This window comes from Anas acuta, chromosome 28, assembly GCF_963932015.1.
Source record: "Anas acuta chromosome 28, bAnaAcu1.1, whole genome shotgun sequence".
Taxonomy (NCBI): Eukaryota; Metazoa; Chordata; class Aves; order Anseriformes; family Anatidae; genus Anas; species Anas acuta.
Genome location: NC_089006.1, coordinates 1,599,623 through 1,732,773, shown reverse-complemented (window position 1 = coordinate 1,732,773; position 133,151 = coordinate 1,599,623). Strand labels below are relative to the sequence as shown.

General features: G+C 60.1%; 10 protein-coding genes across 33 annotated transcripts in view; 5 read left to right on the top strand and 5 right to left on the bottom strand.

Moving 5' to 3' along the window:
- The window catches only part of MEF2D (myocyte enhancer factor 2D), a 64,819-nt gene extending 27,242 nt beyond the window's left edge, over window positions 1-37,577 (bottom strand). For 4 of the 20 annotated variants that reach the window (XM_068662644.1, XM_068662645.1, XM_068662648.1 and 1 more), the window contains exons 1-2: window positions 32,248-32,391; window positions 12,609-12,678 (exon numbers count right to left, since the gene is read on the bottom strand). The gene's annotated coding sequence lies outside the window, so the exon portion shown is untranslated. Of the gene's footprint in view, window positions 1-1,003; window positions 1,028-3,983; window positions 4,449-4,500; window positions 4,629-12,608; window positions 12,679-13,115; window positions 13,291-13,316; window positions 13,575-22,864; window positions 22,915-29,621; window positions 29,699-31,301; window positions 31,325-32,247; window positions 32,392-33,512; window positions 33,729-37,439 lie in introns of those variants that run through there. The other 16 variants (XM_068662631.1, XM_068662643.1, XM_068662646.1 and 13 more) reach the window with 13 other exon arrangements.
- Window positions 37,578-48,890: 11,313 nt separating this feature from the next.
- IQGAP3 (IQ motif containing GTPase activating protein 3) lies at window positions 48,891-61,875 on the bottom strand. 2 transcript variants are annotated; one of them, XM_068662620.1, is made up of 38 exons: window positions 61,784-61,875; window positions 60,995-61,082; window positions 60,619-60,775; window positions 60,117-60,194; window positions 59,871-59,947; window positions 59,642-59,709; window positions 59,341-59,454; window positions 59,028-59,206; window positions 58,764-58,851; window positions 58,387-58,550; window positions 58,204-58,291; window positions 57,925-58,088; window positions 57,652-57,812; window positions 57,324-57,448; window positions 57,029-57,192; window positions 56,822-56,912; window positions 56,572-56,739; window positions 56,286-56,446; window positions 56,041-56,211; window positions 55,635-55,718; window positions 55,457-55,528; window positions 54,910-54,979; window positions 54,590-54,798; window positions 54,348-54,500; window positions 54,087-54,250; window positions 53,699-53,923; window positions 53,479-53,619; window positions 53,039-53,123; window positions 52,548-52,780; window positions 52,334-52,466; window positions 51,697-51,799; window positions 51,391-51,535; window positions 51,135-51,222; window positions 50,691-50,903; window positions 50,429-50,595; window positions 50,183-50,284; window positions 49,937-50,045; window positions 48,891-49,820 (listed from the first exon to the last, which is right to left on the bottom strand). In XM_068662620.1, exons 1-38 carry the CDS (start codon window positions 61,812-61,814, stop codon window positions 49,707-49,709), a joined length of 4,947 nt encoding a protein of 1,648 aa, XP_068518721.1. In that variant the 5' UTR covers window positions 61,815-61,875; the 3' UTR covers window positions 48,891-49,706. The 2 variants fall into 2 exon arrangements, with proteins under 2 accessions (XP_068518721.1, XP_068518722.1); XM_068662621.1 differs by having other exon boundaries at window positions 56,286-56,428.
- A 1,657-nt stretch (window positions 61,876-63,532) lies between these two features.
- Window positions 63,533-65,263, top strand: TTC24 (tetratricopeptide repeat domain 24). Its single transcript, XM_068662581.1, has 5 exons — window positions 63,533-64,289; window positions 64,370-64,582; window positions 64,654-64,782; window positions 64,881-65,002; window positions 65,099-65,263. The coding sequence occupies exons 1-5, from the start codon at window positions 63,551-63,553 to the stop codon at window positions 65,261-65,263; spliced, it is 1,368 nt and encodes a 455-aa protein (XP_068518682.1). The 5' UTR covers window positions 63,533-63,550.
- Window positions 65,264-67,341: 2,078 nt separating this feature from the next.
- Window positions 67,342-69,287, top strand: NAXE (NAD(P)HX epimerase). The gene is made up of 6 exons (XM_068662652.1): window positions 67,342-67,516; window positions 67,972-68,080; window positions 68,159-68,269; window positions 68,378-68,491; window positions 68,580-68,727; window positions 68,817-69,287. Exons 1-6 carry the CDS (start codon window positions 67,365-67,367, stop codon window positions 69,017-69,019), a joined length of 837 nt encoding a protein of 278 aa, XP_068518753.1. The 5' UTR covers window positions 67,342-67,364; the 3' UTR covers window positions 69,020-69,287.
- On the bottom strand, window positions 69,246-71,736 carry LOC137845463 (G patch domain-containing protein 4). Its single transcript, XM_068662651.1, has 7 exons — window positions 71,593-71,736; window positions 70,911-70,984; window positions 70,698-70,790; window positions 70,427-70,534; window positions 70,193-70,302; window positions 70,047-70,097; window positions 69,246-69,916 (listed from the first exon to the last, which is right to left on the bottom strand). Exons 1-7 carry the CDS (start codon window positions 71,666-71,668, stop codon window positions 69,535-69,537), a joined length of 894 nt encoding a protein of 297 aa, XP_068518752.1. The 5' UTR covers window positions 71,669-71,736; the 3' UTR covers window positions 69,246-69,534.
- A 2,480-nt stretch (window positions 71,737-74,216) lies between these two features.
- On the bottom strand, window positions 74,217-86,007 carry UBQLN4 (ubiquilin 4). 2 transcript variants are annotated; one of them, XM_068662629.1, is made up of 11 exons: window positions 85,783-86,006; window positions 83,585-83,736; window positions 81,080-81,279; window positions 80,520-80,782; window positions 79,115-79,273; window positions 78,170-78,395; window positions 77,862-78,001; window positions 77,342-77,425; window positions 76,588-76,703; window positions 75,819-75,996; window positions 74,217-75,412 (listed from the first exon to the last, which is right to left on the bottom strand). In XM_068662629.1, the coding sequence occupies exons 1-11, from the start codon at window positions 85,972-85,974 to the stop codon at window positions 75,260-75,262; spliced, it is 1,863 nt and encodes a 620-aa protein (XP_068518730.1). In that variant the 5' UTR covers window positions 85,975-86,006; the 3' UTR covers window positions 74,217-75,259. The 2 variants fall into 2 exon arrangements, with proteins under 2 accessions (XP_068518730.1, XP_068518731.1); XM_068662630.1 differs by lacking the exon at window positions 77,342-77,425 and having other exon boundaries at window positions 85,783-86,007.
- Window positions 86,008-86,304: 297 nt separating this feature from the next.
- LAMTOR2 (late endosomal/lysosomal adaptor, MAPK and MTOR activator 2) lies at window positions 86,305-87,639 on the top strand. Of its 2 annotated transcripts, XM_068662656.1 has the most exons (4): window positions 86,305-86,452; window positions 86,737-86,899; window positions 87,025-87,114; window positions 87,437-87,639. In XM_068662656.1, exons 1-4 carry the CDS (start codon window positions 86,385-86,387, stop codon window positions 87,491-87,493), a joined length of 378 nt encoding a protein of 125 aa, XP_068518757.1. In that variant the 5' UTR covers window positions 86,305-86,384; the 3' UTR covers window positions 87,494-87,639. The 2 variants fall into 2 exon arrangements, with proteins under 2 accessions (XP_068518757.1, XP_068518758.1); XM_068662657.1 differs by lacking the exon at window positions 87,025-87,114.
- A 149-nt stretch (window positions 87,640-87,788) lies between these two features.
- RAB25 (RAB25, member RAS oncogene family) lies at window positions 87,789-91,566 on the top strand. The gene is made up of 5 exons (XM_068662655.1): window positions 87,789-88,287; window positions 89,473-89,668; window positions 89,762-89,955; window positions 90,119-90,199; window positions 90,965-91,566. Exons 1-5 carry the CDS (start codon window positions 88,248-88,250, stop codon window positions 91,093-91,095), a joined length of 642 nt encoding a protein of 213 aa, XP_068518756.1. The 5' UTR covers window positions 87,789-88,247; the 3' UTR covers window positions 91,096-91,566.
- Window positions 91,567-92,430: 864 nt separating this feature from the next.
- On the top strand, window positions 92,431-96,888 carry LOC137845465 (ras-related protein Rab-11A-like). Its single transcript, XM_068662654.1, has 5 exons — window positions 92,431-92,575; window positions 94,868-95,063; window positions 95,147-95,340; window positions 95,423-95,503; window positions 95,668-96,888. The coding sequence occupies exons 1-5, from the start codon at window positions 92,440-92,442 to the stop codon at window positions 95,805-95,807; spliced, it is 747 nt and encodes a 248-aa protein (XP_068518755.1). The 5' UTR covers window positions 92,431-92,439; the 3' UTR covers window positions 95,808-96,888.
- Window positions 96,889-97,409: 521 nt separating this feature from the next.
- Window positions 97,410-119,375, bottom strand: MEX3A (mex-3 RNA binding family member A). Of its 2 annotated transcripts, XR_011090215.1 has the most exons (3): window positions 118,825-119,375; window positions 105,137-107,858; window positions 97,410-104,770 (listed from the first exon to the last, which is right to left on the bottom strand). XR_011090215.1 is itself a non-coding variant. In XM_068662627.1 (2 exons), exons 1-2 carry the CDS (start codon window positions 119,306-119,308, stop codon window positions 106,753-106,755), a joined length of 1,590 nt encoding a protein of 529 aa, XP_068518728.1. In that variant the 5' UTR covers window positions 119,309-119,375; the 3' UTR covers window positions 97,410-106,752. The 2 variants fall into 2 exon arrangements, 1 of the variants encoding a protein (XP_068518728.1); XM_068662627.1 differs by having other exon boundaries at window positions 97,410-107,858.
- Window positions 119,376-133,151: the final 13,776 nt, after the last annotated feature.

Below are 133,151 nucleotides of genomic sequence, written 5' to 3'. Positions count from 1 at the left end.
GAGCGGCGGGTGATCAGCTCGGGCCATTTCCACACGGCTCCGATTGCTGCGTTAAGCTTCAATTTGGCATTTTCAGCCGGTTTTATTCAATTACTTTAAAAAAATAACGTATAACCGGGGCACGGGGCAGGGGGAAAGAAGGTGGAGGAGGGAGCTCGAGCCCGACCCCTTTGGTTTAACACTGGGATGCAGAGGGGCGGCACGGGTGGACTTGGCAAAGCCAAGGGGCAGCGCTCACGTCGCGCTTTGACGCCACGGTGCCCCGTGCCAAAGCCCGGACAGAGGGAAAAGCCAATCCCAAAATAGCCCCGTATCTGCCTCCGCTTGGCAGCCCCACACGCTCCGGGTTTGGCTCCGGGAGGCACGATCCCAAAGCCTCCTCCCTGCCCCTGTCCCACCCCGCAGCCCCCAGCCTGGGCCCCACGGGGATTTTCACCCCATCCTTTGCCTCCTCGCCAGGCACTGCGACCCCAAAGCAGCCCCGACGCTCCCGCGCTTGTTTTTCGGGGTTCGTGGAGGCTTGTGAGTCACTCTCCCGTGTTTTTTTTTGGTGCAATTATTCATCGTGCCTCGCGCTGAGCAGTTTCGGCACGGATCTGAGCACCAGGCAGGGGAGGGAGACAAATTTCCCCACCGTTTGCTGCCTGGAGCAGGCGAGCGCTCAGGACCCCGACTGCTCGGGGAGGCAGAGGACAACCAAAGCCCCTTTTCCTCCAAACCCCAACGGGACGAGGACAAATGGCCCGTTGGCTGCTTGAATCTTTCCCACTTCAGGCACTGTTTTCTCTGGACACCAGAGGCTGAGAAGGGCCCAGTGCCAGGGGTGCCAGCACCTCTCCGAGCGCGCACGCGGTACCCGGGCTGCGCACCGCGCTCCCAGCACCGCGGGGAGGCGAGGGGCTGGCGCGAGGACTGGGAGAAAAGCAGGAGGAGCTTTCTGCAAAGTTTTCTTTGCAGCTTCTCCCTTCAGAGCCGTTTCCTTCAGCTGGCTGAGAACACGCACCTTCCCCAGCCTCGGCACCGCCAGCGGCAGGACGAAGCAGCAACAGCTCCGCATCCGGACCCGGGGCAGGACGCTAATTCTTTCCTTCTGCCGCAGCGCTTGGACGGAGCAACCCTCCGAAACGACGGCGGGTTTGCTATCCAAACCAGAGAGGAACTCTCCAGCAGCAACAATAAACACTGCAGAACAACGGGCCGTAAATTTAAAGCGAGTGAAAGGAAACATATTTGAACGTTACTCGGCTGTGGGACTCCTTCACAGGATGCTGTCGCAGCCAAGAGCTCACAAAGCCGGGGCCGAGAGGAGCAAAGCCCAGCCCTGCCCCGAGCCTTGCTCGTGCTTCTCTCACCAAAACCACGCTCCCCTCCCCGAGCTGCAAATAAAACCCAGGTGTCCCCACGCAAATCACCTTTCTCAACCACCACACCGCGTTCCTTGGAGCCTGCCCTGGCTGGATGGGGATGGCGCGTCCCGGCCTGGTGCTCGCCCACGCTGCCCTGAGGATGCTGCTCCTCCTGCTCGTCCCCAGGGGAGAGGATCCAGAGCTGGCACCAGGGAGGAAAACACCAAATTCGGGGCTCTGGTGGGAGAAGGGAAGGGATTGGGAGCAGCACTGCGGCGCTTGCTGCTCTCCAAGCTCACCCACGGGGAGGTTTTTGAACTCACCCCTTTTCTCTCCATGTTCCTGGTGGGGTTTTAGGGCGTTGCGGGGTTTCTTTTTTCCCCCGAGGTATTTTTAAACCCAGGTATTCTTTCAAGCTTCCTGGCCAGGTGGCTGTTTCAGAAAGCCCGACCACAGGCTCCACTTTCTGAGCAGCATCTGCAGGCACGAGGAACGCGGAGCGAGCACCGGGTCCCACCACGCACCTCACCGGCGGGTCCCTTTCCTTCTCTGCAAATCATTTCAGCCCCCAATCACCCACCCCAAAGCACTGGGGTCTCCCATCACCCTCCGGCACGCTCAGGGGGGACTCAAGCACCGGGACACACGTTCCCAAGCACCCAGGACTCAGGACTTTTAAAGAGAGTTCAAACTCCTCAATAACTTGTAACGCGCGGGGCCTCGGGCGTTTTAATTCTGAGTAATATCCCCGATGACCCAACCATCTTTTTGCCCTTCTAGACAGCAGCTCCTCGCTCCTCAGCCTGGTTTTCTAAGGATAAACGAGGCTCGCTCCATCACAGGACAAGGAGGCACCGACCCCGTGTGCCCACCAAGCCCAGGGGACATCACCATCCCCAAACCACGGCACTCCAATGAGTTGCACACAGTGGGGAAAGCCCAGCCTTTAATAAGACACCAGAGAATCCCCACAGCCCTAAAATTCAGCCCGGCAAACCACGGGCACCTGGGAATTGCTGCGAGGATCAGAGGGACCCCAAAACCCCGGGGGAAATTTGGCGTTGCCCCCGCGAGCCGCGCTGGGACGGGGCCGCATCCCTCCCACCCGGCACCCCCTCGCGCGCTCGCACCAGCGTGACTGTCACGGCAATTAACACACATGCCAATTAACTGCGAGCAGGTGCTGGTTAACTCTGTGCTGAGTAATTCATACCCGGCTCCAAGCAAATTGCTTCAAATTGGAGAGACGGGCGAGGGAGCAGAGTTAGCATTTTGCAAATGGGGGAAGAAAGGAGAGGAGCAGCAGCCTCTCAGCTGGGAGGTGTTTGCACAAAACCAGGAATTTGGGGGGTGCTGAGCCCAGGAGCTGGGAAGGCTCAAGAGCTGCCATCTCCCATGAGACTTTTTTCCTGCATTCCTGACCCTTTATACATATTTACAGCCTATTTTACCCATTTTTAAATATTTTCCCTTGGCACTGCACGAGCAGTGGGGTCCTCCGCACCGTCCCTTTTTCCATCCCCCCAAAGATCCCTGCATTTCCCTAGGAGCAAGCGGGGGCACTCAGGGTCTCACACCCACTTTTTGGGGCCTTTTTTGCTATTTTTAACGCACTTTTATCGCGTCCCCTTTTCCTTGCCTCCTCGCTGAAGTCAGCCGCATTGTGAGCTCAGCACAATGTCAGCTCCAATAAACCAAGCGGCCGCCACGCAGCTGTAAAGGCGAGATCAAAACGGCGAACCCCAAAGCCCTCGGAATAGGAAGGCAAAGGCAAATAATCGTATCCTTTCCAAAAAAAAAAAAAAACAAAACACACAACAACTTTTTTCCTTTCAAGTGCTGCCCGCTCTGCACTTCTGCGTGGCCTTGCCCTTCCCGGTGCGCTCCCGGATCCACGCTCCCCGGGGCACCAGGGCAGAAACCCGTGGTGGAAGCAGGGTGAAAAGGGACAGCAAAATCTGGAAGGAAATTTGGAGAGGAAGGAAAAGAAGAAAAGCGCTCCCCCGGGAAGAGGCTGGAGGGCCCTGCACTGCTCAGCTGGTGGAGGAGGTGAACGGGAGGGAGAAGGCCTGCCAGCGGCGCAGAAAATCCCCAAATTAAATCCAAAATTGAAGCCCAAATTAAAGGGAGAAAGGCTGTTTCCCACCTCCTGCAAGGCACGAGGAAAGGAGATCTGCTGCAAGCAGCAACGTGGAGGCACCAGCGGCCGGGACCAGGCACGGGGAAGCACACCCCAAAATAAAACCACAACAGCCAAAAGCCAGCGCCTTCCCCCCCCCCAGCAGCACCCACTCCCGCAGCACAAAACCACCCTTTAATGAGGATTTGGAGGAATTATCCCAAAGATGGGCTTATCCCTGCTTGGCATCCTTCGAGCCGGGGCATCCTTCTCCGGTCAGGGCAGGGAGGCGCCGGCGCTGTGCGGGCACCAGGACGGGGCCCCCCCGGTGCCAAACCCGCAGCATCCCCCGGGAAAAGCAGTTGAGCCCGGGAGACACCACGCAGTGCCCTGAGAGCAGCCTGGCAGCACCCCTGGCCTCTCTCCCATGGCAAAAGAGCCCTAAAAGCACCTGCAAACGAAGCAGCAAAGCGCAGCCGAGGTGTCCAAGCCCCCAGCATCGTGCGTCTCGCTCTCACCACGGCACGAACCGGCAGCGGCGCAGGGCTGCACTTCCACCTCCCAAGGCTACGGATTGAGCTCAGGTCACCTCTTGAACCTGACTGTTTAGCTGCAGTTCTTGCCTTCCTGTTTCCTTTTCTCGCTGGCGGCTGGGCCGGCCTTTTGTGCCTTAATTGTTGTTTTTTACATATCCTCTACGCTGACACCAAGGACTTTTCGTTTCCTCCTCGCCGGCTTCGGGATCCGAGGGACCCCGCTTCCTTCTCCCGTGGGGAAGGGGGGAACGAGAAGCCCCCGGCGCTAACGCACGGTGCTGGCGCTCAGCTGGCACCGCTCCTCCTCCTCCTCCTCCTTCTCCTCCTCCTCCTGCAACGTCGCCGCTTCGTGCTCGCCATCACCTCCCCAGCGAGCCATCGCCCCGCGCGGGTTTGCCCAGGACGGTGGCACCGGGCAGGACACGGCCACAGCTCCGTCGGGCACCGCGTGTCCATGCGCCCCCGGCCCCGCTGCGCGCCGTGCGAAGGGCTAACTCACCAGCTCAGCATTGTTTAGCACCTCTTTATCTCCAAACCGAGATCAAAACCGCACAAACACGCTCGAGTCTCCTCCAAAGCTTCTATTCTGGTTTCAGGATGATGCTATCTGGGTTCCTGTGCCGAGCCTCCAGATGCAGGCAGGGGGAGGGGAGAGGAAGGCGGCCGAAACGCGGCTCCGGAGCAAACCTGGCTCGGAAGCACAGCTGCAGGGCTCGCCCGAGCCCTCCCAGGGGCCGAATCCTGCTCTTGGAGCAGGTGCAGAGCCGGCACGATGCGGCGAGGAGCCTGGCAGCGAGCGGGCGGGCAGGTCCCTCCCGCGCACCCGACGCCCGGTGCGCGCAGCCGGAGCAGCGAGCGCCCAGCTCGGGCGGGTTCCCGGGGAGGGGGCTCTGCAAAAACGGCCCCGCTGCCGGCGCAGGATCCGTCCCACCAGCTGCAGGTACAGACCTCGGGAGGCTCCAGAGAGCAGAATCGAGGCTGGATTCAATCAGGCCCCCGAGGAATTTGAAAAGATACATATATTCCTGACCCAGATTCAGGCGTTCTCTGGAGAAAAGCAGATGCCAACCGCGCCGCCGGCTCCGCCGAGCTGTAACAAAACCGCGGGCCGTGCCAACAGCGGCCGAGCCCGGGGAAAAAAAAAAAGCGCAGCCCTTAAACGAGGCTGGAGAAGCAGCGTTCACAGGGGGGGCTTTAGAGGATTTGGGGAGAGCATTAACCAGGGGCACGTTGTCTCTTCCCCTGCAGCTCCTGTGCTTGTCTGCGCCAGCGTCACACTGGGCGCGAGGCGAAGGGGCTGCGATGTGCCGGGGGTGCCCTCACAGCCCGTGGCCGACCACATCCCTGAGGTCCCTTTCTCACCCTCCCCGTGCCACCAGAACGGCCGGAGCCGACGGAGGCTCGTGGCTGCCCACACCACTTAAATGGAAAGGACACGGGGGAAGGAAGCGGGGAGGGGGCCCCCCGGACAAGGTCAGCGGCGCGCCCGCGGCCCTGCTCGGCGCTGGCCAAAAGCCAGAAGCCACCCAGGGACGCTCGCACTGTGCAAAGGCGAGAAGGCGGCTGCTGGGAGGAAGCACCCACGGGTCTGGGACGCCCCCCGAGGAGCCACCCCATGGGGACAGGGCAGGGGAGCACGGGTCGGAGGCGTCAGGCCAGGCAGAGCTTTGCCAAGCGACCTCCGAAGCGCCCTTGGGCACGGGACGGGTTTCGCCGCCACCACAGCCACCACCTTGAGTGGCACGACCTTGGCGGTGGCATCCCCACAGTGGCACCCACACGGTGGCACCCCTGGAGGTGACACCCACACCGTGGCACCCCCGGAGGTGGCACCCAGCCCTCCCAGGCGCTGTTGGGGCCGTGGATGGTGCTGGGGAGGGTCCCGCGCCCACCCCGCGCGCCCGCCGTCACCTGCGATGCCGGAGTCCCATGGCGAGGCCGCTTCGCCTCCCTCCTGTCCTCCATCCGTCACCAGCTCCGGCGCTGGGGAGCGGGGTAATTTTCCCTCGGCACTAAGTACAGTTTTCTAAATGAAGGGAAGCCAGAGCCCATTATCCGGCTCCGTCGCCCACCCCCACGGCTCCCTGCAGGGCACGAAATAACCACCTGCCAGCTCCCCGTAGCCATGCGCCGCGGCAATGATATCGCAGCTTCCCCTGTCACTATTGTCAGAGCAAAATTTAGATACCTGGTAATGAGGAGGTTTAATATGACAGATGAGAGGTTGACTCATTAAAAAAAGGGAGAGAAGGAGAGGGAGCTGAGTTAGGGGGATGGATCCTGCGCTCCGAGCCCGGATGGAAAGCAGGAGGCTGTCAAATCGAACCCGTGCCGGGGGGGGAGCAAAAGCAGGGCTGGATCCCAAAGCAGAGCAAGACGCGGGAGTTTGGGTTGAGGACTTGGGGAGGAAAGGGGAGGAAGGGGGAGGAAAGGGGAGGAATGGGGAGGAAAGGGGAGGAATGGATGGGGAGGAAAGAGGAGGAATGGATGGGGAGGAAAGGGGAATGGATGGAGACGAAAGGGGATGGATGAGGATGAAGTAGCTGCAGTTTTGGGGTCACCCAGCCCTGCTCCCCCCAGGGCAGCTCAGCTCCTGCACCCGGCGGTGGTGACGCTTCGGTGTTTCGCTTTGAGGTTTTCTCTCTCGAATGGGAAACCGTGCAGCACCACACCAAGGAGGGGTGGGGGAGCCGAGGCGGAGCGGTGCCGCGCGGCGCCAGCGCCTGTTACGGTAAGCGCCAGGCATCAGCCCTGAGAAGGGTGCAGCAGGGACCCAAACCTCTGCTCCTGAGCACGAGGGTGCACCCCTGGGCCACCAGAAGGATGCTGATGGCTCGAAAATCCCAAAATACAACAGGCCTGATGGGCACCACCCCTGCCTCCGGACCCCTGCCTCGACCAGGACATGGGAGCGCGGCTCCGCACTGAGATTCTGCAGGGGGAGGAGGGCGAAACCTGCCCAGAAGGAAAGTCTGGGGCTCTCCAGGAGCAGGGCCGGGTTTTCCCCCCGTGACAACGAGGACAAATCTCTCCCCAGGGTGGGTTTTACCCAGGGGAAACTCCACGAGACCCAACGGCGGCTGCTGCTGCGCCGTGCCATCCAGGAACGCGATGGGAACGCAGAGCCTGCTGCTGTGCTGGATGCCCATGGGGCTCAGCACGCCAAAGCATCCCCAAAAAGGATGAGGGAAATCGGGCAGCAGCACTGGGAACATCCAGGGCTGGGTTTGCGCCTCCATCCCAGCCACCAGACCCCATTCTCACAGCACAAGTCAGCCCGCGGCACGTCCGCTCGCCTCCCTGCCCAGTTCCAGCCCCAAACTCTGCTCCCCAGCCCCTCGGTGGAAGCTTTCCACCAGACAGAGCTATTTGGGGAGAAAAGGGAACAAACATCCACGTGCAGCCCTCGCTCCTCGGGGCGAAGACGGCGGCAAAGGCTGGCCTGGGGGGTGAGGATCCGGCCCCGGCTCGCGGAGACAGCTGGCCGTCAGCTGCTGCCGCTCGCTCTCAAGTGCCCCGTTCCCATTCCCGTTCCTGTTCCCGGCACAGAACCTGTCCTCCCCGCCCCGTGCAGCTGGCCCCGCTGCAGGCGATGACTGGGGCCGAGCCGGGCCAAACTGGAAAGCCAAAACCAAACCAAGCCGTGCAGGGTCCCCGTGCCGAGGGCCGCCGCCGGCTGCGCCAGCCGGCCCCGCTGCGGTGTGTTTCCCATTAGCGGGGAAGGCAAAAGTGGAGCTGCTTTAACCCCATCCGTGTCCCACGGCCCTGGAGCTAATCCTTGGGTTTTGAGAAGCTTTGGGGTTTGTTTTTTTGACACGTTTACATGGCTGCTTGCACCCCGAAAACGCCCGGCCCCGTCCCTCGCCGCGGTGTCCCCGTGACTTGCTCACGCGCACGCCCACGTCACATCACGCCTCTCCCCGAGGGCGTTCGGGAAATGCAAATCACCCCAAAACAATGCAAATCACCCCAAAACTCTGCGAGGGATGGGCGGCCAGGCTACGAAAAGCCTCGGCACGCCGCGGGGCCTGCAATTTTGGCCACCCCAGCGAGCTGTGGGGGCGAGCGCGAGGAGATGCCCGGCCCGGCGGCGCTGGGGACGCGGGCTGCAGTCACGGCCCCGTGAGCCCGACGCCGCCCGCGCTCCCGACGCGTTTCCTGGCCCTGCCAGGAATAGAAAGCAGGAGCCTGAGTCACCGCCCGGCCCCGTGCCCGTGCCCAGCTCGCCCCCGAAGCCCCCCGAGCACAGGGAAGCCGCGGAGATGCTCCCGCACCCGGTGCCGGGGGCACCCGCGGGACCCAAAGGCAGCCGGGAGCCATCGGGGTTATCCAAGTGTTGTGGGTGAAGGCGAGTCCCAGTGGGGGAAAGTCCTCTTGGAAAAGGGAAAATAAGGAAAAAAAAAGAGAAAAAAAATGTGGCCACAAGGCGTTTTTTTTTTTTTTTTTCTCTGCAGGCTTCCAAATTCGGGGGGGGGGGGGGGAGAAAACGCGTGGTTTTCAGGAGGAGCAAGTTGGCGGGTAGAAGTTAAAGCGTTTCAGCCAAAATTTTGGCTTAAGAAAGGGGATTTAAAAATAAAATTTAAAAAAAAAGAGGTAGAGCAGGAGGAGGGAAGTGCTCTCCCAGCAGGCCTGGAGCAGGTAGCGGGACCCAGGTTTGGTTTCCTAAGATCAGGGATGGGACCCGCGGCCACAAACCCCGTCCCCAAAAGGTGCCAAACCCAGAGCAAAGACCCTGCCGAGCCCCCCCAGCACTGGCTAAATGTTGGTTTTTAGCCCAAATTGTGGCGATTCTCACCCACCCCATGGTTGTTTCTACCAAGATCTCAGTGGCCACGGAGAAGCCTGAGCTGGGTTTGGTCCTTCCCCAGATCCTCTTCCAAGGGCGGCGCGCTAAAGAACTAAAAGAGCCAAAAAACTAAAACTCGTCCTAAAAACCCCTCCCTCCTACAGGCTTTGCACCTAAGTTTTCACAGAAATGCATCTTAAAATCCTTACTGGAATTAGCAGAATTATTACCGGGGTGATTTGCTCTAACCCAGGCCCACCCGGGATCAGAGCAGAACCGGCCCCAAAGCCGAGAGGAACCCCAAAAAAGCGCAGGGGCAGAGGTGTCCATCCCCAAACCATTGGGGTCCCTGTGTCCCCACACCAGGAGATGGTGACGGGAAATCCCCAGGCTCGGACACCTCCGAGACTTCTTATTTTTGGGGGGCAAGCCCACAGCTGAGACATCCTACACCTCTGTTGGTCACCCTCAGCCCCCTCAGATGGCACCATTAGTCAAAACTGGTGAGCCCATTCCTCCTGCACACCCAGCAGCTGGGGAAATTTGGGCACAGCACCGCCAGCACCGACCCCTTTTGGACCCCAATTCCCCTCCCTTCTCCCCCCCAAAAAAAACCTAGAGAAGCCACGCCGGCCAACCTCAAGCATCCCTGCATCCCGCAGGGCCAAACCCCTACCCGGAGTTCCTCCACATGCGCTGGAAGGAAAGCAAATTTTGGGTCCCCCACAAAAAAAACGCCCCCTTCCCACCCTGGGGGGGCCCCGAACCGGGGCAGGGCTGAGCAGGAAGGTGTTAAAAAACCCCAGCACCAACCTCAGGGGGAACCCCCGGTAAACAAGCGAGCCGCGGGCGAGTAAATAGGGTGGGCTGCTCCCCGCTCGGCTTCCTGTTTGCTTTCGCAGATCCGGGCTGCCACGGCCACCGCCGAGCACCGGCCCCGGGGTCCCCTCGGCGCCTGCGAGCCCCCGGGGCGAGCGGGGTCCCCCCCTCTCGGGGCATCCTCCCCCGAGCCACATGGAGAGGGGACAAGGACGGATCCGTCCCGTGCCATCGCTCAGCGTCCCCCTGGGGGGCTGTGGTGATGGGTGGGGGGCAAAAGTGGCCCCCACCCGGATGGGTTTTACCCGTGTTAACCAAGCAGCCGGGTTTGGAGTGAGTTTTCTGACAGTTTTGGGGGAAATCCCAACTCTCCCATCCCAATCCCATAAGCGAGGAGCATCCTCCCCCCGTGCCTCAGTTTCCCCCTCTCCGTGCGGCTGATCTCTCCAATATGGGACCCCCCCCACACCCCAAAAACCCCAAGTTGTGGGTACGTGGGGCTAACGGGATGCTGGAGCTTTGTGCCAGAGCAAACGGGGGGCATAGGGGAAGCAGCCCCCTACCCCCAAGGCACAGCGGGGAGGCTGATAAGAGATAAGGGCTGTAAATCCCATAAGGTGATCGGGGTGGGGGGGCCCCGAGCTGTTTGTTTGGCTCCAAACCCTGCCCCCGCGCTTACCAGAGAGGGACGAAAAGGGGGGAAAAAAATAAAAAATAACTAAAAAAGCAAGGAGGGAAATTAAAAAAAAAAAAGAAGGGGGAGAAAAGCGCAGCACCCGCCCCACAACAACAACAACAAAACTCCAGAGAAAAAGGAGCTCGGGGAGGAGGTGGCGGCAGGGGGGGGGGCAATAAAAGGAAACCCAGTTGGGCTGGCAGGGCTTTTAAAGCGACGCCTGTTTTAAAAAAAGCAGCTGCTAATTTTAACTCTCCAGTGGAAAGAGTGAGCGGGGCTTCCAGGAGCCAGCCTGGCTGCGGCCCTTCCACGTCCGCGGGGCGCTGGCGGCCGGGAGGAAACGCGGGACGGGGCGCAGGGCAGGGGGGGGACAGGGCAGGGGATGCAGCCCCCGGTCAGAGCCATACAGCCAGGGCAGTGGTTTGGTGTGGCGGAGCTGGCTTTGCCCCCAAAGTTGAGGGTTTCAGCCCCAAAAATGGTTTTCGCCCCCTCCCCTCCGGCGTCAGGACGCCCGCGGGTTTTGGCACCCGCTCGGTGCCCCCCGGAGCTGAAAGGAGACCTCAGGGTGCAGGGCTGGAGGAATCGCCCTGCCAATTCCTCCTCTTTTTTGGGATGAAGGGCACCGGGGGGGTTGTGGTGAGACCCTACAGCTCCTCCAGCGCCCCCCTGCCCTGTGCCAAACCCACCGGCTGAGGGGCTGCTCGTGGCTACGGCACGGCGCGATCCCAGCGGCCGCAAGCCCAGGTGTCCACCAAAACTAAACCTACAAAATTCATAAAAAGAACGTGGCGTGACGCCCAAGCAAGGCCCGGCAAACTCAGGTCTCTTCTCCATGAGAGGGAAATCAGCCTTTTGCTGCAAAATCCCATAAAGAGAGAGAGAGGCAGCCTGGCACAGCCCCTGCAGCTGGCGCACGCGGTGCCGGGCACGTGATTTCCTGAGTGGCGATGCGACCGTCTTCAGGACACGGAGGAGTCGATGCCGTTAAGGTCACGGTCCCAAGAAGAGCTCCTGCATCAGCCCTGCTCGGGCAGAGCAAATGGGGCACAAAATGCCCATCGACCGCGGGCACCGAGTGCCACGGGACGCGAGGATGTGGCTTGGAGGGGACAAAAGCGCCCGGTGCCGGTCACCGCACGCCTCCGAGGCTGGGCTGATCCCTCTGCTCCTGTCACTCGGTGAGCCGGGGGGGGACGAGCTTCAAAGCAGCCCCCAGAGGTGTTTTTGGAAGCCACCAGCTCCACGTGCCGGCCGTGGAGGTGCAGGGATTGCTGAGCTGCTCCTCCTTGGATCCAAACTCAACGCCTGCACCTCCGGCGGCGCCTCCAGCCCCAAACCCGAGCGCTTTGTGCCGACGTAAAACACGCCGAGACACCGGCCTCCAGCAGCATTTGGGGACGAATGAAGGCTTTTAGAGATCCCGCTGCTGCCCCCCGGCATCCTGAGCGGGGCCGGGGGTGCCTCAGGACCACGGTGCTCGGGAGCCAGCCCTGTCCTCACCCAGCCCTGTGCCGTGTCCCCAGGCTCGCCCCGCGCTTCGCCTGCCCCCATACAGCAGGACCATCCACCGCTTCGCCCCGCGGATTTACGGCAGCAGGAGAAGTCCTTGGCCTCGACCTTGCAGGGAAATGGGCAAAGCTCTTCCCATCTCCCAGCCCCAAGCCTCCGAACAGCTCACCTGCCCCCTCTCCGGCACTAAAAAGCCATCTCAAGCCAGCCAAAGTGCTTGCTAAGCGGAGGGAAGAGAGTCCCCTCCTTTCGGGAGCTGGGCTCGGATTATTTTTAAGACCTTTCCTTTTATTGATCCGAAGAGCAGAGAGGGAACATGCATTACACGAAACCAAAGATTCCGCACAAGCGAGGGACGCGGCTTCGGCTCTCCCACAAGCTCGTTACAGCCGGCGGAGATGCAAACATTTACCGTAAGAGCAATAAAGAGGCAAAGAAGGTCAGGAAGGGGGAGCGCGCAGACACCGAGCCCTTTCTGAGCCGCACCGCAACGCCCTCCCTCCCTCCTCGTTTCTGGGGAAGGCGAGGGGACAAAATAACAGCGGCTTCTGCCCGCAGGGCTCGTCCAGCCGACTGCCCTGGGACAGCCTTGCCCACAAAATTCCCTGCCACGGGGGCTGGAAGCGCTGCCAGCCCCGACCCACGCCGCCGTGCGCCCAAGAGGCTGCTCCAAGGAGCGTGGCCGCGGCGCTCAGCCCCTCAGGTGCCCGCTGCAAAAAAATGGGAGGGGAGCTCCCGGTGAACACAGGGCCAGGGGGAGATGCTCGTCCCGTGGAAAGCAAATCTGGGAGGAAAAGGGTTTTTTTGTGCTCCCTACCTGCTACGCGGACTCCTGCATCTTCGGATCCTGCCAGCCGAGGAGCTGCGGCCACTGCTCGTCAGTCAAGCTGCAAGAGGAAAAAGGGAACGGCCGTGAGGCTGAGGGGAGGGAGGCAGCGAGCAGGGCACGGCACAGCCGGGGGGTCCCCTCCCATGGTGACCCCACAGCCGGAGCGGGGACAGCCTGCACGGAGCCCCAGGGAAGCAGCCGAAAGCCCTGACCCTAGGAGGCGTCGGTGCCAGGAGGTGTGACGGGGCACAAGTGAGGGAAAAGGGTGACAAGAGCAAGGTGAGAGATGAGCGCAAGGAGAGTGGGGAGAAAAAGAAACCGAGAAGAGGCTGGGAATGAAAGCAACCATAAAATCCAAGTGATCATTAACCCAGGGCAGGGGCAAGCGGCCGCTCCGCGCGAGCAGGGCGCTGCGGCACGGCACCGGGGCTCCGGCACCGACTTCCCCGTTTCCCTGCAAAGCCTTGCACGTGCCCACCGAGGAACGGCACCGACCTGCAGGCTCGGGACGCGTCCCCCCGGGGAACAAAATGCACGAGCTGGGCCGACGGCGGCCCTCGAGGGGAACCCAACGAAGCAGCCCGGGAGGAAGCGCGGCGGCGAAGCTCATCCCACTCGTGACTCAGAGGCCGGCCACGGAGACGACCCACGCGGGGCAGAAACGGGCTCGCAGCCCGGTGCTGGTCACTCATTTACCAGCTGGCTTCCCGGTGCGGCCACCGCCGTCCTCCAGGTGCCGGCAGCTCTGCTCCACGGGCGAGGGGAAGGTTTGGAGGGGAAACTGAGGCACGGAGAAGCACGCACGCGGGGCGGCGGTGGCGCAGCGCGCGCCTGCGCTCCCGAGCCGAGCTGCAGCCTCCCCCCTCGGCGCCTGCGAAGCAAAGCAAGGAATTGTGCTCGGCTTTCCGGCGTCCGCGTCCTCCGCTTCGACCACAAAACCAGCCTTCCTCTCCCCGGCCGCCTCCCCCCTCCCACGGCCAGCTCATTTCCTGGCATTACAAAATTCAGCCCCAACAAAAAGGGACCCAGGAGCACGCGGCTCGCACCGGGGCTGCGCCTGCCCCCCAAAAATAAAGGGGGAGCTGTGCACGGGGTGACCCCGCAGCAGCTCCCGGCCACATTTTTGTCCCCACGCCATGCAGGATGGGGCCCTGCGGGCAGATCAGCCGCAGGATTCCCAGCTTCAGGACAGACGGACGGGGCTGGCTCCTTCACCTCCGCAACGGGAGAGAACTGGGGATGAGGATGCCGCGTTCAGCCTCTCCCCCTGCTGCACCTGCTGCATTAAGGAATTCCTCGCCCAACCAACCTGTTGGCCAAGCACGACCCTCGAGGGCCACCCCTCGGTCTCTTGGTACCAAAAAGAGCCGCGTCCTGCCACGCCGGGCAGCAGGACGGACAGACAACCAGAGGGAGCTTCGCCCTGCCCTTTCTACCCGGCCTGGTGTCACCGCAGCAGAGCCAGACGTCACCCACAGCCCTGGAGGGGGTGGGTGGGGAGCACCAGTGGGCCCATGGCACCACCATCACCCTGGGGGCTGCACCCAAACCCCGACACCAGGCTGCGAGGTGTCCCCATCCCCATCCTGCCCCCGGTGTGCACACCAAGCCCCCCTCCCAGGGGGTTTCTCCTTCCCTCGGCCCCCCGGTGAGGCTCGGGGCGCTGCTGCTTGGCAGAGCCCCGTGCTCCAAGCAGAGAGCTGGGTGGAGGATGTGCCAACACGGGGATTGTGCTACGAGCTGCTGGTTTCGGCTACCAGCTGATCCCCTGAATGCAAAAAGAACCAAGGAGGGGGGCACACGGAGCCCCCATGGGGACCCCAAGTGCGCCCACCGGAGCCTGGAGCCGTGCCCGTGTGCCAGTGCCTGTGCCATGCCCATCAGTATGGAAACACCTCTGCTAACAGAGGTGGCAGCACCAGTGCTTGGCCACTGTCCCCAAACGGTGGCAAAAAGGGTTTTATTTCCCCCCCCCAGGGCAAAAAAGTATCGGGTGTTGCAAACCGTGCGTTAAGCTGGAAAAAAAACAAACAAACATACAGGAGCGATGGAGGCGGCACAGGGCAGCGAAATCCCTTTTCGGAGTGAAATGAGGGGAGGAAAAGGGGGAAAGGGAAGGAGATCTTTGTGTCCGGCCGCGCAGAAGTGCTGACCAGGCAAAAAAAAATAAAAAAAAATAAAAAAAAAACTGTTCCTGTTCGGAAGCCCGAGCTTCGGTTTCGCCCCGCGTGGCGAGGGCGGCAGGAGCACGGGGCTGAGGCATGGCACTGACACCCCGGCCTCCCAGCAGGATCCGTCCCATGTCACTGCTGGAAGCCAGCCTGAGGCAAAACGAGGTGGAATTGGGCAAAACGAGGCGAAATCAGGCAAAACGAAGCAAAATTGGGCAAAATGAGCCTTGCTGCCCCACCAGCCTCACGCCACAGCTCCTATCCCCGATGGCCTGCTGGAGGAAGGTGGCCAGGACAACCTTCCTCGCCTGGCACAGCGGGCTGGAAGGCCCTAAATCCCACAAACGAGGCCCCAGCCCCCTCATTAGATCAATCCCGAGCTAATTAAGCCGCCGCCTCCACAGATAAGCCCTGCCATGGCCGGCTCCTCACAGGGTGCCCACGTCCCCAGGGCCACCACCACCCGGTGCCACCACGGGGATGGCCGAGAACTGGGAGGCAGTGGGAAGGGGGAGGGTGGGGGGGCCATGGGGCATTTTTGCCCCCTCCTTGGGGCTTCTCCATGCCAAGGGGCCAAGACGGAGGCGCAGATTGCGGAGGGGAAGAGCGGCCCGACCGCAATCTCTCCTTCCCTTTTTTCACGTTTCCTCTAGCAACGGGCCGGGGCCGCAAACATTTGGGCTCCAAACCCAAACTTCCCCCTGGGCCGCTGGCCGATCCCGCTCGGGGGCTTCATCCCCCAAACCTGCTGTCCCCAAACCTTCTGCTGTCCCCAAACCTTCTGCCGTTTTTCTCCAGTGCCTCCAGCCCGCAGCGGCTGCTGGAAAAGAAATTAAACCCGAGGAGCCCACGGAAACGGGGATGGGAGAGCAGCGGGGCGAAGGCGTGAGGGACGCTGGATGGGACGGGAACAGGGACAACACGGGGACAAACCACGGCCCAGGTGCACCCAGGACATCTCCACGCGGTGCCCAAGGTGCCCCCGGTGCTCCCCCAGCTCAGGGATGGAGCGGGGCAGCTCCCAGCTCCGGGCAGCGCTCGCCGAACCCCAAAACCATCTCCGGGCTCTTGGGGAGGTCGCCGAGCGCACGGCACGGCCCCGCCAGGAGCTGGGGGACGCGGAGGGGGGGGGGACAGGGACGGGGACAGGGGGGCGGTGCGCCCGGGCGACCGTTGCAGCCGCTGAGTTTCGCTCTCGCCAGCTGAGTTCCCCCTTGGGCGGCGGAGATGCAGAAGCGAAACCTGCAGCTGGATGGACGCGGGCGGGGGGGGGGACAGCGGGGTGAGAGGCACCGGCGGGGGTCCCGGAGCACCCCAGGGTGCTGTGGTTGGGACAGGGATGCCTGGGGAGGGGACACATGGGTGGGATGAGAGGTGGGTGGCTCGATGCGCTCACCCTGCTCCTGCACCATCCCCGGCACAGCTGGGGCAGGAACGCCCCTCGTAACCCGGGGGGGGCTGCACCTGGGGTGGCCCCGTGAGCTCAGCCGTCCCCAAAAGCCCTCCTGGTGGCGACACCGCCCCAAGAAATCCCCGGGCACCCGCTGAGGCTGCAGGCAGGGACCTGCATGGGGTGGTCCTGGGGTCTCGGCCCTCCCCGAGCAGGGAAACTGAGGCACGGAGAGGGCCGCAAGCGAACAGCAGAGCTGGAAACGCAAATTCCCCCTCTGCAGCACCACCCCGGTGCCCGAAACAGCCCCAAAAAACATCAGGACATCCTGGGTGAGGAGGGGAGAGGGGGCTCCAGCCCACAAACCCAAACGGGGGCGCCCCGTACCCCACATGCTCAGCATCTGCCCTCGCCCCGCGCTGCCTCGGGCCACATTGCCACCTGCTGGCACCATCCTGGGGGGCCCCAAGCACCCACGCACCCCGTCACGGGTGGCACCTTCCCCTTCCTGCACCCAGGAAGGCCGCCCCGCAGAGGTTTCGGGGGTCGGGATCGGGGTTTTCCCATCTCCCACGCCAGGACTTCTGCTGCCCGAGGGAGGGATGTGGGAAAAGGTGGGTTCCCCCTGCAGGGTTTAACCCACAGGACCGGCAAAAAGCCTCAGAAAGGCTCCCCACAAATCAGAGCCTCCAGATTTCGGCAGCTGAAAGCATGCTACACCCCCAAAAGCAGCTGCCCCCCCCAAAAAAAAAAACAGCTCAGCATCTGCTCCACCGGTGCGGGCAGAAGTGCGCCAGGTGCCCAGGTCCCATCGCAGCAGCCACAGCTTCAGTTTTTGATTTTTTACTGATTTTTTTTTTACCAAACTGATTTTTTCACCCAGGTACCGGCAGCCCGGGGTAGCTGAGGAGCCCACGGGGCTGAGCAAAGTCCCGGCACCGCTCTGCTCCCTCCGAATTTCCAGCTCCAGCCTAAAAAACCCCACACCCGATGCAGGGGACACGAGCCCAGTGTGTTTGTGGCCACGAGAAAATCACCTCCGAGCTTTTATCTCCGGGGAGAAGGAGGGAGGGAAAGGGAAGAGGCTCCGGGACTGCTCTCATGGTTCCAGCCGGCCAGGGGCTCGCTGCACCACGAGCCGTGGTGGTGCTGGAGCTGCCGCGTGGCTCTGAGCCACTGCACCACGGGGATGGGAGGGTGGCAGCGCAAAGGATCCATCCAAAATGCCCCCAAGGGAGCTAAAGTGCCAGGGCATGCGTCCACGGGGCACGGATCCACGCACCGGGCACCATCCGTGCACCGGGCACCATCCACGGGGCACAAATCCACGCCCTGGGCACCATCCACGCACCAGGGGATGCACCCACGGGGCACAGACCCACGCACGGGACGAGCTCCGGGTGACCCCGTGCCCGCCAGCACCGCTCAGCTCATCGGGTCCAAACTCCAGGGCCACCGGGTGAGGCGAGGCAAGAGGCACGTACCGGAGACAACGGGAGGGAGGTTGGGAAAAAAAAAAAAAAAGAGGATAATGAGGAGCCCCGACCCCTCGCCACCCGCACTCGGCTGTCGCCTGAGTCAGCAGCAGCAGCCGCTGGCCCCCCCCCGGGAGGTTTTGTAGGGCCGCAGCCTCCCCGGGCAGCTCAGCCCTGCTCTCCCTATGGAAACCAAACAAACACGCTGGCCCGAGCCCTGACAAACACGGCAGGGTGTCCGGCACCCTCCGGCCGCAGCGGGGGAGCTGGGAGGGGGCCAACGTCTGCGGTGGTCCCCCGACACCTCCCAAACCACGAGGAGGACGGAGGCAGGTTGGGCACGAGCCAGGTGTGGGGACCCCCGTGCGCTCCAAAAGGCTGGAAAATCGCAGCTCAGCTCCACGCTGGGAGCCGAGAGGGGTTTTTAAACCTCCTTCTCCAGGGAAAAATCCTCACTGGATGCCTCAGAGGGGTGCACCTAAGGCTGGCTCGCGCTCCAGACCCTGCTCGTCCCCCAAAACATAGCAGGAGCCTCCAAAAACCAGCCAGGACCCCCAGGAAAAGCTGGGGGCCAAGCAGCAGCCCCCACACGGAGAAGGAAACCAGCCCCAGGGGTACCCACGCCGCAAGTCCAAGCCCCCAAATGGCTCTGGGGATCCCCACGGCACGGCGGGGCTGGCGAGCGTCCACATCCACTCTATGGGGTGAGGACGAATTCCTACAGGGTTTTCACCACCTCCACCCCACGTCCACCCCAACGGCAGCTCCTGGCCTCCACCTGCTTCTTCCCCGGGCTGGAAATCTGAAGGAATTTCTGCAGGAAGGATTCCGAGGGTGCTCGCCGTCGAGGCGCGGAGCTGGCGCATTCGGTGCCGTCGTCACCGACTCCCACACCGCCCCCGCCACGCGTCGCCGCGAGGGGAAAGCAGAAGGGGGGGATTTTGTGGGCACCTACGGAGCAAGCAGAAGATCTCGCCGGGTGATTTGGTTAACCAGCAGCACGGATCCGTAGCAAACGGGGCTCGGCCGCCCCCCTCAGCCCCTTCCAAGCACCCAAACGCAGCCCCCGGAGCCGCGGGAGCTCGGCCACGCCAGCACTGGGCACCCAAAAATCGTCCTCTGGTCGTAGCTGGGAGGTCTCTGGCACAAAGCTCGGCTTCACAGCGCGGCACCCTCGGTGCTTTTTTTCCTCCCCTTAAAGCCCCAGCTTCGAAGTCCTGTAATTTACAGCGCAAATCACAGCTTTCCGATTTAAAAGGGAGGGAGAGAAAAATCTCCCCGGCCTGGGAGCCAATTAAAACAAGTGGAAAGCGGTCGGTTTGCTTTGTAATCTCGGGATTTTTTTACTTTTTTTTTTTGGAGCTAATCTCCAGGCAGGGTCGTCTGCTTCAGCACGCGCCGTGCTGCCCTGTCCAGGCCGGCAGCTCGAGCCCTCGCTCTCCCCTCCTGCCCTCTCTGCTCGCATTTATCCCGAGTTTTTTCTCAGAATTACTCTGCGAGGCCAGAGACACAACATCAGGGCGGCTGGAAACTTTACAACAGGGGATTTTGCTCTCTTGCCGCCTCTCTGTTTTATGAAGAAGGGAGTTTTGTGCTTTAAAAATACTCCTCTCGCTTTGAGTTTTCCCTGCTCGGCATGGGAAGGCTCAGAGGGAGGAGGAACCCGTCCCCGGCCCTCTCCGCTCCCTCCTTCGTGGGAGAAAAACGTGATCCCGCTCCTAACCCGGCTGCAAAAAAGGCAGCTCCCAGGAACTGCAGGAAAATGGAAAGTTTTAGGAGTGCAAAGGCCCAGAAACACCCAGGGACTGCACGAAAATGGAAAGTTTGAGGAGTGCAAGGGATCAGAAACCCCCAGGAATGGGATTTGCCTTCTTTTTCCAGCCCGGACCCGGCAGCATCTCGCCCTGGACACCCCGAGCCATCCATCCACTGCCCCCAGCACCGCGGTGGGGCGAAGCTGCCCAGGAATTCCAACCGGGTTGCATTTGCCCTATTTCTTTATCAGCCTGGAAACTGCGCTGCTTTCCCAGCTGCAGAGGCAGCTCCGTTCCCAAGAACCACCGAAAAGCCGCGACCTCTTTCCAGGATCGTGCAGCAGGCGGTGGCAGGGAGCCAGCGCTAAGCAAAGAGCAGGAAAAGGGGAGCGAGGCGCTCACGGGACCCCGCAGAAATCGGCTGGAGAGGGGCACACGGGCACACGAAGCCCAACTGATCATCCACACGCCGGGAATTTCAGAATTTGGGGTTCCCCGTGGAGACCCCGTTACGCCAGGCGGTGCCGGACCCCTCTCGCCGTGCCCGCGGCGCGCCGAAAGCACAAGCTGCAAAACGGGCGAAGAAACGCCACGGCGGGGGTAGCGCCCGAATTACCAGCTTATTCTTGTGATTTTTAGGGCTTTTTGCTTTCCGTCGAGGTGAGACGAGGGCCCTCGGCTCGGCTGGTGGGGACAAGGACGCGCGGACACGGTGCCCTTGGGATCCACCAGCAGCAGAGGTCGGGCAGGAAGGCGGTGGCAGAGGCGGCGACGTTTTCGCCACCAAAGCTCCTCTTCAGGGCCACGTTCCTCAACCTCCAGGACAAAACGAGAAGCAGGGAGAGAAAGAAATCCCACCAAATGTGTGTTTTTTTCTTTTTCAGGGGTGGGAGGAATAATAAAAATAAATAAATAAAGCCAGGAGCCCTCTCCCTCGCCGCAATGGTTTTTCATTTTCAACCAGATAAAACTGAGCCTAAACTCTGACTGCTCGCTTATCCCTTTTATGCTCGCTTCCTTGTTTGCATGCGCATGTGGGAATGTGTGGGTGTGTGGTTTTTGTTTTGCTTTCTGCAATCGCTCTGCAGACCATCTCCCGGTGCCTTGCAGCTCGCAGCTTCCTCAGCCCCTCTCCATCATCCGGCCGGGCGCGCTTTCCGCCCCTCTGCTCTTCTCCCTCTGCTCTTCTCCCCCCCAGCACAGCTCCCGGACCCCAGCTCGGAGCATTTTGGGGACAGGACATGGGGAGGAGGGATGGAGCAGCAGACACCAGCCCCAGCTTCCCTGTGGGAAGGCGACTGCTCCCCCAGGGAAGGAATCCGCCCCGCGGTGCGCCCCTGCCCGATGCCCTCTTTAAAGCTCGGAGCAAGGGGAAGGATTTGGGGGCGCACCCGAAGCAGCGAGCCGTCCGTGGCACCGCTGGCGAGCTCGCTCACGCCTCTCCCTTTGAGCCCAGGGCCACTGCAGCCCCCCAAAAATACCCCTGAGAGCACCCAAACCGAACTCCAGGAGTGTTTAACATCACGGCACCGCGATGGCACAGGGGGTGATGGAGGGGGTGCCAAAGAATTGAGACGGCCACGATGACGCCCCGCAGTGAGGACACGGGGACAGGGGGTGCCCCCGTGCTGCTCGTGCCCCTCCTCGCCCCCCACCAAACACCAGAGGGGCGCTTTCGGCCCTGGCCGTGCCACCTCAGCTCCACCAAATAACGCCCCGCGTGGCTCGAAGCCCTAACTGGATAACGAGCTCCCAACGAGAGCCTAATGAAGGATTAGCAAAAGGCAGTTTAAAGAGATTAAGGCAGGGCGCAGCACCGAGCCGGCCGGGGGGTTTTCTGGGTGAGGGTTTATCCCAGCCCCAAATTTCAGCCCCTGCAAAAGGCGGCCTCCACCGGGGGCTGCGGATTCGGGGTGGCTTTTAGGGGCTGAGGCTCACTGGAGGGGGACGGGGGCTGTGGAAGGACGGCGGCGCACCAAAATCGCGAGTGGCGTCGCAAAGCCCTGCCCAAGGCACCCAAAAACGGAGCCGGTGGCTCCCTTGATCTCTCCCCTCCCACACCCAACCCTTCCATCTGCATCCCAGCTGCGAGCGCCGCGATGCTCCGGCCCCGGCCGGCCCTAATGACTGCTGATGTTATCCACCCCAGCCCCGAGCCTCGCGAGGAGCCCCAGGGAAGCAGGTACTCAGCTCTCCTTCAGGGAAAGGGATTTAATATTCATTTCTTGGCTCCGCACAAACCGGAGCGAGGAGTCAGCCCTCGCCTCCAAAGAGCTCGGCGCGACTGCCAGCCCCGCGCGCTCGCAAAGGTCAGGAAGGAGCCTGGCTCGGCCGAAAGCAAGGCACCGAGCTTCCAAAATAGAAAGCGGCGGCGCGTTGGGGGTTGCTCTTTGTTTGTTTTGCCCGGCGCTTTTCTCCTCCGGCCACAAACACCAGAAACTTTCAGCTCCCAAGAAGCGGCCGCCCCACGGCCTCGTGCGCTCCTGCACGAGGAGCCGGGGCTCCGGGGCACGCGCCCCAACGGCGGCGATGCCCCGAAATGAAAAAAGGTGGAAATAAAAAAAGGGGAAAGCGCCCCACGGCCACGTCCCAGCAGCCGGGGCCACCTCGAAAACCCAGCCCAAAATTTGCGGGCGAAGCGAGGCGACCAGGAGGGATCTGGGGAGGGCCGGGAGGGGATCTGACCACCAGCCCCGCCAGGGCCCTACCAAAACAAATCAAAGGAAGATGTTTGGAGCGGCTCCAGCTGTTTACTGGTGACGCAGGCGGAGGTATAAATAATTAGCCGGCCGGGATTCTGCTCGCAGGCTCCTCGCCCTTATCTAATCGCATCTCGCGGCGACGCGGCCCCGTCCCCTCCCTGCCCGAAACGTCTCCAGAAAACCAGATGCGAAACGGGATTAAAAAACCAGCAGGGAGACCACCAGTTAAAACCAGCAATCCCACTGCACGCTGGACACTCGGCCCCAAGCACCCGGGGCTCCAAATCCCACCGTTTGGGTAAGAGGAAGGATTTTTCCCCAGCAGGAGCCCTGCCCGCGGGCCGGATCCGGCACCGCAGCCCTCGCGCCCTGCCCGTGCCAGCCCCACTTGGGCAAAATAGGGCCTGGGGACAGTGACAGGGCTCAAAACGCCCTCACCAGCACCACCCTCCTGTGTCCGGCCACCGCGGAGAGCAAGGAAGCGCTCGGATGCTGCCGGTCCCCAAAAATAACCCACCCGCCGCGGCTTCGGCACCACGCGGCGACGGCACCCGCACCCGGCAATCCGATTTGGGTGATTTTGACAGCTCGGGATGACCTGAGCCGATCCCCTCCGGTCTCAGCAGGGTTCAAGGGGAGGGGAGAAACCAACAGCCCCCTGCCCCGACACCCCCCCCGCGGTCCCCCGAGGATGCCCCAAAGCCACCGCCCGCCGCGCGGCTGGAGAACCCAAGCCGGTGTTGGAAACTTACTGAGGAAATTGGCCGCCCAGCTCCACCAGGCTGCTTGTCCCTACTGGTGGGAAAGTCTATAAATCTCTAATAAAGAAAAAAAAAAAAAAAGAAAGAAAGAAAAAAAAAAAATCCCCTCCCATTTTATTCCTCCCCCCACCCCGCTCCCTTCCCCAGGATTGCGAAACCGAGAGGGCAGCCGGGGCTTGGATCTGCAGCATTGCTGAGTTCCTACGGAGTCTGGGCTTCCTGCCACCAGCAACAGCGGCTCTGGGGGTGTGGAAAAAGGGAGGAAAAAAAAAAAAAAAGAAAAGAAAACGGGGAAAAAAAAAAAAAAAAAAAAAGTCCTGTTTATTTTGGGGGATGAGAGAGAAAACTTGCAATGCGCAAGCCGTGGGGAGGCGGGGAGCGCGGCTCCGGCGTTCCTGCAGCCGCGGCGAGCTTCGGGACGGAAAGGTTTGTGCCCCCCCTGGGAGGGTCCCCCCCATGGGGTCTCCACCACATCCCCCTTTTTCCAGCTCCAACCCAGCCACGGAGCTCAGCCAAGGGCACCCCGACCGGGTCACGGCCACCCCGGGGTGCTCGGGGGCACCCAAAGGTGCCGAGGGCGGCTCTGCCCCGCGGCGGCAGCGGGAATTACCGGGGACAGGCTGGCAGAAAAGCCTGACCCAGATTCCCCTCCAGCCTGATCCCTCGGTGAAGTCATAATCCTCGGAGGGCTTCTGGTCCTTTTTTTTTTTTTTTTTTTAAATACATCCCTGAGAGTTGCCACGGAAACGGCGGTGATGCTATAATTTCAGCATTATAGACTTCAGCGCGAGAAGAGGAGGGAGAAGAAGGCTGAAATATGGACGAGCTGCGCCGGGGATTGCTTTTAGGGGAAAAAAGCAAGCAGGGGCAGGTCGAAAGATCCTGGCACGGGACCCTTGGGTGCTGTTGGGACAGCAGCAGGGGAGCTGCCGACCCCATAGGGCTCAAGAGGGCGGCAGAAGCTCCCCAAAGCAGGGCAGGGTGTGGGGTCCCGAGGCCCCAGCGCCCAGTTTTGGGGCAGCCCCAGGTCCATCCAGTGCTGCAGCACCCGGTGGGTGCCAAAAGCAGCTGGGTTTTGGCAGGAAGAGAGGCCCGGCCTTTCTGATTCCGTTTGCCACCGCCTCTCCTCCCTGCTGCAGGGTCACGGGTGCCATCCCTTCCCCATTCCCACCCCAAACCATCTCATCTCATCCCATCCCCATCAGGACTCGAGCCACCAGCTCGCCCAAGAGCAAACCCAGCAGCTGCTCCCCACTTCTGCAGGGCCAGGAGACACCCCTGGGTGCTCTCCGCTCCAAGCTTGGGGATTTTGGCCCCAAACAACCCTTGGGCAGGTGCCGGCAAGCTGTAGGGTGGGAGATGACCTGTGACCAACCAAGAACCGAGCCAGTGCCGGGGGGGCTTCAGCACCCAAATGCCAGGAGCCTGAAGCCCCCGCTGCCACGCAGGGATGGGAAAATCAAACCGATTTAACCCACGTTTCCATCTCCCCTCCCGCACCCCTTCCAACCCCACCGCCGGGCACTGAAGCGGCGCCGGAGGTGATGCAAACTTTCCGAAAAGGCTCGCAAATAAAAATAAGGTGACACACAACACAGCTCCGCACGAACGCCGCCCAACGGCCCATGACCCGCGGGCTGCCGGCGCTGCGAGGGCTCGCGGGTCCCAGAGGAAGCCCAAAAGCCCCGGGGACGCCGCGCCCCGTGCGCCCCACGCCGCGCTCGCCCACGCGGGGAGGCGAGGATGAGGTGCCCTGCTCTGGTGCACGGCCCCCAGCACCGTGCTGGCACCCAGGAACCAGCCCTGGTCCCGTATCAGAGCCCGGGTGCAGCCCAGCGAGGGGCTCAAGGTCCTGGGCATGGAGCCACACGATAAAAAATCACACTTGGATAAAAAATCACGGTGTGTTGGAGCCGAAATTTGGCCATGGCGCAGGGCAGCTGGTGGCGCACAGCAGTGACAGGACTCTGCAAAAATCCTGCTCTTGGTGCACAGCTTCAGGACAGGGGGGCAGAGCCCCCAAAAGGGGCGTACGGCCTCCGGGAGGAACCGTTTTGTTCCAGTCCCCAAACGGGAAACAAACCCCAAAGCCGCCAGCCCCCGGGGCTGACCCCGCAGCCCTTGAGCCACCAGGGTTGCTTTGAGCAGTGACCCGAGCTCCGTATTTAGCCCCGGAGGCATTCATCTCCGCCAGGCTAAAAACAAATCGGCATTTGCATCACAAAAAGACCCCCTGTTTGCTCTGTACATGTGTAGCATCGCCCCGAGAACGCATGCAAAGCAGCCTTCCTCCCTTGCCAAGCAGAAGGCGCTGAAGGTCACGCGAGCGGATGCCGAGCTCGCCGTGCCTGCTCCTCGCTGCTGGAAAAGGACGAGGCAAGAACGTCCTCCCTCGCGGGGAGCCTCTCCCGACCTTCCCAGGCACAAGTGCAGCTGGAGCAGCGCTCTTCGCCGCCCAGCAGCGCACGAAATGCTGCTGGAGAAACACACGGCCGCCTTCTGGCCTTGGAGACCGCCAGGACCAGAGGGGCTGCCAACGCTCCTCGCTCCTTCAGCCTCTCCTCCTTGCTCCTAGAGCCAGCCTCATCCCTGAGACAGCAAATCCCATCCCCGTAGGGCACAATGTGGGGCTGCTCGCCCCGAACACCTCTCCAAGGCACGAGGGCGAGCTGGTGGAGGTGACACCAAACCCTGCAGGAGGATGAGGATGGTGCCACCCATCCCAGCGCTCACCCGCAGCCACACGGGCTCGCAGCCGTGCCCCAGCTCATCACTATTTTGGGACCAAGTCCCTCGGCGAGCCTGCACCAAACGTGCTGCTCCCAACGCCCTTCTCCCTCACGGCATGGGGACCTCGCTGTCCCCACGATCCGCTCTCAAAACCCGGGCGCAACGCGAGCGTGCGGGGAGCGCGCCAACCCCCCGAGGCACCGGCACCGCCCCAGAAGACAGATGCCTCTCTCCCCCTGCAGTAAAATGCCAGCTATATCGAGAGGATTGATGAAGGGAGCAAGAAGCAGCATACCAGCCACCAGCTGCCGCGGGAAGAGGCTTGGCTGCCTTCGCCACCAGCATCCTGCTCCAACCATTTGTTCTGCTTCTATTTTAAAAAGCGCAGGGGCTCGGCGCTCCGCGTCTCCCAGCCTCCCCACCGCCGAGGGAGGCGGCGGATTTCTTGCAAAGCCAAGAGGCAGCGACGGCTCCGCAAGCGATCTTGGCAGCGGCTCCGCGCGGGGCCGGGGATATTTTGGAGCCAGCGAGCGGAGAGGTGCTAGTTTTCCCCGCGGCGTGTCGCGGGCGCGTGGGAAGGGCGGCCGCGCCGAGGTTGGGGACTGCTCCGTGATTGATCGGTGCCTCGAACCCAAGAGCTGGGGCTCCTCCAGCTCGCTGCTAGCTGAGTTGGTGCCCAAAAGCAAAGATTGGGGCCGGCGAGGAGCACCCCAGGAGTTGGAGGGGACCGGAGCCCCTCGCTGGCACACCAGAGCAGAGCGTGAGGTGCCTGGGCACGCGGCTCGGCCCCCTCGCCTTTGTCTCCTCGCTACCTGCGCACGCTCGCCTCCAGCCCAGACTTTTCTCAAGGGCAGGGACCGGTCCCCAGGGAGCCCTCGGCGCGCTCCTGGGAAGGAAGAAGGTGAAAGTGCTGGATTTTTAACAACCTGCCCCATTTTAGCCGCTCGAACCCGCTGTCCGGCACCGGGATCACGGCTCACGCAGCGACGCGGACCCAAGGGTGCCCTGGGTGTCAAAACATTCACAGCCACCAGCAGGCAGGACGGGCACGGCGCACGGCAGCTCCAGGCCACCAAACCCCAGACTCTGATCCTCGTTATTTATCGCTGCAGCCCCCCGAAACAACCCCAAATGGTTTTGTTTCATCCCCCAACCCGAGACGCTGCGTTCAGTGCAGACCACCGGATCCGCACGGTTACAGGACAGGATGTTCTCGGTGACTGCAGCATGTAAAAAAAAAAAAAAAAAGTCAAGCTGGTCAAAATAACTCGTCCACATTTTTCTTTTTCTTCTTTTTTTTTTTTTTTTTTCCCCTCCCTGTCAGTGGAAACTTCTGCCGCGGCCCCGTGTCTCAAGGTTACTGCTCAGGGTGGGGGAGGATTTCAGGTTTTACAACTGAAAAATTCCAGACAGAAACACAGAAATGTTTCTTTTTCTTTCTTTCTTTTTTTTTTTTTAACCAAACGGCAGCCATTCATCCCATTTTTTATCGTTGATCTCAAGTTCGGTGAAGCAGGTTTTCGGCAAGCCCTGCTTTTCCACCCTCCCAGATTTTGATGGTTTTGGTAGGATACCCTCAGTGACCAGGGAACGCTTGGCATTATCAGCTCCTGCCTGGAGGAAAACCGCTCAAAACAAATTTAAGCCCCGACCCTTTCCCCACCTGCACAACACGAGGTGAGTTCCTGGGGCCTGGCAGTTTTTCCCCTGAAATCTTCCGATAATTGGAAAGGGAAAAACTTCGCTTTCGAAAACGTTTCATCTTAAAAATCAAAAATAAATAAATAAATAAATAAAAATGGACACCTTCCAAAAGGATGGAGAAGAGGCACGCTGTTCCAAAAGGCACTCGCGTTCAAAAAGGAAGATGAAAAGTTTCAGCCAGGGCTATTTATAACCCCTGCTCATCCCCAGCGGCGGCACCTTTCAGCCGTACCGTGCGCCCCGGGCAGGTAATGCCCCACGATCCTATGACAGCCCCGGCACCGTGCCGTGCCAAACCGTGCCACGGGACCCTGTGCTGCTTGGGAAGGGGCAGCAGATACACCAAAAACTGCTGAAAAAAAATAAAATAAAATAAAAAATCCCATAAGGAGATGGGGAGCTTGTTACACCCTCACCCTATTTATTGCCGTAATCTTGCCCCTGTTATATCCAGCAGGGAACGAGGCAGCCCCCTGCCCTCGGGTTCAAGCCCGTGTCAAAACCAACTGCTGCTGGCACGCGGGGAGGTTCGGGAGCTGTGGCTTTGCCACGTGTGCCTCCAAAAAGTGCCGACGTGGCACCGGCACCGCGTGGGACGCCGTCCCTCACCCTGCTCCCCGAGCAGCCCCGTTGGAAGGGGGCACCCGGGCAGCTGCTCCTGCTGGAAAGGATCCTTGCCCAGGATGCTGGCTGGGAGCTGCCTGAAGTTCTGGAAAGGGAACCGACTCTTCTCTTCCTCCCTGCTCCTAAATAGGTCATTTAATTACCACCTTCCCAAACCCAAAACAACGCTGACTCAAGGCGCGAGGTGGGAGCGCTGCAATTCCACGCCACACAATGCCCAAGAGCAGCCCAGAGGCACGGTGCCGGGCTTTCCTTGACGTTGGGGGTCCCCCCGAGTCCCCCACAGACCCCTCTGGCACAGGGGCACAGACGGCGAGGCCCTCTGGCTTTCAATTAGCCCCGTTTAATTAAACCGAGGAGGGTTGGGAACGCAGGTGCCCGGCGCACGGTGCCGGCCGAGCCCGCGGAGCAGCGATGCTCCGAGCGCAGGCACGGAGGAGCTGGAGGAAAAAGGAGGGGAAGCAGCGTTTCAGCGGGCGTTGCGCAAACGGCTCCGTGCCCTGCTCGTCCTCGTCACGCCGCCACGAGTTCACCGCGCAGCGCCCGGGTGCCTGCAGGGTGGTGGCCGCCGCCTGACACATCCCCACGCAGCACCGGCCGGCCCGACCGGCTCCCACCGAGGCTCCTCTCATGCTGAAGGGCGTTTTGGGGACGGGACCCCTCCTCTCGCACCCCCAGGATCACGCCGCAGGGTTTGGATCCCCGCTGGTACCCAGGGGATGAGGCTGGGGCACGCCGGGGCAGGATGCGCCCGCGGCGTTTTTGTTGGAGCAGAGCTGGAGGTGCCGGGGGACACCCATTTTTGGAGGGGGTCACGTTTTCCTGGGGGTCAGCACGCGGCCCCCCTGCAAAAAATCATCCCAGGAGGCGAAGGGCTCAGGCACTCACCTGCTCCGGGGTCACTCCTGCATTAAGGAGCAGCCTCGTCGCTGCCTCTGCGCCACGGCCGGCACCGCGCACGCCTCTCCCCGCCACGCATCCCCCTCGGGAAGGGCGCAAAAACGGTACGGGGCTGCCCAGAAAACTCTCCCGACACTCCCCCCTTTGCCAAGAGAAAGCAAAGCTACGGCCCTCCCCCCGAATAAATCCCTCCGAACCTATTTCCCCTGCGCTTAACAAGCCCTCGCTCCACGCAGGCACTTTTTTGGGTTAAGTGATGCAAGCCCTCGTCCTTTTTTTTTTTTTTTTTCAAGCGCTGGGGAGCTACAGCAGGGAGACACCAGGAGCGAGGGCAGGAGAAAGGAGAAATTAAAGAAAAAAAAAAACCACCACAGGCAAACAGAAGTGGAGTGCGAGATGAAAAGCGACAGCTCGGCGAAGGTAGAGCTGCTGGCAGGCAGACGGCTAGATCCATCTTGAAAGCAAAAGCAAACTGCTGCTCAAACAAGGCAGAGGGAAAAGCTAGAGGTCTGCCGGCACTGCCTGAGCTCTGATCAAACAAAATGATTAACAAATTTCGGCTCTTTATTGAAAGCTTCTCTAATTAGATGAAAAAAAAAATGGAGGAGGAAAGGGGGGGGATAAATAAATAAAAAAACCCTTGAGAGGAGCGTCGGATGGAAAAGCGGCGGCGCCAGGGACCGATCCTGCTCCTCGTCCCTGCTGCTGCGGGAGGGACGAGCGGTTCGGGGCGCGGGATCGTGGCTCTGCCTCATCCTCCCCGTTCCTCCCTGCCCCTGCTCTGACTCACCCCGGCTCCTCGCTACGGCCGCACGGCCTTCCTGGGGGGAAGGACTGTCATCTGCAATCCGCTCACCTCCGAACTCCGGGGGCAGCTCAGCCTCTAGGAAGCGCTAAAATAGCCAGAAAAAAAAAATAAAAAAAAAAAAAAAAGAAGAAAAGAGTCCCTGGCCCGAGGAGCTCGCCCTCCGAACAGATGGGACGGCTACGGGGCGAGGCACGGGGATATTTTTAGCTCTGGTTGCAGATGGGGAAGTCCGGCACGGCGAGGCTCAGCCAGCATCCACGCGGCAGCCCACGCCGCTGCCCCTGCCCTGGTGGGCTGAGCTGGGTGCGCACCCCCCCGGGCTCCCCCCGGGATTTAACGGGGCGCTGCCAGCTCCGTTCCCAAACCCCGAGCGCCACCGCCACACCGCACAGCACCTACGGTGGGATTTTGGGGGACGGGGATTTGGGGGACAGGGGTGATGCCGGCGACGCGCGTCCCTCCTCTCCCCAAATTGGGGGCAGCCACGGCGAGCCGGCGGAGGCTGCTTGGAGGAAAACACCCCAAAAATCACTTCCCCTCGCCGAGGCCCTGACACGTTTTGGGGTCGAAACTCAAAGGGCCAGGCTGGGATGCCTGCGGCGGAGCTGGCACCGAGCTGTCCCCTTCGGCCAAAAAACCCCAGCGGGCCCCAAACGAGGGCCGGGAGCGTCGGCCTCGTTGTGCCGAGGAGCCGCAGCCTCTACCTGGCCTCCCGGGCGGCCGGGGCCACCGGGTCGCGCGTTGGACACTTTGGGCTTTGTTCTCCCGTGCACAAAGAGGCTTTTACACGGCCCTGGAAGCACGGAGGGACCTCGGAGTGGATGCGCTTTATGACCATATTTAGGCTCCTTGACGTCGCCAGAGTCGCGCTAAAGGGCCGGGGGGGATTTGAGATTCGGGCCCCGCTCCTTTCAGCTTGGAGCAACCAGGGAAAAAAAAAATAAATCCACCCCGGCACCGGCCGCGTCCTCCCCACCCCGGCACCGAGCGCCCGCCGCGGCCAGCGCCGTGCGAGCAGGGAGGGGGCTCCAGCCCCCCCCCCGGCCTGGCCCAGCACGGCCCCGCGGGGAAGCCGAGGGACTTGCCCAAGGTGACCCCGTGACAAAGCCGGCGCTTCGTGAGGTCCCCAAGGTCCCCCCCAAGCCCCCCGCCGGACCGAGCGGGTGGGCAGGGAGGGGGACACGCGGGTGGCCCCGGGGTGGCTGGTGCCAAAAGGCAGCACCCGGCTGTGCCGAGCCTTTCGCAGCCAGGCCTTTCACCTCGACCCCATTAAATCCCCTCTTCTCCCTCCCCGGCAGGACCCCCGACCCCCGTGCCACCAAAACCCCGAGCCCCCTGCCCCGTTTTCGCCCCGGCGGCGCCGTCCCCCGCGGCGGGGCCGCCAACCACCTGCTCCCGAGCCGGCACAAGTGCGGATGCCTCAGCCTGGCAAAGCCATGACAACTGCAGAATTTGAAGGGCACGGGGAGGAGGGAGGGAAAAAGGAAAAAGCCGCGAGGCCCTTCCAGAGGGCCGTGACCTTCAGGAGCCCGCCGCCGGCGCTCCCCACCGCAACCGGAGCGGCCCCGGGGGCCGCCGGAGCTCGTGCCCGTCCCCAGATTTGGGGCTGTCGGCACCGAACTGGTGCGGGGATGGGGAGAAAAGAGTGAGAATCGAGCTTACCTGCACCCAAAAAGCGCTGCTCCTCGCCTGGGGGGGGGCAGGGGACATGCAGGGGTCCCAGCCCGCGGGCACGGCCCCGTCCCCAGCGAGGTTTGGGGCTGGTGAGCCCGGGTCCAGCTCGGCCCTAAAAGCCCACGTGGGTGCCCTAAAACCTCAGAGGTTTCGGAGGGGCAGGATCAGGCCCTCCCCGGGAAAAATGGGGGGGGGGGGAGAAGGGGGCAGGCGGCTCGCCTGGGGGGATTTGTAGCAGCCCGGCCGAGGGGCTGTGGGGGTGTCATCATGGGGTGGGGGGGGGACACAGGAGGGGACACCCCGATTTGTGGCCAGGATGGGGAAGGAAGCTGTGGGTGCGTGCAGGGGGGGGAATATTAAAAAAATATAAAAATGAAAATAAAAAAAGGCGACGACAAAGCTTGGGGAGGGGGGGGGAAACGGCGGAGGGCGAGGAGGCCGAACGGCGGATGGAGGCCCCCCCGGACCCACGGTACCGGCAGCGAGCGGGGGGCTTCGTGCCCCAAACCCCGAGCCCCACAAATGGCAGCGGCGGCGCTGGGCCCCCCCCCAAAATGTGTCGTGTGTCCCCCCCCCCCCTAAGGAACAAACAATCCCAGCTGTCAGCTCCGGGCCGGCAAGCGGCCAAGGCACGGGAGCTCCTCGACTCCATTTACCGCCGGCTCCTCCGAAAAGCTGCCCTTGCCACTCAAATCCCTGCAGCGGGGACCCCCCCATGGACCCCCCCCCAAAAGAAAAAAACACAAAAAAAACACCGCATCCCCCCCCCAGCATCGCCCCCATCTCCCTGCTCCCCCCAAGCCCAAACATCGCGGCCCCGCATCAAGGGGATGGAGGGGGGGGGGTTAGGGTGGAAATAGGGTTTTGGGGGGCTGCCAGCTCGTGTCCCCCCCCCCTTTAAATAACGGGGCGAGCCCCCCCCGGCGCCTCTCACCTGGCCCCCCGCTGCTCAGCGCCACCTCTTCCCCTTCCTCCCTTCTCGCTCCCTCCTTCACCTCTGCACCATTTTGGTTTGTTTTGAAGCGGCGGAGGGGAGGAGGAGGGGGGGGGGTGAACGGGGAAGGGGGGGGGGAGGAAGAGGAGGAGGAGGAGGATGGGGAGGGTGGTTATGGGGTGGGGGGGGGAAGGATGTGCTGCTTCTCCGCCCCCGCCGCCACGGCTCGGCTCTCGGCTCGGCTCCGCCGCCCATCCCCGCCGCCTCGGGGCTTGGGGGGGAAGGGGGAGGATTTTTTGGGGGGGTTTAAGGGGTTTTGGGGGGGTTTAGTTTTTTTTTTGGGGGGGGTAGGGGGTTTTGGGGGGTTTAAATGGGGTTGGGGGGGAAAGGGGAGTGGGGGGGGAGGGAGGAGTTAGGGGAGGGGGGTAGGGAGATTTGGGGGGGTTGGGGGGTGGTTAGGGGATTTGGGGGGGTTGGGGGGATTTGGGGGGTTAGGGGGACTGGGGGGGCTCTAAGGGATTGGGGGGATCTTGGGGATTGGGGGGGTTAGGGGGAAGGGGGGTTAAGGGGATGGAGGGGGTTAGGGGGATTGGAGGGTTAGGGGGACTGGGGGGGGGTTAGGGGGAATTGGGGGGGGGTCCAGGGGACTGGGGAGGTCTAGGGGATTGGGGGGAGGGTTAAGGAGATTGGGAGGGTTCAGGGGAATTGGGGTCTAGGGGATTGGAGGGGTTTTATCGGGGTGGGGGGGGATAGGGGGACTTTGGGGGGTTTTAGGGGGCTTTGGGGGGTTTTAGGGGGACTGGGGGGGGTTAGGGGGACTGGGGGGATTATGGGGGCACTGGAGGGGGTTAATGGGGGTTGAGGGGGTGTTAGGGGATTGGGGGGGCTCAGGGGAATTGGGGGGGTTAGGGAGGGTTTAGGGAGACTGGAGGGGGTTAGGGAACTGGGGGGGGTTGGGGAACTGGGGGGGTAGGGGGATGGGGGGAGTTTAGGGGTATTGGGGGGGGTTTAGGGGGATAGGGGGGCTTCAAGGGGGTAGGGGGGGGTTAGGGGGACTGGGAGGGTGCTGCCAACTCCCCCCCCAGCCTCCAGCTGCTCGGCACGGGGCCGCCTTTCTCGGAAGTAACGCCAAAAAACCCCCCCGGCGGAGCCGTTTCGAAAAAAAAAAAAAAAAAAAAAAAAAAGCGAAAAAGAAAAAAACCGCCTATTTAAAAAAAAAAAAAAAAAGGTCAGAAAAGTAAAACGGAGCGGCCGCGGGACCCTACCTCGAGTCGCCGGAGCGGAGCGGGGGCCTGGCGGATCCGCCTCCCGGGGCTGCGGCGCTGCCGGCGGGGAGCGACCATGGCCGGGGCCCGGCCCAGCCCCGGCGGCGGGGCGGGGCGGGAGCAAATGGCCGCGGCCGGGGAAGGAGCCGCAGGCCCCGGCCTGGGCCCGGCCCCGCTTCTCGCATCGCGGGGGGTCTCCCCGCAGCCCCGACCTCTTCATGGGGGGGGAATTTAGGGAGAAGGGGGTGGTTCAGGGCCCTTCCCGGGGGGTGCTGTTGCCCCGCGGCTCGGTTGCCAGTGAGGGGGTTTTGGGGTTGTGGGGAGAGGGAGGGGTGTTGTGTGGGGGTAATAAATTGCAAATAAATGTTGAATTTGATTAAAAATGGGAGGTAAGGGGGGGAGTGGGCACTTGGAGGGGGTCGGTTTGGGGTCCAGCACCTCCGTGGGTGCTGGGGTGGGCACTCGGAGGGGCTCGGTTCAGCCCCCAGCCCCATCGTAGTATGTCAACCCTAAAGGCCAAGGAGCGTTTTTGAGCACATTTTTAAATTTCTGAAGCCTATGCCGTCAGAATTGGTCCCAAAACGAAACGCCTGTTGGAAGCTGAAGGATTTGAACGGAGATTGTGCGAAAATCCAGGGGAGGTGCAGGTGGGAAATGAGGAGGCATTGGACATGTTGGGGTCACCATCCCTGGGGGTGTTGGACGTGGTGCTTGGGGACATGGCTCAGGGGTGACATCGGTGGTAGGGGGTGGTTGGTCCAGCTGGGCTTGGAGGGCTTCTCCAACCCTAATGACTTTGGGATTCTGTGGAAATAGAAACGGAGCTGCCATGGGACTTTTCTCTGCTCATCCCAGAGGAAGCAGGCTTGTGCTGGGGGTCAGCAGCTCCTCGGGAAATGTTTTATGGTCCCCCCACCAGCTGGCACGGGTCCCATGGGAGCCCAAAGCCCCCGAGGATGCTGAAGCAGTGGTGGCTGCGTCCCCACAAGGAAGGGTCCCCAAGGCCACTGTCCCCGCACGAGGGAGCAGTGACGGGGACATCCCAGCCCCGTTGGGTGCACCCAGCTGGAACACCACAAAAAATGGGTGCACGTGGGCTCCCAGCTGCACCCACCGACCAGCACCTGCCAGCCCCACTTCCACCATCCCGTTCTGGGCAGGAAAATGCCCCCAGTGACACAGAAAAGGGGGACGAGCGAGCGGTGCGGGGACATTTTGCGGAGACAGGACCGGCACCGGTGCGTGCCCCCTGTGCCAACGCGTGGCCCTGCACCGGGCAAACCCGGCCATTAATTAGCGAGTTAATAACCCGAGGAAGCTGCCGACCTCTAATCTTTGCTCAGGCACCGAGCAGCACATCAGGGCCTCGCTCTGCGCCATCCCCATGGCCGACAAGAAGCTTCACGCTGCCTTAATTTGGGACTAACTAACCAAAGACTCAAAAATCTCCGCCGAGGTGACGGGTACGAGCACCCGTGCCGTCCCCACCCCTCTGGCTCAGTGACACAGTTCCCTGCTGGCTCCTTCCCACATCACCACACACATTTCCAGTGGACTTTTCTCTGTGTTTGGCTTTTTGGGGCTGTTTGTTGTCAGTGAGTTATTTTATTATATTTATTGTTAGAAATAGCGCTATTTTTAGCACCCTGTTGGATTAGATAGAGATGGGATTAGTCATCCCACCAAGAGCTGTTTGCAGCCTTTCCTCAAGGATTCTCTGGGGTTTGTTTTCCAATCAACCGAGAGCGCGTATCCAAAGAAATAAAAAATAAAAATAGTCATAATAATGTGCACCAGCCGAGCTCCGCTGCCGCTCCATGAGATACTGGTGGAAACGCGGGAAGCATCCAGCCCAGGATATTTATGAGACGAAGACAAGAACAGTCCTATGAACCTCAAAGTATTTTGGAAAGTCGGTTCGGGCTGCGTTTTTTTTTCTCTTGGGAACCGAATGCTGAGTAACTCCCTTCCCACACCAGGCTGATGGTTTCGTACAGCTGGTACGCAGCCTCTTGACAGTGGAAATTGCTTTCCCTTGCCCTATGCCAGCGGGTAGGAGGGAGGAGGACTCCTGGGTCTGCAAAGATACGCAGCCACCTACACCCTCTGCAAGTCAAGCTATTAAAAAAAAAAAAGAAAAAACACCCCAAAATCCTGAAGCGTGAAAAACGTTCGCTCCTTTCACGCACCGCACGCAGCTTCTGCTGGTGGCTGCGTGGCACGGAAAGGCAGTGGGACCAGTGGGACGCACGGCTTCCCAGCACTGGCACCCATGGGTGGCTCCACCAGGGCTGCACGGGGACCCGTCCCCATGTCCTTGCCCCCAGCACCCCGCTCACTCATCCCATTCTCGCTCCAGAGGTTGCTACCAGGATGGAGACGAGGAAACCAGGATTCTCATTCCCCGTGGGACCGGTGCTGTTTTGGGGCCAGCAAAACCCCACTGGCACCGGGACGCAGTGCATGGGGGACGTTCACTTGCACCAGGACCACACCAGCCCAGGGCAAATCCAGCACCCACCCAGTGGGCCAAGAGTTCCCGTGCTGGTTTTGGGGACACTGCTTGGGTGGTTACAAAACGTGGTGGTTACACGGGTGGACATGGTGGGAAACCCAAATCTGCGGCTGTGCAGATGTGCCACCGCCAGCTCGACCCCATTAACACCGGAGCCCTCAGGATGCTACAGATCCTAAAAGAAAGGAAGATCCTAAAAAAAAGTGGGATGCTGGCATCCCACCAACCCCACAGCTCAGGACAGAGGGGCGTGGATGGCATTTTGGAGACACAAACACCATCCCCGGGGGCACCAACACCATCCCCGGGGGGGGCACATCCAGCCCCGCTCCCTGCAGCGCCCTCTCCCCCAGTGCCCACCCCACAGCTTGGCAGGGTGAGGGTGGCACACGTGCGGTGACAACGGGTCGGGGACACACGGGCAGGGAGGAAGCGTCACCTTCACGTGGCCCCCCCCAGCAGGGGTGCGCCCAAGCGGATTATTTGCCCCCGCAGCCGAGGGCGGCCGCGTTTGCCGGAGAGGGGTCCATGGAAAGGGGTGGGGGGGGACACAGCGCACAAAGGGATGCTCCAGGGAGCTGGGGGGCCCTGCTTGGCTGGTGCTGGGGGCCTCCTGCCCAGGCCCCCAGCCCGCCCCGCTCCCTCCCTCCCTGCCCCCCCTTTCCTCTCCCAGGCTAAATTCTCCCACAGCCTCCATTGACGTCCTGCCTGCGTCACCGTCTCCAGCACAACCAGACAGCACGTGGGAGAGGCAGGTTTAAAGCGGCAGGGCCACGCCACGGCTCCAGCTGCGCGCCCCGGCAGCGGGGTGCCCCGCAAGGGGGGTCACCCCCCAAAACCCCTCTGCGCCCCACATCTCCCTCCCAACCCCCCCGGTACCCCGGAGCCCTACTGGGAGGGGGCTCCCCCAGCGCAAAGCGCACGGCACGGGGCGCGAGGAGGCTGCTGTCCCCTGCAGCAAGGCTCGCACGGGAGCGTGTAAATATTTTGCTTCCAGGTCTGCGCCCGCATCCCCTCCCCGCCGCTCTCCAAACCGAGCCCCGAGCGGGGGCCAGAAGCGCAGGAGGCCGGTTTGTGCTCCAAGCGCAAGCTCGCAGCCCTGGCTCCAAAACCCGGAGCCAGACTCTTGGTGGTTTTGATTTTTTTTTTTTAATTTTTTTTTTTTTTTTCCCCTCCCCGCTTGGCCCCGGGCCAGTCCTTTTGCCTTTATACATCTGCGCTTCGCATGTGCTGAACCCAAGGTGCGGCTCGGCTGGGTCCCAAGGGCTGCACACCCCAAGGGACCGGGGTGTGGGGGGGTCACGAGCGGGGAGCTTTGCGAGGGGTGGGACGCAGGGTGCCGCGCGGGGACTCGGCCCCGGGTTGCAAGAAGCTTTTTGAGGTCTCGTGTGCTCGCCCCAAGGCCCACTCACCGTTTTTGCCCCGGGATATTGTCTTACACCGAAGGACGTCGGCTCACCCGTGACTCAGGGCTTCGGGCTGGGTGGGAGCGCAGCCCCCCAGCCCGCCCCAGCCCCGCTTCCTCTCCGTGTCAGCCCTACAACCCCGGGTCTATTTTTGGCTCTTCCCTTCTATTTATTGCACCAAATCCGCGTGCGGTTGGAGAACGCCGTGGTGTTTGCTTTATGATTGCTTCCTTCCCAGCCGTAACCTTTTGCCTTCAAACGGGATTCGCCCGGCTCCTCAGCCCACGGGAGCTGGAGCGGGCGCTGCGTGCCCAGCTGCCCTCTCCCGGCACGGCAGCCGCGTGCCACCGGCGTTGGGACACAGATCCTTGGCTCAGCCCCAGTTTTTGGTGCAAAGCCGCCCCCGTGCGCTGCCCTCCCTGCACCTCCGGCTGCTTTTGGCTCCCCAGGGCACAAATTCCCCCCAATGCATCACCCCCCCATGGGGACCCGAGCCCCTGCTTGCAGCCAGAGCTGCTCGGCGCTTTGGTTTCAGGCGCAGACGGATGGGGGAGTGGGAACCACCGCGGCGAGCCCTCAAACGGGAGCCACCAACAGAGAAAAAGCGACAAAACCAGCGAGCTGCTGAAGGCAGCCACCCTCAGCGTCCTGCCCGCTCCCGCAGACCGTCTGCGGCCGCCAGAGGAGCTGAGTCAGGGCCCCCAGCGCTCTGCCCACAAGTGGCCCCCAGGGGACACCGCCAGGGGGGACAGAAGTGAGGCCACCCCCATCCCAGGGCTGGCCCCAACCACGTCCCCAGGCCCCTTTCCAGGACACACAGAGGGTACATGTGGGGTGCACCCTGTGCCAGCCCCCCGTTTGCAGCACCCAAGTGCTGCTTTAGGCACTAAACCCCCCTGGGGCGAGCTCAGCCCCAGTGGGGCTGCTCCAGAGGTTTCTACCCCGGATTAGAGTGGTGCTGGGGGCAGATCCTGCAGGCACAGCGAGATCCAGCGCCCGCTGCTGCGGGATTTCTTGGCACGAGGCCTCTTTTAGCACCCCCGAGGGTTAAGCCCAGCACGCAGCTTATCAGCTAAACAGGGCTGTGAAAACGGCTATCTCGGAACCAAAACCACGGGGCGCCTTTGCAAATTCACGTTAGCTGGGTCTCTTCTCTCCTCGTCCCTTCCCAGGCACGAAATCGCAGCTCTGCTCCCCCTTTTCTGGCGCGCGGAGCGAGGGAAGCAGCCGGCAGAGGACGGCCCCAGCAGGCTCCCCGAGCAAGAGCGCAGCCTTGGTGTGTGGGAGTAGCTGCTGATCGGGAGCAGCCCAATTTCAAGGAACTCCCCGAAGTTGCATGCCTTCGTGTCTTGCTGAATCAGAGCTCGAGACGCAGAGAGGCTCTGCAGCCTGCAGAAAGCCGGGCTCAGAGTCAGGCCCTTGGCTTTCCGCACCCAGGACACCCTGGCTGCACGCGGCGGTCTCCACACCCCCCTGCAACGAGACCCAGACCCTCCCCGGAGCCTGCAATTCCTGCCTGCACGCCTGGCCCTAATGACAGGGCCCGGCTCCTTCCCATCACCCAGCCAGTCCAACCAGCGCGAGCTCTCCTGGGCGAGGTCCTTATCACCCACAGCTCGAAGCAGCCTCCCGGCCCCTCTCCGGCACCACATTGGGGGGCACAGAGGGACCTGGAAGCCCCCCACCGCCCCGCTTTGCCCCCATTTCGCACAAAAAGATGGGGGCAAGAGGCCAGAATCAGCACGAGCCCCCCCCTGCCCGGCTGCCCTCGCCGCTGCTCACTTGATCCCCTCGCCTCCTCCCCGCGTAATCCCCGCTCGCCTCCCGGTGCCCTGGGCTCCGCGCTAATGCCGAGGGCTGGCCGGCGGCCACCCGGCGCCTCTCCCGGTTACACAACGCGGCACCGAGCCGCTCACGGCCACAGGATGCCAGGGAGATCCTCGAGGCCACGGCCCTGGGGTACCCTCATCCTGCCCTGGTGCTGCGTCCCTTCCTGCTCCCTTTCCCCGCTCGCTCTCGCCAGGCGTCCCAGCGCCCCGTTCCCAAAGGCGTCGCAGGGTGCCCGGCACAGCAACGCTCCCCCCCAGCTCCTTCTGCCCAAGGAATTAATTTTGGTCTCTGAACGGCCGTGTCACATCGCCCACCGCTCACCCTGCCCTGCCTGGGTGCTCCCTCTCATCCTTCACCCCCATTTTTTGGGATCCAGCCACATCCCTGGCTGCAGGGACCCCCGATTCAGCCACCCGGTGGCTGAAACCAAGCCCCAGTTTGCTCCTTCCATCCCAGTTTGCTCCTTGCAAGGGGACGGATGAACACAAGCCCTCCCTGGAGGGACAGTGTGGCACCCCAAGGAGCCGAGCCCCCGGCCCCGTGCCTCCCCCCCAGCCCTCTCCCTGCGAGCAGAGGCTGGAGCAGAGCATCACCTCCCCGCCACGCGCTTATCTGCTCCGCCGCAGACCTGCTCGCCTGCTGGGGAGCTTTGAAGATAAGCAAGGGCTCGGGAGAGCGGGGATTGAAGGCTCAGGCTGCCACGCCGGGGGCTGCTATTCCCAGCCAGACGTGACCGTGGGCCGGGTGGCCGGGCCACCAGCCTCTTTTGGGGACCACCTGCGGGTGCCCAGGTGGAGAAGCCTTGGAGCTGGGATGGGTGCCCAAACGCGCGCCCCTTCCTCGACGCAACGTGGGGACCCCCAGCCGTGCCCTTCCCAGCCCCAACACGACACAAGAAGTGCTGCCGGGGCATCTTCTGCAGAAGAAGACTCCCCAAAGCCCCGGTGCCCCGTGGGGTACCCGGCTCCCCACCGGCACGGTCCCCGCTCCCATCGAGTCCCCACGAGGGGCCGGCGCCAGGGGGGAGGTTAGGACAGCGAGGACATTTCGTTCCCTGCTCTCCCCTTAAATTATCCTGCCACATATAGTAGAGCTCAGCACTATTTTTAGGCTTTGCTTGTTTAATTATTGAGAAAGGGTTTGAAGGAGCTCTCGAAGATGAGACGAGCACCCGCGGGTGCTCACCAAATTTCCTCTTCCCACTGCTGCCGGTGGGGTTTGCTCAGCCCCGATGCCCGCGATGGGCACCGGGTGCTGACCTCCAGACCAGAGCCCAACACACACCACGCACCCCCTGCGTTGTCCCACAGCATCCCCCCCTGCTCAGGGACCCTCGCAAGGCTCCCCAGGCACAACACGAACCCTCCAAACCCTCTCACTCCGCGTTTTGGCACCAGGAAGCCCCGCAGCCACACCAGCACGACCCCACTGCTGGCTTCCACCAGCTACAGATGCAGCCCTGCAACTCCCCCTTTTTATTTTTAACCAAAACGGCGCTTTCCTTGCTGAAAAGCGACCTTATTCTCAGCTCACCCCATGCAATCTCAACGGCAGGAGATTATTATTATTTTTTTTTTTTTTAAGCGCTTCCTTTCATGTTTCCACTTACAAAAAGCCAAAGAGAGGCCGGCCTTTCTTGGAGATGAAAGCGCTGTGGTCAACTGGAAGGCTGCGGAGACTTCAGCCAAAATAACCCGTAATGAAATAAGAGGCAGGCACACGACGGGCAACCAGCGGCACGGGTTGGTAGCCCCGGCTCAGCAGCACCTCCGCAGACCTGGCCACGAACCCAGGGCTTCAAGGAAAGCCCCGATTTACCCCAGCTGCTGGCAGTAACCCACACCAGCTGAGAGCACGGGGTGCCGTGGTGGGTTTGGTGATGCTGCCCGTGGTTTTTCCCTAAGGAAAGGGGAAATAAATCCCAAGAAATCACCCCGTATTCGGTCCGCTCGCCCTCAGCCGTGCCGGGTGCGGTGACAGCGGTGTCAGCGCCACGGACAGCAAGGTGCTACAGGTGGCGTGCAAATGCCTCCAGGGGATGAGAAATGCTGCTAATCCCCCCGGGGAAGGACACTGGGGTGACCCTGGCTCCGTGCCCTCCGATCGAGCACCAAACCCGACCTCACCACGGGGCCACCGGGTGCCACCAGCGGGTGCCACCAGCGGGATGCTCCGAACCCCACGGGCACCTTTGGGGACGGAGGCGGGGGGGGGGGTCTCGGTGGCACCTCGGGTTGTCAGCCCCTGCTCCTTAACACCCTGACAAGCTTCTAACTCTTTCATTTGTTACACCGTGAACCTTTTTAAATTAATGAACATAAGGTTGTCACGGTTGCCGTGGCGACGACACGTTGCCGGAGCAACGGCAGCGATGCAGAGCCTGCCGAGTGTAATCAGGGGTCAGGCTAACGAGGGAGCCGGGATGCTGGGGGGGGGGGGGTTGCAGCAAGGGGCAGCGAGCCCCCGGCCCCAAAAACCAGCACCAACAAGTGGAAAAAACCCAGCATCGCCCCGCTCCCCCAAGCCCCGGGGAGCAAAATCTGCCCCGGTGCCCTCGCTGCCTGCGCGCCCCGAGGACGCGCACGCTCCCCGTGAGCCTGATCCTGCCAACGGGGAGGATCAGCCAAGGAGCCAGGCATTTTGCTGCCCCAGCTCATCCTTTTTGTGCCCCCCGTGGGGCTCATAGGGTTCCAGGCATCACCAGCTGGGGAGCAGAGTGGGGGCGAGCAGGACCAAGGGCAGCCGGGGACCCAAACGGGGCAACCAGGGACCGAGCACGGACCAAAAAATCACTGAAATTGGGAGCAGGAAAAGTCTTTTTGCAAGATCTCGAGGCCAAGCAGTGGGGTAAATCCTGAGCTGCTGGGGCCCAGGACGTCCCCCAGCGTCCCCTCCCCGGTGCAGGGTGCGGCGACAGCCTTGGGGCTGACGTCTCCCCGAGACCAAAACCCGAGGGTGTGAGCGGGAGAAAAATGGGGTGGGGAGGCGAGTTTCGGGGCTGGGGATTCCTCGGCCTGCAGGGGGGTGTGGGTTTACCCCCGGGGCAGGAGCACGGCGCCGTCCCCGAGCTCCCTACAGCGGTGCGGGGCCGCAGATGGGGTTTTTCCCCCCCTATTTCTTTCAGGGGGGATCCGACCCCACTTATCCGTGTCCAGGCACCGCTGCGAGCCCTGCAGAAGGGAAAACGGGTGGCGGGGATGAGCTGTGAACACCCACTCCCTTCCCAGCCCTGGCGAGGCACAATGCAAAGCGCATCCCCTCCAAAAAAAAAAATAGATGGCAGGAGCTTCTCCAAAAGCAGCTCAACCCCATTTTATTATCTCCCTGTGCTGCGGGAAGGGCTCTCGTGTTGGGGGGCACCGAGGGGCCCCCCCTGCCCTGTCCACACCGCAGCGAGGTGGCCGAGGACACGGCGCGTCCCCGAGCCCAACTCTTTGTGCTGAGGTTTCGTAAGCGCACACGTGCGCGGGTGCCGGAGCGCGGCTGAGCTCTCAGAACCCTTCCAGCAACGCCGCCTGTCAGGGAAGCATCTAAATATTTCTACTTCCCCCCCAAAAAAAACATTTTTCATCGGAATCGGGAGGGGAGAAGACCAAAATCCACATTCGGGCTTGAACAAAAGAAGCGTTTTGTAATGGGAAGGAGGACGGGACCCCCACGGGACCCCCATGGGACCCCCAAGGGACCGAGCTGTGCGCTTTCCCTGGGGTTTGCCGGCTTGCAGCGTGCTGTGCCGCCCCGTTCCCATCCTGCTGATGGGAGGAGAAGCACATCGGGCCCCCGGGGGAGAGATTTGCCCGGCCGCCTGCTGGGCTCGCTGCTGAACCCGGGGCCGGAGCGGAGCCTGGCTCTGCTCGCGTCCCAGATAACGCTGTCACCCCGCAGAAAGCAGGCTCGCCCCGGCAATCTCAGCGGCGAGGCCAAAGGGTGAAGGAGATACGGCACGGCTCCCCTCCCGCTGCTAAAAGCAGGGCTGTGGTGCCTGGGGGGGGGACACGAGCAGTCCCCAGCCATCCCCAGCCTTGCTCTGCTCTCCATCACTCGCTGGGAGCTCAGACAGAGCCTCACAAGTGCAAATCAGGGGAAAACCACCAAGAATAAAAGCCTTTTTGGGATTGCAAGGGTGCTGGGGGTGTTTTCCAGCACGGTGGGGTGGCTCCTGGTGGGGAGGTGCAGGCAGCAGGCTCTGGGCCCAAAATTTGACAAATTTGACCCGGCAGCCAAGCCGCAGCTTCCCGTTCAGCAGCAGCATCGTGCGCCCGGGTGATGCTGTGCCCCCTTCCCCGCTTTCCTTTCCTTGCCTGCGAGAACAAAAAGGTGAGGAAGGACAAAAAGCGCAAGGACCTGGCCCTCCCAGCTCCTCGGGTCCCCCCAGGCACAGCTCATCCCCGTCCAAAAGCCCCCCCCAAGCTCCCCCCTCTAAAGCCAGGGCACAGAACTTGCTCTCTCCCAACCCCAATCTCCTCCAGCATCTATTTTCTTCCTGCCCAGCGTTGATTTCCCTCACCTAATTGCCTGGAAAGCTCTTCTCCCTTCCTCTAATCAGTCTGGAGCAGACTTTCTCTAGATAATTGTGCCGAGACCTGATCACCCTTCTCATCTCCATCTCTCCAACACTCCCATTTCTTCACTAAACTCATCTGCCGAAGCTGCGCTCCTTGGTCTAATTATTTCAAGGCTCTGCTGAGTTATTTAATTGCTTGCTCTTCTGGCGCCCGTATCTGAAGGCTCCCAGAGCAGCTGGGACGGGACTTGGGGCCGTTCCCAGAGACTGAACCTGCTCCAGGTGTGGCGAGCCCAGAGCAGAGCCTGGCTGAAAAAACGCCTCCGAAGGGCGACTGCAGGACACGGCGAGAGGAGCAGAGCCCCAAGAGGTTTCACTGAACCCCACGGGACCATCCCTGGGGCTCACACAACCATCCCCAAGCTCCTTTTGGGGCCAGGCTGCGATTTTCCCACTCCAGCATCAGCCTGCAAGAGCCCATCAGGGGCAGCAGCCCCCCCGATGCCCCATGTCCGAGGTCCCTGCAGCCTCTCCAAGGGCGCAGCCGGGGCCGTTCCCCTTTTTTCCCCTTCTCCCCTCTCGGCCAGGCCCAGCAGCTCCGTTATCACCCAGCCTCGTCCTCTCCCCCAGGTTAATTGATCCCCTGTTTTGTTTTCTTATCAAATCGCTCTCAGCCTCGGATGCTCCTCTAATCAATTCTCAGCCCTATCTGGCCCAAGAGCCACCGGAGACCTTTCTCTGCAGACACCACCGTATCTAATCGCCGGGGGACTTTACCTAATTGGTGTAAAACCTGATTTCTTTCCCTAATCGCTCTGAGGCCCTGATTCACTTATCTAATCGCTCCAAAGCCCGGGCCTTGTACACCTCTCCGGAGCTCCAGCATATCCTCTCGGATCGGTTTTTTACCCCCGCAGGTGGCTTGGCTCTCTTGACTCCCTAATCCCCGGGCTGCTTGATCTCTTTAACTAATCCGGCCAAGATTTGGCACCCGCGCTCGGCTGCTCCCCTAACCCAGTGCCGGCAGGGCTCAGCCTCCCTCCCCACCTTGTGGCACCAGATCTGGGCACAAACCCGTTGATTTTTGATTTTTTTTCGCCAGGCGGTGCCACCCTCGGACCCGGCACAGCTCGCCAAGGCCCTCGCTTCCCTCCCGGTGAGTCACGTCCGCTGACTCAGGCCGGAGAAGTTGACATCCCCAAAAAAACATCCACGAGCACCAGCCTGGAAGGAGCCCGGGGGCTGGGGCTGCAGGGGAGATTCCCCCCCCAAGGAGTTTCACAACCGGAGAGCGAGCCCACCCCGTGCGCCAGCCAAGAGCGATGCCCAGATCCTGCTCCCGCTCCCACCAACCCTCCCCTCGCACCCCCAGCCTCGTGCCCACCGCCCCCCATCCCCACCCCGCAGCATTCCCAGCCCCAGGGCTCGTCCTTTGCCCCTGCACCTCAAAACCTCCCCTGCCCGCAGCTGGTGGGGACGGCCCCAAGGCTGCCCTGGCTCAGGGGCACCAAGTGGCTCCTGCCCCACGCTCCTGTCCCTGCTCAGCCCCATGCGGGGAGGTTTTGGGGTGCAGAGCACAAGCCCTCCATCCCGATGCTGTGTTATCCCCCCCCCAGGTACCACCGAAGCCCCCTGCCCCTGTGGTGCAGCGGGAGGCACGCGGGTACCAGCCCGTCCTGGGTCCCTGCCCTCTGCGGGGCTGGGATCACGTTCCCAGAGCGGAGCAGTGGGAATTTCATGCCTTTATTTGCAATCCAGCGCTGACCCCGAGGCCGGGAGGAGAATGAGTCAGCTTCCAGCACAGAGCAGGATTCCTCCTCGGGCCGGAGCTGCTGCTCTGCTTTCAGTTCAGACCGGCACCGTTTGGCGAGGCGGCAATTAAATCAGATAATTAAATTGGCACCCCTCGCCAGCGACAGGCTGCAGTTTTTCCAAGCTCACACTTCCCGCGCAAAGCTCGAATTGAAAGGGAAAAAGCCCCCGAACCTGCCCCCAGCCCAGCACCTGCAGGAGCACCCAGCAAAGCGCCCAGCTCGGGGACTGCGCCCACATCCCCAAAAGAGTTAACGCCGCGCACCTCCAGGCTCTGGAGCCTCTCCAGGAGCTGCTCCTGGCCCCCAGGGGTGAAGCCTTCACCCACCCCCTGACTGCTCTGCCCGGGGGATGCCGCAGGGCTCCGCTGCTCAGCCTCTGACAGATGTCAGCGCTGGCACAGCTCCGGAGGCAGCCGGGAGCGCCGCCACCCTCCTGCGCCCGTCCCTGGGTCACCGCAGCCCTCGGGGGTGGCCGCCACCGTCACCCGCAAGGCGGAGGGAGAGGAAGGTGCCTGGAGGTAGGAAACGGCACAACCAGGCTGCGTTTGGCCCCAGGGGGTGGTTTAGGAGCTGAGCGGGTCCAGGCGCACCCGCACGTGGCACTGCCCCAAGTCCCGGCCTGCTGGGCGCAGCGCTGTGCCCCAACCCATCCATCCCTGCAATGCAGCGCCTTTGCTCCGTGTTTTTTTTAGGGGGCTGAGCCCAAATACAGCCCAGGGAACATCCTCTCCTCAGGGATGAGGACAGCCAGGCAGGCCCAGGAGCTGCTTTCCCGTGGTTTGTGCCAGAGCTGGCTCCCTCTCGGAGAAAACCGGGGCCAAGAGCAAGAACCCATCTCAGAAGGGCACCGGCAGAGCTGGACACATGGGATAGCCCCCAAAAAACCCAATCCCAAAACCCTCATCCCCACCAGGGCTGCTTCACCCTACGAAAGCCCGGCTCCCTGCGGCAGGGCGCTGGTACCCGCGATGCTCCAGCCTGGCACGTCTCCCCGGGGTTGCCAAAGCAACGGCAGAAACACAACAAACAGCAACAACGCGCAGCAGACAGTCGGCAAACATTCCCCTCTTATTTTCTCCCCGGTTCGGTTTGTGCTTTTTCCCCCTCTCCCACGAGGAAGCTGCTGCTGCCATCGGAAGGGAACAACAAGATGATTCTGCGGCGCACGAAGCCCGCGCCATCCCAGCGGGAGCCGCGCTGCAAAACCCCAGCGCCTCCTGGAGAGGAGCCCGGCGAAGCCCCGAACCCGAGGAGCTGCTCACCTCTCTCCCGGGTGCCGAGCAATCGGGGCCGTGCCAGGCTGAATCCCACCTCCGGGGTGGCTGCAGAATTTTTCGGGGATGTCCGGAGCTCAGGCGCAGTTGCGGCGTTCTCCTGGGATGTCCAAACCTCGAGCCAGCAGCGGGGTTTTTGGGGACCCAGGGCTCAGCCCCTTTTTGGATAGGACGGGGAGTGTGCGAGCATCCTCGAGGCTGGAACTGAAGGACGGGGACGCAGCAGGACGAACTCACGGAGGGGCCTTGGGTGCGCCAAGAGCCCGGGCTCAGCAGGGCAGAGCCACAGCCCGAGCCCCGTGGCCGCGTTAGGGGGATTAGCGGGCGCAGCGCGGGCTCTCCGAGCAGGATTAGTGCTGCTGGCACGTGATGCGGGTGCGAGCCCACGCTCCCCGGGAGCGCTGCCCCCAAACCAACCTGCCCAACACCCAACCCCTACTCTGATGAGGTCGGGGCTTTCAGCAGCACCTTTCCAATCCTCGTTCAACAACTTCTCAGCTTTTTAGGCTTGTAAACCCTCAGCAAGAAGCCGGCCCCTGCGCCTCCCTGCTTTTTAACCTCCCCAAATCCAGGCGCAGCTGGGGAAGCCCTGCCCCTGGCAGCCCCACGGAGGGTTTGGTGTCACCTGTGCCCACTGATTGCGTTCAGCAGCTGCCACCAAGCTCCTGCAAACGCGTGCCAGGGGCTGCAGGGCTGAGCCCTGGTGCCCGGAGAGGCAGCCGTTAGGTCTGAGATGGCAAATACACGTCCCATTCTCGCTCTCAGATGCCCATATACAAATGTATGGACACGTGCATACCCCCAGGAGTTCTTTCTCCTCTTTTTCTGAAGCCCACCCAGCTCTCAGGTCATTTACAGAGGTAATTACAGAGGCAATTAACGAGCAAGGCAATGCACAAGAGCACAAACCTGGCACCCGAAGGCTGGGAGGGCGGCGAGGGACTGAGGGGGCTGCATGAAACGGGGCCCTGCAGATCCCCAGCATTTCCCTCCATCCCCATCCCCAAATTTGCACCCTCCAGGAGGATTTTGGCAGCGGGGGGGTGCAGAGGATGATTTCCCCCTGCGTTGGCCACCCCCAGTGCATGCAGGCACCGTGCGGCACCCACCACCTCGCGCCCCACGCGTGTCCAAACCCACGCGTGTCTCAACCCCTCCGGCCACAAACCGAGCCGGGGAGCGCTCCCCAGCCTTTGGGGGACCCGAATCCAGGAGGAGAGGACCCGGGGGGGGGGTCCCAGAGCCCCCAACCCGGGCTGTGCCCGAGCCTCTTGGTGCTGCGCAGCGCCTGCAGCCGCTTCCCCGCAGCCGCGCTGCCACCTGGCGGAGCCACCGTGGGAAGCCGCGGCCAGGGAAGCCCCTGGCGACCCTCAACAAGAACGGGGACATCGAGCGAGACCCCCCCCGACCCCAGCAAACCCCCCCCCAGCCCTCCCGGAGGTGGGCGCTGCGGGAATTTTTAGGCACAGGTTTCCACGTCGCGCTCCGTCCCCAAAAGCGCTCCATCCACGGCAAGCGCTGCGGCAGGAGCAAAGGCAGCAGCTCCTCCATCAGAGGAAGAAAAAGGGGAAAAAAAAGAAAAAATAATAAAAAAATCTTGTCCCCAGCCCTTCCCCCCCAGGGGAGCAGCACCCAAGGGGTTAACGCAGCCCGGTCCTATTTTAAAACTGGAAGAGCGCTGCAGCTTGATCCCGATTCATTCCTTCAGAGATATAATCATAGTCTTTATGAGATGTAATCATAGTATTTATTTAAGAATTAAGCTTGTCTGAAAGTGGCCTAAATTCCCCCTGCAAGAGCTGAGTCGGTGCCTCTGCAGCTGACTCAGCACCGCGCCGAGGGAGCCAGGACCCGGCTCCCAGGGGAGGATGCTCAGGGTGGGGGGCCGGGGAGGAAGAGGAGGAAGGAGCCAGAGCAGTTTTTTTTTATTATTATACATCTTTATTTAAAGTAAATGAGCAAAGGCAGAGGAGGGGTAAAATGGTTACAGCTTTTACCGGAGAAAGGAAATCCATAAAAACCTCACAGACAAGACAAAACGTAAAAACCTTCTCAAGACAAGACAGACAGATCACGTTGGGGTACCGCTGAGCCCAGGCAAGGGCTCATCCTCATTTTAGGAGCTGAAGTAGCAATAGGGACTGCCTCAGGTCCTAAAAAATGCTCCCAAGGGGGCCTGGGACCAGTACCAGCTCCTTCCAGATCCCTGAAATGGGGCAGGAGCTCCTGGAGAAAGTGCTTTAAGAGCAGCCGTGGCAGTCTTAGAAGGAGCGATCCCACTCCACCCCCCTCAGTTAGAGAGCAGGCACTGAAATTCAGCTAAAAAGGAGGAAAAAAATCAAAAAGGAGATCACCTATTGCACTTGATTTACTAGCGAACAGCGCAGGGGCGTCCGCAGGAGCCGTTATTGCCTCTATATTACAGGGAGTGTGCAGAGAGGGAGGCGAGCCTCGCTCTGACCTTCCCCATCTTTAAATAGTGAAAGAAAAAAATAGAAAACCTTGATTGCATCACTAAAAAAACGTGCCTAGTGTCCAGAGCTCCGTAGTGTCCTCAAGCAGCCAGCCGTTAGCGACACGGGCACCGAACGGCCACGACACCGTTCAGCATCCCCCAAATCTAGGTTATTTTTTTTTAAAAGCTACGCTGCAAAGCCACAGCAGCTGCAGCCTCTGCTCTTGCAGGGCTCCTGGGTGCACACAGGTGGGATTTTGGGGTGCCCAAACCCTCCGTTCCCCCAGTTCGAGGCCGTTTGCTGCAGGAGCAGAAGCACGCTGCATGCACGTAGAAAAGAGGGGTCCTGGCAGGTTTGCATCGCCCCCAGTGCCCCCTGTCCCCCCCCCTCTCCTGTTACTTCTTGAAGAACTTCTTGTTGAGGAGGAAGATGAGCAGGTTGACGTTGACTTTGGCTTTGTCGAACATCTTCATGACGGCTACGCCCTCGTACTGCAGCTGCAGCAGGTCCTGCAGGAGGGGTGGACATCACCACGGGGGGGAAAACGGGGCAGGGGGAGGCTTCCCCACAGCACAACTGCCCCATTCCCGGGGCAGGACCCCCCTCTCAGCCCCCAGCTCCCCACCTGGTAGTGCAGCTGGAACCTCTCCATGTCGATCCCCATGAATTTGGCTTTCACCTGGAACCTCCCGGCCTCCTCGCAGGGCACGATGTCAAAGATGACATTCTTGAACCTGGAGGGAAGGGAGGCGACCACAGAGGGGGGTCACGCATCCGCTGCAGCCCCAAAAACACGGCTAAAGCTGCCACCTCCCTCCCTGTGCCCGAGCTCTGCGCTGCCACGGCTCTCCCTGGGGGCAGGGGTACGCACTGGCTGACGGGCAGCTCCTCGATCTCCAGCAGCACCCCCTTCTCCAAGAGCCGTGCTGCCGTGTAGCGCAGCGGCTGCAGCTTCTTGCTCTTCCCGCTGGCCCTGGAAAGAGAAGGGAGCACGCGCTCAGCTCCAGCCACGGGGAAAATCCCCATTTCTCATCACAAAATCCAGCTGGGAACACAAAATCACATCCATATTTTAATTATTGGAGAGTTTTTCCTTGCAAAACAGCTGTACACGCACCGGTTGCTGGCCGCCAGGTTGTCGAGGCAGGTCCTGATGTACTGGTTGTAGTAATCGATTTGCTCCTCGTAAAAAAGGGTCTTGGAGTCGAGGCCCTGCAGGGTCTGCCTCAGCTTCAGCAGCTCGCCCTTGCGGTGCTGCCGGTAGCGCCGCTGGTTGCGGATGTCCTGGAGGAAAACGAAGCCTCTGAAGCTGACGGAGCTCACGGGGAGCTCCCGTTTCCCCCGAGCGCACCTGAACGGCCACCCCAGCCCCAGCCCACCTTGGCCAGCTCGTTAACGAGCCCCTGGTACTGATGAGCAGAATCCACGAGCCCCAGGCTCTCCAGGCGCCGCAGGTTGCGGATGATCTTGCGTTTCTTCTCCTCCACGGAGAGCTGGCTGTTGGCGGCCAGCGAGCGGTTGCGTTTCAGCTTCTCGGGGGTCTGGGCGTCCCGCAGCGCTCGCCTGCGCATCAGGTGCTCGTGGGAGGCTTCCTGGGGACCAGGAGGGGGACGTTTGACAAAAGGGTCCGGACTGGGACACCAGCAGATGGAGCAGACCAGTTCCCAGCCCAAGCTTTGACCTGAGGCTCTCCAAAAAACTGAGCTGGATGCTGCTGGAGCACATGAGCAGGAGCCAAGCCGTGGAGCAAGGCAGGACAGCGCAGTGCTCACAACCTGCTCACCTCGTTCCCGGGTGATTTTATCATCTCATGCCCATCCTACCTCCAGATCTGATGCTGGTGTCCGCAGGATCTCTGGCAGGGACTCTCCTGGCTGGGACTGGATCACGTCCACCAACATCTGCTTGGTGCTGGGGACAAGAGAGAGGTTGGGCGCCTGCTCCACACAGCTGCAGGTTATTTGGGTGCCTTCCAAGGGATTTTTTTGCTCCCCTCAAGCCTCCTGCTCCCAGAGATGCCCAGGATCCCAAACAGGCCGGGCTGTGGGGTCCGTCTGTCCCCAAGGAGCACGTGCTCACCTCAGCAGCAAGCTCCTGGCATCGCTCTCCTCGCTGTCGGCCTCCAGCAGCGGCTTGCCGGTGAGGGTGAGGGAGATTTCCATCTTGCTGAGCTGGGCGAGCACGGCCTCAGCGCTGCTCTCCGCTGGGCTGGGAGCGCTCTCCCCTGGGGGGCACAGAGCAAAGCGGGGTCGGGGAGCAGAGCCGGCACCCCCTGCCCAGCTCAGGGTCGTGCCCAGAGCCACCACGGGGAGAAAAAAAAACACCACAAAGCCAAAAACCAAGAGCACGCATCCCTCCCCTCTGTCCTGTGAGGGAGCTACGCACCGACGAGGGACTGGACGGTGGGAAGCTCATCGAGGTCTTCCAGGAGCTCGTGCAGGGGATCCCCGTGGTGCGGGGCGATGGAGTCCTGGTGCTCGAGCAGGAGCTGGGGGGTGCAAGGGAGAAGAGTCAAAGGGGTGCGTGAAGGAGCAGGGCTGCGATCAAAAGCCCCAGGGAACGATGCGAAGGTGGAAATCCCTGTGCAATCCCCTCTTGTGCGCAAAGTTAGGAGGTTCAGGGGAAGACAAACAGCAAAGAATCCACAAAATATGGATTTGTTGCTTAAAAAGAAGTCCAGGAGGAGCTGTGCTTGTGCTGGCATACAGCGAAATGGGACAAAACAGAACACAAAAAGCCCAAAGAGCTGGGGACAGCAGAAATGGGACCACTCGCCCTGCCCAGTGGGGTGCGATTCAGCCCCACGGCTGGCAGCAGAGAGGTCACGAGTCTCTGCTGGGAACTACAAAGTCGCACGGGTGGGATTTGGGACACCAATGCCCTGATTTAGCAGCTGGGGACAACAGGGAGAGAGCAGAAGTCACCAGGGAACCAGGAGCTTGCCTCAGTTTGGCACCACGGGGATCTCCTGAGGCCGTTTTACACCAAACCAATTCGCTCGCAGGTGGCCTCAGGCCCTCACCTTGTGTGTGTCGATGAGCTCCCCGACGGTGATGTAGATGACCGGCTTGGCCACCGCCACCAGCTCCGAGTACTCGTCCACGTTGAACCTCTCCTCGGGCTCGGGGACGCGGCAGGCGGCGGCGATGAACCTCCTGCGGGACCGGCGGCGGCGGCGCTGAGCCCCAAGGACACCACCGCCACCCCTCACACCCCGGTGCCAACCCAAAACCCACCTGAACTTGGCGTGGGTGTCCTCCAGGTAGCGGTTGACCCCGCAGAGGTGGGAGTTTTCCCCCTCGAAGACCTTGCGGGCGGCCGCGTGCTGCAGGACTTTGGCCACGGAGCCCAGGCTGCGGCGCTGCTCGGGGTGCAGCGTGGCCCCCGCCGAGATGTCCACGATGTCGAAGCCGTCGGGGGCCACCACGGCCGGGTTCATGAAGCGGTAGTAGAGCAGATTCCCCACGACCTAGGGCACAGGAGAGCAGGAGCTCAGCAGGGAAGGCTGCTTTGTCCTCACACCACAGGGTGGGAGCCTCCCGGAGGGGACAGCAGCACGGGGAAGAGCCCACGGTTGGCATTTCCTTGCTGCTCCAGGAAAACGTTCAGACTTAAACACATTTTTTTAAGTCCAGGGGGAAATGGCAACCAACACGTGTGTCTGAACGAGATCCTGGCTCCCCCGGGCACGCAGGTTCCCACCCCACCGTGCAGCACAGGGCCCCACCTTGTCGACCTCCTCCTCCGAGGCTCTGGGGAACTTCTCAGCCAAGGATGTCCTCAGGATTTTGGCCACGTAGCGCATGCCATAGCTGGAGAGAAGGCAGGGAGAGGTCTGTCAGCACTCATCCCCCCTCAGCTCCTTCTCCTGCCCTGCTGCCAGCCCAAATCTCCCTAAAAGTCTTCATTCTGGGACTCCCTCAAAGTTCAGCTTCTTCCTCGCAGGCACCCAACACCGACAGCAAAGCGCTCAAACTCAGAGGCAAAGAGCTCCAACCCAACAGGGCGTTAGGGGAAAAGCAAGAACCGATTATTTTGGGATTTCTCCTTGCTGGCAGCCCAATAATGGGACAAGCAGCCCCCCCACAGCCCAAGCTCCCTTTCTAGGGCCTTGCTGAAGCCGCCTTCCAGCTGAGAGCCCTGCAGGGCCATGCCTCAGATACATACGGGATTTTGTCTACAGAAGAGATGATGGCAGAGACGAACTTGTCTGTCGTCACAAGAAGGTTACGGACGGAAATATCGAGCCGTCTTTGGACCTCGGGGTGGCTGAGGGCTTGCTCGGGGCTGACCTCGTACGGGAGCTTGCTGCAAGCAGAAGACAAGGTCCCCGTCACCATCCCGTCCCCCCTGTGGCTGGGCTGAGCTCCCTTCCCCTGCTCCCGACCTTTTCTGCCCGCTCTGCGACTCCATCTGGTTGACCCACGCCTTGTAGATGTCCACGGGGTCGGTGCGGATGCTCAGGGTCTTGTCCTGCAGCACCTCCTGCACCGGGCCGCCCAGGATCTGCCGCAGGGCGTTCTGCCCGCGGGCGTTGCGGTAGAAGCTGACCACCAGGCGGATCACCGTGGCGTTCCCCGTCAAGATGTCGTGGATGTGATCCACCTTGGACCTGGGGGGAGGTGGGAAGGAGAGGAGAAACCACCTCAGTTGTCCTCCAGCACAGGGAAGAGGCAAGGAACCAGCAGCCGGAGGGAAGCACCACGTCCCTGCTGACGTCTCCAGGCTTTTTCCGAGTTTGTCCCCAAATTGGGGCACCCCCCCCGGCCACCCACCTGATCTCCTCCTGCAGCGCCGCCTTGAAGAGCTGGAGCAGCAGGTAAGCCTCGCGGGGGTTGGAGGCGTAGTTGTAAAGGGTGAAGATCACCGACTCCATGAACTTGGTCGACTTGTTCTGGGGCATCTGGAAGATCAGCCTGGCCAGGTACCCGGGCTGGGTCTGCGGGGAGGGACGGGGAGCACCCCAATTAGCCCCAGAAGTGTGGGATTGGGGTCCTCCCGTCATGCTGGGCACATCTGAGCATCGCCAGCCTCACCTGCAGCAGGTAGAAGAGGTGCTGGTACGCCTCCAGCTTCTGCCGCTTCTCCTTGCTGAGCGCCTTGAGCCCCTTCTGCTTGTCCAGGGACATCATCTCCGAGAGCTGCTCCTTGTTCTTCTTGGTCAGCTTCTTGCAGTGGGAAACCACCTCCTGGAACGAGGACAGGGCAGCCGTGGCAAGCTCTGATTTCAAGCCCAGCCTCTACGGGGAAGCCACGGAGCTGGTGCCACGCTCCCGACCTGCAGCGTGATCCGGTTCTTGACCAGCAGCCCGATTTTGATGTCCATGAGGTCCAGGTCGCTCTCCAGCTGCTGGCTGGCCCGGATCCTCTTCACCACCTCCTCCCGCAGCCGCAGCACCTCGGCCTCCTCCCAAAAGTCCTGCTGGCTCTGCTCCAGCAGGTGGATGAAGCGCCGGACGATGCTCAGCGGCGGGCTCCTGGCGTGGACTGCGGCCGGGCACAGCCCCGTGAGCACCACGGCCCCCAGCGGAGAGGGGCAGGGTCCCCTCCCCAATTAACCGGGGTCATTTCGGAGGGGGGAGACGAGCAGGCACGTACCTAGCATCCTGTAATCCCCGCGGGCCTTGTTGGCTCTCACAAAAGCCTGGATTTTAATCACGGCTTTAACCTGCCGAGACAAACGAGGGGAGGGGGATGCAGCCCTGCGGCGAGCCGGGCAGTGCCAGGACCGGGAACCCACCGGTGCCAGTGGTGGGGGCACCCCAAACCCCACAGGGATCTCAGGACGCTGCCCTCGGCCTCTTCAGGTGCTGCACACCAGCGAGTGCTGCATTTTACATGCCCACGGGCAGCAGGCACCTTCCCCTCACCCTTCTCTCCCCTCTGATGGGGATCTCGAAGCCCCTGCTGGCTTTTGAACAAATCGGAGAGATTTTTCTCTCCTCACCCTCCCCGGAGCCCACCAGCCTGGCACGCAGACACACCGGGCACTTTTTCTTTCCCCCAAGCCTTGCAAGAGGATGCAGCAGCTTCTCTCTCCTCTCCAGCCACCCCACGAACACTGGGGTCTTGGCCACGCGTTCAGGGACCCCCAGGACCTCACCGCGGCGTTGGGCAGCGCTCTCAGCCCCCAGCCACCACTCACGTTCCTCCTGAAGTAGCACAGCCTCTCCTGGTACCTTTTCCGAGCCTGCCACATCCTCACGCCCGCCTGGATCTGAGAGAGACGTCGATTCAGTGCCCTTTTTTTACCAGGCAGGGAGGGAAACACCGGCGGGTGGGGATGTGGAAGTGGGAGCAGAGGGCAAAGAAGGGCGGCTGACCTTGACCGCAGCATCCGCGTGGGCTCGCAGGTAGCGCAGGCGCTCCAGGTAAGCTCTGCGCTGCTTCTGCCCCCTCCACCAAGCCTGGAGAGAAAAGAGAAGAGAACTGCTACCAACCCGCACGAGGCCACGGTGACATCCAGCTGGTGCCCTGGAGAGCGCACGAGACAACACAACCACAACACCCAGCATGGAAGAGACAAAACCAGAGCCCTGAGTGGCTGCGGGGAGAAAAACGAGCCCTGCGCTCCCCTTGTCAGCACTTCACAGCGCCCGAGGTGAGCCTTGGCTGCTGAACGCACACAGCAGCAGGCACCCGGTGCTCCACGCACCACGGGCTCACAGCTCTGGGCACCCCAAACCCCAAGGAAAATGCAGCAGTGGGATGGATCCCTGCCTGCCTCACCTGGATCCGGAGGGCAGCCGGCTGCTCCTCCCGCAGGACGCGCCAGCGCGCCGCGAGCTGCTGGCGGACGAGGAAGCCTCGCAGCCGAGCCTGCAGCCTCACCACGAAGGGGACGTGGGACGCCCACAGGCGCTCTCGGTCGTGCGCTGAGGTCACTTGGGTGATGACCGACTGCGGGGACACAAGGCACCGGGTCACAACCGGATGGCACCGCCAGCACCCGCCCGTCCCCGTGCCCCCCGGACCTGGATCTCCTCCCGGCTCAGGTGCGTGGTGCAGAGCTCGCCGTCGCGTGGCTTTTCCCAGCTGCCCTCGAAGGTTTGCAGGCTCAGGAAGTACTCGGCACCATCCTGCAGCCTGTGCTGCACCCAGCGGGGCTTCGTGTTCCCTGCGCACCGATGGAGAGCTGCTGGGGACCCCCATGGGGCTGCTGGGGCAGGGAAGCACCCCAGGACCCCATTCCCTTGGGGACAGGGAAGCACCCCAAGACCCCATCCCCTCCAGGAGGGTTTTGCTTCCCCCGAGCTTTACCTGCTTGCCTCTTGGTGGCTGCCAACGCCGCCAGCTGCTCCTGGTACGCCGTGGCACATGCATCCACCACGCCACGCAGCGCCACGTCGGGGTTGCGCAGCACCCGCAGAGTCTGCGCCGCCTTCCCTTCCTTGATGGCCTGGTTGATGGCAGCGGTGCCCAGAGCCACTGCGGGAGCAGAGGGGGGGGGCTGAGAGGGTTTCTTTCCCACCCAGCAGCTCCCCACTCCCACGGCACGGGCAGCACTCACTGCGCCTCGCTGCCACCCCGTCCTCGTTGGCCCCGCAGACCCCGCTCTGGATCTCCTCCCACCAGAGGACAGCTCTGTCGTCCTTGGTGGCCTGCAGGGTGGAGAGACGGGGGTTTAACAAGCTGGGGAGCCCCCACCCGAGTGGTTTTTACGCCACGTCGCCCTCCGGGTGCCTCCTTCTCGGTGCCCTGAGGCTCCCAACCCCACCTGGGCTTTCAGCACCCGTGCCCGGGTGAGGACGTGGTGGTAGCGCCGAGCGGCGGCCGCGGTGACACCGGGCAGGGCGGCCGCGGGCAGCAGCAACGCTGCCAGCGTCTTCTGGGGGTCCGCCTGCAGCAGAGCCTCGTTGATCAGCCGGACGGCGAGGACTCCTGCAAGGAGGGGAGGACACACGGCTCAGCCCCCCAGCACCACACAGGGTTTTTTGGTGTCTTTCCCCACGCCAGTTCGCTCGGGGATTTGCAGAAGGATCTGCTCAGGCACGCGCCGCGCGGGCACTCACTGTCGTTCTCGTCCTGCACCGCTGAATTGGAGGCGTTCACGCAGTCCTGGACGTCGTTCCAGGTCAGGAATTCCGCTCCTGCTTCCCTAAATTGGCCTTTCAGCTGCAGTAAGTCGTCGAAATACCTGCAGGAGGGACACAGGGCAATGGCTTAGAGCGTTTTAAGCGGGGAGGACTTCTGCCAGAAGCAGCTGCCTCGTTTCCCTGGTGGGATAAGGGAAGCACAGAGCGAGGCAGCTGGTGGAACAAACCCCAGCACCGCCAGGATCCCTGGCTGTCCCCTCCCAGGGGATCTCCCCAGACCATCACTCCACCCCCACCTCCTTACCTCTGCGCATTTCCATCCTCCACATCCGACAGCCCCAGGGCAGGGCTGACCAGGCTGCTCCAGAGCCCGTCGGGGTCCCCGGCATCCAGGGCTCGGTTCACCAACGCCACGGCCGACAGCATCTCCACGGCCACAAACAGCTCCTCCTGCACCAGCTCGCCCTGCGCAGGGCAAGCGGAGACGCTGAGCCCCTGCACAACCCCACCGCTCCCCTTCACCCCATCCCAGAGCCCCCAAAATTGTGTGGGAAGCGCTGGGAAGAGGAACCCTCACCCTTGGGTGCTGGCGCTGCAGCAGGGCCAGCTGGTGCTGGTACAGGGGGGCAGCGAGGGGGTGCACGGCGGGCAGCTGCGCCGCCGGCTCCATCAGCGCCTCCAGCGTTTTGTCCGGCGCCCCGCGGCGGATGGCGGCGTTGATTCGGCTCACGGCCTGCAGCACTGCGGGGGACACCAGGGGACACCAGGGGCTGCAGGACGTGGCCGTGTCCCCATTTTCTCCCCGCGGAGCTCGGCCAGGGAGGAATTAATCGCGCCATGCGCCGCGGCCACTCACTGGCTCGCTCCTCCTCGCCCTTCTCGTTCGCCGCCGCGATGCCCGCGGCCACCTCCTCCTGCTCCAGCAGCTCCACGTAGCCCAGCTCCTGCCAAAAAAAAAGGTGGGGGGGGAATCTACAAGTGCCCCAGGTCCTGCTTGGCCCTGGGAACCCACAGCTATGGGGTGCCAGCCCCTTCCTACCAGGGCTTTCTGCTGCCGGTCCGCGCCAAGCTGCTCCAGGTAGCGGTCGAGGTTGTCCCGGCGGAGGTGGCGCAGGGCCAGGACGGGGTCCTGCAGGGCACGGTACAGCGCCAGCGCGTCCTGGCTCTCCAGGGCATCGTCCACGTCCTCCAGAGCTCCTTGCACTAGGAGAGAGGCCGGGTCACACCTCCAGGATCGAAGCGAGCTGCGGCTGAGACCACCAGCCTGCCCAAATCCCACTGATTTCTCCTCGGGAACGTGCACCCTGCCAGCTGTGAGCACCCAGCTCCTGTCCGGGCACCCACCACCCCACCCAGGCTCTCTTGGAGCACCGGGACAGCACCCTGGGGCTCCCCCAGCAGGAACACCGCGCTCACCGTTCGCCTTGTTGATGTTCCCCTGTATCTCAGCCTGCGTCAGGCAGCGGTCGTAGATGTCCTCGCCGTCCGGAATCGCCCGCAGGTGCTGCAAACGGGGTGCCCCCCGTGAGCTTTCCACCCTGCTGAGCTCTGGGCCCATTTCCCAACCTGCCTCCCCCAGCCCCAAAAGAGAAACCCTTCCCCGTCACTTTTTACCCCCCCCAAAATTCCAACAGGGTGGGCTCCCACCCCCCTCGCAGGTTTTTTTGGTGCCATCCTCACCCTGTTCCTGGCGTTGCTGCCCTTCTCCCTCTTGGCCCGGTGCAGCACCTCCTGGTAGGCGCCCGCCAGCACCGGGCGCAGGTCGAGCAGCATGGCATTGGGGTTGAGGAGCGCCTCCATCGTCTGCGCCGCCACCCCCTGCTCCACCGCCTCGTTGATGGCCAGCACGGCGGCGTGGACTGGGGACGGGGTGGGATGGAGAAGCGTGAGGCCGTGGTGTCTCTTAGGGCACCAGGTTTGGGTTTTTTTTGCACCAGCTGGCGGATTTGGCAGCAGGACGACGCGCGGCAACGCTCCCGCGGGCCCCCCTCACCTGCTGCTTCGTCCACCGAGAGCTCGTTGGCCAAAATGCCCCCGATTTTGCTGAAGGCAGGCAGCTGCAGGCCGTACTTGTCCAGCTCCCGCTGCATGTTGTTGATCTCCTCCTCTGGAGTGGAGCAGAGGGGTCACCGCCCGGCCCTACACCGCAGCAGAGCCCCTTTGGTGAGCCCGAGGGGCGCAACAAACCCCCAGCAGCACCAAAGAGCTTTGGGAAAGCTTTGGGGAAGCTCCCAAAACCTCTTTATTCCCTCCCCCCATCCCACAGAAGGACCTGAGAGCTTCATGAATTTCACCTGTGAAGTTCACCTTCCCGTACAAGTCCTGGATCTGCGGGGCCAGCCCCAGTTTGAAGAGGTACAAGCTGGAAGACGAAGCAGATCCACGCCGTGAGCCCTCAGCCTCGCTTCTCCCTCCCTGCCCCAGGTCCTTCGGGTACCAGGCTGGGAAAAGGGGAGCGCGGCAGCCCCGGTGCCACCACGATGAGCCCCGTTTTAGGGAGAAACGCTGCAATTTTGGACCCACCTGAGCGCGTGGATGCAGTAGACCACCCGCGGCATGTTCTTCTTGTCGTAGATGTCGGTGGTCTCCGGGTGGAAGAGCTGCCAGAGTGGCAAGGTGGCCGTGAGTGCCACCAAATGCCACCACCAAACCCCTCCAAAAAGCAGCCAACCCCCGGAGAAAACGGTCCCAAAGGTGGGTGGGAGAGAAAAAAGCCCCCCCACAAGTAGTGGGGGTTTTTGGAGGGGGGCAGCACCGGGGACACCTTACCGAGGGCAGGCCCACGCGGCTCATGGCATCGCGCCAGTGGTTGATGTTGTCCGTGTGCCGAAAGTGGAGGCCGCTCGCCTTGGGGGGGGGGGATGAAAAAAAAAACTCAAGCCAGGCTGAAGCTCCTGGGACCCCCCCCAATCTCCCCCAAACCCCAAAACCCCAAAGTTAGGGGGCAAAAAAAAGGCAAAATGCACCCCTGGGACAAGGCCCTGCATCACCAAACCACCCCAAGGCCGCTGCCATCAGCCCCTTCCCCCAATTTTCGGATCACCCCCCCCCGAGGAAGCCCCACAGCCACCGAAACCAGGAAAAAACCCGCCCCCCCCAGCTACCAGAGCAACAAATTTGCTTTTTGCTGATTTTTTTTCCTTTTACACTGCGTGAGAAGCCCTTTTTTGCATGCAGACGTTGCCCAGATGCCTCAAAACCTGTGGATTTTTTTTTTTTTTGGGGGGGGAAGCCCTGAGGAATGTCCCCCCCCAATGTGCCACGGACTTGCCTTGTACCGCGTTTGGTCGCGGTCATAAATCTTCTTGGCAGGGACCACGTCGGGGGCGAAGCAGTGGCCCAGCTTGGCCAGCAGGACCCCGTTGCGCAGGCTCTCCTCCAGCTCCGTGGGGGGGGGCAGCTCCTCGCCCAGGCAGGCCTCCATCCAGCTGGGGGGGGGAAAATTGGGAGAGGGGGAGGGGTCACAAACCCCAAAAACACCATCCCAAAAGGGAAGGGTGAGCCCAAAGGGGACTCATCCCCCTCCCTCTGTGCTTATGTAACAGGGGAAGGGGGATGCCCACCCCATGGGGCTTGTTCCCATTCCCCCCCCCCCCCAAAAAATAAATTTGGGGTCTGTTTTGAAGCAGGGGGGGGTCCAGCCTCACCGCTTGGCTTCCTCCAGGCGGCACAGGTACTGGTAGGCCACGTTCTGCCGCCGCCGCTCGTCCATCTCGTCTGCCGTGAGGCGCTCATCTGGGGGGGCACAGGGACCCCCGTCACCCCCCCAGGCTCGGGGGAGGTTTTGGGGTGCCCATAGACCCCCCTCGGAGGAGGGTTGTCGAAGGAAAGCCGGGCTTTTGGCAGTTTTTGGGGTGGGGAGGGAGGATTCCAGCTCCCCCCTTTCCTAAATGAGTGTGGGGGGGGTCCCACAGCTGGGAGGGGTTTGGGGGGGGGCTGAAAATAGCCAGGGGACCCCAAAAGTGCTGGGGGGCAACAGCAGCACGGCCCAGCCCCAAAAACACACCCCCACCACGCCCAGACCCAAACGTCAAATACATACACAGCTCCAAAAACACCCCCCTGGTCCCAAAAACACCCCCCTGGTCCCAAAAACACCCACACACAGCCCCAAAAACACCCCCTGACCCCAAAAACACCCCCCTGGTCCCAAAAACAACCCCTCCGTCCCCCCAAAATCAACCCCCTTGCCCCAAAACCACACCGCCTACCCCCAAATAACCCCTCCTGGTCCCAAAAACAACCCCCTGGTCCCCCAAAAATCCCCCCCTAGCCCCAAAACCACACCCCCCGCCCCCAAATAACCCCCCCAGCCCCAATAACACCCCCCCAGCCCCAAAATCAACCCCTCCACCCCCAAATACCCCCCCTCCCAGACACAACCAACCGCCCCCCGACCCCAAAACCCCCGACCCCAAATCCCCCCCCCCCCTCACTCCGGATCGGCTCCGGCCCCGCTCCCTCCATGGTGCAGCCGCGGCCCCGCCCGCGATTCGAATCTCCCGCCTGCGGGCGGTCACGTGGGGGGGAGGTCGCGCGGGGGCTGACGGGACTTGTAGTTCCCCGCGCTGGGCCGAGGCCTCTTGTGCCACCCACCCCAAGTGGCCGCTGTTGTCACCCGTCAGGGGTGGCTGGTTTTGTCACCAGTCACAAGTGGTGATGCTTTCTGTCATACGTGTCCGGTTGTGCCCCCTGTCACAAGTAGATGGCTCTGTCACCCGTCACAAGTGTCCGGTTGTGCCCCCTGTCACAAGTAGATGGCTCTGTCACCTGTCAAAAGTGTCCGGTTGTGCCACCAGGCAGCCAGTTGTGCCCCCTGTCACAAGCAGACAATTGTGTCACCCCTCACAAGTGTCCCGTCGTGCCACCCACCACAGATTGCCACTTGTGTCACCCGTCACAAACAGCCGGCAGTGCCACCTGTTATGGCCACTATTGTCACCCATCACAGGTCGTGTCATCCACCACAAGCAGTTGGTTGTGTCACCCGTCGCAAGTGGTCACTATTGTCACCCATCACAGGCGGCTGGTTGTGTCACCCGTCACAAGTGGATGGTTATGCCATCTTTTGTAGGTGTCCAGTTGTGCCCCCTGTCACAAGTAAATGGCTCTGTCACCCGTCACAGGTGTCCAGTTGTGCCACCCGTCACAAGTGTCCGGTTGTGTCACCTGTCACGGCTGGATGGTTGTGCCACCAGGCAGCCAGTTGTGCCCCCTGTCACAAGCAGACGATTGTGTCACCCACCACAAGCAGCCCCTTGTGTCACCCGTCACCAGCAGCCGCTTGTGCCACCCGCCACAGCCGCCACACACCCGCAGGCCCCGTTACCATGGCACTGCACGGCCCGGTGGTGGCGGAGCTGAAACCGGAGCCTGCGGGGCCATCACCGCTCCTGCGGCTCCCGGACACCCGGGAGCCACCGGCGGCCGTCACCAGCGGGCTGCGAGGCCAGGAGGCACTCGGGGACATTTTAGGAAGCCTCATCCCCCACCCAGGGCTCTGTGCTTCGCCCCCTGCCCGCTCAGAACCTAAAAGGACAACAGTAAGTGCAGCCGGGCACGGTCCTAAAAGAAAACCCCAAATAAAAGCCTTCCCCGCTGCGCCGCCCCTCTGCTCGGGTAGGTGATGAGCAGAGAGGTTGGGCTTGGGGTCCTCCGTGGGAAGGTTTTTCCTCCTGTTTGTGCAGCAAAATGGCTCCAAATTTTAGTGATAGTAATAATGAGTGATAATGAGAATAATAATGGTAGTAATAATGGTGAGGAGGAGGAGGGTGGTGGTTATAATAGCAATAATAGTAGTAGTAATAAAAATAATAGTAATAGTGATGATGATGATAATAATAATAGTAATAATAGTAATAATAATATAAATAGTAATAGTAATAATAATAATAATGATAATGATGATAATAATAATAATAATAGTAATAGTAATAATAATAATAAAATCTGCTTGTTTGAGGGGTGCCAGGACTCTGGCTGTGCCACACCAGGCTGCTCGGTGCTTCTTTCTTGCAGGTGTGTCACTGCCCATGGCTACAGAACTGAGAGCAGAGCCCACAGACCCCACAGACCCCACAGACCCCATGAACCCCGCAGCCTCCATGAACCCTCCAGACCCCACGAACCCTGCAGCCCCCACAGACCCCATGAACCCCACAGACCCCATGAACCCCACAGCCCCCAAGGACCCTGCAGCCCCCATGGACCCCGCAGCCCCCATGGACCCCGCAGCCCCCATGGACCCCACGGCCAGGAGGAGGAAGAGTCAGAAGAAAAGGAAGGAGAAGCTCGCGGTGGTGGAGGAAGCCGAGGAAGGGGGGAACGGTGCCAAGGGGCAAGCGCCCGAGATCGAGGGGCAAGCGGCCGAGATCGAGGGGCTGACAAAGGCCGGGCAGCGGGCACTGGGGCTGCGAGACGTGCGGGGGGCCCTGGCGTGCTTCAGGAAGGCGTTCCTGCTCTCGCTGGCCACCACGAGCCCCCGGCTCCGCAGGGTTTGCTCCTTCAACCTGGGTGCTGCCTACGTGGAGGCTGGCAAGCCCAGAAAGGGCCTAAAATTCCTCCTCGAGTCCCAGCCGGCGGAGGGTGAACCCTTCGGAGGGCTTTATTTCAACATTGGGGCGGCCGGTGAGGGGCTCAGGGACTTCCCAAAGGCTCTGGAGTGTTTTGGCCAAGCATCTGGGCCATGCCGTGCTGGCAGCCAGGCCGTGGAGATGGGTTGCTGCTACTTGGGGATGCAGGAGCCGGCACGAGCCGCCCGGTGCTTCTTGGAGGCTGCGCACAGCTACGCGGTGGCCGAGAGCCCCGAGGCCGCCGCGGTGGCTCTGAGCAGGGCGAGCGGCTCCATGCTGCAGAGCCGGAGGTTTGGGGTGGCAGAAATCGCCCGGATCCTCACCTGGTGCCGCTCCCTCTGCGACAGCATCGCCGACCCGACACTACGAGGTAACGCCGTGCCGGGCCCCTTCGCTCCCGGTGCTTGGGAAGCGCCCATCCCCACCCGGTTTCTCCTCTACATCCCGCAGGGAAGCTCTACAACGAGGTCGGCCTCGGCTTCTCCCAGCTCCACGTCTTCTCCCTGGCCAGCGAGAGCTTCGAGCGAGCCCTCGCCCTGTGCCAGGGCTCGTTGGGGCGGCGAGGGGAGGCTGCGCTGCTGCAGAACCTGGGCGCTGCCCGCAACGCCCTGCGCAGCTTCGGCACGGCCCTGGGCTTGCACCGGCGAGCGGCGGAGCTGCACGGTAGCTCGCACGGTGTCCCTCGTGGTCCCCTCTTCTGGCTCCGAAACGTGACCCCCTCGCTCGCTTCGCAGGTGCCGTGGGGAACCGGAGAGCCCAAGGGCAGTGCTTCGGAAACCTGGCGTACGCCTTCAGCCAGCTCGGGAACCACGAGGCTGCCGCAGAGAATTACCTCCACGCCCTGCAAGCCTTCAGGGATTCGGGTAAGGGGACACAAATCCCGGTCACGACGGCCCCGTTTGCCCTGTTAGGGTCTCCGCAGCTCCCAGCCAAGTGTCTCAAGGGGGTCTTTGCCTTGCAGGGGATGTGCAAGGGCAGTGGCAAGCATGCGAGGGGCTGGGAGCCGCCTGCTTCCACCTGGGGAACCCCCAAAAAGCCATCGGGCACTACCAGGAGGCCCTGACTCTGCTGTCCCGCTGCCGGGTAAGGGAAACCTCAGGGCCAGACCCTCCAGTGCGTGGTGAGCACCAGCCCCAGCGCAGGGACAGACTCACCTGGGGGGGGATTTCTCTTCTGCAGGGCACCCCCAGGGCCGCCGGCGAGCGGATTGTCAGCCAGCTCACCCGTGCCCTCCAGCACCAGCTCTGCCTCCACCGCCACCCCTCATATTGGGGTGCCCCGGAGCCGGTGAGGAGCACCCCGGGGCTGTTTGGGGTGCTGGGAGCCAGATGGGGCCCAAAATAGGGCCAGGGATGGTGCTCAGGGGTGGAGATGCCAGCAAAGCTCTGCACCGAGGAGTGCATTTTCTGCCATCTCCCCGAGCTGTGCAGCTGCTCGCCTCTCATGACTGAGCCGTGCTTTGGGGTTTGGTGGACAGGGACGCGTCTGTGTGGCCCCCAGGCCACCTGTCCTCCCCGCTGGTGCCCCGCAGGACCTCAACCCGCCCCAGTTTTGCTCCGTGCTGCCCCGTGCCAGTGGGACACGGCTCTGGGGAAGCAAGGTGTGAGTAGGAAAGCTCCAGCCGTGCCGGCAGAGGCCGGTGTCCTGCCCCTCGCTCCTCCATGGCTGAGTTCCCAGCAGCATCCATGAGATAAATCTTCCTCCCCTCGACCCCAGGTCCTTCAGGGAGAAAGCTGGGGATGAGCTGCACCAGCCTGCGCTGGGAGCACAGCCTGGGATGCCAGGTAAGAGGGTGCAGAGGGTGCCTGGGGTGGTGCCCACGTGTCCTGGGTGCTGCAGAGGGAAACGCTGGGTTGGCTCCCACACTGGCCACGGTCTTGGGAAGAGAAATTTTTAGAAAATCAGACTTGCAGAAACTTGGATGGACATTTTTTCCCCGATTTGCAATAAAAAAAACAGAGGGGCATGTCACCTGGTGCTGGGCAGAGGCGTGGGGAGGCAGCAGCAGGAAGAGGAGCAAAGCAAAAAAAAACCTTCCCGGAACAATTATCCAAGCAGCGAGGGGGGAACCGAACCCCATCCTCTTGCCAACTACGACCCAGGTGACATCTGAGCCACACGGTGGCTTTCAGCCAGAGGCAAGGCTTCGGCACAGCTCATGCCAGCCTCCTGCCTGTTCACCTTTCCTCCCCGGTGGCACAGGAGCAGCAGCCCCGGCCCCCGACCCCACAGAGGAGCCCCAGGCCCCTCGCCGGCACCCAGCCAGCTCCGAGGAGGATGAGGATGGTCCCAGCACATCTCCAGGGCGTCACAGCCAGCCCCACGTTAACGGGTGGGTGAGAGGCAGGGCTCCCTGCACCGAATTGCTGCCTTTTAGCCCTGGCAGCAGCAGCAGCAGCAACGCAGCGAGCGGCATCGCTCCAGGGTCTGCTGCAGGCTCCTGGATGAAGGCAAAGAGCCACGGCCGGGCTGGATTTCAGCAGAAGGTTTGCATGGGGACAGGACGTAGCGACTGCAGCAACGTCACCACTGTCTCAGCTGGCCAAAACGCTCCTGGCTGGCATCACGCGTTGCGTTTTAAGGGGGTAATTCAGGCTGGGACATGGGGACGGGTTGGTGGCAATGGGATCGGGCAGCGTTTGTCCCACAGCGCTCCCCGTTTTGCTCTCTGCTTTGCTCCCAGGCACCTGAACAGCACCCACCTGCATCCGGGAGGTGCGTGTCGAAGCAAAACCCGAGCCCCCACCCCCCCAGCCGCTGTCCTCACACCACATTTCACCGGGCACAGCGAGCACAAACCCCTGGGGCCACGCTCCCCGCAGCGGTAGGTGCCGTGCGGGACCACGGGCTGGGGTTTTCGGGCAGGATTTGGGCACCGCAGCTCCTTGCAACCCCCACATCCCCCTCCCCAAAACCACTTGCGGTGCCCAAGTGCTGAGGACTGGCACCAGGGATCCCACCCCAAGCCCTTGGGCATGGTGGCGGGGCCACAGTGGGTGCCGGCGGCCCTATAAAACTCCTCAGCAGCCCCCATCCTGTGCCTCGCAGGATTTGGGGACCCGGCCGGGGCAGCGGGATGCTGTCCCGCATCTGCAGCCTCCTGTGACACCCGCGGAGGGCAGGAGGGTGGCACGGAGCCACCAGGGCCACCAGCGGTCCCCTTCCACCGGCACCACCGCAGCAGGATCCGGCCCCGGCTGCGCACCAGCGCGCACAGCACCGGCCTCTCTCCCCTCTCTCCCATTTTGCTGGAAACCCCCCCAAAATAAAGCTGAGCGACCCCAAAGCCTCTCGCCCTTCTCTGCTCCCACCCCAGCGCCCCCCAGCGGCTCCCCCCTCGCCCCAAGCACCCCGAACCCGGGGAGGAGCCGAGGCCGGGGCCGCCCCTTGCGCTTGCTCCGTGTTGCTCCGGGCCGAACCGAGCCGTGCAGGGCCGGGGCGCTGCATGCGGGGTCCTCGGGGGCTGCTGGGGTTGGGGTTGGGGTTGGGGCTGCTGGTGGCGGCGGGGGGGGGGCGCTGCCCGAGCCGGGGTTGGAACTGGAGCCGCCCCCGCTGCGCCATGCACGGCTCCGGCACAGGGGGGCTGCGCTTCCTTGGGTAAGGGGTCCTGGGTTTTTTGGGGGGGGTTGGAGAGGGTGCAAGGGGGGTTGGAGAGGGTGAGGGGGGTTGCAGGGGGGGTTGGAGAGGGTGCAAGGGGGTGGAAAGGGTGCAAGGGGGTTGGAGAGGGTGCAGGGGGGGCGTGGAGAGGGTGCAGGGGGCATGGAGGGGGTGCAGGGGGGTGCAGGGGGCTGCAGAGGGTCCAAGGGGGGTGGAGAGGGTGCAGAAGGAATGGAGAGGGTGGGGGAAGTACAAGGGGGGGGCTGCCCCCCTGTCCCTGGGTGTTTTGCAATGCCAAAGTGGGGTGCGGGGTGGGTTCGTGCAGCGGCACCCCCATGCTGGCCCTGGTCCCATAGCACTGGGGTCCCAGGGGTGCCCGCAGGGGTCCCACAGGTGCCCGCAGGGGTCCCAGGGGTGCCCTGCAGGGGTCCCACGGGTGCCCGCTGCTCCCCCAGGCAGGAGGAAGCCCAGGCCATCGACCAGGAGCTCTTCACCGAGTACAAGTTCAGCGTGGACCAGCTGATGGAGCTGGCGGGGCTGAGCTGCGCCACCGCCATCGCCAAGGTGGGCGCGGAAGCGGCGAGCGGCCACCCTTGGGTGCCCACCCAGCCCGCCGTAACCCTGCCCTCCCTCTTACCCCAGGCGTACCCCCCCGGTTCCTTCACCAAGAGCCTCCCCGCCGTGCTGGTCGTGTGCGGGCCGGGGAACAACGGGGGCGACGGCTTGGTGTGCGCCCGCCACCTGAAAATGTTTGTGAGTGTCCCAAGCGGGGCTGACCCTCACCCCCTGCCCCCAGGGTCCCAGGACCCGCAAAATTTGGGGTTTCTGCTCCCCCAAACGGCTCCATCCTTGTCCTCGCAGGGCTACGAGCCCACCGTGTATTACCCCAAGCGCCCCAACAAGCCGCTGTTTGAAGGGCTGACCACCCAGTGCCAGAAGATGGACATCCCCTTCCTCTCCGAATTCCCGGCAGAGGTGAGCAAACAGCACCCCAAAACGGCACACAGCCCCCTCCTCGGGGCCGTACCCCCACCCTGAGGCTGGTTTCCCCCCCCTGCTCTAGGCTGCGCTCATCGACGAGCTCTACGGGCTGGTGGTGGACGCGATTTTTGGGTTCAGCTTCACGGGGGCCGTGCGGGAGCCCTTCGGGAGCATCCTCAACACCCTCGAGCGCGTCACGGTGCCGGTGGCCAGCATCGACATCCCCTCGGGTGAGTAGCGGCCAGACCCTTTGGGGCAGAAAGCACCCGGTTGGGGGGGGGTTTCCCCTGCTCCAGCCAGATTTTGGGGTTCGTTGCAGGCTGGGACGTGGAGAAGGGGAAGGCGGACGGGCTGCAGCCCGACATGCTCATCTCGCTGACGGCGCCCAAGAAGGCGGCGCAGCATTTCACCGGCCGCTACCACTTCCTGGGCGGCCGCTTCGTGCCCACGGCGCTGCAGAAGAAATATTCCCTGAATCTGCCCCCATACCCGGGGACGGACTGCGTCCTGCAGCTCTCCTAGGGTTGGGGATTGGCACGGCCACGCAGGGCTGAATTTTGCCAAAGATGCAGCTCTGCGCCCAGAGGCGGCTCGGCACCGCGTGTTGGTTCAGTGCTACCCAGCTCCGGCAGCGGGATGGAGGTTTGCTGCAGCTTGCCAGGGCTGGGGTTTGGGGTTAGAAGCTAATTTGGGTGTTTCTAGGTGTAGACACAACCCAGGATCTGTCACACGATGCACTTCGGGAGCGTTTCACTGCAATAAAGTTTTATTGATGCCCTTGGGAAACAAACCAGTGCGCGGTGGGCTCTGCCCTTGCGTCCCTTGATGTTGGACCCGTAACAAACACGTCCCAGCCCTAGGGCTTGGGGGGATCTGGGCGCACCCCAGGCTGGAGGAAGGCTCCATGGGTGAAACAAAACTCCAGCCAGCCCCAGCCCAATGAGCCCAGCTCATGCGGGGCTCGGCCACAGCTCTGGGTGCCCACCGGTGCCGCAGGCAGGATCGGTGCCCTCCCAGCCAGGCGGTACCGGCACCATTCACTCCTCCTCCCTCCGCTTCTTCTTCCTCTTCTTCTTCTTCTTGGGGCTGTGCTCAGCCTGCTCTGCCCCTTCTGCCTCTTCTAGAGGGAATTCTGCCTCAGCCAGTTCTTCTTTCTCCTTCTTTTTCTTCTTCTTTCTCTTCGCAACCTTCTCTTCCTCTCCTTCCACCCCCTCTTCTCCGCTTGGCTCGCAGCTCTGCGGTGCCTCAGCCTCTGCTCCATCTCCAGCCCGTTTCTTTTTCTTCTTTTTCTTCTTTTTCTCCTGCAGCTCTGCGGGATGGGTCTGCTTCCTCTTCTGCTGGTACGTGGCGAGGAAGGCTCGCTCCTGCTCCTCCAGGCGCGCCAGCTTGGCGCTCATGGTCAGGCCGTGACGGGCCCCCCTGCAACAACCCCAGCTTTAGGGTGCTCAGAGCGGGGTCCAGCACCCCCTGGGCCAGAATGCGCCCCCCAGGGCCCAGCCTGCCAGGAGCAGGGATCCCAAAAACACAGCCCCCCCCCCCAACCACTCACTTGTGTGCGGTGCGGCCCCCGCATGCTCTCACCAGCTCCTCATCCGTCAGCCTGGGGACACAAACAGGAGGTGTCACCCCCAGCACCGTGACACCGGCGTGAGCCGCAGCAGGGTTCCCCTGCCACCCCCATCCCTCCCTCCTTGCCTCCGGGCCGAAGAGCTGTCCAATTTCTCCTCCTCCTCCTCCTCCTCGCTGCTCTCCGAGCCTGCGGGCAGCTTGGCCGGCTCCTCGCCGCGTGCCGTGAGCGTGGCTGCCTGCAGAGGGAATGGGGGACGTGGAAAAAAAAGGGGCTGAAAAGGGGCCACGGCAGCAAAAAGCTGCCAGGGAGGGGGTGCACAGAGTCAGCAGATTTCACAGAGCCGTGTCCCGAGGTGGCACCTTCACGAAGCGGCCGTACAGTTTGCTGCCAGCACCCACGGCCTTGCGGGGCTTCTTGGTGCTGATCCCAGAGCGCTGCTCACCGAGGGTCTTCAGGCAGACGCCGTCCTGCGGGAGCAGACCACAATCAGGTGCTTTCATCTGTGTGTGTGCCTCTGTCCCCCCCCCGCAGCAGCGCCGGGCACTGCGAGCCTCAGGGGGTGCAAAAAAAAACCCCAAAAGTGACCCCAAATCCCGCTTCCCGGTGGAATTCCCTACTGCCCCCCCCTACCTGCCCGTCCTCCACAGCGATGTTGGCGGCGGACTCATTGAAGACGTGATCCCACCAGTGGAAGGAGAACTGCTCGGCCGCGTTGTGACCCACCTGCGGGGCAAAAAAGGGGACAGGCAGGGGGACCCCTCAAAAAGGGGACAGCCACCAGGACCCCCGGCACTCCCCCGGGGTGCGTTTTGGGGTCTGGCCCCCTCCTGTCACCCTACTCACCCCTGCGCTGTCACATTTCACCTTCACCCTGAGGGCCTGGCTGATGCCGTCCTCCTTCTTGCCCAGCCCCTTGCCTGTGGATGGAGGGAGCGGCGCTCACGGGGGGCTCCGCACCCCGAATTGGGGGATGTCCCGGGGGGGGGGCTCAAGGGAAAGGACCCTAAGGGAGCCCCAGGCCTGGCTGCAGCATGGTGTCCCCCCCGGCACCCATGGGGACCCCCAAGATCCGTGGGGACCCCTGGCACCCAAGGGGACCCTCAAGACCCATGGGGACCCCTGAGAGCCCTGAGCAGCCACAGAGACCCCCAGAAGCCGCAGGGACCCCCAGGAGCCGTGGGGATTCTCGGGAGCCATGGGGACCCCCAGAACCTTTGGGGACCCCCGGGGACCCCCGGGAGCCGTGGGGACCCTCCGGACCCCCACCAGGAGTGGGGACCCCTGAGGACCCTTGGCACCCCTGTGGCCCCCCAGCATCCATGAGCCCCCTCAGGTCCTCCAGGGCCCCCCAAGACCCGTGGGGACCCTCAGGACCCCCGTGCCCCCCCAGCACCCACGGGGACCCCCAGAACCCATGAGAACCCTAAGCGGGGACCCTCAGCATCCCCGCAGACCCCAGATACCCGGGGGGGTTTCGGGGACCCCCAACAGCTCCGGGACCCCCCCCGGGACCCCCTGGCCGCACCCTGGCTCCAGCCGTGCCGCCGCAGGAGCCCCTCGGCGAAGCTCAGCCCCCGGCCCCCCGGCCCCGGGGCGCTCATGGCGACGGGCACGGGACGGGATGGGGGTGGGGGGGGGCGGGGGGGGGGGGCAAAGGCACCACCCCCGGGGCGGGCCCCGCGCGTGCGCGGTGTGGGGGGGAGGGCGCAAAGATCCCCCCCCAAAAAATGTCCCCTGTGGAAGGAAGGGGACGGAAACGGGGGTCCCGGGGGGGCCACGGGGGTCCCGAGGGTCTCCAAGGCTTCTGGGGGTCTCTCCGGGTTCTGGGGGTCCCCACAGCTGCTGGGGGTCCACGGGGGTCCCCAAGGCTTCTGGGGGTCCCGAGGGTCCCCAAAGCTTCTGGAGGCCCCCCCGGGTGCTGGGGGTCCTGAGAGTCCCCACAGCTGCAGGTGGTCCAGGGGGGTCATGAGGGTCCCCAAGGCTTGTGGGGGTCCCCCTGCATCCTGAGGGTCCCCAGGGCTTCTGGGGGTCCTGGGGGATCCTGAGGGTCCCCAAGACCTTGGGTCCTGGGGGTCCACAGGGTCCCCACAGCTGCTGGGGGGCCATGGGGGTCCCCAAGGCTTCTGGGGGTCCCCACAGCTTCTGGGGATCCAGGGGGGTCCCAAGGGTCCCCAAGGTTTCCAGGGGTCCCTGTGGGTGTCCGAGGTCCCCACAGCTCCTCCATGTCCCCACCCTCTGAATCAGGGCCACAGATGCTGGGTGCTGAGCAGGGCACAGCCAGGGAGGTTTAGTAATAAAAAGGGAAAAAAAATAGAGAAAGAAAAAAAAAAATTTAAAGGAAAAAAAAGGAAAAAGAAAAAAAAAAAAAAAAAGGAAAAAAAAAAGGGAAAAAAAAAAAGGAAAAAAAAGGAAAAAAAAAAAAGGAAAAAAAAAAAAGGAAAAAAAAGACTTATTGAAGGGAATTTAGTTGTTCATTTCCTGCAATATCTCCCTCCTCCACATTTAAGAGGTTTGACTTCAAAGTTGAAAGCGTTACCTTCAGTTACTGGGGGAAAACGCTGCCTTTCCCCTCCAGGGAGAGGGGAGGAACGAAGCGAAATTAAGCCCTTTGCAGCAGAAACGTCCCCCAGTCAATCAGCCAGATTTGCCGCTACCTGCTAAGGAAATTGCTCCTTCTATTACGTTTTAAAGGAATGACTTTTATTTATCAGAAAAAAAATGAGAGGAAACGGCGAGAAACACCGCGGGGCAATTCCTTGGGGAAGGAGAGAGACAACAGCGAGCGAGCGAAATTGTTCCCCTAAAAGGGGGCTCCTGAGCAGCTCTGAGGATTAGGGAGAGCTCTCCGGAGGGGATTAAGGTTTCACTAAAATCCTCCCCCTCCACCAGCGTTCAAAGCCGCCTTCTCCTCCCAAGCCTGGGCTGAGCCAAGGGGCTGCTGGCGAGCACCAGCGGGTCCCAACCCCACTGGGGGGGTCCCCAGGGCCAGGTGGCTGCAGCCAAAGCCCCCTCCCCAGGATCCCACCAGCCCCAAGCCCCTCCAAGTGGCTCCAGATATGGAATCAGAGCCCCAAATCCGTGGGGTGCTCCACAAAGCCCCCCGAGCAGCGAGGGGAGAGGGGGGCAGCAGCTTTGCCAAATTCCCCAGGGGGAACTGGTGAGCTGGTGGGGGAGCATCGGGTGGGAAGAGGCTGCCCCCCTAATTTTGGTTTTGGCACCTTGGCTGGCAGCAGGTGAGGAGTGACCTCGAAGTGACGCCGTTGCCAGCTGCCATCTCCTCCCCCTTGCACTCACCTGCTTACCCCATCCTAAGCACAGGCACGGGGTGTCCAAACCTAAGAAACCATTTGGGATCACGCAGGCCTTTCCAGAAAGCCACTTTCAGCTGCAAAGGGGCTGAGCAGCAGCTCGAGGAATTGCTCTGCCTCCACCAGTGCTTCAAGAACTTCAGCGCCCGTCCGTACGCGCTTGTTGCAAATGTTTGTGGGGTTTTGGTTTTTTACATTTGAGGAGAGGTTGCAGGAAAAAAAAATCCACGTATACAGGCAGAGCCTTCAAGAGATTCAACCTAGGTGACTGGAATCCCTAAAATCCCAGCCTTGTTGTGATGCACATCACACAAAAGGAGGAGCAATCCCACGCCTCCTGCAATCCCCTTCCCTCTCACTGCCCAATCTTCCCCTACCAAAAAAAAAAATAAAAATAAAAATAAAATTAAAGAAATGCAGAACACAAGTGCTGAGCTAAAAGCGAGTGCCCTGCTTGGTGTTGAAAAGCAGGGGTAAAATCCACCAGGCACAGAGCTGCCCAGATTCCCCAGGGCATCAGCACTGCCAACATTTGTGGGGTCAGCGAAGAACCCGCTGTTCTGATACGCTTTGCATTGGGACATCCGGATTGCCCTAAATGCAAAAGGCCCTGATAAAAAGGCAGCATCTGCACGGGCACATTTAGGGCCAGGTTTGGGGCAAGCTTTCAGCAGCACTTCTTAAGCACCGAAGCGGCCAAAAGGTTTCCTGGCACAGGAGCAAAGGAAGCCCGGCACCCCGCCCTAGCTGCGAGGGGGATGAGACGGATTAATCACCAATAATTAGGGGAACTCAATCAGCTGCGGTGTGGCAATCAAGGAAGATACATGGAGCGCAGGGAGACGGATGGTTGTGCGCATTTATTTTGTTTTGTTTTTTTTTTTTTCTTTGATAAAAATGGTATGCAAATTACACAGCCATGGAGGCTCTTGGGAAAATATCACCCTGCTGGTCCTGGGGGAGAGTTTTCTTGGAGAGTCAGTAACATTCAAACACACCAAAATGGGGGGGGGAGGGTGGTCTAAACTGGGAAGAACATGAATGTCAACATTTTCCAGTGGAAAGAAGAGGTCTTTAACTCATTTTTCAACCTCTTCTTGTTTGTACGCTTTCAGAAATGAACCTGCTGAGCCAACAAACCCCCGGCATCATTGCACAAGAACTGTTTGGGCAGAAACCCACCTTTCAAACACCTTCTGCACGCCGCTTCAACTCCAAGCCTGATCCCTGAAGGCATCCAGGCTACTCTACACTATCCCAACAGCCTCAGGAACCATAGTGCAGACGTCGTTTTCATGCACATCAACCCTTTACCAGGAGATTTGTGACACCTGCGTGCGAGGGACACAAGCTCGGTTCATCCCATGAAGCATTAAGACAAATGACATCAGGAATTTCCAAGTCACTTCAATTTTTTTTCTTTTGATCCATCCCCAATAAGATGCTGGGAGAAAGAACCAGAAACCAAACTTGGCTCAAGTTTTAAATATTTGCCTGAAAGGAAGGCTAAGGGAGGGAATCATGTACAGTTAAAATCAAGCTACTCAAAACACAATCATTCAGGTAAATAACTAGAAGTATCGCCTCTACCATCTAGAGAAAGAGAGAAGAGTGTCTGAGACAGAGGGCATATTTAGGAAAAAATACACATCTGAAGTCTTTGTGGCCACGATGAGAACTGGAATCCACATACAAGCCAGTTAAAGAGCATTTCAACATGAAATCTTAACTTAGTAGGAAGGTCAGGGGTTAAGCTGTATCTTTTTGTTTTAAATACATGGACAGCTGTCAGATATGAAAATGATGGTGGGCTTTCCTGAAAGATCCCCCTGCGCATGTGTATGGATGCGTGTGCTGACATCTGTGGGGCAGCATGACAAGAGTTTAGGAAGGCTGGGAGCCCAGCAGTCTCTCAATAGCTGCATTGATGTCTCCACCAGTGGCAATGAGCGCCTGGAGGTTGGCCTCACGATTAATGAAGCCCATGGCATTCAGCTGCTCCAGCTGCTGTTGGAATCGCACTTCAGGACTCTGCGCCTACAGAGGAAGAGGACAAAGACCTTAGAGGCAGGGAGAGGAGATGACATCCAACGTGGACACAAACGGCTGCACGGGGAGCCTGTGCCAAGCACTGAAACTCTCCAGGCTCATTTGGCGACGTTACCAGCCTCCCCCAACCTCCCCCGGGCTCTGGCAGAGCCCCCAGTCAGCACCCAGTTGGTCCCAGTCCTGTACCTGTACGGTGCTCTTAGTTTCAAAGCATTTACCCCAAAGTTACCACTCTGGGACACCAAATCCTGCAAATTTAGCAGCAAGCACCGCACCCAAGAGAAATCGGCTGCGGACCCGTGTCCCCGGAGCGGGGTGGGATCGGGACAAGCTCTAGCTCAACCCTGCAGGTGTCCCCCAAAAGCCCAGCAGCGTGGAGCTGAGAGTTACATACTTGAGAGCTTCCTCCGGCCAGCAGCTGGATCATCTGCTGCATGAGCTGCTGTTGGGGGTTACCACCCCCAGCTGGAGAGGCACTGGCCGGCGTCGAAGCAGAGGGAACGGGGTTCTCCGGGATTGTGCTTCCTCCTGTGGAGGACGGGGGCATTCGAGGCATGCCAAAGGAGCCGAGGCTGCAGAAAAAGGCAGGGTGTGCTCAGAGGCAAGCTGGCGCTTCTGGGCGTCCCCTGCCCGTCTCGTGGGAGTTGGGCAGCAGGGGGGAAGCCACCCGCCACAACCCGTGCTTCGGGACAGCTTCGTTAACCTAATCGGCCTCGTTTGTACCCCGGTCATGCACACCACAGGGCAATCCCAACAGAGGTGCAGCCTGAAAGGAACTGCAAAAGCTGAAGGAGACCCACGCTGTCAGAGAGCAGAAGGCCTGAGGGCTGCTGGCAGATCAGTCTGACCTCGCTTCCCCACCCAACCTCCTGGCTGCGCATCTTGTTCCTCCTCAGAGACAAAATTCTCGAGTCCAACCGCTACCAAAAGACAGGGGAGGGACCCAGCAGCTCCCAAATCTTTCTGGAGAAAAGAAAGGGTCAAGGACTTCCCCCGCACTGAGTGCAAACAAGCAGAACGTGCTAATTAGCTGGAGCTCGCTAAGGCCTGCAGGCACACACACACACAGGTCCCCCTATGCCTCTCCTTGATGAATCGACCGCTCGTCTGCCTGCTGGTATTGAGCACGTCAGCTCTGCCTGCAGAAACCCAGCACTCATTACCTTGGCACTAGTCCTGGGGCCTCCGTTTGCAGCGTCTGGAGTCCCTGCTGGATCTGGAGGAGCGCCTGCATGGCGCGGGGGTTGGTGAGAATGGAGAGGGAGTCTGGGTTCTGCATCTGGGAACAAAGGGGGGAAAAAAAAACAGCGCTCAGCGGTACCAAACAGCGAGAGCTTCTGCAGCCAGCGAGCCACCAGCTTTAAATCTGAACCAGCCTCTGCACAGAGCTGCGCCTCGAGCCCTGCAGCCAGGGCCGACCTGCGAGTCTGGTTTCTCCTTCGAGTCTCTAGACTGCAGGGCTCATCTACACAGAGAGGCTGGGAGGGTTCAGATCAAATTTCCTAAAGAGGCTCGGTGAATCGGCTTAGAAAGGGGGACGTATGCCTTCGGAATTAAAGCGATTCTATTTGATTTACCTGAGTGACCCAGCTGCTCTAGCACAGTTAGCTGTTTTCAGTTTTGTAAGCTCATTACTGCGAGAGACTGTCCACAAAGGGGTTGCATGCATGGAAACTAGTCCAATTTCAAGGCCAGCTTTAGGCAGCTTAAATTACCTAATTTAGGCGGCCAAACACGCTCTCACTTTCCCCTCTCCTTTGCGCAAACCCCTTTTCTTTCACAGCCCAAACCACCCACGCCCACATGCTTCCTACTCCACTTGACGACACAGCCGAGATGCTCCCTTGCCTACAGAGGATGTAAAAGCTCTGGAGCCCGGGGGCTGAGAGCAGCACAGGGCCAGACAGGGGCCTTTACCTGCTGCAGGAAGACAGGGAGCTGAAGGCGGAGCTGTTCTTGAAGCTGTGGATTCCCAGCAAAGAGGGGGACATTTACCATGATCTAGCAAGAGACAGCACACGTAGGTAGGGTCAGAGGCTTGCTGCCGCCGGCTGTTAGACCCTACGTTAACTAAGCCACGAAGAACAAGTCAGTCGTGTCCCTGACTTCCTCCCTGGGCTTTCAGCACGTTCCCCTGCTAGTGGGAACTGAAATAAGGCAGCTCAATTGCTGGCAGCAGTGTTGAACGCAGAACCCAAGGGCAAAGAGAAGGGCCAACGCCACATGCCTCTGAAAGCCACTTTCTTTCATTAGGGTCTCACCAAAGACACAGAGTTCACTGCTTACTGTGACTACCTTCAAGCTACTGAGAAATAAAACAAAAGTTGTACACATTCACTCAGTTCTCAGCAAGAAAAAACCTCTCCAACTACAGAAGCAGACTGGTCTGCTATGTGTCATGCCCTGATTATAGCAGCTACAAACGCAATGCTTTTACCTGTGCTGCAAAGTCCGGGTTCTGGGCAAGAGTTTGCATCATGCTCCGCATGTAAGGGGCAGAGATCATGTTCTGCATCAGCTGAGGGTTTTCGGAAATCTGCTGCAGGAGGCCTTGCATCTCTGGGCTGTTAAACATGCCTATAAGGGTAAAAGGAAGAGAAGACAAAGGAAAACCCGTTACAAGCCTGAGCACTGCTGCAGTGCCTGAAGCACAACACCGCCTAGCCACTAGGCAACAGGGAATATGGCTGTGAACAGCCACAGCTGCTTGCCACCCTCTTTCTGGTCCCTCTCTCGCTTACGTACCAGCCCCAATGCTAGCAGCATTCAGCCCGAAGGGGTTGGATACGGTCGGTGTGCTTTGGGTGGTTGCTGGGCCAGTGCTGCCTTCGCTGTTGGGCGCTTGGCTCTGGGAAGCAGGGGGCGTGGGGCTCCAGGGGTTCGGTAATGGCTCTCTGTTCTCCGTCCGCAAAGGCTGAGAGCTTGAGCTATCAGAGTTCCCCGTCAAGGAAGAGAAAGGATTGTTGCCAAACTAGGGAAGAAGGGGAGAACGAAGAAAGAGCCTTAATCAGTCAGCCCTAACAGGGAACGTTGGACTAACCCCACCACTGCGTGGCTAGGGAACAGCCCGGCGTATCCATCTGGGTCCAGGATTTGCTAAACACGCGCCATCATTCGCCTCCCAAGAACTTTGTAATCCACAACACGCCACATTCCGAAAAACTCCAGGCTCGAGAAATGGCCGCAGCCCTAGGTTTGGCTCCCCAGCGCAGGCCTTCCAAACATCCATGTAAAATCAGCACCCGGACATACCAGTAGGTAATGCTAGACTGGAGTATGTCTGAGCAGCCTTCCGCAGCCAGACCTGCGCTCGCTCCTCCCGTGCTCCGAGCCAGCTGGATCCCAGCCAGCTCCAATCCGAAGGCGTCAGGCTTGAGCTAATACACTAAGCCCTGCTGGGAGCCGAGGGCCGTGCTAACGAAGCTGTGGGGCTTTCGGATCAGCACCGGCTGGCACCCAGCCTGCGAGGAGACCAGAGGAGCAAGGGCAGGTCTCTGCTCAGCTACACCCAAACCACGCAGTAAAAGGCAGCTGACTGGCACCGCGCGACGTTCTGCTAACGGCTGCGCTCGTAATTGGAAGGGGAGGGGGTGGACAGCTGTGGTTTGAGGAGGCTGCCCGTCACCACGAGGGTTAGGGAGAGGCCAGATCCCCCTGCTTGGCACGCTGTGCCCCGCGTGCAGCCCGTACCTGCTCCCTGGCTGCGCTGAACATGGGCTCCTGGATGTCCGTGTACATGCGGCGCAGGGCGTTGTAGCCTCCTGGAATGCTCTCGAGGTTGCTCAAAGCACGGTCCTGGTTCCGCATCATCTCCTGCATCATGGCAGGGTTACGAGCCAGCTCCATTGTCTGCGAGAAGGAGAGAAAGGTGGGAAGTTCAGGTCCACGTGCACCACCAAAGACTGGAGCAGACTGAGAGCCTGGGGAGCAGCCTGGCGGTATTCTACTGATTTACCAACCAAGCACTGCAAGAGTAAAAGCTCAGCTCCCAGAAGAAAGAGTATAATTAAACCCGTTTCACAGCCGGAGAGCAGAGAGATCATTTATCCAAGCAAAGGGAGCCCAGGGATCCTGGCTCCTCCCACCCTTGCTCAGCTCTCTTCCTTCATAACCTCGATTCCGCCTTGTTTCGTTTCTAAGCACTATCAGGACATCCAAACATTTAACACCCAGATGTTCCCACTCAAAGCAGGTGGACCACGTTCAAAAACTGAGAAGGTGGAAGAGGCTGGATCCTTCCTGTTGCAGGAAAACCGAGTAATTCACCATCTCCAGACTTCTCGTGGGTCTGCCCTGCTCAAGGAACACCCGGACGTCCTTTGAGGAGATGCTTAAATATGGATCCTTCACCATTTAGTCCTGCAACGCTGGAATATTTCATGTAGGCCCAACACAGTTGAAAGGAAAGACAACTGGAAGCACAGGAAAATTATGCTCATACTGGGAAACACCTCCTGAAAATTCTTCCTGGAGAAACAGCAGCGCCCTGCCAACTATTTAACACTCACACTCTCACTTTTCCCCTCCAGCTTCCCTTCCGACAAACCTTCAGACAGACAGCTCGCTCTCCGGGGCACAGGCCCTCTCCATTTTGGCACAGTACAGAAAAAAAGAGACCTCTAGGATCCCAGCCTATGCCTAGCGTAGTATTTTACTAGTAAAACATCAACCCTACAGCTCTGTGGTCTGTACTTAATCCAGCAGCAGAAAAAGAGAAGAACAAAACCTATTCACAGCAGCTTCATTTCTCCCTGACTGCTTTTGCTCCCATCACACGGAACACAGCAGCCTTGTGTGTGGCGCACCAGAACGATCCAAGCATCCTTTTTTTTTTTTTTTTTTTGCCCACCACAGAATAGATACAACAGCCCTGCAAGGGAGATAAGAGTTGCAGGCATGTGGGTTGTGTAATCGCTATTCACTTAACTCGGGACCACCATCTGTTTGTGAGGAGCTTACAGAGGGAAGGAAAAGGAGGAAATCTCTAAATTCATCAGGCTGGCATTCACACGCCCCCCTTTCGTGAGCAGACACCGAAGCTGGTCCACAAACAAAGCTGGCCCTGCTCGGAGCAGCCCCCGGTGTGCTGACCCACCTGCCTCATGAGCTCTGGGTTGTTCAGCATGTGGCTGATCTCCGGGTTTCGCTCCATGAGCTGCTGCATTTGGGGGTTGGCCATGATCATCTGCCTCATGAGGTCCGGGTTCGACATCATGTTCTGCACCAAGGGGTTCTCCATGATCTGCGAGAGCATCTCGGGGTTGGACATCAGCTGCCTCTGCATCTGCTGCTGGAGCTCCATGAAGTTGGCCGAGCCCATCCCAAGGTTGCCCAGCCCGGTGATGCCGCCGAAGCCAGCTGGAGAGGGAACAACACACGGGGAGAGAGGAGGGAGTCAGAAACTGCCGGCAGCTGCAAGAAGAGGACAAGTGCAGCAGCTGAACTGCACCCACACTCATCTGGGGGTATCCTATTCCTACGGCAGCCAGCTCTGAGGGAGGACACCCCCTGCACATGCTTCACAAAAGGGTTTTTGCTGTTCTCCTGAGCAGGCAAACCGAGCTGCGCTGAGGGAAACGACTCATGCAAGCAGCAGAGACAATTACAGGGGCTCCCGGCTCCTTCCCGTTCGGCTTTCTCCCGGCCAGCACTTACAAAGGATGGACGTGGCACTGTTGGGACCTCCATCTCCAGGACCTCCCCCAGTCCCTGACCCACTGCTCCGCCTGCTGCCGGCGTCCGAAGCGGCGCTGCTGGATGTGGAAGGCTGAGACGGGGCAGCAGGAGAAGGGGAGGTGGAGGTGGGGGCAGAAGCAGCGTTGGGGGCAGAAGCAGCAGCTGTTGGATCCTGGACCCTGCAAAGAAACAAAACGAGGAGTTGAACTCTTGAAAACAGGGAGATGGGAGCAGAATCCTTCGCGTGGGACACGGGAGCAAGGCAGCCTCCCTTCAAGCCCGCTGGCCCAGCAGCAGCCAGCCCCTTCTGCTTTCATTCCCGGCTGCACAGCTGTGGCTCCCAGATGCCTTCCATCTGTTGGAATCTGCCTCCCACCCTCCTGATGCATAACAGCCTCTGACATTTCATCCTGGCCCACACCAAGTGGCTCGACTGGTCTTCCTCCGAGCTGCATCTAGCTCACGCCTGAATCGCGCTGAACTATTTCCCTCAGCCATATCCTTGAGCAATGAGTTTGCTCCAAACAGGAAAATCCTCCTGCTGCTCCCGCAGAAACCACAGGAGGTTACAGCAGGGCTAGTGCATGGGGTAAACAAGAGTTGGCTTTGCTGCAACTCCTCTCCTGCTCTGAGCATTTCTGTTGGTGCTCCTGGGGACACAGTAAGTGTCTTCCTTACCCTACAGATGGAGAAATGAGGCACGGAGCAGCGAGCATCCGCCCCAGACACTTCTGGCCAGCAGGGTTATGAATTCACACCTCTGCTCTTGGTTTTACCTTCCACGTGAGGTTTCTCCTTCCAACACAAGCTTTCCGTGGCTTCTTTTAACACCCACAGGACCACAAGCCACAGCGCAGCAGCAGATACGGGGCGCCAGCTTTCCTGACTAAACTGACCCAAACCAGTACCTCGTACTCACGGGTCTTTCCTTGGGATTTTTATGGGCCTTTAAAAAAAAGAACATTGCAAAGATTCTCGGAGGCATCTGCAGCCGTGACCGCGAGAGCCCTGGACTGGCGCTGAAGAGCTTTCAAATGAAATTAGATGGCAAAATTCACTTTACTCACCTCAAAAAAAAAAAAAAAAAAAGAAATGCCATTTATGTCACTAACGCATAACGAACGGCAATCTCTTGGTTTTTTGTTTTTCCCACCCTTTTCTCTTCTCTCTCCTGCCCCAAATCCCTTCTCTAAGCCCCTTTCCTTCTCCACGTGTCCTCTGGGACCTTCAGAACCTGCCCTGAAGGTCTCACCCTGTTTTCCAGCCCCATCCGACCGGTGCTGAAAACCACCGGCCGCTGATGGGGAGGCAGAGCGTGTGGGGAACAAAGCAAATAGGAAGCTTAACAAAAAAGGAAGAAGGAAGCTGGAGAAAGGTCACTTGGTTTCTCTCAGCACAGGAAGAGGCTGTAATGACTTCAGTAAGCGCTTATCTGGGACTCTTAGAGAATAAAACGAGCAGCCCAGGACAGCTCTCTCATTTACCCTTTGAAAAGGTTCCCAACTAGCACAGCTTGCTGCGGGGACAGCCGTAAACAGCCTCAGCTACCTGGAAATGCAGGATTCAGAGCGAGACCTCCTGCAGAAGCTGACAATACACACTCTCATTCTTTGTAAATAATAAAAAAAAAAAAGCACTAATCTCCACTCCGGCAGCTCTCCCGGGGGACAGCAGAACTGCACAAAGAGCCGCGGCCCCGTTTGCTCCCCGGGCGGCCGATCAGCCTGCAGCAGGGAGCCCGAGGAACTGTCGCAGAGGGCATTTCGAGATCAACAAGACGCGGCTGAGGCACAAAAACAGCTCCCAGGAGCCTCTCGTGTGCCTTCTGCTTCACTGGGCAGAGCTGGGAGAGGCCCAGCCCTGCAGGACCTCACGCTCACCCCGCGGATGCGAGGGAGCCGGGCTCGGGCTGGAAGCCACCAAGGGGTGTGCCCGCAGCGTGCTCTCGAGCTGCTGACCTCACTGCAAGCAGAAAAAAGGCCCAAGACTCCCCAAATTCCCAGCTGTCCGCACGTGGCCACGCAGAGCTGCCTGCAGGTGCCACTTGGAAGCCCTTTTGCCCCACGGGGAGCCCTCGGTGCACGCTGCGGGTCCTCCAGGGCACCCGAAAAAGGCTGAGCATGGAGCAGGAAGGGAAAAGCACAAAGCAGGGCATCGCTTTCAGCTCTAACCCAAACTCACCAGGAAGGTGATTTCTGTTAGCAGCGAGTCCTCTGGGTTAGAACTGGGACAGCGTCGAGCTCAGATGGGATCTCGCACGACGACCAAGTTAAGAGAGGCTCAAACTACGCAAAGCCTCGCCTGAGAATGGTGCTGGGGGGCAGCTTGGCCCCCTCAGGAACCCACCACGAGCTCAAACAGCCCCATAACCCAGGGAAAAGTGCTCTGCTTCGGTCCCTGGTGCAGCAGAGCTGCTCCACCACAGCGTAATTCCAGTGCTGATTTACTCTCAGCTCCCTCCCCCCATGTGGAGCAGTTTCTTACTTCTGTGGAGTCTTAATGACCAAGTGCACCGTCAGCCCATCCTTGATCCCGTGTTGATTCAAAGTGTCTCCGTCCTTCAGGATCTTCCCGGCAAAGATCAGAACCAGCTGATCCTGTTTGGCTTTAAACCGCCTGGAAATCTCTTCTTTGAACTGAAAAAAAATAATAAAATAAAAAAAAACAAACAGAGCACGCGTCAGGCAAACGGCTGGGGTTGGGAATGGGAAGATAACGCTCCAGGTATCATCGGTGGGCCACGCAAATGGGGTAAGGAACCGAGAGCCCTGCAGCACCTCACCAAAAAAAGGAGCCCGTGCAGGCAGCAGTTCAGTCGCCAGCTGCTGAGGAGGGCTGAGGCGTTCAGGAAAACAAAAAAAAACAACAAAAAAGGCAAAAACGAGCCCTGCACCGCTTGCAGGATGAGGAGCAAAGCTCAGAAGGCGTTGAACAATTACCTCGAGGCGAGCTGGAGGCTTCCAAAGCTAAAATCAAGAGTGCCTCTTAGGGCTAATCCAACACACCGCTTATCCTCAGCGACTGAGATTTATTTTATTTTATTTTGGTTTATTTTTTTGGAAGGAAAGCCCTGCTCTGACTGCACAGGGGAAAAGGGCACCGTCCTTTCACCGCTGGCATCTCCTCTGTGCGATGGGGAGGGATTAACACCTGCCAATAAGCTCAGCTGGGGCATTCCCATGTTGATTGGAGAGGGGAAAAAAAAAAAAGGAAAAACAACACAAAACCTTTGCATTTGGAAGCCCCGGACCAGAGGAAATTCACAGGGAAAGGCTGAGAGGAGAAGCTCAGGAGCTCAGCTCGCAGCCTTTGCACCAAAACCCCACAAACCCAGCACCCAGGAGGGCAAAGCCCTAAACCTGAGGCTCTCCGCGCCCCCTGCCCCTGCCCCCGAGCGCCGTTGGGTTTTGGGGAGCTGCTTAGGAAGGAGCAGAAGGACCCTAAATGCCCCAAACCACGCTGTGGGGCCGAGAGCCGTGGTGGTGACGCCGCTTTGACAGCATCGGAGCCGTTTTTGCCATCCCCTCCCGCTGGGCTCCCTGGCAGGAGCAGCCCTCGCACCCATGGGTGCCAGGCGGGCCCCGAGCTCTGCCCCAAAAACGTTCACAGCCCCCGTTCTGCCCCCCCCCCTAGGGAAAGGATCCGGCCCCAAACCCAGCACCCCACAGGCTGTGCTCCCCCACCCCAAAGCACTGCTCCCCGCTGCCCTTCCCAGCCCAGCCCCAGCACCGTGCCCCCCGTTCCCCCTTACCTGGGGGGGGTGCCCCAAGCCCTCGCAGCCCCCTCCCCACACCCCCAACGATGCCACATCCCCCCCCGACACCATTCTGCCCCCCTAAGACCATTCTCCCCCTCCCCAAACCATCCTCTCTCCCCACAAACGTTCTCCCCCCAAAAAAACATTCTCCCCCCAAAACCATTCTCCCCCACCTCCGACCCCCTCCCAGCCCCCCCCACCTCCCCCTACTCCCCCCATATAACCCAAGGGGGCCTTACAGCACCCCCCTCCCCCAAAAAAAGCATTTCTCCCCCCCTCAAGCTTTCCCCTCTGAATCCTCACCTCAAGCCAACACCCCCCGACCCCCCAAATCCCCCTAAACCCCCCAACCCCCCCATACCCCCGAAATCCCCCATATCCCCCCCACACCCCCAAATTCCCCTAAATCCCCCAAACCCCTCCACACCCCCAAATCCCCCTAAATCCCCCAAACCCCTCCACACCCCCTAAATCCCCCTACACCTCCCAAATCCCCCAACCCCCCCCATACCCCGAAATCCCCCTAAATCCCCCAAACCCCTCCACACCCCCTAAATCCCCCTACACCCCCCAAATCCCCCAAACCCCCCCATACCCCCTAAATCCCCTATATCCCCCCCATACCCCCAAATCCCCCTGAATCCCCCAAACCCCTCCACACCCCCAAATCCCCCTACATCCCCACACCCCCTAAATCCCCAAACTCCCTAAATCCCCCTACACCCCCCAAATCCCCTTACACCTCCCTACACCCCCCAAATCCCCCATATCCCCCCCACACCCCCAAACCCCCCCAACCCTTCCAAATCCCCCCACACCCCCAAATCCCCTCAACCCCCCCTACACCCCCCAACCCTCCCCATCCCCCAAACCCCCCCCAAAACCCCCTTACACCCCCCCACCCCCCCCATTCCCAGCCCCCCACCTCTCTCACGGAGGCCCCGTCCGCGATGACGATCTCCTCCTTATCCTTGGGGGTCTTCACCGTCACTCGGATCAGGGCCCCCCCGGGCCCCCCCAGCTCCACCCCGCCGGGGCCCGGCCCTCCTCCACCCCCTCCTCCTCCTCCTCCTCCTCCTCCTCCGCCACCGCCGCCGCCGCCGCTCGGCTCCGCCATCTTCGCCGCCCGCCCGGGCCGCCGCCGACAGAGAAAGGCGGCGCTCGCCTCCCGAACCCTCCCCGCTTCCCAGCTGCCTCCTCCGCCCCCTGCCGGCCCGGCGGAGCCTCTGCAAAGCTGCGGGGGGGGGAAAAGGCTGGGGAGCCGGGGAAATTTTTTGTTTTTTTTTTTGTTTGGGATCGAGTAGGCCTCAGTGAGGGGGAACTACAACTCCCAGCATGCCCCGCACTGAGCGGGCCGGGTCTGTGTGTGTCTATGGGGGGGTGGACTACAACTCCCAGCATGCCCCGCGCGGAGAGGGGTGGGGGAAGGACTACAAGTCCCGGCGTGCCCCGCGCCTGGTAGCGGGCTGAGGAGGAGGAGGAGGAGGAGGAAGGGGGAGGAAGGAGAGGGGGGGGGTGGGCGCCGCCATGCTGCGGCCCAAGGCCCTGACGCAGGTGCTGAGCCAGGCCAACACCGGCGGCGTCCAGAGCACGCTGTGAGCGGGCGAAACCGGGCTGGGGGCGTCCCTCAGCCCCCCCCCGGGGGCCAGCAGTGGGGTTGGGGGGTCGTGAGGGGGCTGCTTGGGGGGGGGGAGGGGAGGGGGTGGAATCCCCCCCCCTTCCTGACCCTAAAACTTGTTTGGGGGTTGTTGGGGTCGCCCCAGCTCCCTCATCGTCTTAGGGGGTTTGGGGGGGGGTGGCAGCCCCACCCTTGGGTGCTGGTGACCCCCCCCCCTTATGCCAAATTGCCAAAATTTTCTTTGTTTTGCCTCTTTTTCAGGTTGTTGAACAATGAGGGGTCCCTGCTGGCCTACTCGGGCTACGGCGACACCGACGCCAGGGTGACCGCCGCCATCGCCAGCAACATCTGGGTGGCCTACGACAAGAACGGGCACCAGGCCTTCAACGAGGACAACCTCAAGTTCATCCTGATGGACTGCATGGTACGTGGGGGCTGCCCCCCACCCCCCAACCAACCCCACAGACACCCCACAGACACCCCACTGCACCCCCCCCAGGGGTCTCTGCCCAGCCGGGGGTCCGACAGGTCCCGTTTTTCTCCGGGCAGGAGGGCCGTGTGGCCATCACGCGTGTGGCCAACCTCCTGCTGTGCATGTACGCCAAGGAGACGGTCGGCTTTGGGATGCTGAAAGCCAAGGTAACGCGGCGGGGAGGGGCGAAAAGGGGGCGTTGGGGTGATTCCGGGAGGAAGAGGATGGCAGGGGTGGAGGAAGCAGCCACGCCAGGGTTCCTGCTTCTTTCCCCCAGGCAGAGTTTTGACAGCTCAGGCAGGAAACCACGAGTTCTTTAGGCTCCGGGGGGAAATTTAAGCCAAAATAAGAGCACAAACGGCGTCCGTGCCGATCCCAAATCCCCCCTGGGTGCTGGGGCAGGATGTGGGTTTGTCCGTGGTGACCGGGTCCCCTGGGGGCTGCGGTCCCGGCGCGCTCAGCACCCCTCACACCGGTCCCCACCTGCAGGCGCAGGCACTGGTCCAGTACCTGGAGGAGCCGCTGACACAGGTGGCCGCATCCTGACCCCGGGAGCAGGGAGCTGAGGGGCTCACGGGGGACACCGGGACACGGCCGAGAGCTCCGACACCGTGGCGGGGAGCCCCGGAGCCTGGACGTCCGCTTGCTGTGGGGGGGGGACCAAGGAAAGAGGAATAAAAACGTGTCTGGTGCTCGTGTCCTTCTGTGCTGCTCAGATAAAAGGAGGGCAAAAAGGTGAAACAGGGGCAGCTACCCCTCAGCTTGTGGTCTTGGGGGCTGCGCCAAGCACAAAAAGGTGCCCAAAACCCCTCTGCCTTCCTGCGGGGAGGGTCTGGGGGGGTTCTTTTCCCCTCCCTTCTGCTCTTGGCTTTCACATGATGGCAGCAGAGGGGAGGAAAAGCGCCGGTGTCCGGCCAGATCCCAGCTGAACCCAGGGCCCTGCTCCTGGCCCCGCTGCCCCAGCCTGCCCCGCGCTGCGCCGGCCTCGGGATCGGGCCCAGCTCCTCCTCCGGCTGCCCCGTGACGGTCCCAAGGGTGACTTTACCTGCCCAACCTGCGCTGCCACCACCCGTCCCACCCCTTGAGTCAACCCGGCCCGGGCCCCGCTGCTCCGCCAACGCCACCCGCGGCGCCCTCCGCTCCCCCGGCCCCGTTCCCGAGCCCCCCCTGCTCTCGGGCTCCCCGGCACCGAGGAGACTTTGCCCTCCTCATCCCCCCTCCCTCGGCGGCCTCCCCCGCTCGAGGCTTTGCAGAGGGAAGGAGGAAAAAAAAAAACAAAAAACCAGCTGGGGCGGGCGACATGAGCAACGCCGAGGAGGATTACAACTTCGTCTTCAAGGGTGAGGAGGAAACTTCACCCAGAGGACGGGGTGGGAGGAGGCTGGGGGTGCGCCCCCAGTTTGGTGTTTCCCAAATTGGGATGGGGCTGGGGGCTACCCCTGTGCCCCTCGAGCGAGCCGTTGGTGCTGCAGAGGGGTTTTGGGACTGGGGGGCTGGCGGTGGGGTCGGGGGGCTGCCTCGCTGCCCGTGGAGGTCCTGGGGACCCTCTGCCACCCCGGGGCACGGGGTAAATGGAGGGGGTGACGCGGTTGGGGCCGTCCCCGCGAGGTGTAAAGGTGCCAACCGAGGGCGGCGGGCGCTTCAAAGTCATCCTGCCGCGGTGCCCGGCGGTGGCACGCGCAGAGGACGCGGGTGCTGGTGTCCCCCCCCACGGTGTCACCGGGTAGGACGGGTGCCACCAGCCCCCACGTACCCACCAGGGACGTCCCGTGGGCTCGGCAGCGTCCTCGTCCTGCTCCTGCTGCCTGGATTCCCCCTCCCTGAGCGGTGCTGGGGCCTCAGCGGTGCTCAGGGGGTGCAGGGGGGGCTCTATGAGCCCCTGAGTGGCTTTGGAGAGGGGCTTCGAGCTCCCATGGTGGGGTTGGGGCTCCGTTTGCTGTGCCGGGGGGTTAAACCCATTCTCGGCCCATGTTTGGGGCCGTTGTAAATAGGGCCAGGATGGTCCAGGGGCTGCTTTCTTCTTTTTTCTTCCTTTCTCCCTTTTATATTTCTTTCTCTTTTTCTCTTTTTCTCTTTTTCTCTTTTTCTCTTTTTCTCTTTTTCTCTTTTTCTCTTTTTCTCTTTTTCTCTTTTTCTCCTTTCTTTTCCTTTTTCTCTTTCCTTTTTCTCTTTTTCTCTTTTTCCTTTTTCTCTTTTTCCTTTTTCTCTTTTTCCTTTTTCTCTTTTTCCTTTTTCTCCTTTTCCTTTTTCTCCTTTTCCTTTTTCTCTTTTTCCTTTTTCTCTTTTTTCTTTTTTCTTTTCTTTTCTTTTTCCCTTTTCGTCTTCACCCTCCTGGGCTCACGCCATGTCAGGGTCACCCCTGTGCCACCCTCTGGGACAGTCCAGCAAGGCAACAGACCACTGACGGGGCTGAATCAGACCAGGAAAGGTTCTCCGAGCCCTCCCGAACCCTTTCGGGTGCCCGCTGCGGCCTCGCCACCCTCCTCGCCCGGCCCCAGCGGGGATCTTCTCACTTCCCTCCCCAGTGGTCCTGATCGGGGAATCCGGGGTGGGCAAAACCAACCTCCTGTCCCGCTTCACCCGCAACGAGTTCAACCACGACAGCCGCACCACCATCGGCGTGGAGTTCTCCACCCGCACCATCGTGGTGGGCGACGCCACGGTCAAGGCGCAGATTTGGGACACGGCCGGGCTGGAGCGGTACCGAGCCATCACCTCCGCGTAAGGACGGGCTCCCCGCGCCCCCCCTAACCCTATAAACGAGGCTGTTGTGGGGTATCACAGCTCGGGGTGACGGTGGGGGCTCTTCCCCAGGTATTATCGGGGCGCCGTGGGGGCCCTGGTGGTCTTCGACATCACCAAGCACCAGACGTACGACGTGGTGGACCGCTGGCTGAAGGAGCTGTACGACCACGCCGAGCCCAGCATCGTGGTGATGCTGGTGGGGAACAAAACCGACCTGGCGCAGGCTCGGGAGGTGCCCACAGAGGAGGCGAAAATGTTTGCAGGTACGGGCGCTCGCTGCTCCTGACACCCCAAAAACGAGCAGGGAGCCTCCAAGCCTCCAAGCTCGCACCAAAAAGGGGTCCCGAAAATCCCGGTAGGGGCCCCAAAATGAGCCGTGCCCTCACTGGGGTCCCCATCGTCATGGGGGGGCCGCTGTCCTTGCAGAGAACAACGGGCTGCTCTTCTTGGAGACCTCGGCGCTGGACTCCACCAACGTCGAGCAGGCTTTCGAGACCATCCTGAAGGGTGCGCGCTCCGGCACCGCGGGGTGACGGGGATGGAGGGGGCGCGGGGTCCCTCATGGGGTCCCTCGTGGGGTCCTGTCCCTCGTGGGGACCCGGGGCTGGGCGGAGGATTCCCAGCGCGTCTCTCCTCCGCCCTGCTCCACCCCAGCAGTTTTTGGGGCTGGTTTCGGTGCCGTCTTTCTGGCTGGTTTGGTTTCCGGCCCTTTTGCGCTGGGCGTTTCGCTCCCTGCCACCCGCCGGCTTTGTTCTCAGGGCCCCGGGGGGCTCCTTCTCCCCTTGTAATCCGCGGTCCCCTGGGGGGCAAAAACCCCTCGGGGGCTCCTGACTCAACGTCTCCGGCATCCTGCTGAACCACCCGCAGGGGCCTGGGGGGACGGAGAGGGGCGATGAGGGACCTGGAGCAGCTCTCCAGGAAGGAGAGCGAGGTGTGCTGTGCCGTGCCATGGGTGCCATGGGTGCCATGGGTGCCATGGGTGCCGTGGTGCCATTGGTGCCATGGTGCCATTGGTGTCATTGGTGCCATGGGTGCCGTGGTCCCATTTGTGCCGTGACATCCCCGGCACTCGAAGCCCTAACCCAAATTGGGCAAGAGGAAACCACCAGGTGTTCCCCACCACCCACGGGGACGCAACCGCAGCGCGCTGCTCCCCTACCCCTCAAAGCATCCTCCCTTTGAGGGGATCCTTCAGGGGTGTCTGCCCCCCCTCCAGGACACCAATCTGCCCCCCTTTTTTCCCCCCTCCCTGGACCCTTTTGTGTTTTGCAGAGATCTTCCAGAAGGTGCAGAAGCAGAAGCAGAGGAGCAGCCAAAGCAGCACGGTGTCGCTCGGCAGCGAGAACCCGGAGAGCTCGGCCCCGGCGCAGGGGGAGAAGCGCCCGTGCTGCGTGGCCATCTGAGCCCCCCCCCCGGGCAGCTCGGGGGGGTCCGGGACGTGCCAAGGGGCTGGGGCTGGGGCTGGTCCCTTTGGGCCACCAACCCCCTGCTGCGGCGTGGTGGGGAGCCTGGAAAGCGGGTAAATTCTGCCAGAAATGGTGAAAAGCCTCAGTGCCGGCAGCTCCGCGCCATCCGCCTCGTTTTTGTGGGGTCCTGAGCAATTCACACCAGCACCCGAGCTGCCCCGGATCCCGATCCCGATCCCGGTCCCTCCAGCCCCGCCGTGCAGAGGACTGAGACACCCAAGGGTGCTGCTGGTGCTTCTCGCCGGGGCCGTGCCACCCACGGGAGCTGCCGTGATCCTGCTGTGGGGTCTGCGCCGCGCGCTGGGGACCTGCCTGTCCCCACAGCTCCGCGTCCCCAGTGGGGACAGCTTCGGGGTCACCGCATCCCAAAATGTGGTGCTGCCACCATTAAAGGACTTGCGAAAGGCGGCTTCGCTCTGCTGGAATCCCTCAGCCCTCCTGGCCTCGGCCCTGCGCCCCCCACCCCATACCCATGGGATGCGTCCCCATGGGGGTCCCTGCGCCCCTTCCCTTGTCCCGTTGCCCCAGTGGCCCCCAGGGGGATGCCTGGCAGCTGATCAGCCCCAAAAAGGGGCCTCTGCCGAACCCCCTGGGAAATGGGGGGATGTTTCTGGGTTCCCAGGGTCTTCTCCTGGGTGTGGGACCAGGGCTGGAGGCTCCGCGTGGGGAGTGGGGTTGTGCTGTGCCAGGGGAAGGGGGAATAGGGGAAAAGGGGAATAGGGGGAATAGGGGAAGGGGGGAAGGGGTGGGAGAAGGGGAATAGAGGAAGGTGGGGGGAAGGGGGAAAGGGAAAATAGGGGAAAAGGGGGAATTGGGAAAAAGGGGGGAGAGAGGGAAAGGGGGCATAGGGGAAAAAGGGGAGTTAGAGGGAAAGGAGGAGTGGGGGAAAGGGGAAATAGGGGGAAAAGGGGAATAGGGAAGGGGAGGAAGAAGGGGAATATGGGAAAAGGGGAATAGGGGAAGGGGGTAAAGGGGAACAGGGGAATGGGAGAAGGGGAATAGGGGAAGGGGGGATGAAAAGGGGGAAGGGGGAATAGGGGAAATGGGAAATAGGGGAAAAAGGGGAATGGGGAAAAGGGGGGGAAGGGGAAAAAGGGAAATAGGGGAAGGGGGGGAAGAGGGGGAAGGGGAAGGGGAAGGTGGGAAGAAGGGGGCTGGGGACGGGGGGTTGGGGGTCCCGGGGCCCCGCCGCCCCCATGCACCTGGCCCAGGTGAGCCGCCGGGCGGTGACGGACAGCCCCGCCCGCCAATGGCAGCGGGGGAGGGCGGGGGGGGGGACCAATGGGATCTCGGGGGGTGGCCCCGTCCCGCCTCCCGCCCCCCACCCCCCCACGGTCCGGAACTCGGGGCAGGGGCAGGGGCAGGGGCAGGGGCACGATGCGGGGCCGGGACGAGGAGTACGACTGCCTCTTCAAGGGTACGGCACCGGCACCGGGAATGGGATCGGGATCGGGATTGGGAACGGGAACCGGGACCTGAACCCGGATCGGGATCGGGACTGGGATCGGGATTGGATCGGGAACCGGGACCTGAACCCGGATTGGGACCGGGACCGGGACTGGGATCGGGACCGGGACCGGGATCGGGATTGGGATCAGGAACCGGGGACCGGGAACCGGGGACCGAGATTTGAACCCGGAATCGGGATTGGGATCGGAACCGGGAACCAGGGACCAGGGCCAGGAACCGGGGACCGGGAACCGGGACCTGAACCCGGGATCGGGATCGGGGCCAGGACCGGGGTCCTGAACCGGGGACCTGAACCCAGGACCGGGAACCAGGAATCGGGACTGGGACCGGGGTCAGGAACCAGGGATCGGGATCGGGACCTGAACTGGGGACCTGAACCCAGGCCCGGGACTGGGGACCGGGACCTGAGTCTGAACTGGGACAGGGGACAGAGACTGGGAACCAGGACCTGGGACCTGAACTGGGAACTGGGCTGGAAACCAAGGACCGGGACTGGGGCCCAGGGATGGAGACTGGGACCCGAACCAGGAACCGGGACCGGGGACAGAGACCGGGACCGGGACCTGGGATGTGGGACCTGAACCCAGGACTGGGGCCCAGGAGCTGAACCGGGGCCTGGGCCCAGCTCCCGGTGCTGGGCAGGTGCTGGGTGCCCCCGCACCCATGGGTGGGGGGTGCTCGGCCCCTGGGCAGCCCCAGGAGGCTGGGGGGGAGTCGTGGGCAGTGGGAGGAGCAGGGAAAAGCCCCCCTGCCCCCCCCGGGAAGGGAGCTGGGAACCCCGGGATCTTCTCCCCAGCCACCAGCACGGGGTCCCGGTCGCGACAGGATGTCGCCAAGTCGCGACAGGATGGCCAAAAATCGCGATAGGAGCCAGGGATGTCCTTGCTGTGCGTCAGCCGCCAGCACCTCCCCCAGCCCCCGCCCAGGAAATCAATCTCGGAGTTGCTTTGGGTCGGAAGGGACCTAAAAAAATCTCCTCGCTCCGACCCCCTGCCGTGGGCAGGGACCCCTCCTGCCGAGCAGGTGGCTCCAAAATCCCCCCCAGAGCTCTCCCAGGACCCAGTGAGGGGCGTCCCCGGCATCTCGCCCCCTGCTACGCCGGAGGCACGGCTCTGGGGGGGGCCCAGCAGCGTCCCCCTGCGGTGCCGGGTTCCTAAAGGAGCTGGGGCTGAGGGCAGCTGGAGGTCGGGCTCTGCTTTTCCTTCCCCGTTCTTTTCTTCTTAAAAATAAGAGAACCTGGCTTTGAGTCCAGAACCCGGTGGTTCCACCCAAACCGGGGGCAAAGTCCAAGGGAGACGCGGTGTTTCGGGGCGCGGAGCTGGGACAGCGCTCACTGGGTCCCCAGGGCTTTGCTGGGGCTTTTTTTTCCCCAAAAGGGGGCTGGTTTCGGTTCAAAGCAGCATTCTTCTGACTTTATAAGGGAGCATCCTGCTCCTAAGGCTTCCAGGGACACGGCACGCTTGTGCCTCAGTTTCCCCATCCGGATTCGGCGCTGCCGGGGCCGTGCACGGGACCAGTGGAAGCCAAATTGCAGCAGCACTGCCGGCATCGGAGACCTTGTGCTGGAGCCAAGGGAAGTGGCAACCTGCCGTTAATTAAACACCGAGCCTGGATCAAAGCGCTGAGGCTCGTTAACGAACCTGGCACATTGCTGGCCGCTTCCCTCCCTCTGCTGCTGGCCCAGCCCCGAGCTCCTGCTGGTCCCTCGCCGAGTTCCCTTTCCCCTCGGTGTGGTTGGGGGCTCGGCGGTGGCCCTGCTGCTGAGAAGGTTTGGGGAGGGCAAGGTGAAGCCCCCCCCAGAGTCCTCATTGCCCCGGGGAACGGACCGAGCCAGCAGCCATGAAAAATAAAAGAAATCCAAAGCTGTTGAGTCACAAACCCAACAAACTCGACAGGGGAGCCGTGAGGGAGCCTCCCCGCAGCCTGTTGTTGCGCCAGGTTTGGCAGGAAATAGGTAGAAAATGCATCACCTGGCCCACACCCAGGGACTTTCCTCCTCCTCCTCCTCTTCCTCCTCACCTCCTCCTCCTCCTCCTCCTCGGCTGGTGCTCGCTTTGGGACCAGCTCTTTCAATCCCTGGTTATGCCCCGATTCCTTCGGGATGAAAAGGAGATGGGGGCTGATGGGGACGTCCAAGTCCGTGCAGGGCTGGGGATAATTTGGGGATAATTGGTGCTGCCTGGTGCTGGGGGGCCGGGGGCTGATGCTGTGTTTGTCCCCCCCCCCCTCCCCAATCCAGTTGTGCTCATCGGGGACTCCGGCGTGGGGAAGAGCAACCTCCTGTCCCGCTTCACCCGCAATGAGTTCAACCTGGAGAGCAAGAGCACCATCGGGGTGGAGTTCGCCACGAGGAGCATCCAGGTGGACAACAAGACGGTGAAAGCTCAGATTTGGGACACGGCCGGGCAGGAGCGGTACCGGGCCATCACCTCGGCGTGAGTGTCCCCCCCGTTCCCCCCAAATCCCACGTCTCTTCCCTGGGAACCCGCCGTGAGCCCGTCCCCTCGCTGTCCCCCAGGTATTACCGGGGGGCCGTGGGGGCTCTGCTGGTCTACGACATCGCCAAGTACCTGACGTACGAAAACGCCGAGCGCTGGCTGAAGGAGCTGCAGGACCACGCCGATGCCAACATCGTCATCATGCTGGTGGGCAACAAGAGCGACCTGCGGCACCTGCGGGCCGTGCCCACCGACGAGGCCAGGAGCTTCGCAGGTATCCCCTAAACCCCATCCCACCCCATCCCACCCCATCCCATCCCCTGTGACTCCTGCCTGAGCTCAGGCTGTCCTCGCAGAGAAGAACGGGCTCTCCTTCCTCGAGACGTCGGCTCTGGACTCCACCAACGTGGAGACGGCTTTCCACAGCATCCTGACGGGTAAGGGGTGGCCAGGAGGGGCTTTGGGACCTATTTAAGCTCTGGGGGTGGGATCCTTCTTCCCTGGGTGCTCCCAGCCCCTTGAGCTTTTGGGAAAATCTGAAATCCCCTGAAATCCACATTTTTTTTAAAATCTTTCCATCCTTCTCCCCTTTTCTCGGCAGAGATCTACCGCCTCGTGTCTCAGCGGCAGATCGCCGGGCAGCCCGAGTCCGAGTTCGGCCCCAGCACCACCATCGAGCCCGTGCGGGTGCTGCCCACGCAACAGGAGGGCCGCCAGGCGCCCTGCTGCCAAAATATCTGAGCCCCCCCCCCTGCCCCGCGCACGGAGCCGTCACCTTTCTCACCCTCTACCTCTGCTCGTTGCAGCCCCCCCGGGAACGGGATGGGGCTGGGGGTCTCTTCTCCCGCACGGCCGCTCCGTGCCGCCTTGTGCTGCTCTCCCCGTGTTTATGTAGGACCTACAGGAATGGAGAGGAAAAGCTCTCCCTGAGCCGCGTGTCCCCATCAGTGCCTCTCTTCCCTAGGGCTCGGGACGTGCCACCCTTCACCTCCTTGCTTTCTCCGGCCCCGAAGTCACCTTAGGGTGACACCCTAAGGCAGCCCGCCCCTTGTACCTGGTACCCAGGTTTTTGTGGCACCCATGGGTGCAGCCCTTTGGGGAAGGTTTTTTGGGATGGTGAGGGGCCAGGGTGCGCCCTTCTTTCTGCCTGGCAAGGGACTGGGTGCACCCAGCCCCGGGCACGGCTCTGGGTGAGGATGGGGCACCCTGCTGGGGGGGTGCAGGGGGCGATTCCCACCTTGGACCCCGTTTTTGTGCCCTGAGCCCCTGCAGCGCAGCCACCGCAGAGGAAAAATCTGCCCTGTCCTTCAGCCGGGTGCTGGGACGCACGAGGAGGGGAAAGGGGGCTCCCAGGGTGGGGGGATTTGGGAAGATTTTGCCACTTTTGGGGCTGTGGGATGAGGACGAGGGATTTGGTGACAGTAGGGCGCAGCCTGGGGACGAGGCTGCCGCTAGATGGAGCGTGTGCTGCGCTCATGGGGGGCTGCCAGCCCCGATCCCACTGCCCAGGGGACAGAGCCGGGCCCCCCAGGGCTGGGACAGAGCCGGTGCCACTGGCGTGATGGGCAGGGGGCAATGCAGGGGTCATCCCATCCCATCCCATCCCATCCCATCCCATCCCATCCCATCCCATCCCATCCCATCCCATCCCATCCCTTGGCCCCAGGAGCGCATCCCCCGGTGTATGGGGGGGGGGTTCTCTCTTTCCCCATCTGCCCACGGTCACCCCGTCCCACTTGGCAGGATTTTGCCTCGGGGCACGGTTTATTGACAAAACGGGAATTTGGACAGGATCCTAAAATAAAGTTGCTGCTGGAGGATTTTTCTGCCTGTTGGGGTCGTTGCTTGAGCCCAGGACCCGCGCCAGCTCCGGCCCCATTTTTCCCCCCACCTTGGCACACAGCAGCTCGGTGGCACCCCAGGCGAGGAAGGGCACAAAGAGGAGCAGGATACAAAGGAAATGTGGGGGCAGCCCCATTTTGGCTTGATTTTACCCCTTTTTGAGCAGCCACCATGGCAGCACCTGACCCTTGGCTGGAGCCCCCCTGGCGCAGCGTGCCCCCGGGCACCGCCACGTTCCCAAAGTGTCGCAGCTTTTAGCTCCATTTTGCTCTAATTCCCCCGTTTTTACACAATTCCTGCTAGGATGTGGCAGAGGGGGTGACCCAAAGCTCACGGAGACGGGAACTCGTCACCAGGGCTGAGGGTGGCTGCGGGTTCAGGGCATGGGATCGCCGTGGAAGTGAAATCCCTTTGCTCTGAGCAGGGCCCCGCTCCCACCCCCCCCGCTGCTGGAGCCCTTCCCAGAGCGTGAACAGACAGAAAACAAGAGCAGATACCAAGTTTCTTAAGTAATAATACTTTAATAAAATTAAGTTCTTAATGTAATTTAGCACATTTAATACATTAACCCTTTCCCTTCTTTGTTTTTTTCTACAAGTTGTGCAACATCATTATTTTAATTTTTTTATTTTAATTTTTTTTTTCCTTCTCCCCTTATACTATATGCCTCAAAACTCAGACAACGAGCCTAACTCTACTTCTATGTTCGGTTATATCTCTCTCTCTCAGGCCTTTATTTTTGCGTAACGCCGGAGAGATGAAAATACCTGGATGGAACATGTGATCGGTTTCCAATAGTAACAATCCCGACTACAGGTTTCCTATGACGTTAAAAGAAAAGGAAAAAAAAAAAAAAAAAAAAAAAGGGAAAACACAACGTAACAGGGAATGGACTTTTTAAGCGGAGGGGCCACGGTCGGGATGCCGAGGCCGACACCGGCAGCTCCATGGATAAAAGCGGATGCACGTGGGCTCGTTGGGCATTTCGGGCGAGAGAAAGTTCAGTGGCACTTGGCGAGTGAGGGCTGCGCGGGACTGAGCTCCCCTGGAAGCTCCCTGGGGCTTGAGGCTTTGCTCGAGAAATGGGGAAATGGCCCCAAAAATGCTTTGCCGGAGCCCCAGCGGCAGAAAACTGGAGCTGGGACCTCCAATACTGGGAAGAGCTGGAGGAAATCGCAGCCGATGCCGGGATCAGCCAGCACCACGCGCCCGGCCGTCAAATCCCACCGCCTTTCACGCCTGCTTCACCCAGGAGCAAACCCTCAAATTGCAAGACAGGATCTGGCCCTGGCTTTTTTATTATTTTTTCCCTTTTCTTTACAATTCTCTTGAAGGGAATTCATAAAGAAAAAGGAAAAAAAAATAAACCCAAAAGGGCCGATGGTCTCACAGCTGAGCAAAGCAGCTGCTGGGAGTCGAGGGAAGACCCCGCGGCCACGCGGCGCTGCTCTGCCCCGTCCCTGGTCCTCAGCGAGCTGTCCCCAAGCATCGCCGCGAGACCAGGACGTGTTCTGCCATCAGCCACCCCGTGAACTGTCACCGCCACCCCCAGGCAGGGTGGGGACACGATTTCCTTTTTTATTTTTATTTTTTTTTATCCCTGCGTAGCTGCGCAGACAGCGGTGGAACAACTCCAGATTTCACATTAGTGTCACTTTACCGGGGGTGACTTTCAATTTGCTCCATTAGCGGCCCTGGAACGATGCTGGCTCGGGTCCAGCAGGGACACCGCAGCCTGCCAGGGCCAAAGGGAATTTGGTTTCCCGGGGAGGAACCCCACCGAAGCGGGCGAGCGGCGCAGGGACCAAGGCTGAGGCTGCCCAACCTCGGCTGGGCTGACAGCAGAACACGGCTCCAAGTTTTGACCCGCAACACACCACAGACTGCTCATGAACATCCTAAAAAGGTTTTTTTTTTTTTGGAAGAACCTGCCCATCCTGGCTCTGCGGTGCTGACACCGAGGGAAACCTTTGCGGGGACGCGGCAGAGGCAGGATGGGACCCCCCGAGCCGTGGACAAGCGACCATAAAGTGCATCCGCTCTCCGCTCCAGGGCGCCGCTGCACAATGTCAAGCACTGACTCTTCTTCAAGTATCAAAACCGAAAAAAAAAAATAAAAATAAAAAATAAATGAGGTAAAACGAAAATGAAAGAGCAAACAGGCCGCTCGCTGCCCCGCGGGGAAGGACCGGGTGGAGGGGTCGCGCCTCCGCGTTCCCGAACCGGCGCTGGGCTGACGGGGCGGGCGCAGCGAGCGATCTCGGATTCACAGTGCTATACGCAGAAACCGAATGAGAACTGTCTTCGCTTCCTGTCCTAACCTATTGCATGGCTTTGCTTGAATGCTGGTAAGCGACCGCCTCGTCCCGCCCCGGGTGCGGGCGCCGGGGTGGCCACCGTGGTTGTCGAAGGCTTTGGGATCCTGGCGGATGCTCCCGAACCGCGGCACAGCCAGGGCTCGCTCCGGCTGAGCCACGACACCGAGGAGAGGAGCAAGAGCTAAACCCGGAGGTAACCGGCCACCTTGCGAGGGGGTTTGCTTGGCAATGCTCCGCTCCCTCCGCGAACAACGGAGCTTGCACTAGGTCTTTTATTTTAGCATCATCGCGTGTAAACAGGGGGTCAGTGCAGCGCAAAGCAGCCTCCGAGGGGCCCGAGCGCTTGGCTGGGCGCGCACGGAGCAGGGGCCGACCAGCCAGGGCTCGTCTTTCCTGGCACAAGCTAAGGACAGGGCGAATATCTCGCCGCAGTCCCAGCGCTCAAGGGCTGAGCCTTGGCTCCCTCACCGCAGCCTCCAGCACCGAAAAAAAAGCCACCGAGCTGGAGCTGGCATCCTGCAAGCTGCCAGCTGCCGCTCACGAAGCACCCTCGACCCAAAGCCGTACGCCGCCCGCTCCCGGCACAACCCCTTCCCCTTGCTGGGTCGAGATAGAACCAAGAAAGCAAGCAAAAAAAGCCCGAAAACCAAAGGGAACGAACCAAACCCTAACGGCCCGCGCTCCGAGCGCGGAGCAGGGCGCGCTCGGCACGGCTCCGCGCTCGGCACCGGCACCTCGCTGCCGCCAGCTCCGGCCGTCACCTTACAGAGGGGACTTCACCCGCGCCCAATTTTCCTTTCCACCCACCCAGGGACGGTCCCGCCGCCGTCACAGGGACCCCCCCCCGACACCTCGAGTGCCTGGAGGAGCTCCGAAAGCACAACCGGCGCGAGAAACGTTAACAGCAACGAGATTCTGACTTTTAGCGTTTTTTTTTTTTCTGGAATTTCCATTTCCGTGCTCCAGGCCCGAGGCTGGAGGTCAGAATAAGGCAAAAATAATGGCCTAAAACTTTCTTATTTTGCTCAGTGACTAGCCAAATCCTTATACTTTTTTATTAAAAAAGCAACATAAAAACCCAAACGCATCTTTTTAAAAAAATACATATTATTAGATCCCATTTTTTTTTTTTTTCCCCTCTATAAAAATAACTTCAGGACTTTGACAGAAGGTACCAGTCGGTGGTCTGTTATTTTGTTAGGCTTTTCGTTCGTCGATGTGTTTGCTTCAGAAAAATAGTACCAAAAAAAGATGGAATTTTCTGGGGAAGTTAAAAATGATAACTGATCTTGTTTACAAGTTTACTTTACATTCTGCTCTGTCTGGGATCACTTGGATCTACTATAGATTAAACAATATGGATAGCATCTACTATTTGAACTAGTTAATTTTATTTTAATCTTTACTCTAGGATTATATGAAATAAATTTGAGCGTTTATTATTATTATTTTAACTTTTTTTTTTTTTCTTAATACCCATCAACGCAAACTTTTTTTTTTTTTTTTCCTTCTTCTCCTTTTTGGTTAAAAACAAACAAACAGAAAAAAAAAAAAATCTTATTTTAACATGCTTCTTTGAAAGGCAACAGAGCAGAAGCATCCCCCCCCCCCCCCGCCGCCTCGCGACTGTGGGATGCGGGACGAGACCCCCGGTGGGTTCCCATCCATGGGGTGGCCACGGGGCCTGGGCCCTGCCAGCCCGGTGGGGACGGGCACAGCTCGCTACGTGTCCCGGTGCCCTCCTGGTTTGGGGACGGGTTCGAGTTTGGTGCACCCAGGGCTGCGGAGACGGAGCCAAATTTGGCCCAGGGGAGGCAGGGGCCGGAGCTGCCCCAGCACCGAGCGGCCCCGAGCACCCAAAGGGCCCCGCGGAGCCTCCCGGTGCTGGGGGAGAAGCGTTTTTTCCGCCGGGATCGCCCCAAATCCTGCTTCCAAACGCCTCAATGGCAACATTTCCCCGTTGGCAAGCCGGGGCAGGCCGGGGTCTGCAGGAAAACGAGCGAGAAAGGAGGGCGGAAGGGGCGAGAAAGGTGAGTTTGGCTTTCTGAGCGTGCCCAGCCTGCGCCAAAAAAAGCCCTTTTTCTCCCCAAAGCTGCCACCGGCAGAGCAAAGCGAGGTCACCCGGCGGCGGGCGCGGGGACGGACGGCACCGAGCGACCTCAGGACAGGGCCTGGGAACCGACCACGCGGCTCCGAGTCGTAGTGGTTTTGTCTATTTATTTCACTTCTCCGGTTTGTAATTTCTTTTCATTTTTTTTTTTCATTTTTTTTCATTTTTTTTTTCCGTTTTTAAATACATCCAACTGTGTTAATTTTCTTATTCCTGGAAAGGGCTATCTGCACCATAACTATCACCTTTTACATACACACACGCACACACGAAAAAGGAAACATATATTAAAAACACTTTTTAAGCAATACTCTGGATACAAATGTATTTTTTAACCTACATATATTCTAAACCTTCTAAACTTTTAAGGATCACTTTATCATAAAATAAAATATCCTTTTTTCTTATAATAAATTACCTAATAAAAAGTATTTTTATTAGCCCAGTTCCTTGCTACATTTACATGTAATAAATGCATTTATTAAAATAGAATATTAAATTATAAAGAAATGTTCTAATTTTAAAATCTTAATCTTTTTTTCCCTCCTCTCTCTCTCTTTAAAAAACACCAGTAAATGCATCAAAATAAACCCTTCAAATACCAAATAAACAGGTTGGAGCATTTTGATTTAAGAGGTTCACAATAGTAACAGTCTGAGCCTTTGTATGTATGGAGATTTTTTTTTTTTTTTAAGAAAGAAAGAAAAGAGAAAAAAATAATAGATATCCCTCCAGCTGAAAAATACTTTTGCAAATGGGAGCTAGGACAAGATATTTTTATAGTATCTCCTCATTAAATATAAATCCAATTTTGGTTCTCTCTCTCTCTCTGTTTTTTTTTTTTTATTTTTATTTTTTTGTTTCGTTTTCTGTTATGCATTATAATACACACTATTCTCTACATAATTTACGTCGATGAGGATGACATCACGGCACGGTTATTATCTCATCCCTCCGCTTCCCTTTCTCACCTTCCAACCCCCCCCCAGCTCCGCCTCATCGCCTCTCCTCGGGGCGTCCCCTCGCAGAGCCCGGGCTGGGACGCCTCCGTCCCCTCCCTGGCTGCGTCCCCAACCCCGGGAAGCCCGAAAATTTAAGCCGGACGAACCCTGTATTCAGCACAGCCCCCAATTTCAGCAAGCCCCCACCAGCCTCCCCCGGGCCTGATCCTGCTGAGCCCCCCGGGTGCTCGGCGCCCTGCTCTCCGTCCCCCTGCCCTGCACCCCAAAAACACACCCGGGGGTGGCTGGGCCCCCCCTGGCGGGATGGGACACGGCGGGGACGAGGGAGCCCCCCAAAGCCAGGACCGTGACCCCCCCACATCTGGAGGGCTCTGCTTTTAGCGGATGTTATTGCTGGTGAATTGGACCAACAAGCCTTTTTTTTTTTTTAATTATTATTATTATTATTATTATTATTATTTTTAGTCACCTATCAAGGAAGATACAAGTCAGAGCAAATAGTTAAGGTCATGGGCATTTTTCTCGTTTTTTGTTTTTATTTTTTTTTTTTTTAAAGATTTTTTTTTATATATATACATATATTTAAAAAGAGAGAAAAAAAAAAAAAAAAAAAGTTACGCAAATTTGTTGTTTTAAGCCCCGCACAACCGGGCTTCCCCCTAGGACGGGGCCCGGGTCTGAGCCTCTCCGGGTGCCCCCGAGGGGCTGGGGGGGGGGGCGGCGGGGCCGCGGTTTCCCCCCCCCCCACCCGAGCCCCCTGCAGCCCCTGGTGGGCCAGAGGTAGCTCTCGGTGCGTTTACAGCGCCTGGTTTTTTTCTTCCAAAGTTGCTACATCAAAATACGGAGTTGGTTTGGGGGGGGGGGGGATAGGGGGGGGATAGGGTGGAAAAGCAGGGGAAAAAGGCGAAATCAAAATAAAAGGGGGGGGCCGAAATACTTCTATTCATTTTAAACTAGAACTGCTACATCAAGCTTTCTTTTAATATATATGTATATGTATATATATATGTATATATATATATATATATAAAGGTTATTGGAACTGAAGATTTTATTAAAGGCCAACTTGGAGACTTGAGTAGGAACCTCGTCTGCAGAGAGGGGCAGGCTGCCTGGACAGACGGACAGCAGCCGGCCCCCGGTTCCGATCAGCAAGCATGGATGTTTGTTTGGGTCATTAATTCATTCCTTTTTTTTTTGTTTGTTTGTATTTTTTTTCAACTTTTTTTTCCTTTTTTTTTTTTTTTTGTTTTCTAAAAAGAAAGTTTTTTTTTTTTTTTTTTTCTCTAACATTTTTCAGCATGCAGGAGGCTTTTACATCGCTTTTCGCTTGCCAGGGGAAGGGGAAAGGGATAAAAGGAGCCGACGAGGGCCCCCCCTTTATCCCTTTACCCCTTAACCCCCTCCAAATCCCTTAGGGTCAGTGCTAGCACAGGTCCCCCCCGCCCCAGGCCCCCACACGGGTGTCTCCTTCCCCCCTCCCCGCTCCCCCCCAACCTCTTCACAACCTGGCATCAAAGAAAGACATTGACCAAAAACTTGCTCACATTACCACGAACAGACTTCACTCAGCCAAGAACGACTAAAGTCACTCAACTAACACATCGGCCCCGGGGGGGGGGGCTCAGCCGGGGAAGCACTTTTGCCATTGCGTTTCCAGCTCAAGCCCCTCCGGTACCGACACGAACATCTCCGAACGCCCCCCCCCCTACCTCCCAGAATGGCGGTTGGAGCCCCCCCCCCTTTTTTCCCCCAACCACTCTCTTGCCACCATCGGGAGGATTTTTTGGGGGGGAGAACGGCTCCGACGCAACCCCGGGGCACGGACGAGCGGAGGCGGTGGCGCGCGGGGCGCGGAGAGGTTACTGCCCGGCGCGCAGAAATGCTCCCCCCCCCTCTCTCCCTTACCCTTCTTCTACTGGGACCAGACCAAAGCCAGACTTTGAACAAGAACCAGGCTGGTTTAGGAAGGACGTGGCTGGCCACAGGGCCGAGGCTGAGCCTCCCCCGGGCACCCGCTCGCGTCCCGACCCTCTCCGGGTGCCAGCGGCTACGCGCGCCGCAGGGCACGGAGAACCAGGCAGCCGAAGGTTTCTTAAAGCTTTGGGGAGGAGGCGAGTACACATTCGACCTGACAGTGTCCCTTTAGCACAGCATTAATATTTTTTTTTCTTTTTTTTTTTTTTTTATCTCTTTTTTCCGAAACATCAGCATCCATTACAGAACCTAGGAACAGCGTCCACCCCTCCATCTCGCCCCCTACGTCATATTTTACCGTCGATGCACGAACGGTGGAGGTACATCATTTCACGCCCCCTCCTCCACCCAGCATCTGGAGATTGAAAGCAGACCTTTATCGATGCAGAGCACCGGAGCAGCCTGCCCCGGCACCGGCAGCAAGCGGCAGCAAACCGAGCAGAAGAGGGGATGTTCCCAGGAACATTATTACGATGAAAATAAAGTCTCCTGTAACTGAAGGGAAAAAAAATCTCAGGCGATTTTTATTGGTATTATCATTATTATTATTATTATTTTTTTGCTGTAGAACTGTCTCTGCCAAGTTGTGAAACTTGCTGGTTCAGTTCTAAATCAGGGTCCAGGATCTGTGAGCAGAAGTCGAGGGGCAGGAAATGGGGAAGCGGTGGTGGTGGGAGAAAAACTCTATATATAATTTCTATATACATATATATATATAGGTGCTCGATGAGTTAAGTGCCTATATATATATATATATACACACATATATTTATAGATAGGTATACTGGTACTTGATAGGTTAATCCAACACACATCTTTACCATCACGGCATTTTGGCATCCACAGACTGGTTGAACAAACCTGATGATGTTAAGATGCTGGCTTGCATCTTGTGTGCATTGGCACAGAAGCCAGATTCGAAGCCCGTCCTCTCCCAGTTCCCAATGGTTTAGAAAGTATCTGATTTAACAAAACCAGGAGTCTTGAAATGATTAAAGGATGTTCAACAAGGCAATTCTTTTTTTTTTTTTTTGTTTCGTTCTGAAAAAAATATAATATATAAAAGCGGCCAACCTCAGGAAGATCCAGGTAAAGGACAGCTGAAGAGGTTTTGGTCCATAAAGAAATACTTTTTCTTCTTTTTTTTTTTTTCCCCCCACTCGGTTTTGGGTAACAAAAGTTTTGGTCCAGTTTAAAAACGACGACAACAAAATTATATATATAAACTCGGGGTTCTTTTTTGCTTTCTGTTGGGATGCATGTTGGTTTCATATGGGCTCATTGCCTGTATTGCATGATCGTCTTTCTTAGGTTTTGGTGTGATATATATACTTTTTAAGAAAAGAAAAGCACAATGTTACAAGTGTGTGTGTGTGTGTGTGTGCACGTGCGCTTGCGTGTTGCATGTAGCTGCAGCTGGCATCACTTGGAAAAAAGGATGAAGAGTGAACTACAGAAACGCGGAAGTCGATACACTCCCCCCACGGATGGGAACTCAGGACTGCTTTTGAAATACCCTGTTAGTGACTCCTGATTCGTCTGATGAACAAATCCCTGCTCGGATAAGGAAAAAAGAACAAAGTTCCAAACTCCATGGTGGCTCAGAATAATAAAATAAATGCTAATCGCCCAGTGTGATTCCAATAGGTTCTTCCAAACCTTCTTCAGCTTCACCGGCGTCAGTTTTATTTCTTCTTCGTCTTTTTTTTTTTCTTTTCTTTTTTTTTTGTGGCTTTTTTGTTTTTGTTTTTTTTTTTAGAAAAAAAGGAAAACAATAAAAGTTCTTTAGCTGCTGTGGTTTTTTTGTTTAAATCTTTGAGGTAATACAGTTGTGCCCTCGTTCTAACAGGTTCCCAGAGGTTGATGGTTTCTTTTTTTTATTTTTTTTTAAATCCCCGACATCATCCGTTTTCCTTTCTTTCTATTTGTTTCTTTCTGAGCTCCCAGTTGGGCTGACATCCCTGGGGGGGAGGAGAGTAGGGGCTTCAGACCAAGATGAAGATTGAACATGGCTGGAGAAGAAAGGCTGGCAGGGCCCTCCCCGCATCCCTGCTCCCTTCCCCGTCCGATCGAGATGGCCTGGCTTGGTCAATGCAGAGAAGTCCCAATCTCACCACCAAAAAAAACTGAACTAAACCGCTTTGCTTGCGAGATCCGAGTGTGCGTTCAGAGTACTTGTTTTAAAAAAGACATCGCAGGCTGGAGCATCGTTCGCCCTTCAAAATTTCTGGCTTTGCTATTCATTTTAATTTTATTATTCACTTTTTTTTAAAAAATAACATACATTGCTTGTAAAATAATTTCTTTTTTTTTTTCTTCTTCTTCTTCTTTAAATTAATTTATTCTTTCATTCGTTTGTTCTTCAGATGTCATTATTATTATTATTATTATTATTATTATCATCACTTTTCTTTCCTGGACCCCCCCCATGCTCCCTTCCTACCCCCCACCCCACCCCAATGCCCTGCTCTGTCTCTTTAGGAAAATATTCTAATGGCCTGAGTGGCTGCAGCGTGGCAAACCGGGCACTCCGGATCAGTCCTCTCGCAGATCCTCACGGCACACTCCATGCAGAAGAGGTTGTGGCCGCACGGCACCAGCGCTGCCGTAACTTCGCTTTCGAAACACACCATGCACTCGCGGCTGCTGGAGACAGACGTCCGGGCAGCGGCAGTCGTCCCCAGCTTGGAAAACCCTTGGAGCGGCTCTCCTTGGGACCGCCTGGGGAGACCAGAGAGATTGGGCTCTTGGATGGAGGAGGATGGGGAGCGATGTGAATTCGGGTGGATGGCACCAGTGCTGCTGGAACGCTGCTGTTTCGAGAAGAGCACTGAGACAGGGTTGGTGTTCTCCTGCCCAGCCCACATCGGGGCGCCCGATTCCGGCACCCCGTAATACAGATCTTGCTTGTTCACGCCGTAGTTGGGGAAGAGGTAACCATAATTGAAGTCGTTTTGGTCATTCAGCCGGGGTGTCTCGTAGACGGGGTCAACGGAGCAGTCGCCAATGCAACCCAGGCTGTTCTGCCGAAAGGTGGAGAGGGGTTTGCAGCCCGGCGCCGGCGTATGGACCCGCCAGGCCTCCGAGTAGCGGTTCTCCATGCCGGAATCGGGGCTGCTGGAGAGGAAGTCATTCTCATTGTTGTACTCCAGGATCTTGCCCGTCCTCACCGCGATGTGGGTCTCGATCTCCTCCCGAGCACGCTCCACGTTGCCCGGCGCACCTGTGATTTCGAAGACGGGGTCCCGGTCCCGACTGGGTGTGATGATGTAGGTGTTGGTCTGCTGCTGGATCCGCTTAATGGTGGCGCCCTTGGGGCCCACCACCAAGCCCACCACGCGGTAGGGCACGCGCACCCGGATGGTGACTTGCCCCGGCAAGGTGGGAGCGCTGCCGAAGGTGGTCCCGGCTTTGTTGCGGGAGGCCCTGATCATGGAGAAGTGCTCGGCTGCGGAGATGATCTCCCGCCGAGCCATGGCCACATCCTCCCGCCGCCCTGTCACCATGAAGACCGGCTCCTCGCCTCTCACCGGCGTCTTGATGTAGGTGTTGGTCTTTGCCCGCAGGGCTTTGATCTTGCAGCCTTGGGGAAGAGAAGGAAAACAAGGCAGGGAGGTTAGAAAGGACGCCTCTCTCACCACCCTCCCTTCTTCTCAGGAAACCAGGACAAGCCACCTCATTTCCAGCAGGCTGTGTGCACTGTGCCACTGCCCAGGGGCAAAACACGAGGGAAAGACCTTTACTCCCTTAACGGGGACAGACAAAATGCCAAAGGTTCCCCCTCACTCATAGCATAGCAGGAGTGTCTCCCCCTCCAGGAGCCCCCTCTTCTGCCATGCCCAGGAGGGCGCCGCCATTTTGTGCGCTGCCCCTCACCACGCAACCCCCCTCAGATGCTTCCCCTCAGAAAGCAGCCATCCTTCAGAAACCACCCCTCAGAAATTTCCCACCCCCAGGAACCAGGGAGAGCTTGAGCCCTTCCCATGGGCCAGCGGGCTCTGTGGGGAAGCCCATCCTTGCCAAGACCTGGGCCCTGCCATGTTGCCCCTCAGCGAAGATGGCCGCCTCAGTTGCCCCTTGCCACTAGTCGGCGTGTTTCTCGGTACAGCGGCAGGATTCCTCTCTGCATGGAGACTTTTGTCCTAATGTGGGGCTTTTGGTGTGAATCTGTGGTGCGAGCCAGACTCGGTTCTTTTAGGACAAGCCTGGGGGAAGCGGCAGAGATGCAGCACTTCAGGCTCCCACCTCAGACATTGTGGGACCCCTGCTGTCAGCACTGCTGGGGGCTGGCGGGATGTTACCATTTACTTTGGGGCTAAAAAAGCACTGAACAGGGCAGGGCTGACATCCTGCACCGAGGCAGAGCCCTGCTTTCGGCTCTTGGCCCCTGCTTTGGGGCATCAAACACCGGTGCCACACGGCTCCCCACCGCAGCGGCCCAGGCACTCGGACCCTTTCCCAAGATCACTTCCCATGCCATCCACTTGTGATGCCAACACCCACCCCCTGGAGCCCACCAAGCCTATTCCCTCTGCTCCCGACAGCTCAGAAAATGTCTTTCTGCTTTTCCAAAAAAGGCAAGAGACTTTTCACTGTGCTTTGGCTTCCAAGTCTTTTTTTTTCAGAAGGGTTTAGAGGCAGCAATGCGACTCCAGGTTCCTCGATGACACTAGGATGCCATCGAGCCACTAAATATTTTTACAGATGTGGCACAGTTTTCTAAACTACTTCTGGAAGCCCTCCCCGCGGCTGCCCCTCTGACCCTGCTCTCCAAAAGCCTCGCTCAGTGCCTGAAGGCATTTTCAAAGCCTTGGCACCGAGTTCCCATTCAGACTGGGGCTTCCTCTGTGGGAGGAGGTTTGCTCCAAGCTTGGGTCTCTAAGAAAAACTAAAAAATGTGCTTCTCCAGGGTACTGCATTCCTCCTAGTGAAAATGGAGTTAGGGGAGCATTCTGCCCTGGCTTCCCAAGCATGCAGGTGTCAGGACACATCAGGCTCAGTGCTCACGGAGCAAAAAGATCAGGATACTGTGTAAAATCACCTGTCCCTGCAACCTCCTCTCCCCAAAATGAGCCCACCTCTTCTCTCCTGTGACTGTTTGACACCACCCTAGCTTTCCACAGCACACTATGCCGACATCACACTTCTAACACAAAATGACCCGCCAACGATGCTTCTGTGACCAGGAAATTAAGATTCCGCAGCTGGTAGGCTGGAACATTATTATTTATACACACCCTAATAAATAACAACATCTCTCCCAGCTGGGAGTTGGGGGCTGCCACTCGCTTAGCGCTGCCACTTCTCTGCAGCTCGTCTCACGAGACGCGGACTTGTGACATTGGGGTACTTGCAGGAACGTAGCGATCCCACCACCCCTTATCATTAGGGAGAATTGAACCCTGCACCTTCAGCGATAAAAGCAGAACCTGGTGCCGCTGCAGATGGCAGGAATGTTTCTCCAAGCTCGCAGCGGTGCCATGCGCCACGCACGGCTTCAAGCAATAGCTCCAGCTGCACGAAGCAGAGGCAGCCAGCCCGACGGGTCGCACTCCCTCTCGCAACACCACGCGGGCACTGGAGTGCAGCCTCATCCACCAAGGAAACCTCCCGGCACAGCTTTGAACCCCCCTTCCCCTCATTTGTCAGAGGGTTTTGCCAGGGGTGTAGAAACGCAGGGCGTGTGCAGGCAAATCCTGACTTTGCTGCAGACTCCCACTGCAACTTTTAACTCCTCAGAGTTACTTCAGCTCGCCGAGCCTCGGTCCCCGGTTTGTAAAATGGTGAGAATTGCTGTCTCTGGCTCTGCGTTACCACAAAACTTCCTGTAACAATTAGTGTGGTGATGCTGCTGCATTAAACGCCTCTCTCAGCCACTGATTTCACGCTCCCGGGGAATGGAAACGCAAGATCTGACACAGAAAGAGCCAGGCAAATCCTGAAAGTCCAAAACAAATCCAGCCCCTACCAGTCCTGTGCAGCCAACACGTTGCTCCCCACGGAGCTTGCACCCTGAAGTATTTCTGCAATGCTTTGCTTAGCAAAGTTTTTAAACAGTTGATGTGGACCAATGGCTACCTACAGCGGTGTATTATTAGTACTTGGGAAACTCGGTCAAAGAACAGGACAACTGTAGAATAAAACCAGAATAAAAACATGCACACAAAGTAAGAGAATAAAGGCTCCCCCAGGGTGCCTACGGAGGGCAGGATAAAATTGTATGGGGTTACCTGCATCCTCCACAACCCCGAGGCTGCTCCTGGCCTGTCCTGGGCAGACGTACGCCTGCTCCACATCTGTGACTCTGGCTCCGAAGATGGAGATTCCATCTTAGGAAGATTAACCAAGATGCCACCATTTCCCCAGGGATATCACCGAAACGTCACACGGCAAGAAACGGGGGTGTTAGCAACAAGCATCCACGCTGGAGATGAGTCCCGTGCACTGCTGGGGACTGAGGCAGGGTTTGCTGAATTCCCCCACGCCCCACGTCCTGCCTCCTAGGACCTTGAACAGGGTCCGTAGGTAGGGATTCATCAGGGCTGGGCACGGGGTCGGCGTTTTTTAAGGCACGGGACAATGCCCGTGTGTGGGGGGAGAGGGATCCGAGCCCCGCATCACAGGGAACAATCGAGGAGGTGACACGGAGGGTCAGGCAAGCAGAGCAGTGACAAAGGACAGGGGCTCCACGCTGGGGCCAGATGGAAGGGAGCAGTGGCAAGGAATACACATGAATGAGGGCAAGCGTCAGCGAGTTACATGAGCTGGAGAGGGTGGGAGGGAGCCAGGGATGGAGGAAAGGTGATGGAAATGGAGGGGAAGAGGCGAGCTGTGATCCCGCAGGGCGAGGAGGAGAATGAGGGGTGTGGAGGCCAAGGGAAGACACCCCAAAGAGGCAAACGGGAGACGGGCGAGGAGAGAGAACGGCAAGGGAAGGGGAGGGAAGATGGAGAAACGGACAAAAGGACGCATGGTGCAGTCGATGGTGTGAGAAGCAGGGGGAGGAGGGAGGGAGGGTCTCTGTGCAGGCCTGCAGACAGGAAAGCCAGCTTTGCGGAGGCAGACAGATGGGGGATCCTGCGCTTAAAAACTGGAGAAAATAACCCCACAGGAAATGAGACCAACTCCATCAAGACCAGCAGGTTCAGTGGCCCAGATCTCCTGCAGCTCTAAACCGGTGCAGACAACGGGCCAAGCCGTGAGCAGCGCAAATCCAGATAACTCCACCAACTTCCAGGAGGGCTGCACTGATTTACATCAGCTAAAACCAGGCTGCGCTGCAACCTGATGTAGCCGCAGCTCCTTGTGCCTACCCCAGCCCCAACCTCGACCTTGCCACACACCTCAAAATAGGGGCCGAGCTCTCTGACACCGCTCTGCTTCTGACGGAGCGTGCCAAGATCAGAATATGGCCCTTCATGTCCTGGCCAGATTAGTAGCACAGTCTAGAGTGCTTTTTTTTTAAAAAAAATGAAATTTGCCCTGTGTGTTTCTTTTTTTTTAATGAGAGGCTTTCTTTGTGCGTAACCGAAATTTGGAAACAACACGCAACAAACTGCTTTGCTTGGGAGATTGTTAAAAAAGGGGAGAGAACTGCTTAGTAGGTGGTGTTAAAAATGTAAAACTAAGAGAAAAGGACCTGTAGGAACTATAATAATGTGTAACTTTGCAGTAGCATTCTACTCTTTAAGGCAGTGTGCAGACATCAGCTAATTGATCCCTGGCAGACTCCTGCCAGTTGGATTTTTATATTAGAGAATTAAGCTCTTTCTTGTTGTGTTTCCACTACCTAGCTTCTATTATTCTGATTTTCTTTTTTTTTGCCAGTAACACAGATCCCAAAGCATTTTGCGAAGGAGGCTCGGACGATCATTTCCTCCCCCCGCCCCTTTTTTATTTCCTCCCCCCACCCGTTTTTCCTTTTTAACTTCGGTTAACTGATTGCCAATTGACTCCAAGTAAATGTGTTTGCAAATTACCCCAGTAAGCCACAAACCAGGAGCAAACCCTTGAGGGCTGCCGAGCCTCCGGCACCCAGACCAGTCACCTAACTGGAAGGAGCCCACAGAGCACGAGCTCTGGCTACAAATAAATAAATAAATCTGGCCTAGACGTTGCCAAACTGGAGACGGGGGCGAGCCAGGGGGTGATTCAGACGCAGAGCCAAATTCTCCTCTGAATTAGGGGTAAGCAAACCCATCAAAACTAATGGGGAAGGCGTAAGGAGCTTGAGCCACCTTGCCAAAGTGACGAGGGTGTAGGATACGTCCAACCTGACTGCCGTCTACTTTGTAGGGGCTCATCCCAAACCTTTTCTCACTCGGAGCAGCCTGAAACCAACACGGATCTGTGGGACCTCCTGGTTTACACCGAGGCTCCCGTGCGCTGCTCTGGCGGTGGCAAAAGGCCTTAAAACAGCTCCAAACCTTGCACGTGCCCCCTGCACGGGGCAAATGCCAGCAGGAGGATGGCGTGACAAAAAACCCAGGCGTGGCCACCGTCGGGAATTTTACCCCAGTGTAAATTCAGGGTGAAACCCACAGACACCCTTCCCGTTGCCGCTGCTGGAAGGCTGGATCCTGAAGGGGTGCACGGTGCCACTGATGCAGCCTGGAAGGATCTGACCTGGCATCAGCTGGCACACCTCCTGCAGCCCCTGCACGGGCTTCACCTACAGCAGACAGCCCCGAGGTCATCCTCGCAGCTCTTAAACACACCACAGAAATCACTCCGGGTCCCTGAATTTCGTGGTTTTGTCAGACACGAGACCAGCTCTCCAGACAAAAGATTTTTAGTCCTCTTCTCATTTACACCGAGGCTCCTTCACGCTGCTCGGGTGTAAGTTACACCTGTAAATACCCCACTTCGGACATTTTGACATTGCCGGTGTGGTATTAAAGAGCCTAAGGGCAAATTAGGACTTTGTCTTTTTTTCCTGTTATCACCATCATCAAATTAAAGGACCATAAAATCAGCAACCATCCAATATCTCTGGTAAGGTGGGGCATTCCTTTCCCATTTAAGATGAAAGCCACGTTAAAAGACAAGCACACAAAGAACATCACAAATACACCCTCCTGAATATCTGTGGGGTAAGATTTTGCTGCATTGGAAATCTGATGAAAGTGGTGTCAAAAAACACCGGCGCGCACAAAAGGACCACAAACAAACAACTAAATCCCTTCGCATCGAGGTTTTATTGCACTGATGATGCAAGTTGTGTTTACAAGGAGGGGGGGGGAAAAAAAAAAAGAGAGAGAGAGAAACCAACACGGCAGGAAAAAAAGCAACCGCCTCATTTTGGTGCGGTGATTTTACATCGCGATGAAAGTTGTGTTAAAAAGAAAAAAAAAAAGCAAAACGTGAAACACACCATGGAAAAAACAACGCGACCCCGCAGCGGCAGACCCCACCAGCCCGCCCGCCGCAGACAATCACCGCCTTGTTGTGTGGTGGTGGTGGTGAGGGGGGGGGGGAAACGGTGCCGAAGCCCCCCCCAGGTCTCGGCATCGCCGCGCCGCACCGGGGTGGGTGTGTCCGCGGCCCCCGCACGCCACGATCCCGATCCCACCGCGGCACGCGTGGCGCCGGACGGCTCCTGGGGGGCACGGCGGGTCGGGGGCTGCCAGACAAAGGCAGGGCAAGGGGGGGCAGCACGGGGGGGGCAATATGGGGGGGGGGGCAGCGTGCTCCCACTGCCCTAGATTCGGGGCCGGCTGCGCCGCGGCCGGGCTCGCGCGGGCATCCAGCAGCCGGATCTCGGGCGCGGAGCGCGCACGTCTCCCTGGAAAATTCCCTTTGTCTCTCTCCCAGACCCATTTTCTCCTCCCACCTCCAGTTCAAACCGCGCCAAGTCGATCCCGCTCTGCACTTTTTTCCCCCCCCCAAATGGTGTAAATTCAGACGGATTCTCGTTAACACTCGGCGAAACGGGGCTGCCACCGCCTGCGGTCCCGCTCTCCCGGCGAGGCCCGGCTCCGGTTGCTGGAGCGGCGTTAACGGGGGGGTTCCTGGGGGCCCCCCCCGGGCCGGGTGGATGGCGTTGGCTCCCAGCTTTACGCAGCCAGCAGCCGCCAGGATCTGACCCCCTCGCTGCCTCGCGGATGCTGTACATCCACCTCCACATGGTGGGTGGGGGAGCTGCAGTCATCAGACTTCCTCAATGGGAAAGGCTTCCTTGGACTATTTTTAAATGCTGGAAGCGTTGGAGCATGTTTGGAGCTACACAAAGAGCCCAATCACCTGGGGTTAGTGGGGCCTCTTGTTATTTGACTTCACCTTGCCAAGAAAGAGCAATTTATGCTAAGCTCCTCTCTCGCGTAATCTCATTCCTGTTGACAGCGGGGCCGGTTAGAGCAGGCTGGGAGATGCTTCACCAAAGGGTGGCTCTGGGTGCAGGTGACAATGGGTGCTGCCACCAACACCAAGAGCACTGCTCTCCGAGGGAACGTATCCACCAGGAGCTTTGCCCCGCCGTGCTCCGAGCAGCGGAAAGCCAAACCAACCCAGCACCTCCTCTCCCCACGCCTGCACACCCCAAGCGCACAAAGAAATGGGACAAAACCTCAAACGCGCTTCCCTCCGAGTCCTGCAGCCTCCTCCCTGGCTCTGTTGACAGCGGTCCAGTTTGCCAGAGGGAGCAGATTTTTTACCCTGGCAGCAAAGCGAGAGCTGTGCCTTCGCTCATCCACACCTCCACTGATTTCTAGGAAGAACCTGGATGTCTTGGGGGCTGGGGATTTCTGCCTCTTTTGAAGTTCTCGGTCTGAACGGCCAAAGCATGACACCTCTGCACATCCTCCGCCCTTCCCAGCATCGCTCCCCTCTCCGCTACAACCACACCCTCGGGTTGCAAAGGACGAGGTTCTTGCAACCCCCCTGCCCCATCACCTCCGAGGCACGGTGGTGCTTTGTCCTTACACCCTGACAAATCGACCTGCACAGCTCCCATCACAGGCGGGGTCCCGGGGAGGGGGCTGTAGGGAAGGTGCCCACAGCAGGAGGTGACAAGTGGAACGTGGGTGCCACCAAGCACCCCGGAGCACCCTGCAGACCCCGACGGCTCCAGAACCTGCATCACACCTGCACGATGTGTCCCCGCTCCTCGCCCTAGTGGATAAAATGTGGGCACACCTGGAGGCCACGGCTCCGCCACCAGCCAGGGAAGGGGACCTACTGCCAACCAGGGGCAGGGCAGCGTGGTCCCACACTAGTCAAGGGACCTTTTTTATCCCTGTCCCCTCATCTTTCCCTTTCTGGTGTCCTCCCCTTTGCTCCTGCTCCCTGGCACCAGCCTCCCCGGGAGGAGCGGCTCCCGGTGGGCCAATTTGCCCAAAGTGCCAATTTTGGGGCTCCACGCTGTCCCGATGAGAGCCCCCACGCCTCCCGGCAGGCTCTCGTGCCACTGAGGAAGCGCTGCTTGAATTTGGTGCCAAACCCAGAGCTGTCACGGACCCAGACGAGGTCTCCAGCCGGTGATCGGCTCCGCTCCGGGGGCAAGCTGGAGCTGGCAAGCTCGGCCCAAACTCCTGCAGCATCCCCCAGCCAAAGCAGGGTCCCCCCCAACCAAAACCTCTTCGCCAGTCACACTTGCGTCCATCCCAACTGAAACACCCAGGGCTGAGCCCCGTTTACACCCAGGTGCCTGCACACAGCTCCAGCAACGCACAGGGCGGTTTTGGAGCAGGTGGAAATCTCAAGGCCAGAGGCACACCAAGGGCCCCCCCGTGCCCAGGTTCAGGCCGCTCGCGTGCGCTCGTGCCAGCAAGTTACACTTCCAGAGGTGGAAAACATTTTGCGATAACACGAATGGCGCGGCTCGTCGGATCAAAAAAGACCAAGTTAAAGAAAACGCTCAACCCTGTTACCCATCAAAGCCCCGATACGATTTTTATTTTAATAACACTTTTTTTTTGTTACCCTCCTCTTTTCCGAGACATTCCTCGCCCCATTCACCAGTACCCTCACACCACTCACTTCCCTCGAGAGCCAGCTCCCCCCTCCCCATCTGCAGCATCCCCCGGGGGGGGTGCTGAGCCCCAGCGTGGCCCAGGATTTGGCCCCCAGGGATGGCGCCAGGTCCCTGCAGCGTCCGCACCCAGCTACGTCGGCGAGGCGGCCGGCACAGCCCAGCCCCCCGACAAAACCAGACCCTGGAGACACGGCTGAAGGCCTCCGAAAATAACCAGCGGGGTCCAGGATGGCTGCTGGGGGGCAGAGCTGCGGCTGCCCGGGCTGTGCCGAAGCACCCTTGGGTCCCAGCACGCACAGGACCCGGCCCCGTTGAGCCCTGTTGGGGGGGCGCAGCCTGACCCAGCCAGGGCTCCGGCCGCTAACGCTTCCCAGATGTGGGAAAAGCCTCACGCACACGAAAAATGGTGGAAGAAACCCAGGTTTTCCATGTCCGCGCACACCGCTGCCCGCCGAGCAAACCCCCCCCAAAAAAATACCCTAACACCTGAAGTCAGGGCAGCAGCGAGGCCGGGGGGGGGGGGTCCAGCGGGGGCACCTCCTGCATCGCCCAGCGTCTCCCCCCCCCACACCGCCCGTCTGTCTCCCAACTTTAGGGAACAAAGGGGGCCTGATTCTCCACGGCCGTGCCCCCGCCGCGCGGGGCTGCTGCCAAACCCCCTGCCCGGGTGGGCGGCCGTGCCCTCGCCCCTACCCCAGCCCTTGGCACGAGGTTGGGGGGGGATGGAAACCAAAGCAGGACACCTCGCCACCAACTCAGGGGGCTCGGGGAGCGGATGGCAGCCCCCACGCCCCCTCCGTCCCCGGCTTCGTCCCCGGGCGAGCCGAGCCACCGGAGGCCCCATTGTTCCCGGCTCGCGTTCCAGCCCAGCGACGCGCGGCCATCAGCCCGTTCGCGCCCCTCGGGTCCCCGGCTGGCGGCAGCGGCCTCACCCATACGGGTGTCCCCCCCCCCACAAGCTCCCCTCTGCCACCCCAGCAGCAGCAGGGCTCCAAAAACCAAACAAAAAAAAAAAAACCCTCCCAGCTCAAGCAATTTCAATCCCCAACCCAAGAGGAAGCATCTGGATGTGGAGCCGCAGTCTCTGCCCGTCACACTTCCAGAGCGTCAAGTTACTTGCTTAGAGAGAGAGAGAGAAAAAAAAAAATCCCACTTAGCCACACTATTATTATTTCTTTCCCCCCCCCCCCCTTTCTGCAAGCGACACAAACTTCTCTCGCCAGCCCCACGCCGAGCCCCCTGCGCCCCCCACTCGCGGAGCCGGAGCGGTGGGCGAGGGGTGACTTAAGAGTGGGTGTGGTGTGGTGTGTGTGTGTATATATATATATATATATATATATATATATAAAAATAAATATATATATAATTTTTAAAGCCCTCCTCCATTCCACCTCGCTCCGAACGGAGCCGCGAGGAGAACAAAAGCATCACTGTCACCGAGCGGGGCCGGGCGCTCGGCGGCTGATGCCAAGGGGGGGACGGGGACACCCCACTCGGGACGGGGTGTCGCGTCCCACGGCGGGGTCCCCGCTTGTCCCCCCCCGGTGCCAGGACGACTTCAACTTTCCTTAATCCTCTCCTGGGGGCCTCGTTAGGCCCGGGGGCTGCCGCCCGGCCCGGCAAAACCCTCCCCAACCACACCCCCTCGCTTCCACGCCGAGCCCAACAAAGGGGATTTTTTTCTCCCCGCTCCAGCCACGACCCCCTGCCTCCCCCCCGGCCGCTTTTAGCCCCGCTTTTTCCTTTTTGGGGTTCAGGGGCGCAGGGACACGGACACGCGTGGGCATCCCCATCACCCCTCCACCGACTTGGGGGGGGGGGGCTCAGCCCCGGCTCCCCGCCGTGCCCGGGTGCTCCCGGGTCGCCCCTTCCCCTTTGTCCCCCCCCCCCCTTCGGGGCTGGCCCGGCTCGGCTCGGACAATGGCAGGGGGAAAAGCTTTGTGGGGGGGTGGGGGGGAAGTTCGCGGTCCCCCCCCATCTTTTTAAGCGGGGCGGTCCCGGTGCTAAAAAGGGGGAAAAGGGGGTGTGGGGGGTGCTGCACGGTGCCTCCCGACAAAAGGGGAGTCCTGGCTAAAAAGGGGGGTCCTGGCCGAAAAGGGGGGTGCTGGCTAAAAAAGGGGGGTCCTGGCTGAAAAGGGGGGGTCCTGGCCAGAAACGGGGGTCCTGGCCATAAAGTGGGGTGCTGGTCATAAAGGGGGGTCCTGGCTAGAAAAGGGGGGCTTAGCCAAAAAGTGGGGGGGGTCCTGGCCGAAAAGTCGGGGAGTCCCGGCTGTAAAGGGGGGTGGGCCTTGGCTAAAAGGGGGGTCCTGGTCATAAAGGGGTGGGGGTCCTGGTTATAAAGGGGTGGGGGTCCTGGCCATAAAGGGGGGATCCTAGCCATAAAGGGGGGGATCCTAGCCATAAAGGGGTGGGGGTCCTGGTTATAAAGGGGGGGGTCCTAGCCATAAAGGGGGGGATCCTGGCAATCAAGGGGGGATCCTGGCTATCAAGGGGGGTTGTCCTGGCCACCAAGGGGGGGATCGTGGCCATCCAGGGGGGGGGTCCTGTCCCGGCTCCCCCCCCCCCCGGCTCCTCTCACCTTGCCTCCCCACGATCTCAGCCACGTGTTCGGAGCTGGGCACCGGCACGCACTCGGTGGTGTTGGAGCTGCTTTTGAGCCTCAGCTCGGCCTCCTTGTAGAGGGCGCACAACTTGGGCTCCGCCGCCCCGGCGCTGGGAACCGGGGGACCCTTCGGGGCCGGGGGCGGCGGAGGAGGAGGCGGCGGCGGCGGCTGCTGCGGCGGCGGCGGCGGTGGCGGCGGCGGGGGCTGCTGCTGCTGCTGCTGCTGCTGCTGCTGCGGGTTATTGTTGTTGTTGTTGCTGTCCTCCACCAGCACCACGGCGGCCGAGGAGGAGGAGGAGGAAGGCTCGCCTAGCCCCAGCAGGCAGAGCTGGTCCAAAGCGAGCTGCAGCGCCCGGTCATCCTCCAGCAGCGCTCTGTCTTTGCCGCTCCCACCGAAACAGCCTAAATCGCCGAAACCCCCGTTCCTTTCCATTATCCCTGGTACTACCAGGCTAGGCATGGCTAACAAAGACTTGAGAGGGGGGTTGGGTGGTGGTGGTTGGTTGGGGAGGGTGGGGGGGGGGTGTGAGAGAGAGAGAGAGGGAGAGGAGGGAGAGGGAGAGAGAGAGAGAGAGAGGAGGGGAGTGGGGGGGGGGGGGGACACACAAAGAGCTCGGGAGGGGAAAAAAAAAAAAAAAAAAAAAAAGGGAAAAAAAAAAAAAAAAGGCAGAGAGAGAGAGAAAAGGACCCTCCGCCCACCTCCCCTCCGCCTGGCCAAGCCCCTTTTCTCTCTGTAACCCGAGCCCAGGCACTTCCAAGCCCGCCGGGGTCCCCCCGCCGCCGCCTCCGCCCCCGGCTCGCAGCCGCCGCCGGTGCTCGGAGGGGCCGGGGGGCGCCGAGCCCCGCCGGAGGGGGGGGGGTTGGGGGGGGGGATGGAGGGATGGGGGGGGGAAAAACTCTTTTGTTTGAAGGCGGCTGAGGCGCAGCGGGAGGGAGCCTGCCCCGGCCCACGGCCTGCTGGGGGATGTAGTCCCCGAGCCCTGCTCGCACGCCCCCCCCCCGAGGAGCTCCGTGGATGGGGAGCGGGTGGGAAAAAGCACGGGGGGGGTGCGTGGGAATAGCAGGGGTGGGGAAGAGATGAGGTGGGGGGGTTAAAGGAGGGGGGTGTTTCTCGCTGGCCCCCCCGGGGGACGCGCACACGGCGTGGGGAGTCCCCCGGGCACGCGTGGATAAGGGCGGGGGGGGGTCCCGAGGGGAAAGGGGGGGCGTGGGAATTCATGGGGGGGGCGTGGGGAGCCGCATCCTTATGGGGGGGGAATTTTCGGGGGGGATTTGGCCACCCAGCGGAACCCACGGGGGTGTTGGGGGGCACGGCATGGGGCTGGGAGCCTGGAGGGATTTTTTTAATTTTTTTAATTTTTTTTTTTTTTTTGGGGGGGGGACGGGGCACGGAAAAAGGGGGTGGGGGGGCGCGGGGTTCCGGACCCCCGAGGCTTTGGTGCTGCCCGAGCACATCGGGGAGCGCTGGGGCTCAGCCTCCGGAGCCCCCACTCTTAGCCTCCAACCCCCAGACCCCAGTAAAGCCCCCCCCCGACCCCAGCAAGCCCCCTCCCCATAGACCCCAGCAAAGCCCCCTAGACCCCAACAAAGCCCCCTAGACCCCAACAAACCCCCCTAGACCCCAACAAAGCCCCCCAGCCCCCAAAAAACCCCCCTAGACCCCAACAAAGCCCCCCAGCCCCTAGCAAATCCCCCTCCCCAGCCCCAGCAAAGCCCCCCCCCGGCAAGTGGGGCTGCTGGGGGCGAGCCAGGGGCCAGCCCTTCTTCCTCCTCTCCCTTTTCTCATTGAAATGAGGAGCGGTTCAGCGCCGGGAAGCATTGAAAATAGCTTTTCAGCTCCCCGCCAGCCAGGCTGGGGCTGGGCCCTGCGTCTCTGTGTGTGTGTTGTGTGTGCGCCTTTCTCCCCTCTTCCCCTTTTCTTCTTGAATCAAACCAGATGTCTCTCTCCCATGAAATGGGATTGCCACGAGCTTACGCTGGGGAGAGACAATGCTCAACCCCCCCCCCCCCCACCCCAAGCCCCGCCAACACCGCGCTCCGCAGCGAGAGGCGACGACGGCTGCGGCGATGGATGGATGGATGGATGGATGGATGGATGGATGGATGGATGGATGGATGGATGGATATGGATGGTGGCACTGGTGCCTTGTCACCGAGGCAGGAATTTTCTTCCCCCTTCCCTCCCCGTATCCCACTCTGCTTTGCTTTCCTCTCCCCGGCTCTCCGATCCTCGCCGCGAGGTTTCTCTCTTCCCCCCCCCCCTCCCCGTCTCTCTTTCTGGGTCTCCAGCAGAAGAGCTCAGCTTGCAGATGAACTAAGCAGATGGGGCACACAGCACAAGGAAATGTCTCATCCAGTGACTCAGACGGTAAGGTGTTGCTAGAGCTCTCCCGGCAACTTTGCCCAGGCACTTTGGGAATGGGTGAATTTGCTTTTGTTCCCTTTTCGACCCCAAAAGCCGCAGCGCGAAGTCGGGCAGATGCTGGGACAGCGCAGGAGGGGCCGGGGCAGGTTCCCTTCGTTGCAGGACATGCGACAAAGCAGCCTTTGGGGCTGGAGGTGTTGGCATCCGTGCTGCGAGCTTCTGAAAAAAAAAAAAAAAAAAGAGCAAAAAAGTAGAGCTAAGAAGAGAAAAACCCCACCTCGTGCTGCTGCATTTCGCGCGTCTCCTTTCAGTCACGAGTGTGGAGCAGCGTCCTGAGTCGCTCGTGTTTTATTTTAACCTTTGCACGGTGCTGGGATTTGTTGAGCTCTGGCAGCTCGGGGAGGGGTTCCTTCGTCCGAGAGGCAGCGTCTGGTGGTGGGCAATGCCCCACATGGGTGCCGGACGGGGGGCTCATCCTGCGCACGCACGGCAGCGTTTGGCTCAGCCCCGTGCACGTCGCGTGGCCTGGAGAGGGTCGAGGTGGGCGTTTGGTGGCCGTGGGTGTCCCCGTACCCGCCCCAAGGTATGGCTCACTCACACACCTAACAACCCACGGTGAGGTTGGGCGTGAGACTCCCTAAGCACACGCGCGTGCAAGGTGCAGATGTGGGGAGCGAGCGTGCGAGGGGTGAGCATTTACCCCAAAAAAGTCCATAAAGTGGGAATGGGATTTGATACAAAGTGCTTTGTGCGCACACAGGTGTGGGTTCACGCGTGCATCCAAGCGCACAAACACCCACACGTTGCATTGCCTGGTTGGGAATGTATATTTTGTCCTGTAAATGACATTTCGGCTGGATTTTCGTCAAAGTTTGGTCCCGTTCATGAAGGTGGTGGCAGTGCCTGGCCTGTGGGCACCGCGTTTGAGGGACACCGGTGTGCTTCCAACCTCCATTTTAGGTTCTGTCCTGTAGCTTTGGGGTCAGAAAGTGAAGTCATAAAGTGAAAAGAGAAAAAAAAAAAACAAACAAACACGAAGATAGAACTGCAGAGCTCCAGCTCCGAGCTCGCCGACAGGCCCAGAAATAACAAAACTAGCTAAAAAGTTGTGTGACTGCGTAAAAATGGAGAATACGGGCCGCTTTTCGCTCACCTTCTCCCAGGGCTTCCAGATTTCACTTGAATTACATCACCTCGCTTCTCTGCACAGCCACGGGGTCTAGAAACTTGCTTCAAAAAATGAAAAATTCCGACTCGCACATATCCACATGACTCACGGAGCTGGGAATTTCAGACAAACACGAACGCTCGCAGCAAAATTGCGAGAATTGGCACCGTGGGCCATGACTAATTCTGATGGGTCCCTGATAGCCGCGCTCCTCGGTTCATACAATATTTTGGGGGCGTAGCTGGGCTCCGACCAAGGCTTTGATCCTCCTCCCGGTGATATCAGCTGCTTAGGAATGATCTTACCTCCCGTCTGGCGCTGCTGCCCTCTGGGGCGGCTGGGTTTTGATAGCGATTCGGGTTCAAGTTTGGGCTCTAGAGCTGCCTCGATGAGCTGGAAGAGCTCCTATCCCAGGACGGGCAGAGGCTGGGATGTTGGCGTCGTCGTAAGAAGGAATTTTCCTGCTCCAGGTTGCACACTTGGGGCGTTTTGCTGCGGGCGTGGACCGTGCACGGTTACGGCACTCTGCAAACTTCCCCTTGGCAGCCGCACGGTGTTTCTAGTTCAAAAGTTGGTACGTCCGAGTGGTTTAAACTCCTCATCCCTCAATGACTGGCAGGGAAGAGAGGATAAAACCACAACCAGGAAGGCTGTGCCGCGCGGAGAGGTGGGGATCGGCGGCGGTGTCGTGCGCCTCGCGCCTTTCCTAAGCGATGGGTTGCAAAACAATCCCCCAAAAAAAGGCAGAAACTGCAAAGTGCAGCTGCTGCTGATGCCAGAAATGCCAGGGGGTAGTGTGGGCATTACAGCGTGTCGCAGAAAGCCTCGTGGCAGGCAGGAATAAAGCTGCCGTTGGCTGCAAAGAGGCAAAACGGCGACTGACGTTCATCGCCAAGAGCGAGTGCGGCAAAGAAACCAAGTTTTTCCCCTTCCCAGCCCTGCATCCCTTTTCTCCTCAAATATACCCGCGTTTTGGGGGAAAGAGGTGTTTGTGGGATGGCAGCTGCTGGAAAAGATTGGGCGCTGGTAACCTTCACCATGAGACCTCCCCATGTGCTGGAGCTGCGGTGGTTACGGGGCGCCGCGTACCCATCGCAAACCCTTTTGCTTTCTAGACCGGCCCCATAGCAAAAGCTCTCTTCTCCCTCCGTGCAGGGATCCTAAAGTGCTTTGCAAACATTTGTTAATTAAGCTCTTCTGTGAGATAAGTAAATTACTGTAAAGCTCTGCTCCAAAGCTCCTTGAAGTCCATTGGTTTTGTTGAGTCCACGGCCATGGGATCAGGCTCGGGAGACCGGATTGAAAAAAACCCTCAATTTGGTTAAGAGCTCAGCATATTGGCTGCAGATGGAGCGCTAAGCTAGGGGCACAATCTGGTGCTGGGACTGCTGGTGCTGAGCGATTTGCAGGACTGCTCGTGCTTGTAAGAGTTGCGGTTTTGGACTTGTGGACACGAGGTTTTTGGAAAAAACGCCCTAAGTTTGTTGCAACGCTTTCAAGTGGAGATCTCAGTGCTCTTAGATTTGGGACCTAGGGGGTCTTTCAGTGTCAGGGTCACATTCTGTCATATTCCTGCTGCTTAGAAATGTGGTTTGTGCTTGTCAAGGAGTATTTTTTCTTCCCGTTGGACCCCCACCTTCTGCAAGCAGGGGTAGCGGGGCAGGTCCAACACGGGCGCTCCTACCAGGCACCCGGTGCCGCCGTGGTCGGATGCGTCCTGGCTGTGTTGGCCCCAAAAACCACGTGCCGGACAGATGGTCTGCGTGTGCCCAGCAAATCTGGCTCGTCAAGCTGCGTGGTGCATGCAGAGGGATTTCTGGCCAGGAAATCTGCTGCAGAAGGACATCAGCCCTGGCCGAGGGGGTTCACCCATCTCCTGTCACCGTGGCAAATGTCCGTGGCGAGTGTGCGCACGGGGGGGCAACGTGCCGTGGTTCCAGCCTCAAGGACAATGGAAATGGGGAAGGTTTTTGCTAAAGGGTAAGGTGCAGTGAAGTCCCTTTGCCTTTCAGGAGCATGCATGAGGGTGATGGGGCTGGCTGCAGTCACCTTTTTGGGCTAAACAAGGCCAACAGAGAGCTCAGAGGATTGGATTTGGATATCCTGGCGCGCAGCAAGGGATCGGTGTCTCATCCCCACTGACTGTGCTCGAAAGCAACGACACTAATTATTCACAAAACTCTCAAACACACAAAGTTAAAGAGATGTAAAAAAAAAAAATCCCTTTAATCTTGTTCCTTACCTGTAACCGAAGCAGTTGATGAACCTCGGGCGGCAGCGTGCCTGATCCTGGAGTTCTTTGAGCAATCGGGCCAGCATGGCACAGCCCACACTCCCAGATTTTCCGGACTCCCCTAGCCAAGCGGTGTCACTCCGGTTTCATCTAGGGGCACCGTTCTCTTTCTCCCCTCCAATCTTTACCCAAACTGTTCTCCACATCATGCCAGAGTCGAGGCGGGTGTCGTGCCACACATGATGCCTCCTTGCCAGGGATGCTGCGCTCCGGAGCTCTGCCCCTCACTATTAATTTTAGTCTCGTGGTGAGATTTGCAGCACGCCGTTGTGGAGATGAGCTGGGCAGGTCCACTGCCCTCGGGGCTGCAGCTTTGGTTTGGTGTTCCTGGTGCTAACCAAGAGGTGATCCCATCAGTTCTTTGCTTTTATTTGCTCTCAGCAGCCCCAGGTCCTTCCAGCAGCACCTCACAGCGGGTTTTGGGGTGGTCTCCTGGGGAGGCCACCAGATCCCTGCTTTGTCCATCTGTCCTCCCCCTCTGAACCTCCGGACTGGCCTTAGCCAAGTTTGGCAGAGGGCTGGAGGGTGCGGAGATACCAAATCTGTTGAGTTTCATGCAAATCCGTGCCCGTGGGTTTGCTCCACGGAGAGTGAGGGGATGCCTGAGACAGAAAAACGAGAGTGCAGAAAAGCAATTTAGAGCACATTCAAGGTGTCAGAGTCTTTGTCCTGCCTCTGCCTGCCAGGGTTAAGGCTCTTGGCATTGCCTCTCCCTCCTGGGCTTAAAAAAGGGGAGGAAAAAGGGCTGAGTCCAGCCCAGGTGCCAAGGAACAGGAGAGGGCACGCAGGACCCATCCACATTTCGCCCCCCAGGTGACTCCCAGGCACCCCGCAGGCTGCACGGTGAGGCAGAATCAGGCCCTGAGCCAATTTAACCCTTCTTCTTATCAGTCTAGACATCCTCATTATCCAGATAAGTGTCTGATCCTCGCCGAATCCCGCTAAGCTCCTGCCGCTGCAGGCTGACCGCGGAGGGCACTCGCCCCCAGCCCGGGCTCCCCTTGGGGTGGGCGATCCTGCGGCGGATCACGGAGCCAGCCTCTGTCATTAAGGGTGCTTTCCCAATTAGAAGTCATTAACCAACGCCTTTATTACTATTATTTAATAGATCGTGTTAATTATTATTATTCATTTGCTTTAAAAGGAGGGTTCCCATAGCAACGGGGAGATGTATGCTGCTTTTCAGGCGCATCAAGTGGACGTGTTCCCGGCCGCCCCCAAAGCGGGCTGGCGGCACCCCGAGGGGAACTGGGGCTCCCCAGCGATGGTGACAGCACCGCCACTGTCACCGAGCGGTCCCTCACACCACGAAAAAGTTCCTACGGGGTGCAGATGTCGCTCCAAAATGCCGGGGATCCTCCTGAGAGCAGCGTTGGTGCGGTAGCATCGGTCATGTGTGCGTGCGTGACCCATGAGCGAACGAACCTGCTGCCAATTAGTGCATTAATTCCGGGTTTTGGGTGGGATTCCACCGAGCGCAGCAGGGCAGGGGGATGCCCAAGCCCCCCCCATTTCATTAAGCAGCAGCCCATGGCCGAGCTCTTGCACTAATTGGCATTTTGCTGGCAGCCCGGTGCTGGGGGGATCCCGGCACCCACTGAGGGGTCCCCATGGGGTCTGGGGAGAGACGTGCTGTCACCTCGTCCCTGCCTGGTGGTTTTGGCCACCTCTGGCCCCAGGATGGCAGCGGGAAGGCACGAGGCTCTCCAAACCAAGTGTCCCAGCCTCTGCGTTGTGCCAGCAGCGGCTGCACTTCCCCGGCACTTATTTAGGCTGGGAGAGCAGCGCAAATCGGCCACCTCGGTGGAGGTTGTGGCCCTGCCGGGGTTCAGGCTGCGTGGATTCAGCAGTGGGGACAGCAGGTGGCAAGGACAAAGCCCTAGGTCAGCCTTTTTGGGGTGTCCCTGGAGCCAGGGGCTGCCCCCCTACACGGGTAGGTCGGGTGCAGGCAATTACGTCCCGACCGGACCCGCCGGGAGCTCGGTGGCAATAATGGTCCCGCGGGGACCCCAGCGCTGCACAAAAGCTGCCTTAAGAGCCTGCGCCTCCCCCTGCTCCTCCAAGAAGTGGAGAAACACAAAAGAGTAAAAGCAGGAGGGGCCGGAGCAGGGTGGGAGAGGGAGGGAGAATCCCCCCATGCCCGGCAGCTAATCCCAGCTCCGCTCGAGAGGGATCTCGAATAACAAGCGTCGCGGTCGAGGCCAGATGGATTTGATTTAATAACAAAGCAGGGGGGGCTTGGGATCATTTCAGAGCCTGCCAAGGGGCTGGATTCTCTGCGAGCAGCAAAGGGCCACCTGGTGCAAACCCCAGCTCGGCTACGCCCCGAAACGCCAGCACCGCCCCAGCCGTGGGTGCCGTGGGGCTGTGCAAAGGGGCCAGGAGGCAGCCCCTGGGGTCTTGTGCTCGGAGCCCTTTTTGGGGTGGCCAAGGAGCAGCTCTCGGCTCTGGATTTGCAAACCCCGAGACCTTCACCGCATCCCACCACGGCCTGAACCTCTTGGCTCCAGCGTCTCAGGGCGAGGAGGTGGCTGGTGCTGTGCCATCCCCACAGCGAGGCGCTTTGGGAAGGGGCAGCAGGTCGGATGGCAGAGTGACACTTGGGGCAGCGACCCTGGGACCTGGTTTTCACCCTGCTCTTCCCTCCTTGGCTGGAGCCTGCCTTGTGGGCGATCACAGGGCGGTGGAAATCCTCGCACGCGGCACAATTCAGCGCTTTGGAAAAGAGCTCAGCTGGCCGAGCCCCTCGCAGGACACGTGGGGGGCCCATCCCATATCCCGGCACCTGGAGACTGCAGCGGGTTCCCTGGACCGTGCCAGAGCCACCAAATTGCTCCAGGACCTGCAGGATGGATGCTGCAGGGGCTCCTGGAAAGCAAACCCTGAGCCACCACGCCGTCCCCACCGCGGCGGCGCTCGCCAGTTGGTGCCCGTGCACCAGGGGCAGCCTCCCTGGAGATCTCCTTGCTGGAAACCAGAGAAGTTTCGGCGCTGCCCCCGCCGCCTCCCCGGGCAGCAGGGAGGTGCTGCTGTCAGCCCAACACCTGCAGCTTGGCCCGGCTGGCAGCCCGCTAACTATTCCCGGCCGCTTCGCTTGGCTCTCTGCCTCGGGAGCAACGAGATCCCGGCGCCAGCGATGTGCTGGTGAGAGCAAGCGGGGGGGGATTCGAGCTGGGGGAGGGCAGCAGGGGGCAGCCAGGGCTCAGGGACCCCCGGTTCCATGCCCAGCACGCTCCTTGCAGGGGGATCGGGGTGCAGGAGCTGTTGTTTGCACCCCTGAGACCCCGGTGGTCTGCGGTGTGGGTTTGGTCCTGGGTTGGCTCTGCCCGGGGGGGTTACGGCTGGGTTCCCAGTCCTGCTTGGAGCCAGCAGCTCCGTTGGCAGCGTGTCCCGCTCCTGGCCGGCTCACCGGGGCTGTCTGCTGTCTGGGGGAACTTCTGCCCTTCCCTTCTCTCCTCCCTTTGCTTGGCAAGCGGCCCCCAGCAATAAACGGCCCCGTCAGCTGGGTGCTGTGGGAGAGGCAGGAGTGGCCAGGCACCCGGGCAGGGGTCCTCCTCCCCACAAAGGAGCCCCCACAGTGGGGTCAGGTGGAAAAAAGGGGGTGCTCCCCTCCCTAGGGCCACCGCACTGGGTCTTTGGGGACAAACGCTGCGTCCAGGACGTGCCCCATGAGGGATGTCCCCCCTCCCCGTCCCCTTTGCACCCCCTGTAGGATGCCAGCCTGTTCTCCTCCAGGTTGTCCCAAAAAGCAGCCCCTCCTGGGTGAGGCTGTGGTGCTGGCAGCCCCCCCACCAACCCCAACACCACCCCCATCCCCGTGGGGTTTGGTCCCCGGGGGGGGTGGGCAGCGTTTTTTTGGCTCGGTTTGGGGCTCCCCCACGCGCACCTCGCCCGGCGGACACGAGGTGGTGCTGCCGCTCGCTCGGCTGCGCAGGGATGGGGATGGGAAACGTGGATGGGGATTGGGATTTTGGGGGGGGAGAGACAGGTCCCGAGGCTGAACCCCCCCATTCTTGCCCCCAAAACCCCAAAGCTCACTCCTCCTGCCGCCTCCGGGAAGGGGTCGTGGAGCTGCCCGGGTGCTCGCTCGCCGTGCCGGAGGGTGCGAGTGGTGCTGAATCGGTCCAAATTTGTGGGTTTTTTGCCTTACACGAGCTTCTGGCATCCTCGGGTGGGAGCAGGGCTTGGCTGTGGGCGCACAGAGAGCTGGAGAACGGCCCCCAGCTGGTGGCTGAGATGGGAAAAGGACTGGGAGGAGGTCATTCTCCCAGCCCAGCAAGTGGAGAAACTGAGGCACGGACCCGTTCGGGTGCGCCGTGGGTGCAGATGAGCTCCAGGGACTGCAGGGTGGAGGGGCTGCTTAATGGGGCTGCTTAATGGGGCTGCTTAATTAGTGCCGCAGAGCTGGCACGGCAGATCCGTGGGGCGGTGGAAGTGCAAAGGCAGAAGTGGAGGCAACTGGAAGGGGAACCTCATCGCAGGGTTCCCACCCCAAAAAAAAAAACACATCCGTGGGGCTGAAACCACAAGGCTGCAAGGTTGGCACCGAGCTGGGCCACCCCACAACCTGTCATTAATTAACAGGCTGAAAAGGGATGGGCCCGAGCCGAGGCACTTCTGCATCCTGTTTTTCCTTCGATGTCAATCCTTTCATTTACAGCCTCTGCTGCCTTTTATGGCCGAAAACCCTTCAGAAAACCGTGTAAGAAAACGGGATGGTTCCTGGTGCCCCGTGCACGGTCACCCAGTTGCTCCCAAATTCAACCTCCTCCGGTCCCATCCTCAGCACAGCAGAGGACACCGGGCAAATTTGTTCACTCTGCTCCAGGAACAGACCTTTTTTTGCCCAAAGCGCAGAGGCTGCGGGGCTGGGCTGGAGCAAGGAGGTGCCAAACCCCGCCGGGCTGCACCGTGCCGTGCCCTGACCGCTGCCTCCCACTGCTTCGTGCCACCGCCTGCCTTCCTTTCTGCCTCCAAGCCTGTTTCTTTTTCTCTTTTAATCTGCGGGACTCCCCCAGCACTTCCTCTCCGCACTATTTTTAGGCTGGTTTTGCAGCAGCAAGGTGAATCCCGGCAGCCCACAAACCAGCAGTGCTGGCACGGAGAGGAGGCAGAACCACGCCGGAGAGCCTCGCGGCCAGCACGGGCTCGGGGCGCTGCTCTCGGAGCTTTCCATCCCTGCTCGGTCCCGCTTCCAGCTTTCCTCTGCAGCTGCAGGGATTGCAGCTGTAGGAGGACGGAAAGGAAGAGCGGAGATTTCCATCTCGCTGGGGTTCAGAGCTAAAAGAGGCGAGCTCAAAGCCTGGCGCTTCCCAAAGACCGAGGGGTTGGTGGCTGTAGGGTGGCCAAAAAGACGAATCGGCTCAAGAAAAGGACGCGGGGTGGTTTTGGAGGGCTTGGAGAGTTTGTGAAACATCTCTGCCTTCGGAAAACCTCGAGCTGCTGATAGCTGGGGGCGCGGGGGCTTCCCTCTGCCAGGCTGTGAGGAGGGGCACCCGCTGCAGGTAGGGGCTGCAGGGGGGACACTGCTGGGAACCTCAGGGCGCATCCGCCCCATCCCATCTGGGTGCTGTTTTTGCTGCCATCCGGGCTGAAAATGCCGGGTCCAGGTCCTGTCCCTGTCACCAGCCCCTCTCCAGGGCTGCAGAAGGGAGTTGGGCTCCGCTTTGCAGGGCGTCCTGGCCTCGCACAGCCTCCGGGGGTTTTATCCCAGGTGTACATCCCATGGCAAAAATGGAAAATAGGAGAAACGGGGCAGGCTGAGCCCTGCAGACGTCCTTGATCCTCTCCAGCTCCATCCTGCGCAGAAATCCCCTCTGGCACCTCTTGCAGCCGATGCCTCTCGCCTGGGGGGAAACCTCCACAGTTCACGGCCCAGCCCTGGCCGTGCGGGATGTGGCTGCTCGAGGCTTTTTTATGGCACCTTTTTATAATAGGGAACATGCCCAGGAACCCCCGGGAGCTATTCCTTTTTTTTTTATTTCCCAAAGCCTCTGGTCCCCCCCTGCTGCACCAGATTAATCCAGAGCATCACCCAGGTTCCCCCAGCTCCCCCAGGTGCCCGAGTGAAGCGCACGGGGATTTTAACTCCTTTCAGCCCTCCGGGTGCCGTTCCCGAGCTGGCATTTAACGGGGCACGTCCTGGGCTGGGACGCGTGTGCGTGCCTCCGTCCACTGCCCCACACCGGCCTGGGCTGCCGCCAGCTCATTGTGCTCGCCTTTCCTGTGCGCGCCAAGCTCGCTGCTTGGGGCAGGCAAAAAGGATAAAAAAACGGCCATTAAAATATTTGTGACCCCAGCCCGGTGGCGCTGGGGGAAGGAGGAGAAAAAGTGGCTTGCTCAGGGTTTTTTTTTCCCCTCCGAAACTTGCTGCTTGCAGTGAAATGGGATATTTAGGGTGGATGCATGTGTGGTCTGAGGACTTTATGGGACGTGGTCTGATCCTGCTCTGTAGGAACGACCCTCGGTGAGGCTGGGAGGGGGCAGAGGAGCTCAGGGCACAGCCTTCACCCCCCCAGATCCCTGGCACACTCGGTGGGCACCGGTCGGATCAGGGGGCAGCGGAGCGATGTGCCACCGGGGCAGCTTTTCCTTTCAAGCCCTGCCCTCGCAGGAAGCCGTGAGATGCATTTTCCATCAGGCTGCTGCATCCTCGTGGCTTGGCAACCCCGCCACAGCCCCAGAATTTGGGGTTTGGCAAGCACCAGGGAGCACCGAGCCCCCGCCCTGCTGCTTTGGGGACCTCTGCTGCTGCGCCCTTGGGTCCCCGCACCTTTGGGTCCCCGTTGCCTTGCGGGGTGGGGTTCAAAGCCTGGGTTTTGGGATGCTTTTCGCCCGCTCTGCTTCTGAGAGCAAAGCGCAGGGCTCGCAGGAGCCACGGGCATCCTCTTGGCTGTCGCTGCAGAGCGCAGCCGCCAGCGCTGCCCCGGCCACCGCTCGCCGCAAGTTTCGGCTCTCTCAACAAACAGAGCTGGTAAATCTATTAATTTTACAGCTCTAATTGATGTATTGCTGTAATTACCTTTTATAACAAGGCAATTAAACCCTATTAAAGATTATTAGCTAATTAAAACTCCTCTGTACACACACGCAAAAGCCCCTTATGGGGGTGGATTGTTGGGGGGGAGCCCAACAATCAGCCAGGTCAGCGCCGAGCAGGGTGCGAGGGGACGGGGTGGGACACGGGGCAGGGAGAGCCGGGTCCCCTCCTGTCCCCGGCACCGCATCGCTCGTTAGCCTCTGGATGGAGGGGGGGGACCCTAAACACTCCCAGCCCCGTGCCAGGAACAAATCTGGGGGCTGGGAGCTGGTGACGGGGTGATTGGGATGCGGGTGACAATGTCCTGGTGGCTTGGAAAGGGAAAATCCCCACTTGGAGATGTTGTGTGCCTGCCGGGAAAGGGAAGAGCTGGAGCCAGGAGTGTGGGGAGCTGGGGGGGTGTTTGGCTCCGTCCTGGCTTGCAGGGTGGCAAAAAACCTGCAGGGTGTGGGAAATGAGTCCCAGAACCCTCAAACAGCACCAAAACTGGAGAGCAGCAGGGAAAAGTTTGGGAAAAGGCAGCTGAGAGGCAGCCCGCAGGGCTGTCCCCGTGGCACGCAGGGTGCCCCGTGCAGCCCTTGGAGCAGCGACGCTTTTTGCAGGCCAAAGAGCTTTTGGGGGCGGCAACGGGGCTGCGATTGCAGGGCTGCGAGTGCCTCCTGCCCTCCGAGTCACCGGGGGGGGGCTGCAGCCCTGCCTGTCCCCCCCTTGTTAGGGGATGTCTCGTTTTGGCGGTGGCGAGGCCGTGTGGCTCCGTGCTTGGGGACATCTGCACCCAGAGTGGATTTTTGGGGGTGCCCCATCCTGGCCCCAAAGGGGAGCAAATGTGGAGCAAGCGTGCGAGGCAGCCGGAGCCCCCCGAGAAGGGCTGCGTCCCAAACACCCCCTGTGCCCACCCTGCTGCCCCAACCCCAAAAAGGGGCAGCCGGGGATCCCCGTGGGACACCAGGAGCAAGGGGACGGCGGCGCCGGTGACCCTTGGCTGTGATTTTCGCTCTTGCCCAAGCCGGCCCCTCGGTGCCGTCCCCGCGGCTGCGCTTTCCCACGTGAGGCCGAGCAGCCCCGATCCCAGGGGATGCTCCGGACCTTGGAGCCCCCTCCCCAATATGGAGGCATCCTGAGGGGGGGGGAAACTCTCCCCTCCCACCCCCTGGGGTGGCTTTTTTGAAGCCGGCACCGAGGTGGGGAGCAGACGGTGGCGGCTTCCATCCCACACTGCCCCGCGGCTTGGCCGCCGCCGCACCCAGACCCCGCCTTCGGCAGCGAGGCCGTGGGCGTCCCGGGGGCCCCCCGGCCCCCTCTTGGCCCCCCATATCCGTGCCCACATCCCCCGAGAGCGGTGCCGGGTCCCGGGGGGCACCGGGCTGGGTCCCCCGTGGCCCTCGCTGCCCCCCGTGTGCGTGGAGAAGGGGGCGGCTGTGTGGGGACCCCCCCGTTC

Bases quoted from the DNA above. Each gene is read 5' to 3' on its own strand.
- IQGAP3 (XM_068662620.1), bottom strand. From the start codon at position 61,814: ATGGAGGGAGCGGGGCCGGAGCCGATCCGGA. The intron at 56,447-56,571 runs GTAAAGCTCGGG...GGTCCCCAGCAG, and splicing joins AGCCACCAAGAGGCAAGCAG to CTCTCCATCGGTGCGCAGGG. The intron at 53,924-54,086 runs GTGGGTGGCCGG...ACCTCCCCCCAG, and splicing joins GCGCTGCAGGAGGAGATCAG to GTCCAAGGTGGATCACATCC.
- TTC24 (XM_068662581.1), top strand. From the start codon at position 63,551: ATGGACCCCGCAGCCCCCATGGACCCCGCAGCCCCCATGGACCCCACG. The intron at 64,290-64,369 runs GTAACGCCGTGC...TACATCCCGCAG, and splicing joins CGCCGACCCGACACTACGAG to GGAAGCTCTACAACGAGGTC. The intron at 65,003-65,098 runs GTAAGGGAAACC...TCTCTTCTGCAG, and splicing joins CTCTGCTGTCCCGCTGCCGG to GGCACCCCCAGGGCCGCCGG.
- NAXE (XM_068662652.1), top strand. From the start codon at position 67,365: ATGCGGGGTCCTCGGGGGCTGCTGGGGTTGGGGTTGGGGTTGGGGCTG. The intron at 67,517-67,971 runs GTAAGGGGTCCT...CTGCTCCCCCAG, and splicing joins GGGGGGCTGCGCTTCCTTGG to GCAGGAGGAAGCCCAGGCCA. The intron at 68,492-68,579 runs GTGAGCAAACAG...CCCCTGCTCTAG, and splicing joins TCTCCGAATTCCCGGCAGAG to GCTGCGCTCATCGACGAGCT.
- LOC137845463 (XM_068662651.1), bottom strand. From the start codon at position 71,668: ATGAGCGCCCCGGGGCCGGGGGGCCGGGGGCTGAGCTTCGCCGAGGGG. The intron at 70,535-70,697 runs GTAGGGGGGGGC...CTGCTCCCGCAG, and splicing joins TCGCTGTGGAGGACGGGCAG to GACGGCGTCTGCCTGAAGAC. The intron at 70,098-70,192 runs GCAAGGAGGGAG...TTGTGTCCCCAG, and splicing joins GACAGCTCTTCGGCCCGGAG to GCTGACGGATGAGGAGCTGG.
- UBQLN4 (XM_068662629.1), bottom strand. From the start codon at position 85,974: ATGGCGGAGCCGAGCGGCGGCGGCGGCGGTGGCGGAGGAGGAGGAGGA. The intron at 81,280-83,584 runs GTAAGAAACTGC...GTTTCTTTGCAG, and splicing joins GTCATTAAGACTCCACAGAA to GGTCCAGGATCCAACAGCTG. The intron at 78,396-79,114 runs GTACGGGCTGCA...CTTCTTCCCTAG, and splicing joins TCAGCGCAGCCAGGGAGCAG to TTTGGCAACAATCCTTTCTC.
- LAMTOR2 (XM_068662656.1), top strand. From the start codon at position 86,385: ATGCTGCGGCCCAAGGCCCTGACGCAGGTGCTGAGCCAGGCCAACACC. The intron at 86,900-87,024 runs GTACGTGGGGGC...TTCTCCGGGCAG, and splicing joins TCATCCTGATGGACTGCATG to GAGGGCCGTGTGGCCATCAC. The intron at 87,115-87,436 runs GTAACGCGGCGG...CCCCACCTGCAG, and splicing joins TTGGGATGCTGAAAGCCAAG to GCGCAGGCACTGGTCCAGTA.
- RAB25 (XM_068662655.1), top strand. From the start codon at position 88,248: ATGAGCAACGCCGAGGAGGATTACAACTTCGTCTTCAAGG. The intron at 88,288-89,472 runs GTGAGGAGGAAA...TTCCCTCCCCAG, and splicing joins TTACAACTTCGTCTTCAAGG to TGGTCCTGATCGGGGAATCC. The intron at 89,956-90,118 runs GTACGGGCGCTC...CTGTCCTTGCAG, and splicing joins GGAGGCGAAAATGTTTGCAG to AGAACAACGGGCTGCTCTTC.
- LOC137845465 (XM_068662654.1), top strand. From the start codon at position 92,440: ATGGGATCTCGGGGGGTGGCCCCGTCCCGCCTCCCGCCCCCCACCCCC. The intron at 92,576-94,867 runs GTACGGCACCGG...TCCCCAATCCAG, and splicing joins GTACGACTGCCTCTTCAAGG to TTGTGCTCATCGGGGACTCC. The intron at 95,504-95,667 runs GTAAGGGGTGGC...TTTTCTCGGCAG, and splicing joins TTTCCACAGCATCCTGACGG to AGATCTACCGCCTCGTGTCT.
- MEX3A (XM_068662627.1), bottom strand. From the start codon at position 119,308: ATGCCTAGCCTGGTAGTACCAGGGATAATGGAAAGGAACGGGGGTTTC. The intron at 107,859-118,824 runs GTGAGAGGAGCC...CTCTTCCCCAAG, and splicing joins TGAGATCGTGGGGAGGCAAG to GCTGCAAGATCAAAGCCCTG.